This window comes from Sarcophilus harrisii, chromosome 5 (genome assembly GCF_902635505.1).
Source record: "Sarcophilus harrisii chromosome 5, mSarHar1.11, whole genome shotgun sequence".
Taxonomy (NCBI): domain Eukaryota; kingdom Metazoa; phylum Chordata; class Mammalia; order Dasyuromorphia; family Dasyuridae; genus Sarcophilus; species Sarcophilus harrisii.
The window spans coordinates 149959952-150104130 of NC_045430.1; the positions used below are offsets into that span (position 1 = coordinate 149959952).

The following is a 144179-nucleotide window of genomic DNA, read 5'->3' on the forward strand; positions in this document are numbered from 1 at the left end:
ATTGTGTTGATTGTTTCATGCTCATTATTACATGCTTGTGAAACCTGGATAGTGTGCAGTGATATACCAGGAAACAATTGCTTCCATTTGAATTGTCTTAGGAAAATCCCCAAATATGTTGTATATTACACCTGTGGAGCTCCCCTTTCCATGAAGGGGTGACTTGGGAGTGTCTGCTCATATTTCTTCATTTGAATAATGCAGGTCCTTATAATTTTGTTGCATTTAATTTTTTTCTTTTTTTTTTTTTTCCTGAAGCAATTGAGGTTAAGTGACTTGCCCAGGGTCACATAGCTAGGCAGTGTTAAGTGTCTGAGGCCAAATATGAACTCAGATCTTACTGACTTCAAGACTGGCGCTCTATCTACTGTACCACTTAGCTGCCCCTGCATTCACTTTTGATTTTTTTCTGTGTGGTTCTTTGTATTAACAGTATTGTAGTCATTGTGTGTGTTCTCTAGCTTCTACTTCTCTTATCCTAGGGGCATTACATTTGACTGAGCAGAAACTTTTCAAACTTGTGTAAACAAAGTAATTTACTTTGTCTTTTGCATTTAGCTGCATCTCTTGTTTGGTTAAGAATACTTATTTTAAAAAACTGGGAGAGAGATGATTTGCTTCTGTTCTTATTATTTATTTTTAAATATGAGTTTTAATATTAAGATTGCATATTCATTTAGATTGTATTGTTTCATCCTTATTCTTTAACCAATAGTAGATGATTTTGATGTCTTCTACTTCATAATGTACTTTGAGGACCAAAAGTGCTAAGCTTCCTTTGGATTTACTTTTTTCATCATTTCGCTTGATATTCTAGATTTTTTGTTTCTATAAATGGATTTTATTATTTTGTGAGATTCAAGATCCCTTTGATAACTTGATTGGTATGGTAATAAAAGTGTAAAATCACCTTAATAATATTTTTATTATATTGATAGATTTTTGACATGAGTACTAAACATTCCTCCAGTTATTTAAGTTATTTATTTCTTTCAGGGGCATTTTGTAATTGATTTGTCAGAAGTCTTTGTACTTTGGTAGATTTATTTGCAGATTTTTAAAATGCATTCTGTAATTGTTTGTAATGGAGTTTTCCTTTCTATCATTGTTTCTACTGCTGATTTGGGTGTGTGGAAGAGATTTTTTGTTAGTCTGCCACTTTGATGAAGCTATTAATGTCTCAATTAATATCTTTGTTGATTTTCCTAGGATTTTCCAAGTATACGCCATATCATCAGTTAATAAAAAGTTTTATCTCCTCTCTAGCTATCTTTATGCCTTCAATTTCTTTTTCTTCTCACTACTGTTGATAGAATCTTCAGAGCTATATTAATAAGCAATAGTGAGGAGATCGGACTTCCTTGCTTTCACTCTCATATTTATTGGAAAAGTTTCCAGGGTATCGCTCGTTGCAGTTGATGGATGTCTGCTTTGGGATTTAGATAAATGCCTTTTATGATTTTTTTTTAAAAAAAGATATCTTTATACTTACACTTTATAAGATTTTTTAGCATAAAAGAATGTTGTAGTCTGTCAAAGACTTTTTCTGTATTTACTGAGATGATTGAGTGATTTTGGATGTTTAGGTTTTTAATATGATTAAGTTGATTATTTTCCTAATGTTAAACCCATCTTTGCAGCCCTGGTATAAATCTTACTTGGTCATAATGAATAATTGTTTTGTATAACACGCTGTTAGTCTATATTATAGAATTTTGACCTAAAAAAATATTCTTTCTATTTTATCTTTCTCTGGGTTAGTTAGACCTTATTTGTCTCATAGACAATTTCTGGTAGGACTCCTTTTCATTTTTTTGAGAATAATTTATGAAGTATTTATACTACATAGATTTTAGTTGAGAGAATTTTCCTATGAATCCATAAAGGAACAGGAAAATTTTTTTCTTTCATAGTTCCTTTATGGCTAGTTCCATTTTCTTTTCTGAGATTAGGTATTTAAGATCTTTATCTAGCTTTCTGCTAATTTGAATTTATTTTATATTTTTGAAGATACCATTTTGTTTCCTTTGTGTTCTTAGTTTTGTTGCATAATAGCTCTTATTATTTTAAGTTTCATTTGGTTTTGTTATGATTTCTCCTTGGTCATTTGCTATTTTATTGATTTGATTTTTTTCCTGCCCTCTTCTTTTTTAATCAGATTAGCTAAAGATTTATCAGTTTTATCAGTCTTTTTAAAGAATCATTTTTTGGGTTTGATTTATCATTTCTGCCATTTCTTTTTTTTTCCTGAGGCAATTGGGGTTAAATGATTTGCCCAGAGTCACACAGCTAGGAAGTGTTAAGTGTCTGAGGTCAAATTTGAACTCGCCTCTTCCTGACTTCAGGGCTGGTGCTCTATCCACTGTGTCACCTAGCTGCCCCATCTATTTTATTTCTTTAACTATGTCATCTTTTGTGCTCATCTTAGGCTGGTTTGTTGGCTTCCTAATTTTTAAAAATGCATATTCAATTCATGATCCTTTCTTTTGGTTTTGTTAAGATATGTTTGTAAAGAGATGATTTTCCTTCAAGGACAGAATTAGCTGCATCCCCAAAAATCTCATGTTGTCTTATCATTATCATTTTCTTTCACATACTTATTATTTATATAATTTGTTTTTGATCCACTTGTTATTTAAGATTTCATTATTAAGTGTTCTTAGGGTACGTGTTTTTTATGGTCCTTGAATCAGTGACTTTTTAAATGCATTATGGTCTGCAAAAGATTTATTTATCATTTCTGTCTCTTCCTGTTTACAATATCTCTGTGCTCTACTGCATGCTTAATTTTTGTCAAAGTTCTTTTTGGTGTTGAAAAAATGCATATTCTATTTTGATCCCATTTAGAAGATGCCATTTTTATCTCTAGTTTCTACAGCAATTTGTTCAGTTCCACATTTTCCTTTATCTATTAGACTTATCCAAAATTGAAGAAGGGATACTGAAGTCTCTTATCAATAATGTGTTACTGTCCATGTCTTCTGGTACCTTACTGTTAATGTTTCCATTATGAATTTGGATGTTAATATGTTTGAAGCATATCAGTTTATTATTGATATTGGTTTGTTGCCCTTTCAGCCTAATGTAGTTTTCTTATTTATCTCTTTCATTTTTGATTTTTTGTTTTTGTTTATCAGATTATGTTGTTTGTCAGATTATTACGATTCCTGGATTTTAAATTCATTTCTATACTCCCATCGCTTCAGTGTTATTTTATTTGACTTTTAAAAATGTATTTGTTGTAAGCAGCAGTTTGTAGGATTTTATTTTTTTATCTAAACTTTCACTTTTTTATTATTTTGTTGCACTACTCAATTTGTTCACATTTGAAGTTTTTGTATAAATAAAATCAATGCATATAAAATTTAAATGAAAGCAAGAAAGGTAAGGAGAAAATTTATAGCAAATTTCTCTGAAAAAAAAGTTTCATTTCTCAAATATGTAGGGAACTGAGCCAGATTTATAAACACACCAGTCATCCCCCAATTGATATAAATGGTGAAGGGATATGAACAGGCAGTTTTCAGAAGAAGAAATCAAAATTATCTATGATCATATGAAAAAATACCCTAAATCACTATTAGAGAAATGCACATTAAAACAGCTCTAAGTACCACCTCACATGCATCAGATTGAATAAAATGTCAGAAAGAAAAATAATAAATGCTGGAAGGAATTGGGGTTGGGGGGAAGGTTTGCTAATATACTAATAGAACCATTCTGGAGAACAATTTGGAACTATGCCCAGAGGGTTATAAAACTGTGTGTATCCACTGACTCAGAAATACTGATGAGATTGGAATAGGAATTCTTAATTCCAAAAAAACAAACAAACAAAAAAAGTGACAAATTCACAATGGCCATTCTCTTTGGCAAAAGGTAGATTTATTTGTGGAAAGAGATTACAGATTAAATGAAGGAATATAAATAAACACCAGGAATGGTAAATATGAAATAGAATTGGTAGAGCATATAATTAGAAAGGAAAGGAATTTGGAAAAAGCCATTAAAGGAATATACCATGAGACCCAGGCATCCTATTGACTGGGAGGTTAGATCCATAGAGGAGTTTAGCAGAGTTACAAGAAGAAAGAAGTAAGAGTAACAAGCCAGAGTAAGAAGAAAGGCACCATAGAAGGCACTATGAGGAAGGAGAGAGAGAGTAACCTGTCCTTAGTCTAGAAAAGAATTTAGTAAAGATCTTCATCATAAGCAAATCTTTTATAGGGGAAATACAACCTTGGAGGTTTTTCCCGGGGAGACCAGAGTAGCAAAGGCAGGACTGCAGAGGGAGGGGGTCAGGAGCCCCATGGCAACTCAGAGAGAGGGGTCAGGAGCCAGAAGGAATGCACCTGGCAGACCAAGACCCAGACCTGTCTAAAGAAATGCTAATCAATATCTCAAAAGATTGTTTGAAGATTCCTGAAGGTTGGGAGATGAACAATGAGGGTTGATAAAGAGTTCCTTTCTAGATAGTCTGGAAATTATCTGATAATAGAATTATCTGATAATAGCTTCTTCTTAAAGGGGAAGGGGGGGGGAGAGTAAGTCAAATCAATAGCACTATTAGGTTTGTACCCTAGAAATCAAAGAAAAAAAGAAAAAGGGCCCATATGTATGAAAATGTTTGTAGCAGCTCTTTTTGTGCAGGCAAAGAATGGGAAATTGAGGGGCTGCCAATCAATTGGAGAATGCCGAATAAATTGTGGTATATGATGTGATGGAAAACTATTGTGCTATAAGAAATGACAAGCAGAATGGTTTCAGAAAAACCTGGGGAGACTTATATGAATTCGTGCAAAGTGAAATGATAAGAACTGAAACACTGTACTTAGTAACAGCAATACTGTAACAATAATTAACTGTGAAAGAAATGACTACTCTGATCAATACGATTCACAATTCTAAACAATTTATGATGAAAAAAAATCTACCTCCAGAGAGAGAACTGATGGCTTTTGAATGAAGATTGAAGCACTTTTTTTTTCTGCTCTCTATATTTTTGGTATTTTTTCTCCCCTGTAACATGGTTAATGTGGAAATATATTTTGCATGACTTCATATATAAGTGGGTATCATATTTCTTGCCTTCTCAGTGGATCTAGGAGAGGACTGACAGAAGGAGACAATTTGGAAGTGAAAATTAAAATTAAAAAATAAAGTTATGAAAGTTAGGTTTATATTTTCTTCCACTTAACACTTTTTTCAAATTAAGATTTCCCCCCCTTTCCATTGTAAACACATTGTAAACACTATGTTTCTTCAGTTATTTTAGTTTAATTTTTTTAGGGTTTTTTTTTTTTTTTTTTTTACTGATTCTTTCCCTCCATCCTTTGATGTTTATTCTTTTTGAAATTTTTATTATTAATTCCTTTTCTTTTCCTGCATTCATGTGTTTATTTAATTCCTCCTTTTTTTTAACCTTAGTCAAGTAGATTTCTATTTACTCCCTTCCTTTTCAATTAGTCCACTTTATTAATTTTTTAAAATTTCATTTTTTTTGCATCCATTCCAAAGAGAATTTTTTTTCTCTCATTATCCATCCTCTCTGTCTACTCTAGACTGTCATTCTCTGGTTCATGACTTCTATTATTATATAATCTCTCTCTATTTTTTCCTTATGTAATCAAAACTTCTGAGGTATGGGTCCAAGAGGTAGGTAGATGGGGCCTGGATATAAGCTTTTCCAGGTGTTCCCCTCTCCCAGCTTCATCCCTACTACCATACCTTCTGCTAAAATAACTTTTACCAATCAATGTGGTTCCTATCCTCTTCAGCTTCTTCATCTTGTGCTGCTTCCTCTTCCCCAAGGTGATGGGGGAAGACCCAGGAAGAAACTCTGGAGGAGTACAAAGATGCTTCTTCTTTTCGCTCCCTCCCTGTCTGCCATCTGCCTGTTTGTCCATCATACTGTTTTCTACCAGCCAACCTCAGCTTTCCAGTGACATACCCAGCCCTTCCAAATAAGGACATCTTCTGTGAAAAGCCAATATAATGCTCTTTATGTTTTAAACTACTGCTATCTCTTCCCCCTCCTAACTCCACACTTAGTTTTGTTTTTACTTTGCAATATAATAAGGATGATTCTGATATAATATAGCTTCTAGGGGAGACAGCAATAATTTTAAGGTTTCTTGACCTTAGGGGGCTCTGTTCTAACAATAAGTCAGTGATTCTAAGCCCTCTGGCTTTGGAATCTGGCCCTGGGGACCCCCACCTCCAATGTAACAATACTATTATTCTAACAAATCTATCTAATTCTAAAGTCTTCTGGCCTCAGGACAATCCCACACATCAAACTCCTGAGACAATAGAGAATAGACCCCCTTCCTCAGTTCATTTCTGACTGTCAGATCTGATGGTCAGTGACAGCCAAATTCTAGAGAGCACTCCTTGGTTCTACTTCTGGGCCATAAAATGAGCATATCTATACCACAAAGAACTGGATAAATGTGTCTCCTTGCTTCTGGAGATGGGATCAAGCCTGCAAATTCTTTTGAGACACTTGGCCACCGGTCTGTGACCCCCAACCTTTTGGGGTTCTTCCCCAACCTCAATAATCCCACATATTGTGATATTTAAGCAAATCACAAAGCAGTAGAAATGAGTATTAAATAAGCAAATCTAACAACAAAACAAAAACCTGTGGTGTGTGCTGCACAGGGGAGAGAGAGGGAGGGAAAGAGGAGGGAGGGAGGGAGGGAGGGAGAGAGAGAGAGAGAGAGAGAGAGAAAGTGTGAGTGTATGAGAGTGAGTGTGAGTGTGAGAGTGAGAGTGAGTGTGTGTTTTTGAATGGATATCCCTTTTAAAAAATTTTTTTAAAGATAAAATTAAATGAAGAGGTGGATTTGGGAGAACAAAGACAAAACTCCTGAGGTCTCAACCAGTTTCTACCACTTTCTTAGGAGCCTGCCTTTAGATTCCCTCCCCCCCCTCCCCGCCTTTCCATTGGGCCTCTCCTGGAAAGCTGCTTCTAGCAGGTGACAGAATTCACTGCCCCAAAGTTGGACCTCCTCACCCACCATTAAGTTACACCAAAATCTTCACCCTGGAGCTAGTACTCCCACTCCCCCAGGTTCCAGTTGCCCCCAGGACTTACAATTTTTCCCACCCTCTCCAAAGATAGGATGAATGGTCTTTTATGGGCTTTCCTGAATGGGACTGATTGGATGAAGTATTTTTCAGTATTGAGACTGTCACATGATCCCTATTCCCAGATCTTGAATCCTGGGTTGCAGGGAATCATGTGGTTCTTTAAAGGTCAGACACTCAAGAAGTGACATGACCCACAGGAAGCAGACAACATTGCTCAAGGGATGGTTTCGTCCTTTTGGTCTATCCAGTGAAAAGGCTTGGGTCTTTTCCTATTTAACGGCCGTTCTGTTTCCGGATGATCAGGTTCCAGTTCCATGGAGGGAGCTGGGATGGTTCCCTGGTGTGCTTGGGCCTCTCCCTACAAGGATTAAATAAATGTTTCTTTTTGTACCTGAAGATGTGTCTGATTAGTTCATTTGGGAAAGGGGGTCTAGTACCTGTCCCACACAAACCTCCTACTATTCCCAAAGTGAGGCCTCCTTCATTCACTTTTCAATTCTCTTTTTCCCTTTTCCTCCTCTTCTTCCCTGCAGGTACTTTTCTTCCTGAGAGATCACAGTCACCTTCATTGCTAGTCCTCAATATAACTCATGCATCTCACATACTTTCTTTTTCTCCATCCTCTCTTTCACATACTGTGCTACTTAGTAATATAGTCTCCCTCCCTCTCCTTCTCTCACCCTCTCTTTCCCCCTCCCTCCTTCTTTCTCTCTTTCTCCCTCCCCCCTCTCTTATTTTCTCCTCTCTCTCTGTCTCCTCTCTTTCTCTCTCTCCTTCTCTTTCTTCCTACCCCTCTTTCCCTCCCCCCTCACCATTTGTCTCTGTATTTCCCCTTCTCCTACTCTTCCCCTACCCTTCTCTGCCCCACCTGTCTCCATTTCTGTGTGTATGTAGCTGTCTCTCTTTCTGTCTTTCTTTGTCTCTCTGTCTCTCTGTCTCTGTCTCCTCTCTGTCTTTTTCTTTCCCTCTTTCTTCCTACCCCTCCTTTTCCCCCGCCTCACCATCTGTCTCTTTCTATCTCTCCCCTTCCCCCACTCTTCCCCCACTCCTCTCTGCTCCACCTGTCTCCATCTGTGTGTATGTGTCTGTCTGTCTGTCTGTCTCTTTTTCTGTTTCTGTCTCCTCTGAGTAAGTATGTGTGTCTCTCTCTCCTTTCTCCTTCTTCCCATCTTTTCCTCTTTCTTTGGCTTTGTTTACATGTTGAAGTCTCTTATCTTTTTCTCTATTGTTACTCTATTGATGAATTTAACTGCTGCATTCATTCATACTGCTTTGATTTTTGATATTTGTTATGTCTGAGAAGCAAATGATTTCTTCAAGTCTGGTTATTTGTTTTTTCTTTTAAGAATGTTTCAGATGCCTTTTTATTATTGAAGGTCCTTCTTTTTTCATTAGTAGTTAAGTCAGATTTCCAAGGTAGTTCACCCTGGGCTTTCTCTTGAACTATATTGCATATTATTTTATTTCTTGCTACATTTTCTCTTGACTGCAGAAATAGGCTTAGTTTATTCAAATTTCCTTTCTTTTGTTTTTAAAGGTCTTTGACCAGGTTGCCAGCAGAACTTGCAGTTTCTGAATTGAAGTGTTAAATTCAATCTATACATTTTGGATTTGCAGCTTTGGGTTTTTCCTGGAGATGATCTATAAATTCTTCCAATTGATATTTTATTTTCTATGTTCAGAAGTTCAGGACAGTTTATTCTTGCTTTTTGGTATTTGGGTTTTTTAGCTTGTCATATTCTTCTAGGAGACCTATATTCCTTAGGCAATCCTTAAGTGACCTATATTCCTTAGGCAATCCTTAAGTGTCCTATTTTCTAGATCAATATGTTTTGGATGTTACATCAATATATTTGGATTTCAGTGTTATTGGTTTTGCTTCTTTTCTTGCAGATTGTTCTTCACTTCTACATATTTCCATTCCCAATTTCCATCACAGATTCCAGTAATCCTATGCCATTATTTTTGCTGTGTAGGCTATAAATTCTGCTCTCCTAATATTTATTTTTCTTTTAAATCACTTAGGAAGAGTGTGTTGCATTTCCTTGTTTCCTCAAATTCTACAAAGTCTTCTGGGTCAAGTGTTGAATTAGTTTTCTGTTTCGCAGCATTTTTTCCATAGATTTAGAGGTCATATTTCCTTCTATTGTTACTGTTTTCTCTGTTGATTTATATGCTTATATCTAAGATTTTTGAGTTACTTTCTTCTGAGCTCTTTGGTGATTTCAAAAGTGGGTTTTTTTTTTAACTGTCTTTCTTTTCCTCTCTCATTCACATTTTTGACTCCTTCCCCTTTGACATTAGTTTTTCTGAATATCAAAGCCTCTTAGCCTACTCCCACACTGGATAAGACTTGATCCCTGCCCCAAGTAACTTTTAGGTAACTCAGTCGGGATGTTGGGTTCTTTATCCAAAAAGCTTTAGCTGTGCCAGCCACCAAGGAATCCTGCCTTGGAAATAGGGAAGCAAGGGAGGGAAAATGGGAATGTAGGGCTGAATTTCTTTGCTTTGTTTGTGGGTGGGTCCTTAGGTCAGTTTGTGTAGCCCCACATGCCAGAAGGAAGCCGCCTTCCTTCTACTATTTAATCCTTGTAGGGAGAGGCCCAAGCACACCAGGGTGGGCAAAAGGGAAGAGAATGCTGCTTACTCAGAGTACATTTCAATTCATGATTTTGGTTTTTTTAATCTTTTTTGAGATTTCTGGGTGTCCTAGACCATGAACACAGCTGAAAGTTGCTTTTTCTCTTTGGTGCATAATTTCTATTTTGGACAGATCTGACGGGCTGAAACTCAGAGAAAATGTCTAGTTCTCTGGCTTGTTGGTCTAAGCGACCTGGAAGTGACTGAGTATTTTTAATGTCTTTCTCCCATGCCTACAATATTCTCCTTCCTCATTTCCATCCCCTGGTTTCCTTTAAGTTGCAGCCAAAATAACATCTTTTACAGGAAGCCCTTTCTCTTCCCCTTTAATTCTGGTGTCTTCCTTCTACTGATTATCTCCCATTTCTCCTGTATATAACTTGTTTGTACAGAGCTGTTTACATATTGTCTCCGTTAGAATATAAGCTCCTTGACAATAGACATTTCTGTCTTTGTGTACTGAGGGCTTAATGAAGTAAGAGCACAAAGGTGCTTAATAAATACTTATTGATTGATTGTCCAATGGGATGTTTGCAGGAATGCTGTACTAAGAGAACCCCAGAAATTGTAATGGGGTAAATCTAAATGTAAATAATTGGAGCAGGTCCATGAGTCCCAGATATTGGGTGTACATACATTGTCCTACTTTTCTGTCAGGAAGTGCTTCCTTTTATCTAACCCCTAGTAAGATTCCATCTATCCTTTAGGTTAAAATTTCTGGAAGAGCAGTCTTTTTTATGGCATTGCCTGAAGTTTCTTGTGGAATGCAGTGAGGAAACTGGTAAGGTTTCAAATGTACCTCCAGGGGATTCATATGTACCTTAGGAGAACTAAGTCATTGATTCCATTTTTCCAGTCCTAATTTTTAAAAATTATTTTTATCTTGGTGACCATTTTCTATTAAGACATATTTAGCCAGGACATATATTTTTTCTCTGTCTCATTCCCCCTAACTTCCGACCTCTCTCAATCCTCAATTTAAAGGGCTTTTTAAAAAAATGTATTTTATTTGGGTTTTTTTGGCCTCCATGTACCTTCTTACCTCCCATCTACCCCATGCCCATTAGAAGAAAACAAAATCCATTACAAATATATATAGTCAATCAAAATAAATTTCTACATTGGTCATATCCAAAAATATCATATTGTATTTTGATTTCCTGGCCTCTTTGTCATAACATGTTTTATCACAGAAATCCTCTTTCATCATTACATGCAGATGTCTTTTTACTGTTACAATAGAAAGTTTTTGGTTTCTTCTCAAATCCTTTCAAAATTGTTCCCATTTAACTGCTAACAAATCAGCTGTGCCTTAAGAAATCCACTAGATTGTCATATACATTTATCAAGTGCCTACTTTGCTCAAGGCCTTTTGTTAAGCACTGATGGGTCAAAGGAAAATACTAAACAGAAACAATCCTTGTATCAGAAGCTTCCATTCCACATTTATGAGTTGTGAGTGGAATTGGGGGAGAGGAGAACAGCATGTCAAGAGACAATTCTATGTAGAATCATTTCTGGAGAAAGCAGCACCAGCTAAGGAAATCAGGAAAGGTTACCCACATAAAAGAAAGCAAATAAACTGAGCTTTGAAAGCAGCTAAAAGTCAAACAGAGAAAAAAGGTTGTTTTTTGGTGAAGAAATAGCAAGTTAGTTGGGCTACAACATATAGCATTGTAGTGTGCAATCAGTTTAAGAAGATAGCCAGTGGCCTCAGTGAGGGGTTGTTGAGTTGAAGGAGTTTGTCTGTCTTATGTTTTAGGAAGATTATTTTGATTTACAGAACTGATGCTGAGTGAAAGAAGCAGAACCAGGAATAATACATTGTACACAATAATAGCAAGAATGTGTGATGATCAACTAGGAAAGGCTTGGTAGTTCAGTGATCTTTGGATCCCAATAGACTTTGGACAGAAAATATCATCTGCATCCAGAATAAGGAGACTGAATGTAAATATCAGCACATGCTATGGGCACTTCTTTTTTTCTGGTTTTTCTTTTTTTTTAATCTCTTGCATGGTTTTTCCCTTTTGCTCTGATGTTTCTCTCCCAACATGATTTATAAAGCAATGTGTATTTAAAAAAAAAAAAAAGGAAGATTACTTTGTCAACTGGGAAGGAGGAGAAATTGAAAAGAATGTTAATATGTAATATTTTTCCCTTCCTTTGGTGTGCCTGCCTATCTCAGTTTCAGAAAGGACTCACTGGTAATCATTGCTTTATTCCCATACTACTATATACTACTCCAGTTGGGATGCTGTGGGGGAGAGGAATGGAATTCAAAGTAGAGAAGGAGGAGGAGTGATTCATATTTCAGGGAAGGGAATTAATGAGCTGAAGAAAATGCGAAAAGCCCATCCTGATCCTCCTAAATGCTAGAGCTTTCTCTTTGTTGATTATCTCCCACTTATCCTGTATATATCTTATCTGTACATAGTTGTTAGCATATTATCTTCTCCAGTGGACTGTGAGTTTTTTGGAAGCAGGGTCTGGTTTTTTTTTTTGCCTTTCTTTATATCCCTAGAGTTTAGCACAGTGTCTAGTAAATAGCAGATATTCAATAAAAACACGTTGACGGATTGACAGAAGTCCGGAATCTATTTGTTGTTGTCAAGTTGTTTCAGTCATGTTCAGTTCTTCATGACCCCATTTGGGGTTTTCTTATATTCGGGATCAATTTGCCATTTCCTTCTCCAGTTCATTTTATGATAAAGAAATGAGACTTTTAGGGAATTAAGTGATTTGTCCAGGGTCATATGGTAAGTATCTGAGGCCAGATTTAAACTCATCCTTCAGACTCCAGACCCAGGCCTCGATCCACCACACTATCTAGCTGCCCAATGTAGGATCTATAAAAGGAATTATCAAAGGTTTCTCCATGGCAACCATCTCCTTCAGGGACTTGGCTAAAAGGGTCTCTTTAATGGGCTCATCAATCATTCAAAAGGTATTTATTGAGGCAAGCCTCCTACTGTTCCTAGGCATTATTAAGACTTCAAAAAAAGTTTTAGAACATGGTTCCTGCCCTCAAGTAGCTTATCCAAGATGAGAATATTTGATTAATGTATTTGAGACAATAGCAAACTATACAAAATTTTGAATGCTGTTTGCTAAAATACATGGGGCAGACAAAAGTACCCTAGGAACACAGAAGAGGGAGATAATAAAAAAGACCATAGTGGTCCAAAAAAAAAAAAGCTTTCATGAAGAGAAAGGCCTGGAACTGGACTTGAACTGATGGTTGAAATTTAATGAGTTGCATATGTCCTTTTTTTCCTCCACTCAATCCTGGCAGTCCCTTGGTTAAATCCTCCCCATCAGCTACTTGGACAATTATGAGTTTCCTAATCGTTGCAACTCTTGGTCTCTCCCTTCCTTATTCAATGTTCTCTTTAGGTGCCCAAACAATCTTAAAGCCTGACCATAACACTTCAGAAACCATGAATGGCTCACTGTTTCCTCTAGGATATAAGAATTTTGAGCTTGGCCCTCCCCAGTCTGGATCCACTTTAATTTTTCCATCTCTATTTCCCCTCCTTCCCTTCATTCTTCCTGTTTTCCTAACTAATCCTCACTCAGAACACAGCATCTTCCACCTGTGTGCATCAATGGGACTTACCTAGTTCTAAGGATCATCTCTGATGTTAACTCCATCACGGGGCTTTTCCTGATGATTTTAAATGAAAATGTTCTCTCTGTCCTCATGGGAGGCAATGCAGCCTGAGGGAGAAAGCCCCGAATCTAGACTCAGATGTTCTGTTTTTCTGTTTTTTTTTCTCCTTTAGTTTTTCATTTGTTCTGATTTTTCTTTCCCAACATGATTCATAAAACAATATGTATTAAAAAATAAATTTACCAGGAAAAAAAGAATCTTTGATTTTCCTTTTCTGCCCTCCTTTTTCCTCTTACCCTCCCCCCCCCCCAACTTGTGAGGAAGAGAAAATAAATAACATCATGCTGACAGCTCCATACCTTGGCTTTTTAATCCATTTATAAGCTCCAAGACCTATCTTTTATATATATATAAAGGAGTGGGGGGGGGGGAAGGCTTCTGTTCAGTGAATTTGAAGTTTTTGGACACTGCTATGATGAGGAATAAAGCAAGATTTTGCCACTTTTGTCATTCGGTCGTGTTCTACTCTTTGTAACCTCAATTGGAGTTTTCTTGGCAAAGATACTGGAGTGGTTTGCCATTTCCTACTGCAGCTCATTTTACAGACGAGGAAACTGAGGTAAACAGGGTTAATGACTTACCCAGAATACACAACTAATAAATGTCTGAAGCTAGATTTGAAAGCAGATCCTCCTGACTTGTTCTGCTGTGTCACCTAATTGTATAATTTTGCCATTAGATGAAATTTAAAAGGAACAGGACCCTTTGGGATTTTCCTATATTAATATCTTTGTTGAAAACTTTCTTTGAATATATTTTGGTAATTAAAAGCTATTATTTTAAAAATAAAATAAGATTTTAAAAAATTACCTTTGTTATTGTCAGTTTGGGGACCTTTTGGTCTCTTGCCCCTCCATTTTCTTCTCCAAAAGCAAGGATAAACTGTCTTCTCTATTGTTCTACTTGCCTGTTACTTCTAACCTCTTTTCTTTTTTAATTGTAATGCCTCAATGACTTTTCATCATATTCCTAGATAAACTTTGCAAGGGATGGAGAAAACAGTCAAAATTCTAAAGTAATTAATGAAACAAGTAGTGAAGAAGTTGGTGCTGGAAAACTGTAAAAACTCAGAATGGATTCCTCAAAGCTCCCTAACCCTTGTGAAGATGAGCCCCCTGGACCACAAACAAGGTGCTCTTCCCCACTGTTTGGGCCTCCCCAGAAATCACAGAGAATCAGAATATTGCATTGACACTGGCCTAGGCTTCAGTCTGCTCTGTCAGAATTAAAAGACTTTTCTAGGGAACTGAAGAAAAACATGAAATGAGGCAAAATTACATACAGAAAACATCATTGTCAGATTACAAGTTACATCAAAATTCTCCAGTTTAACTCTATCTCCAGGGTTTCTTCTTGCTTCTAACCCATTCTCTATTCATCTAATAGCCTAAGATTGCCCCACGGGTAGACATCTAAAACAAGCTTTTGCAAGTACCATGTGCCACAATTCTTGAATTGTGCTAATCAATAGGGGATAGAAATACAAAGAGAAGACGAAAAGAGGGATGGGGACAGTGAAGGGGAGGGTCTGAGGGTAAGGTATGGAGAATTCCAGAGACCGAACTGAGTCTGGAATGAAAGGAGCTTTGATGGGACCCTTGATAGAATGGTGGATTGAGCTATGTAATCCACCAATCAGGAGAGATGTCGAAAGTGGAGGGGTAGGGATTTTTCTCGAATGTCTGAATGGGACTATATAGTTCAACCTCATTTTGCAGAAAAAGAAGCTGTAGCTTAAAGCTAGAAGTAATTACAACTAATACACTGTTGGTGGAGTGTTGAACTGATCCAACCATTCTAGAATACAGTTATGGCCCAAATGACTTAAAAAATTATGATCTGATTTCCACTACTAGGTCTGTAGCTCAAAGAGAACAAAGAAAAAGGATTTATATGTACAAAAATATTTATAGCAGTTCTTTATGGTGGCAAAAAATTTAGAAATTAAGGAATGTCCATTAATTAGGGAATGGTTGAAGAAGTTTTGGCATATGATTGTGTGTATGTATATATATATATATATATATATATATATATATATATATAACACAATATACTATTGTTCTATAAGAAATGATGAGCAGTATGGTTTCAGAAAAAGTTTATAGGATTATGTTGAATGGAATTGGATAGACATATAGTTCATCCCTCATTTTGCAGAAAAAGAAACTGAGGTTCAAAGTTTATAGAATTAGATTGAATTGAATTGGGTAGGTATATATAGAATACAAGAAGGAAGAAAATCCTAACAAGGAAGGGAATTAGGGAAGACTTGATGTGGAAGATGAGCTGAACCTGGAATGAAGCCAGAAATTCTAAAGGAAAAAGAGCTTATATTCCTGGCATGGGGAATCACCTGTACAAAGATCTCATAGAGAGGGGGAGATGAAGTGCTGAGTTAGGGGAACAACATATAAACAACAAGAAATGAATATATAAACAATATACTGTATATAATTTGGCTGGGATTATACCGCCTGGAAAAGTCAGTTGTGACCCGATTAGGAGAGCTTTAACAATCCAAGGGGCAGCAGGTAGTAGGGAAATGGTGCGGGGCTAAATGCAGAAGAGGAAGATTAATTTGGCAGCTGTGAGGAGGATAGTTTGGACAAGGGAGAGGCTGAAGCCCGTAATTAGGGCTCTTTTATAATATAATAATAATGTAAGAGGGGTTGAAATAGGTTGCAAGGGGTTGAGAAATAAGGAGGAGGAAAGGAAATATTGACAATGAATTTAGGACTATACCTGGGAAAAGGAGGAGAATTACAGATTAGTCTGAATAAATGGAAGGATCAAGGAAAGATTTTTTGCTCTTGTTTTTTGAACATAGGCATGTTCAAGGAAACAGGAGCTGAATCATTGAAAGGAAAGATATTGAATATTAGGGGCATGGCTGAGGATGAAATTCAGAGCACAAGTAGAAAATCTGATGATGTAAGAAAGATGACCTTTAAATCAGCCTGGAGCTAAGGAAGGAATAGGAAATGACAATGAGGAGTTCTGAGAAGAGGGGAGAAGAGGAACTTTGTTTTGGAAGGCCTTTTTTGTGGGTGAAGAGAGACTCTTTTTACATTTACAGGAGAGACTCTAAGGTTTGGATCAGTCACAATGGGGCGTTGATAAGAGTCAACTAGGAAAGAAAAAAAAACTATTATACAACACTGAGATGAGAGAACAAATTTGTTAACAATATTGTCCTACGGTGTGATGTTCTCCTATTTCCCTGTAGCATGAGTAGTTCCTCCCTGTAGCAGGAAAGGCAAATGGGAGGGAGGGGGTAAACCCAGATGTGGGGATTTGTCAATGTGTCTTCTGGCAATAGGACAAAAAGATCAATTTGAGAAGTGAGGAAAGTGTGTGGTGGAATTGGTTAATTATGGTCAAAATTAGGAAAGGAGGAAAATGAGGGTTATGACTAAATCAAGGACATAACTATCCCTATGTGGTAAATAAGGTATAGTGGAGCTGCATGCTAATGAGGAAGTTGATTACTGGGAAGGTAAGAATTTTGAAGAGACATCAACATATAAACTCCAGTATTTGTGCAGAAGCAGGAGTGGAGGGGAAGAAGATGAGCCAGGTTCTAAAATCCTTGAGAAAGATGAAATGAGCTAAAAACTATGATCCAACTATCATTACTAGGTCTGTACCTCAAAAAGAACAAAGAAAAAGCACTTATATGTGCAAAAATATTTATAGCAGTTCATGGTGGCAAAAAAAATAGAAATTAAGGAATGTCCATCAGTTAGGGAATGATTGAAGAAGTTTTGGTATATGATTGTGTTAGAATACTATTGCTCTATAAGAAATGATAAGCTATATAGTTTAAAAAAAAAGTTTATAGGATTAGATTGAATTGAATTGGATAGACCCTATGTAGTTCATCTCTCATGTTTCAGAAAAAGAAACTGAGGCTCAAAGTTTATAGAATTAGATGAAATTGAATTGGGTAGTCACATATAGAATATATGAGAAGGCAGGAAGTCCTAACAATGAAGAGGACTGCCAATTACTGCCAATAAGGTCCAGATAGGTTGATATATCAGAATAGTGAGCCTTAAAGTTTCAGGAAGTTGCTAAGTGATGGTAAAAGAGGGAAAGTCTGGGTAAGAGCCAATATGTTGAGAGGGGAACATGAACACAGTACTAGAAGGGGCAACCAGGAAGACAAGGCAGAGTTTTGGGGAGGAGAGATGAGGACTGGTAGAAATTATGATAAGAAAGAGATCTGTTAACAAGCAAACAGGGGCTCCTGAGGGCACGATGGAAAGGACAGTCAACTAATACACTGCTGGTGTAGTTGTGAACTGATCCAACCATTCTGGAGAGCAACTATGGCCCAAAGGGCTAAAAAACTATGATCAAATTACCACTACTAGGTCTTTACCTCAACCAGAGCAAATAAAAGGGACTTATATATACAAAGACATTTATAGCAGTTCTTTGTGGTGACAAAGAATGAGAAATTAGGGAATTTTCATCAATTAGGGAATGACTGAATTAGTTTTGGTATATGATTGTGTTAGAATACTATTGTTCTTTAAGAAATGATGAGTAGGATGGTTTCAGAAAAATCTGGGAAAATTTGTATGAACTGATGCAGGATTAAAGTGAATAGAACCAGAAGAATATTTTACATAGTAACAGCAATATTTTACAATGATTAATTATGAATGACTTAGCGCTTTTTGGCAATATAATGATCCAAAACAGTTGCAAAGAACTTATGATGGAAAAATGTTATTTACCTTCAGAGAAAGAATTGATAAGAGTCGGTATGCAGAGAAAAGCATACTTTGTTTAATGTCAGTATATTCTTGTGCAACATGACTATTATGAAAATGTTTTGCATGACTGCACAGCAATTATTTATTCAACTTGCTTTCTCAAGGAAGGGCAAGGGGAGGAAGGAAGTTAATGTGGAACTCAATATTAAAAAAAACAATGTTAAAAAATATTTAAACGCAACTGAGATAAAAAATATTGTAAAAATAATAATGATAAAGCAGTTAATATGCCAGAAAACAGCTAAGGAGAGGCAGGGCTGAAGTGGATAGTGATGGGAGATGGAAAGTGTTCTGGGGGAAAAGTTTTTGCTTAGGCAGCCAGGTGAATATGGCCCGATGAATAATATGAATTAGGAAAGAAGTTTGTTGTTCATCATTAGTTCTCTATGAAGACCGACAATATCAGGAGGGTGATTGTCTTAGCTTTTAAGTGAAGTGGATTTAAGTGAGGTAGGGCTGTGCAAAATCACCAGCCATACTCTCTCCTCCAAAGTAGGCTGAGTCCAATGGCAAGACACAGGTCAAGAAGACTGGAGATGACCATGGATGTAGTGGGAAATGGCTTTTTAAAATTAAGATCTTTCCCAGGTCTTAGTTTCTCTGAGACCATGCCCCTTCAGTAATTAAAGGGTAAGAACTGAGGCAAAATATGGTCTAATTTGCCTTCTCAAAACAATCATTCTGGGAAGGCAAGACCCTCAGGGTTTCTGGTCAGAACAGAAACAGTTGATATTAACAATCTCTTTCAGCCATCAAAACCCAAACCACTGCAGGGGGAAGGAAGTGGGGAAAGAAAGAAAGGGTGTTACAAAAGCAAGGAGGGGAAAATGAAAGAGAGATGGGAGAGAGGAAAAAATGAGAAATGTGAAAAGAAATGGGGAAAGACTATTATGAAGGAGTGAAATATAAGAGAGGAAAGGCGAGATGGTAGGTGTCCAATGGTTGGCCCGCATTCTCCTGGCCTTCAGGTTGCAACCACTCAATCCTGCTTAGATAGAAGGCCATCCTGTCCCTTGCCATTGGTAGCAATACCAGAGTAGAACGTCAGGTTTGCCAGCGCATTTTGAATTGGGGCAGCACAAAATGGTTGATGTGATAGCAAGGACCAAACTTTTGGATGATTCAAATTGTAAACCTGAATGACTATTATTAAAAAAAACAAAAAACAAAAAAACTATCCTGAAATGTTTCTGGCCTGAAATTTTACACAGATGAGGATTTTGGTTTTTATTATTTAAAAAATAATATTGGTAATGCAAGGGCATGTTACAGGCCAGCCAAAGTTCCTTCTCTCATTCTGTGACTGCCTGCCTTCCCCCTTATGCCTGGAATGTAAGTACTTTGAGAACAAAGGCATTCTATTTTTTAATTTATATTTCCAGCATCGAGCACAAAACATTGCACAAGGTAGGCACTCCCAACTGCTCCATGGGTGACTGAATCTTGTTCCCTGTCATGTTACCTTAAGAAGTACTGACATCAGAATTCTGATGTTAAAAAGGTTAGGATTGGGGAGTGTAGGGGTGATATAAGATCATAGATCTACAGCTGAAACGGACCTTCATTTTACTAATGAAGAAATGGGCTTTGAGGTTGACTTTCCTGACATGTAACAAGTATAGCATTTGAACCTTGGTCTCCTGGATCCCAATTTCTCTCTTTCCACTGAAATCATGATCCTAGAAGATCTGTATCACTCTATTGGAAAGCAGAATGGAGATCTTTTTCTCCGAACTGACCAGGACAGTTACCCAGCTCCAGAGGTGCATCTGGCCCCATTGTAGTGGATTGCTGGTCTGATGATCTGCAGATTGTTACCACAATCCCTGGAGTGCTGGCAAATGTGACAGAGATCACCTTGAGCAAATTATTTAAAATCTCTGGACTTCATTTTCCTTATCTGTTAAATGAGGTGGGGTTGGATTAAATGGCCTCTGAAGTCCTTTCCAGATTGAAAGCTATGAGCCTAAGACTCCTAGAAAGTCCCATATGAAAAGTGGACTCAAAGAACAGGCTGCTACATGATAAATGTGGGAAAATTTTTGGAAGAATTGCACGTTTGTATATATTGGATTACTAGCTGTCTAGGGGAGGGGAGATGGAGAAAAAATTTGGAACATAAGGTTTTACAAGCGTGAATGCTGAAAATTATCTTTGCATGTATTTTGAAAAATAAATATCTTTTTAAAAGATTGCTAAATCATCATAGATCCAGAAATGAGGATCAGAGTACTGAGTGGTAGGAAGATTTTCTGTGTCTAAAACAAAATAGGAGAAGTTGAGTATTTGCAAATTCAAGAAACAGATGTGGTTCCTTTAGTGAGTACAGGTCCCCAAGTTCACCTTCCCATTCACTTCTGGCACTACCTGTCACAACTTGGCAGGTATTCTAGTGCAGTAAGCCAACTTGTTTATCAGTGGGTTACCTTTCTTTAATGCTAGCAAGAGACAGAAAGATGTAGTCATAATATTGATGCACGGCCAGCTCCAAAGCAGTCAACAACTGCCTTAGTGCAGAAAGCATAGTCTTACTATAGGTACCCTAGAGCAAGGCTTCTCAAACTTTTTCCACTTATGACCACTTACTGTCTGAGAAATTTTTACATGATCCCAGACATATAAATTAAACATTTGCTGATAAAACCTAATTTTGCAGTCCTTGAATTCAGTCCCAGGAGACACAAAGGCAGGCCTGGAGGGTCAGCAGTGCACTTGTGCAGGGTATGGGAGACACCCTGAGGTATTAGTGTTATTTCTCACTGCTGCTGCTCAGGCAGTTGTTTTGGGGTTCATGTGAAAGGAGAGGAGTAAGATGATAGAGCTCCAAGTTTTAAGAAATAGGAACTTCAAGCCTTGGAATGGAAATGGCAGTCAAATGCTCCTTATTCAACTTCCTTTAAAATATTAGCCAAGGGAAGGTAAACTGGACAAACTGGAACTTTTGACTACTTATTCATGCCAGATTCTCTGCCACCAGAAGTTTTACTGGATAGGGAAGGGATAGGCCAGTCTTAATGTGTGGTGCTAATTTTTTTTTTCCTCCACCTCTTGGGCAGACTAAACTCTCAAATAGCTTTGTCTAGCTCTAAAGAAACCCTGGTTTACATGCCCAAGGGGCTATCACACTGTGCATACCCTTCTATCCAGCAGTGTCTATACTGGGCCTGTATCCTATAAGATCATAAAAAAAGGAAAAGGTCCCACATGTGCAAAAATGTTTGTGGCAGCCCTTTTTGTAGTGGCAAGAAACTAGAAACTTGAGTGGATGCTCATCAATTGGAGAATGGCTGAATAAGTTATGGTCTATGAATGTTATAGAATATTATTGTTCTAGAAGAAATGACCAGCAGGATGATTTCAGACTTATCTTACATGAATTGATGCTGAATGAAGTGAGCAGAACCAAGAGAACGTTAAGACAACAAGATTATAAAATGATTCTGATGGACGTGGATTTTTTTCAACAGCAATGTGATTCAAACTAATTCCAATGGTCTTGTGAGGGAGCCATCTATACCCACAGAGAGGCTTGTGGGAACTGAGTGTGGACCACAACATAGTGTTTTCACTTTTTTTGTTTGCTAGCTTTTTTTTTCCTCATTTTTTTCCCTGATCTGATTTTTCTTGTGCAGCATGGTAACAGTGGAAATCTATATGGAAGAATTGCATGTTTAACAGATACTGGATTACTTGCCATCTAAGGGAAGAAGGGGGAAGGGAGAAAAAATTTGGAATACAAGTTTTTGTAAAGGTGAATGTTGAAAATTATGTCTGCACGTATTTTGAAAAAAAAGTTTAAAAATATTAATTTTTTTAAAAGGAACTTGGTTTAAACAAACTTCATTTTCATAGTGTACACTTGCCTTGCTTCAATGGAAACATTGAAATAAAATTTAATTATGAGTAATACCAGATTCAGTAGTTTGAAGACTGAATATTTTCTTTCTCTTCACAAAGCTAATCAGATGTCAATCTTGCCATTTCTAAGAGATGGACAAGGAACAAACATTTAAGTATCTGCTATATGCCAGGTCTTGTTACAATATTCTCTCATTTGATTTCCATTTGTACTATATAATCAATGAATTTTAAATATATCAGCAAATCCCACTGACCTCCATATTATCTGATTTCATTTTTATATCCACCTCTCTCCCAAGTCACTACAGCTCTCCAATCACACATAGTTAGGAACTTCTGCCAAAGAAATTTTCCTTAGGCACAGATATGACTGTGCAACTTTCCTACTTACCTAACTCCAGAAGCTTCCTATTGTCCCCCAAGACAAAATATAAATTGCTTTACTTCAGAAGCCCTACACAAACTTGTTTGAAGCCATCTTTTCAACACCAGTGGCTGTGGGAATCACATGTGTTTCCGGACTGGGATCTGGCCAAACTGCTTTGCTTCTCACATAAAAACACCTCCCTTCCTTCAGCACTGGGCCTTTGCGCCAACACCATCAGATGCCTAGAATATATTCCCCTCACTTCCGACTCTCCTTTCAGAATGCAGCTTAAGACACTAACCTAAAGCCTTTCATAATTAGTGCCTTCTCTTCCAAACTAGTACTTTGTATTGAACTCCTTTAGTATTAACCTTTTTCTTTATCTGTAAAGTGATGCTTTAGAAATTCTAGTTCCCTCCAAAAGAAATCACCTATAATTTCGAAAGTTTTTTGCAACTCTTAACTAGATTATTAAGAGTGCATCTGAGGTGAGACTTAAAGACAAGGACTCTGAGAAGCATCAGAGGGAGTGCATACTCAGCATATTATTTTAGATTGAGGGCTGGAATGAACCTTGAAGTTTCATTGTGTAGATGAGGAAACTGGGATCCAAAGTGAACTGATTAAAGTAATAGTAAAAGGCACTGATTTGAATGCCATTTTCTGAACCCCAATTCGATGTTCTGGCCATGGCATGCTATTTTATGCAGAATAAACAAGAGGTAAGAAATGAAGTGCAATAGCTAATAATTTAGTTTGGTCAGGCTTAACCGGATTAAGGATTTTCTATTTTATAAGAAATAGGAAGGCAGTGAAGGTTTTTGAACACAATCTGTGACCTAACCTTTATTTTCTCCATAGAGTAGGAGTTATGCATATTTGCTAAATATGGAAGATAGTGATGTAAAATCCCTGAAGGTGTTTGGGAAGCAGTGTGAAGTAAATCAAAGGAAAAAAGGGTGGTATTAATGAATTTCAGTAGCATAAAAATAAAAGGCAGAAAAGTTATAAATACAGACAGAATAAAAGGAAAGAGGCCACTATATAACCGAACTAATTGAAAACAAGGTATAATGATTCAAAGAAAAGGGATGGAGAAGAGTTTATGATTAAAAAAAACAAAAACAAAAACAACAACTAATTTCAGAAGGAATGAGGTTGAAGACCCAGGACAACAAAATTATAATTGGAAACAGGCTAAGTTACAAATCATGGACATGATAGTGATAGTGAAGCCAGTATCATCAATATGGATAGTCGAGGGTTTTGGTTTATGAGAGCTGAGAATGTATGAGCCCACAAATATTTGAATGGAAATACCTGAGTCTCTTTAAGTAAAGAGGCAGGAGGAACCAGTATAGACTATGTATCAAGTTAAAGCATCTTTTCCATATCACTTTTTTGGCTTCAGTAATAAGATGCAGCTTTTATTTATGCTCATTGTATGTCCCTTCAGTCCCTTTGGGTCACTTGAAATCCTGATCCCTCAGATATTATGGTGATCCATGATTTATACCTATTTAGCATCACCAATAATGATGATAACCTAATTTAAAAGAGCAAAACAATATCACTAAATGTTCAATATTCAAATGTAACTGAAGTCTTATTTCTTCATTCAATTCTGGGCCAAGTGAATTGTCCATCACCAGTGACTGTTTAAAATACATGTACTGAGAAACCAGCATTCAAAATCTATGTCATCATCAGTTTTCTTCTGTGATTGGATTTCATTGAAGAGCTATATTCTAGGTTTTGATGCAATCAATATAATACTATTTACAAACAATATCTGGTGTACTTCATTATCTGTAGTAATTTCTTTTCCCTTTGGACACCTTCAAAAATAGCAAATATCTGGAAATAGATTTGTTACCAGAGTAGGGTGAAAATCATTAGTAGGTAGTTAGTCATCAAATGATACTATTTTATTTGGCAAGTCATGAAATATAAAATCACAAAATATCCCTAAGTCATTCATGTTATAGTTCTTTTTTTGCATTGATGGTAGGCAGTATTTATATTCCTATTTTAAATCATGCTTAAAACAATCTACTTTATCACTGAACAAAATTCTAACTGCAGTTATCTTTTATGACCTTACCATTACATGAAACCAATCATATAACTAGTGACACATTAGGGCTGTTTCTGCTCTTCAAAACCGATTTTTAAAAAAATTGACAATGTAAACAGAAGCATCAGTTTACATTCTCTGTAACTTTTACTCAACTGAAATCTTAACTGAAACTCTGGTCTGCTGTAGAAAATCATTTGGAAAGGTCTGGCGTCATCATAAGACATTTATACTAAGGATACCTTTTCTCTCTATATAAACCACTTTCATGAAGACTGTAAAGATTAGAAAGTATATAGATTGATACACATCAATTAGTCTCCATTATTTCTCATCATTTCATAGGAAATGTTGACAGTAGGAATCATATAATTTTCTTTTCTATTTGCATTAATTACTTAATATATCAAGTTGGAACTTTTACAACTGGTATCATCTAATATGATATTGAGCCTGACTTCTGCTCTAATCAAACAATCTGCACAGAAATTTCTGAAATAGTAACTTTCATAATTTTCTATCTGGTAAGACAATTTCATTTTCCATACTGAGTGTACCTTCTGACTAATAGTTGTGACATACGTATGCTTTCTTGGCAGTTTTTTGCATTCACATTCAAATTAAAATCACTGAGTAGCAACAAAATATGGCTAAGTTTAGAAGGGGTTGTCAAATTCTTCACAAAATTTTACCTTTTCCCCCCATGCTAATTGTGAGTACTAACATAAAAAGACTTATTTAAATGTCCATTCTTCTGTTTGGTTGCACAATGAATCCAACTCAACTCCTTTAATTGTAACTTCCTTCTACCTTGGTTTCATTAACAGTAAATATCAGTATTACTATGTCTCATCAACAGTTTTCTTCACATCATTTAAAAACCTAACCTATGTATTAACAGCTAAGTTACCATTCATTCTGAAAAATCTGAGTCTTGGAATGCTGCTTACCATCAATGCAAAAAGGACTATAACATGAATGACTTAGGGATATTTTATGGTTTTATATCTCATGACTTGCCAAAATGAAATACTATCACCTGGTGACCAACCTAGTGATGATGATCTCCCTGCTTAAGTAAACTTATTTCCAGGTCCATATCTGAAATCTTATTTGGTAATAGCAGCTGAACCCAATGACTATATACTATCTAAAGGATACAATAACCTTTTAAACATGTATTATTTCTCAACAATCCTGTGAACTAGGTACTTCTTCATGTGTTATTTCCATTTGGTAGATTAGGGAACTAGGGCTCAAGAGGGATGTATTGACTTTTCATGCTCTGAAAGCTAAACAAATAAATGCCTGAATCTGACTCAAACTCAGAATTTCTTCATTCTAACTCCAATGTTCTTTTTGCTATACCAAGTAGCATGTATTCCAAGGACACTATCTTCCAGAATCCAGGGATACCTTTATGTGGGTCAAGTTTTTATGTGCCTTTATCTGTAAAAAACAGAAACGAATCTTTAAAATGGTACTGGGAAAGAGAGGATAGAATTATACTATATATGAAGACTTTACCAATTCTATGCTGACTTTATTCTCTGCCAAAATACTTGATGAAATCAGTTTCAATCCGTTCCCCTTATGCCTAACAATATAAAAATTTTTATGTAAGTACATACTAAGGAACTTACTGTAAAAATCAATTCACTCATTTTGCAACTTTTTTTTATTATTAAGTTGGCTGCATAAAAGACATACATTTCTCACATGGACAATTCTTGTCATGAATAAAGGCAACAAAAAATGTGGCAACAGTGAGTTGTGCTTCACAAAGTAACAATCAATTTGGAAGAAAAAAATCTGAATTTCTGTACAATGCAACTATATAGATTAGCAAATAATATGAATGACGTATGCATACTCAGGATACAACCAAATATGTGTACAAAGAAACAGGCACCCATTATGTAGCTTGCTCACTTGTGTTCCTTTGTTTACCCAACACATACATAATTTTAAAAATCATCCATTTATGTAGTAAGAATGAGAACATTAAGAAAAATGAAATTTGGATCTCGTTTCTTATTTTCATAATATCAGTGCTGAGCTTCCAATAGCAACTTCATTGACTCAACATTTAAATGTATTTCGAAAGTAAAAAAACAAAATTTCTTTTCTCCTCTGAATGGGTTTAATAAAAAGGGGAAAAAATTTCCCCCTATACTTGGATTATCCCATTCTGAAACCAAGTAGCATGAGTAATAGGGGACAAATATTAATAAGACTATGCCTGAAGTTTTCAAAGTGTCTAGGTGAACCATATTTAGAGTATACTTAGTCTATGAAACCAACCAGCATAGTGTAAACACTTTGAATTGTAGAATTACCATATTAACTGTATCAAAGAACATTTATACACACTTGAAATTTCCAATCCCCATCCTCAAAACAAATTTTGTACAACTATTAAGTATTGAAGGTTATTTATTTTAAAACCCATCTCTGTATTCAGGAATTTTTGTTTAACATGAACAGTATTTAGATTTAAATTCTGAACTAAACAGTTTTTTTTTTTTTTTTTTTGCTATGCTATTTATAATGCACTAAGCCTTTTTTAAACAAAGACAGGTCTTAAGGCATACAAACTGTACAAACTTACAGTAGTGTGTAATTCAAATGCAGTTTCTTTAAAAAAAAAAAAAAAAGGATAATGCATCCCCTTCCTGAATAAAGATACACATGTTAAAGCTTAAGGGGTAAACACTTTTGCTAGACAAAAAAATTTAGTGAAGAAACTGCACATTCATTTTTATGAATACAATCTCATAATAAAGCCCTAGATCTTTGAGTCTACAAATTGAAACATTTACATCCAGAATTTGTATCTAAGGCACATATTTCATGTAAAAACTGGCAAAATTTTTAATCCATCAATTTATTGCAAACACCATTACTTTTATTAGAAACAAATTGCATTGTCTCTAAAGATGCTGGCAATATGTTGTAGAATAGATTCTTCACACAGTGTAGTTCTCTCCTTTAATTACATTCCTGAAGGAGATGCAACTGTTCCTGCGCCATGGGTAGAAACATTTGATTGACCGTGCAAGCTGGTCTCCTTATATACAAACCAAGCATTTCCTCCCCATAGTATCATGTTCAGAAAACCAAAGATCTATGGTAGAAAAAAAAAAAAAAAAAACTTAAAATCTCTCCCAACCTCCAAATCCAAGTTAGTCTAAAATGACATTTTAGAGCAACACATCTATTTCCCCACAAAATTCCAAAATACTAGAAATTTAATGTATACTTCTCTTTCACAGTGAAGTAAAATGTGACCCCTGAACTCTCTTGAACATATGATTTAAGGAGATAAGAAGCTAAAATATTTATCTCTACATGGAGGAATATAAGCCTTATGTAACTGGTTAGAAAAGGGGAATTGCGCCATCAAGTCTTCTTTTCATAGCTATTTTATTTCCAAGTGAGTTTTGCTTAGAGAACTTTGTTAATTCTGCCCTTATCTTTTCCTCTTTCCCATCTCCCCAAATATCCAAAGTTACATGAAGGAATGGAATCTTCAAACCTTGCTTCAGTACCCAATTCTAAAGAAAAGTGTTATCTTCCCTCTCTCCCCCCAATGTGTCAGAACCAAATATTATATCCACAAGGGCCCTTCAGAATAACTTAATTATTCTGAATTAAAGATTAAGACTTTAAAAGCTGCTATTCTCCTTAGTTACCTGGATAACATTTCTAAAAAGCAAAACACCACTGGAAAAACTATACATACCACAGATACATTCAGAGATCCCATACTGGTTACAGAGTCAAAGTAGCAATGTATCCCCTTTTCACTGCAAAAGTCAATCTGACCAATAAGATTTTCACCAGTGGTCATCTTAATGTCTGTCAGAGCTTTAGCCCAGGCCGAAGTGCTCACCAACCATAAGAAAGTAGCAATAAGAGTAATAAGGAAGTCCTAAAAGAAAAAAAAAATTACTTATATACGTAATACATCAGTTAACTCTAATCATACTTTATTTTTTTAAGATCCCACTAAGCAAAGATACTCAGACTTGTCTAAGACAGTTTAAGAACATAGCTGATCTTAAAGTTTGTATATACAATTCCTTATACTTTCAACAGCCTATCAACCAGAATCTGGTTTAACTAGCATTTTACTAGAGCTTACCCACTCCCCATCAAATTTTTTCTTAAACAAAGCTCCTTTTCCAAAATTTCTGATGAGCTCCTCAATCCTCATCATTCTCCAATTATCTGTAACATGTGATACTCTTAACCACCCTTACCCTCTCTCTCCTAGTTTACTCATCACTTTTCAATCTCTTTTACTAGTTCATCAACCACTTAACTAGGCTTTTCAAACTAGAATGTCTCAAACAATTCAAACTCATTATATCTAAAAATAACTTTTGTTTCCCCTGCCACCAAGCTCTTCTCCCTCCTTCCTAATGCAACTGAAGACATCTGTCCTCCTTGCCTCCCTAATTTGTAACCTTGACATGAACTCCTTACTATCCCTCACCATACGTAGCCAAGGAAATCCTGTCATTAATTCTACCCACCTTTAAAATATTTTTTGCATCTTGACCACTTCTACTAACACAGCTACCAGCTTAGTTCAGGATCCTCACTATCTCTTCCCACTTCAATCTAACCTATATACTGCTAAAATAATTTTCATTAAATACAGATCCAATTATATGACTTATTCAACCAACTCCAGTGCTTCCTAGTGCCTCCTGGACAAAATCTATACTTTTCTGTTTAGCTTTAAAAGATCTGCTGAACCTGGCTTCCCCCCTTATCTTTTCAGCATCTATGAATATCACTTTGCCTCTATTCCATAAGACATTCCTTATCTCCCCACAGTCCAGTGTCTTTGCATTAGCCCTCCCACATACTTGGAATATATTCCCTCCTTACCTCTACTTCAGAGTTCCTCTCTTCCTGTAAGACGCAGCTCAAGTAAAATCTTCTATATGAATCCTTTCATGATTCTCAACTTGCTAGAGTTTTCCTCTCAAATTGCTTTGTATTTAACTACATTATACCTATTTATAAACTTTATATTTATGCTGTAAATACCTTCATTTGTACTTTCAGTTACCCCATTTAAAACATAAGCTCCTTGTAATTGTTTCTTAAGTCCTAATATATAGTAGGAGTTTAATAAATACTTGTAGTTTAACAGATCAATGACCCTGAGGCACTGTGGGATTTTGAAAAGTCCCCTAATCATATGATTATGTAACCTCATTATCAGATTAAATTATTTTCAGTGTAATTTTATAATTTGTACTTTATAGTTATCAATGTATGGCAGAATTCTTTTAACTTAAGAAAATAAGAGAAACATTAGTTTACAACAAGAAATTTTACTAAGATAAAGCATGAATAGAATGGTCATGGCAATTATAAACCAGGCTTAGAAATAGCCCACAGATGCTACAAAGGCTATTTAGAGAATTCTACTTTACAGTTCCTACCAAATAAGTACTTAACAAACTTCTTCCTAAATCCTACTTAAGATGCAGAAGAATTTTTAAAAATAAGCTAACTACATGTACAAAGATTCTAATGAAATCAGCAAATTGAAATGACAAAAATATTTTACTTACCATGTGTTTTCTTTTGTTAGCCATGCAGCAAAAATAAAAATAAAACATTTAACTGCTTGTTTAACCAACTGCCTCTGTTTTAGCAATTCCAATACCTCCACCTTTTTTAATTCTCTTTTTTTTTTTAAAAAGGGAGTTTGAAATACCTTCTTTAAATTTAGAATTCCTGAAAGTATCAAGTATATCATAGGTGGAAGGGGCCTTGGCCTAAAGAGGACATTTAGTCCAACCCATCTATAAAGATTTTTGGCCTATAAAGTTCCTTCCCAATTCTAAATCTATAGCCAGATAAAACAGATCTTTGCCTTAAGGTCTCTATATAGGGGCAACTAACCCATGACTTCATGAGATAGTTCATTCATTTTTGAAAAGTATTTTAATGATTTTATCAAGCCTGCCTCTTAAAGCCAAGGTCTTTGGCTTTTTACCTACCTAGAGTATAGAATCTTTAGTTTATCTTCTACATTACACATATTCCTTATTTAGCTTAAAATTTATTTGTAATACTTTTATACATCTTTGTTACTTGTTTTAGGGGCATGGGTAGAATGACTTGAAAGGGTGTTGTTCTCTAAGAATCATAAAAAATATTGTATAGCTGGTAGCATAAAAGCACTTTCTGTTCTCCACTCCCAGAGACTCAGGGTGAATATTGTTTTAGGAACTAAAACTGATTTGGGAATTTGTCAGAAATGCATTTTCTTTCCTTCCTTTTGTGAGCATATTCTATCTTTTATTCCAACTGATAAGTAGAGTCAGGTTTACAGGGTACAATATTTGGCTTACAGCGCTTGACATTCTTTTTTCAGAATATTTAATTTTTTCATAAATGTAGAATTATCCCCTTTATACACATTTTTCCTCTTTGATATTTGAAGTTCTTTATCCTGATCATTTGCAAAATTTGATAACAATGTAGTAGGGTTTTTTCCCCCTCCTTGTGACAATAGGTGAATTCTGTAAATTGCTGTGTATGTTCATAAGTTCCAAATAGTTTATATCTTTGTTATTTACTGTTTTAGAGCATTTTCCTTGAGATCCCTGATCCTTAAAAGTTTTTTTCTTCAGCCACATATAATATCTGACCTAAACTAATTCCTTATTTCTTTAATAAATTTTGTTTTACTTGTACTAGTGTTTATTAAGGTTTTTCTCTTTCTATCTTTGGTATATCTGACCTAAACTAATTCCTTATTTCTTTAATAAATTTTGTTTTAGTTGTACTAGTGTTTATTAAGGTTTTTCTCTTTCTATTTTTGGTGTTTTAGCTTCCTTTTGTCTATGCTATGGTAGACATTTTATAAGATCTAATCTCTGTAGTAAGCACATTTGCCCTTTCTGCCCCTCTATGGGACACGTAGACTGTCTCCTCTACGAATCACAATATTTCGTGGAAGTGAAAGACACCATGCAAAACCCAACAGTCTTCAGTACTGGATGCCATGGTTTTATGAACATACCAAAAAATTCTAATTTATGAAGGGCAAATTATAGATATTCTACATATGGGAGAGATCTACCTAATTTGGTATTAGGAAGATAATAATTTTACTATCTCCAGTCTCAGTTGTGGGATCTACTTTTGGGGCTATAGAATTAGTTTTTTGGTCATGCTGCCAAGTCAAATCCAAATACTTTTGTAGCATCACAAACTCAGAAATATTTATGGATATCATATTAAAAATGTCTGGTAAGACTCAAAAGTTGGGAATTCAAAGATAGATTGTCAAAGTGTTATATGTAAATTAGAACTACAGGAAAAGTGGGATAGACAGGGGAAAAAAGAGAACTATAAATGCTACTCATTTTTGACATTCTTGGTATTTAAGCATTAAAAGTATACTATTTTAATAGCTTATTTTTCCACCCAATTAGACTCTTATTTAAAATAAAAGAACTAAAATCTCTCCTTTTGGAATTGAATTATGTTTGCTGCACAGAAAGCTGTTCAAAATATTAAGAGTAATCTAGTTACAACATAATGCAGTCTGACCTGCTGGAATTTTTATATTGAAAAATTTAAGCTAAATATACATCAGAGTTTGACTTATACTCCATGATATTTATAAAACAGGAGTCTTAAATATTCCATAAATGAGAACCTATATTTCAGATCAGATAAACACATTTAGCAAAAATTTTTTACTTTTCTCTAAAAAGAAAATAATATTAATGTGAAAATAACTTACGATAAGAGGAATTTTTCGACTATCCCGATATCGGTTCATATAACCAATATAAAGAACAAGTGCACCAATGCAGTATAGGAAGACCAAGACTGCAAATGTAACATAGAACTGGGCAGAAGAAGAGAAATCTCCTATAAGAACATAATCGTTCCAAGTTTTATTACAGAAAGAGTCATGAGTTGCATGAAGTGAAACCTGATTCAATCTAAAAACAAACAAACAAAAAAATCATTTAAAATAATTAGATTCATGTTCATTCATCTTCATTCATCAAAGGGGGGGGGGGTGGCAGGGGAAGAGAAGGGCTTTAAACACATTTTAATAGGAAGATGTGAAGACAAGAAAAATGCAAGCATACATTTAGCTAACAGCCCAAGCACCTTGTTTGAATATATGCATTAATGTTTAATCTAATTCACATCACAGGATCACAAAATGCTAAAGCTAAAAGGAACCTTAAAAATTATCTAATTCAGTCTTATAAACTTTACAGAAGAAGCAATTGAGGCTCACAGAGGGGTGTGACTTGCCCAAAGATGGTCGATGGCAAGCAAGGCTGGAACTAAAATTCAGCTCTCCTAGTTCCTAGACTGGTATTCTTTCTTCACCAGAGTACCAGGTAGACAATTTTAAAATAATGTTTTCTTATATGTGACACATTGAAATAAAATTAGTTGGTAAAAATTATTTAGTTTAATTAAAGATATACAGGGGAAAGAAATATAGTTTATTTTATACGAATGCTAAGTTCTGTAATTTATCCTTTTGGGAAAAGTTATTTTTCATTTGTTCACTTAAAACATGTTTAACTTCCCAAAGTACAAAGAATATTACTTTTTAATCTCAAAGGCATTATTAAAGAGCTAGTAGGTACTAGATACCATACGTATAAACACAAAAATGAAGCAAATTTGTAACTGAAAATCTTATTGTAGTAACATAACCTCCCTACCTCCCCACCACAGGTAGCAAAATATTTTTAAAGAAAATTGAAGAGGAAGAAGAGAGAATGGATAAACACACTTACCTGAATGGATAGGCAAAGGAAGCTTCAACTGTCTCATTTTTAGAACCCTGACAGGAAACCAGGAAACTTGTTTTGCCTTTAAAACCTCCACAAGTGGCAAAAGAGAAAATGGAAGCTACCTACATGAAATAGGACAAAACAAAGAGTTTATTCTTTTAACCTTGAAATCTTAACTATCAGAATAATGGACTAAAAAAATTTTTTTTGATTTGGATATGATTGTGTCCTGTCATTTCCTAGTTGTGTGACTGAACAAGTCATTTAACTTTTCCTAAATTTCAGTTTCATCATATATAAAATGGACATAGTACATGTACCTACATGAAAAGAAGTCATGAAGAAAGTCTTTAAAAATTAAGTGACTGGGAACTAGAGGAAATGGAGTGCTTTAAGAGGTTAAAATGCATATAAAAATTCCCAAATATGAAAAACATCGCAGACATATTTTAAATCCAACTAATTATTAATACTGTAATCTTTCACAACACTTTGAATTAACAGTGTGCAGAGGTGACTCAACTAAACATTTTGTGAAATCATAATAAAATCACATGAAAGATTAAATCATAGGATCACAGAAATAAAGCTGCACAGAAGAGGAAATGAAAGTAATTTGCCCAAGGTCACCCAATAAGTAGTAGAATAAGGTCCCCTGGTCTCCAAATCCAGCAATCTTTCCATTGCACCATACTGATTCAATTGCAATAGCAATCTCCCTTAACATTCTCCTTGGATGCCTCATTCTGGTATGGAGGTGACATGAGTGAAGAGCATGCCAGTGAGGCACAAACTTGGGGCTGTCCTACTTGGCCTTTCATAACCTAGACCTTGCCGACCTTTTCTACTCTTCTTACACTTTGCTCCCCAATGTTAACTCTTCAATCCAGTGATTGAACTGGCTGTTCTTTGAATCTGTATCTCTCACCTCTGGGCAATTTTTACTGGTGTCCCCCCCATGACTGCAATGTGCTCCTCATTTTGGTTTACTGACTGACTTAAGTCCCAGCTACTATGCATTCTATAGGAAGTGTTTCCCAACCCCTCCTAATTCCGGTGCCTTCTCTCTCAATTATTTCTTATTTATCTGGCAGATAGCTAGTTTGCTTGTCATCTTTCCCTCCCCCCACTTGTAAACTCTTTGAGCTTGTGGATAATCCTCTTTTGCTTCTTCTTGTATCACAAATGCTTTCATACAGTATATATGGTGTGCAAAAGATGTTTAATAAAAGTTTACTGACAGAAGCACAGTGAATTTACTATGTATAGTTAAGTCACAGACTTTAAGCACAATAATGGTTTCCACCAAAAGATATGTTTTTTGCTACAAATCAAAAAAAAACATATAGTAAAACTGGGAAGGCAAATTATTTGTGTCTATCTAAAGAGTAACATATACAGAATAAATCACAGATCTTTTAAAGTTATAACAATAATATAAAAGGGTAGAGTAAGCAACAAGCATAGCTAGGTATGATGCTGAGATTACAAGAACTAAGAGTTCCTGTCATTCAGTGGCTTACTATCCAATTTGTGAGTTAAGACATATAGACTAATTACACACATGTATGTAAACAAATGTACATATATATGGTAACATATTTCAAATGATTAGTAGGCCAGTGATCTCCAAACTTCTGTGATCATGTATCTCCAAAACATGTAGTTATCTATAAACCATGTACATATACAGTCTAATTATGTACATTATAAAACTTTAAAGCAGAAACTTTAAAAAAAAAAAAGATGAAATAACGTTTTTGATTCTAGGGTGAAGAAGGAACTCATGAAACTTCATGAGTAGAGAAGTAGACCTGTGGTGGAGCAAAGTTAATGCATTAGCTATGGGAAGAGTGGACTAGAAAGGGAAGAGAATTGAGAGAAATTATTCAAAGTCTTGAACTAAGGGGAGAACTGTGTGAGATGATAGAAGGGAACAAAAAGGTAACAAGAGATGCTTTGAAAGTAGAAATTATAAGATTTGGCAACCGAGGCAGTATGTAGAGGGAAAGAAAAGTGATGAATCAAGGAAAATGGTACCCTTGACAGTAATATAGGTAGATAGAGGAGAGGGGTGAAGGTGGTAAGTTTTATTTTGGAAATGTTGAGTTAGAGATGTTTGCCAGATATATAATTTGAAACATATAATACAGTTTTTAATGTGAAAGAAAGGTGGATGCAGGATGCAAAAGAAATCCATGACTTTCAATGAGGAAAGAACATAATCACCTTGAAGCAGTGAGAGCCCAGCTGAAATCAGGTAACACAAACCTGTAACAGACCCACTGACACAAGGGCACAACTTCCTCCACCAAGAGATAGTTTATAGCTATATAGGAATTGATCAAAATAAATAAGATTAAGATTCATTTCCCAATAGGTAAATGATCAAAAGATGAAAACAAATTCATTTCTCAGGTAGAAATTAATATCAAATGGAAAAAAATGCTCCAAATCACTAATGAGAATTGTAAACTAAACTGAGGACATAAATCAATACTTATTGGATGGCAAAAGACAACAAAAAAGGAAAAAGGCAATTGTAGGAGGGGAGTTATACTAAAATATACATTTGGTAGAACCAGTTTTAATATATGTGTGTACACATATCTCTTCTGAGCCAATAATACCACTATTATAGCACACACATCCAAAAGAACTAACTTTTAATTGTAAACATGTAGATGTCCACATTAATGCACTATTTGGTGGACCTAAGAACTGGTTCAGATATCGAAAAGCAATTTGGAACTATGCTCCCAAAAGTTATTAAACTGTACAGAACCTCTGACCCAATGATACTACTGCTAAGTATATAACCCAAAGAAATGAAAGAGGAAAAGAACTAAATGAACTAAAAATATTTGCAAAAGAAAGTTATAGTACATGAATGTGAAGGAATATTTCTCTCTGTCCTAAAAAATGACTTGGGAGAATGGTTTTAGAGAAACCTAGCAAAAAAGGCAAACAATTCTGAAAGATTTAAGAACTTTTACCAATGCAGTAACCAACTACTATTCCAGAAGACTTACAATGCAACAATGCTATTCAATTCCTTTCAAAGTTTATGGACATACTTTTTTTGGACATGGCCAATATGGAAATTGGTTCTGCTTGATGTGTATTATTTGTTATAATAGTTCTGGTTTTCTCTTTTCCCAGTGGAAGAAGTAGAGAGGAAATCAATGCTAACTGGGATATGGGTGCTGGGGGATAGGGAAGGGAAGATTAAGTGTCTTATAATTGGGGAACTCACTTGTATGTCACCCCCCCCCCATAAAAACTGCACAAATGACTACATTCGAGGAAGACCATCTCAAATGAAGGGTACTGGGTAGGGGAAGAGATGCAATACACCAGGAAATGCTTCTTGAAGAAAGTAGACTAAAAGCCCAATCTCGAAGGAAACCAGGAGACAGAGGTGATGGTAGTGAGACAGAAAGCATTCCCCAGATGGAGGCCTGTCAAGTCATCACGGGTTGCTGGATTATAAAGTAGGTAGAAAGGACAAGCACAGTGCTAGGAGAGAATGCTGAACCCTGGAGTCAGGAAGACATCTTCCCGAGTTCAAATCGGGCCTCAGACATTTACTAGCTGTGTGATTCTGAACAAGTCACTTTTTGCATCAGTTTCTGAGCTGGAGAAGAAAAAATGGCAAACTGCTGCATTATCTTTGCCAAGAAAATAACAAAAAAGGCCACAAAGTATTAGATAAAACTGAAAAATGACTGACCAACAGAAAGAAAAGAAATGTTCTTTTATTATATTTGTTCTTGTGAGGTCAAAGGGAGACAGTGGAGTTTATGGAGTTCATATACCACTAAGTATATGAACTGCCCTTCAAGGAATTTCCTAGGGCTGTGTGGAAGAAGGATCGATTGATCTCCCTGCCTCAGATCTCTTCACCAATCAGAAGACTTACCTCAATTGTCTAAGACAAAGGTAATGAAAGTGGTTGGAGAGGAGGACAAGTACATGAGAAATGTTTATGAAAGTTGAAATGACAAGACATCAATAGACTGAGTACGGGGAATGTGAGAGGTTTTAAGGATTCCATGTAAAGTAAAATGAACAGAACTATTTATAAATTATATACAACACTACAAATGAAAACAATTTTTAAAGACTTAAGACCTTGAGCAAAAAGTCTTAGTATATCATGACTCAAAGACAGATGAAAAAGCCCACCTCCTAAAACTCAAAGGACTGTAGGTACAAAATGAGACTTTAGTTATGACCAATACAGATTTGATGTGCTTAACAATATAAAGAGAAGGGAAGAACTCTAGAATATATTTTTTTTTTTAAAGCAAGAAAAGGACTGTCAATGAAACATTTAAAACATACTAAGAGGAAAGAAGGAAGTTGAAGGTGATAAAACTGACAGGCAGGACAATGTTGGCACTAAATATGTTAAATCAGAGATAATAGATGGGAAGGAGATCAAATGAGTAAATAAATAGAAGAGCAGGCACAGGTAAGATTTCTCTGAGAATAGAACAGAGAGAAAAAAAATGGGAGATGAGTCAAAGAATTTGGAACAAAGAACTTATTTTCAAGGAATATGCTTTGTAAATTTATCACCTATGTTAAATCAAAATTTATCAAATAAAAAACAAAACTTTAAAAATTGGTTATGATGGTACAGTCTAAAGAAAATTAGTACCCTTATGAATAAAAGTAGAGCAGAGATATATATCACAAGAACTGAAAAGTTTCTACTAGACAGATAGTTTGGGGTCCTTTAACTAGGTAACATGCATATAAGGAGGCAAAGACTAGTAGAGAAGAAAAACTAAGAAGAAAGTCAAAGCCAGTAGATTATAGAGATAAAGATGACACACAAAGGAAGGGTTTGGAAAGTCTATCAAGATATGAAAGAAGAAAGCATCACCACTAAGTGTGTGTTAAGAAAAATATCTTGGGTTTGTTAAGATGGGTAGTATGTTAATTAGACATTTAAGATAAAGGGACTTTATTAAACAATTAGGGAGAATTTTCAGAGGGCATAGAGGAATAGGGCAAAGGAGAGAGGGACTGAAGGAACAGGGTTGAATTTGAATTGGCATGAAATTTAAAATTTACATTAGGCTAATGGCAAAAAATAAAGATCTTTCTCTTTTTAGAAGGAATGTGTGTTAATGTTATGTTTCTATTATTTTGCTTTTAAATTTTCTAGCATTTTTAGTCCAAAATTGTTTTAAATGAACATTTCCAAACTAAGCAACTGTTCTGTTTCTAACACTATTAGAAACATATTACAAAGGTGAAAGACTAGAATGTGAATATATTGCACTGTCAAACTGAAATGGTGTGTTGGTTAGTTGTGAACTATTGAACTATTTATTTCTCCCTCCCCCTAACTTTTTTTCTTTCTTATAAATAGGGTGACATTTAGAGGGTGGGAGGGAGTTACGTGGGAACATGAGTGATATTTTTGAAAAAGAATAATAAAAATTGTTTTAAAAAGTATATTTTACTTCTCTAATTGTTTTTCCTGAAAAAAAATCAACAGAAGATTTTAAATCCACTCATACATGCACTCTTCTCCTTTATTCAGCCAGAAATTATTTAATTAGCTCATTATATGCCATGCACTATGAAAGGATTAAAGAAGGCTACAATCAAGCAACTCTAATTTGTCAGGAAGAGAAAACTAACATACACATTAAAAAAGTACAAGTCACACAACTCTTGTCCTTAATAATAACTTAAAAGTCCTGCTCAAATATCTCCCTTGTGGCATAAAAGCTGATCCAAAGTTCTCAGATGATATCACCAGTTTGCAAGATATAGCAAGAACTTATTACCAAGGGAAAAGTTTTGCACATAATCCCCAGGAATAAACTATCCCTTCTGTATGAAGGTTAAACATAAATTCTCATAGCTAGTGGAGGGCAACTACTATATGAAACAAGGCAATCCATAAAACAAAGGAAAATGCTTACCATCTGTATGCTCTTGACTTTATTCCATCCCTGCTTCCTTTAAATCTTGCCTGGCCATAGGGTCACCCACTATTTCTCAGTTATCTCCACAGCAAGCTTCCCTGCTCTCCAGCTTCTATCTCTAATCCAGACTCAGGTTTTCATTCAATGTGATATAGACCTCTGATCCATGAACATTAACTTTATTTTTCTAGTGTCTGGAATATAACTTTCCATCACTGTACCATGTTTTACCTTTCCTTTTCCTCAACTCTAAGAATATTTCTGGAAAGGTTCAAGGCCTGCCTTTTGCCTTCTTTGTATCCCTATTGCTTAGGACACTGCCTAGCACATAATAGCTGCTTAATAAACACTATATGACTAATTCTGATCACCCATTCTCGGATTTCCTATTCAAAAACATCCCTCTTTAGTCTAACTCCCTTTTAAGTATTTTAAGTAAGTAATCTTACAAAAATGAATGCTGAAAATTATCTTTACATGTAATTGGAAAAAAATGCTATTCATTCAATTGGAAAATGCTATTAAAGTGGAAATAAAACAAATCCTTAGCTCTTTCCTATCTAATGTCAAATACTCTCAACCCCATCATCTTGAAGCTCTTTCTTCCTTTCAAAGCTCCTTTCCTTTTCTACAACATCCTTGTAGATGTTTAGCTACAAAAAAATTGCCCATAGTCAATTTTAACTGCCTTTGCCAGTTAGTCCAATGATCTGGATTCTGTTCCTACTATTACAATGAAACTGTTCTTTCTTTTTAACTCCAAACCTGAAATTCCAATTACCTACTGTATGCATCAAACAAATGTTCCACTAGAATCTCAAATTCAACATAACCAAAACCCACAGCATTGACTCTAAATTATGTTCCCCTTTCTGTCCATCATACCATTATTCTTCTGGCCAACCAGTAGCAAAATCACAATCATCTGATTCTTCTCCCTCCTTCACATGCCATACTTAATCATCACATTTTAATAATTTAGTCTATATACTATTATTATATATTTTAATTAAATACTATTTGCATTATTTCTTATTTCTTGCCATCATCCCTATTTAGGACTTCATTACCTCTCACCTATAATGCTGTATCTTTCCAATTATGGGACTGCCTTGATTAATAATAGGATAGTATACAGAGACAAGTGCAACATTTTACTACCTATGCAGAAATCTGTAAGTGCCTACTAACAACACATAAGACTGCTTTTGGGGGAAGATGACAAAATAATATTAGATTTACTGTATATAACTTTATATGATCAACCAACGGATATAGATGACTGTAATCTATGTAAATTGTCTATCAATACCTAGTATAATTTATAAAGGTTAAAAAAAATAACCAGATAGAATGGTAACAAGCTATAAAAATCCCCCTCTTCCTTGGCAAAGTAGCCCTAAATGACAAATTATCATCTGGCTCAAATGCCCTAGAGGAAGGTAGAAAGTGCTTTGAAAGGCAAGCTAAAAGAATGAAAACATCCAAATATTCAGTGGAAGGTGTTAAGTGAATGGGAGAGATATCTCCTAAGTGCTGAAAGAGGAAAGGGGAGAGAGTAAAATGGAAAGAAACATAGTTTCTAAGCTAGAGTATAAAAATTCAAATCCTTTTATTATTCAGTCATTTCAGTCATGTGTAATTGGGGGTTTTCTTCCCACAGGTACAAAGTGGTTTGCCATTTCCTTCTCCAGCTCACTTTACAGATGAAAAACTGAGTCCAAAGGGGAAAAGTGATTTGCCTTTTAAGTGTCTATGGTCATATCTGAATTCAAAATCCTCTCTCTGATAATTACTACCTGTGTGTGATCTTGGACAGGTCATTTAAAACCTAAGAATATATTCCTATTTCCTAGCATTGTGTGTCCTGAGGAAAGGAGTTTTATAAATCTTAGATACAATATAAATAATCACTCTCCTTTTCAAAACTTCTAATCACTTCCCACACTAGCCCCCCTTTTTGACTGGACACCTGTCATTTCTATTATGATCTGCCAGTTAAGAAACTTCCTTTTAACCAATTCGAGTCAGCTCTGCTCTGCAACTAAGTTTGACATAGTATTGGGAAAGTTACTGAAAAAGATTAAGTTGAGTTGACCCAAGGTCCGTGAATTCTCTATATAATATAGAGACAAGAAGGCCAAGTATTCCTTACTTGAGGCCGAAATCCTATCACACCAAATTGCCTCTCCTTTTTTTCTAATAACTCTCTTATTCCCTAATTCATAAACCTTAAATTCCTTATCTTGAAATCAAAGTAATTCCAGGATCTAGCTACAGCCTAGCCTTTCCAGTTTTATCTCACACTGCTTCTTCTTCATACTTTTTATCACAGCCAGACTTCAATATTCATCGTTCCTTAAACACTTCCTTAACTTGCTAAGTTTAAGAAATGCTGTGAGTCAGGGCAGAGTTAAAAATGCTATCCTCACTCTTCATATTTTAGCTAGTTCATCCTAACTCAAATGCCATCACTTCTTTGAGTCCTCTAATGATCCTGATTACTTTCCCCTCCCAAGTCAGAGGTGACAATCTCCAGTGATAAACTCTTCATCTCATAAACTTTCACCTAATTTGCATCACAATTTATTATTACATCTTTCTCATTCTCATTCTTCCCCATTCTAATGAAGTTACTTGACAAAGACAGTGTCCTCCCCATTTTTATGTTTTGAATATAATATTCAATAAATTTAAGTTTAATTTAATAAAATTCATTCTCCCAAGTTACATATTATTACACTCGAGTATAACTAGATACTCTCTCTTCAATGATGAAAGTTGTATTCAACTCATCAAAGTCTGCCCATCCCCATTCTACACCAAGGTCCCCAAAAAGGAGTCTACCTAATATGCTGGTAGTCGCCATATTTATCAGTAGATCACTTTTACAGATATGTAACTAGAAAAAAAAAGACTACAAATACTCAAATAAACATTAAACTAGTACCTTCATTTAATTATATGTATTTATGTATTGTTAGGTTTTGTAAAATACAAAAAAATAAAATAAAACAAAATCATAAGGTAAGGCCTCTATTAAAGAAAATGATGATCTAGTTGAGAAAACTAGGCATCAAAAGTTAAACATAATCATATGATAGTCCTCATTAAGATAGCATATAGATTGCCAAATGAGCACCAGATGTTGTTGCAGAGTATTTATAAAGATTTACAAAGTACTTTCTCTACAAACTAGTAAAGGATATAACTGAATTGTCCCTACCCAAAGACGAAAACAAATATAGACAATCCTGGTCCATTACAGTTTGCAACTAAAAAGAGAAGATATTTACACAAATAGAAAAGGACAGAAGGACAAGAAAAGTACATCTGAATTAGAGATAGTGGGCCTCTCTTGGATTGAATACTTTAGCTTGGAGTCCCCCACCTTCTTTCTCTCAGACTAGGTTGAGCACCCAAAGGTAAAAAAATAAAACAAAACTTCTAAGGATTAACAATTATTTACTTAATTATGGATGGGATGAATTATGGAAACTGAGTGAGGAAACCAGAAATCATTGATAGTGTGATGAATTAGAACATCTTAAGGGAAAGAGAGAGAAAGGTCTAAGCAAGATACTCCTAGAAAGCTGAGGTGGGAGCATTAGGTCTTTTGGGGGGAATGAGAGGAATCTGTAACAAGAGATCAGGAAAAAGGAAGCATCTGAGCTGAGCAAAAAGGAAAAAGATTTCAATAGGTGTCAATATAGAAGAAGTCCAGATTTTGGAATGGAATTAAAAATGGTGGAGTCCAAATGCAAGTGAAATCAGTTCACATTTGTTTGTTTTTTTTGACACTGCTTAAGAAGAAAGAACAAAATAAAACAGTATGGAAAAATATACTGTGGAAGTCCAAAGTCCTGGTTCAGGTGAAGTGTTTAGTATTTTTCCAAGTAATATCTCAACTGCTAAAAGGATGTTTGAGCTGGAGAATATACATAAGAAATATTTTTGTGACTGTATGAAGATTATGGGAAGGAGAGACAACCCAGGAGACAATTATAATCAACCAGACAAGAAATCAAAGCCCAAACTAGGATGCTAATTGTGAATGGAGTAGAGGTAAATAGATTTAAGCATAAAGACTAATGATTCTAAAAAGGTCTACAAAAGAGTGAGGAATGTTACAGAAAAAGGGATGGAAACTAATAACATGCATTAGTTATTAGGGTTTCAAGATGCAAAATAAATTTCCAGATTTTAAAAGCTATTATTGTCTCAAATGATAATTTATATAAAATTCTTCAGAGGTTTCTTTAAAACACCTAGGAAATGCAGTACAATTCTCTCTTCCACATCATCAGGGTTTAAGGGTAGTGCCTCCTGGATCTAGAAAATCATGTAAAAATTTTTGGCCCTCTACCAGAAGTTTTAAATATTATAGTAAAAGATAAACTATGTTGATATATAACACTATACGTATGTTTTTATGTATTTCTGAGTTCCTAAGCTTTTTCTCTGTCCAGCTGCTGGTCTTCCTGTATTGTCTGTAGCTTCTGCAAAACTCCCCACAAATTCCCATTTAATTTCTTATGCTGACCCATGATATAGCAAACTGCAATGGGGAAAATTGAAATGTATAAAAGGTCTATAGAAAGATTTTTTTATTTATGTCATACTGGACATAAATGTGAACTTGGAGAGAAAATGATAGCATGCTGTTTTGGCTTTATATGTATATTTAACAATATAAATGACTTAAATAAAGGCATGGATTTCGTACTTTTCAAATTTTCAGAAGACAATGCTAAAGATAACTAACATACTGATTATATAATCAAGATCCCAAAGATCTCCACAGAACAGAACATTAAAAAAAAAAAGTCAACCAAGATTAACTGAAACTACTGAAAAAATGTAAAGCTGTACTCTAGTGCTTTTTTTGTGGTAGCACAGTCACCCTAGAACTAGATTCTCAAGGAAGCACAGGCTGTGGAAAACAAAGTAGAAAGGACAATGATTTCTGTCTGTTTTTGGAAAAACAACCCAGCTAATTCACAAAAAGGCTTATCACCATTAGAATGTCCAGTAAGTATGTGAATTCCTTGGCCATGGCAATGCATTTAAATAAATATGAAATATCCGTAGGTCCTATTGGACCTTTTCCTGAATCTACAATGACAATGTAGAATAAAGTGTGCTAAGTAGTAGTTTTAGAATATTAACAGTTGATAGGCACATGTTCAGTGATATGGACATACCACAGAAAGAACGGAACCATCAATGTGAGTATTTCCACTATAAATGGAACCAGAAGACAAATGACGTTACTAAAATATCAAAAGATGGCTCACTAGTTCTCCTCAGGGCAAATAAAGGAGATAGCATTTAATTTCAGAAATATTTCATAGGTGTAAGCACTCATATCACCTTGTAGATAAGCACTGCATGAAGACAAGAAATTTTATGAAGAATTCTAAATTAAATCCATTTATATATGTGTGCATATATACACTTTAATTATCAATGACAAACAAAAGTAATCATGAGGTAGGGTCAACAAAATTGATAGCAAAAAAAAAAAAAAAATGCAAGGGTACACTTGAAGAGAAAAGATGTCAAACACAGTTATAGACTGCACAGGACTGACATTACCAGGTAAGAACAGTAATGGAGCAATATTTAACAAATTAAATATGCAATCAAATAAGGATAATAAATATGTGGTTTTCTAAGACTGCAGGGATCTTATATTCGGTTTAGTGACATTTCTATTTCACATTGACACTTAGCTGAAGCAGTATAAAATTAAAAGCTAGCAAAACTCAAGTTCTAATCAAATTGAGAAATATTTGACAAACAATTCAATATAGATAATGTTAATTCCAGATTTTCTAAATCAATATGGAGACCATAGAGATCTATACTGTTGTATAACACATAGAAATCCCTTGCCTAGTCCCCCACTATGGATACTTTCATTAAATGAACCAGAAGGCATCGGAAGCCATATCATCAAAAATTAAACTGACTGTAGTCTACACAGTTATCCCTTACAAATTATGACTTTCCCTTTTATAGTTTCAATATATCCTGAGTTGGCACAAGAAATAAATGGGAATTTTGGGATGAGTTTTTCAGAAGTTACAGATAGCTAAATACTTAACCCAAATTTTACAATAAAGTATTGTAAACAACCCAAAAAAGTAAAAAAAAATTCAGACGTCTTCACTGATATAAAAGCTAAAAGCCAAAAAATTTACACAAATTGTAGAGGCTTCGTGTTATATTGTGATTCACACTCAGTTCCCACAGTCTCTCTGGGTGTAGATGGCTCTCTTCGTCACAAGATCATTGGAACCGGCATCAATCATCTCATTGTTGAAGAGAGCCATGTCCATTAGAATTTGCCATGTGTAATGATCTCTTGATTCTGCTCATTTCACTTTGAATCAGTTCATCTAAGTCTCTCCAGACTTCTCTGAAATCATCCTGCTGATTGTTTCTTATAGAACAATAATATTCCATAACAGTCATATACCATTACTTATTCAGCCATTCTCCAATTGATGGGCATCCACTCAGTTTCCAGTTTCTTGTCACTACAAAAAGGGCTGCCACAAACATTTTTGCACATGTGGGTCCTTTTCCCTTTTTTAAGATGATTTTTAGGATACAGACCCAGTAAAGACAATGATGAATCAAAGGGTATGTACAGTGTGATAGGTCTTTGAGTTTAGTTCCAAACTGCTCTCCAGAATGGCTGGATCTGTTTCACAATGTATTCATGTCACAGTTGGAAATGGTTTTGTAAATAAATAATAAATATACACTACCATCATTTCCTTAGGAAATTGATTATTAGTCAAAAATTACTGTTCTTTTGGAGAATAGCTAAACAAGTTTTTGAGTATGAACATAATGGAATATTATGCCATTAGAAATGAAGAAATGGACAATTTCAGAGTAAGTTGGGAAAATCTCTATGAACTGATTCAAAGTGAACAAGAGCTAGATGTAAAATTTATATATTAACATTATAGAGAAAAACTTTAGAACTCTGATCGATGTAATAATGTCCAAAAGAAGTCACTTTCCTCTTAATACGAGAGGTAATGAATTTTAAGAGACATATTTTGGGAGATGGCTAAAGTTTTGCTTTTCATTTTTTAGAATTTGAACAATGGGGATGAAGAGACATTAACAGGAGGTGAATAATAATTTTAAAATAATTTCTTGAAAACTTTTTGCCTTCAATTCAGTTTCCTGAATTTGTTGATAGGGGACCTGATAAGAAGAATTTAGAAATGAATAAAAGCTTTTTTAAGGGAAATTTTCAACTATATTTACCAAGGTAGTAAGGTATAGCTTTTAAATTTGAAGAATATTAGTCTGGCAGCAAAATATAGAATGGATTCAAAAAGACAACTGTGGAGGCAAGAAGTTCAATTCAGAAATTTCAGAAAATCTAGGTCCAAATGATTGAGGATATAGGTGTATTAGCAGGGGGAATGGAGGGCGACCCATAAAAGACATCTATTAAATACCTCTTGTTATTCAGTTCTGTGCCAGATATTATAAATATGATCAATATAGAAAATTGCATCTAAAAATTGAGAACCCATGGAAGGAAATTCTTATTACATATCTACCTAATATGTTACATATTTTAAAAACCTTTATAATGATATCTCAACTTTTCTTGAAACTAAATATATTTCCTTAGGGCAGAAGTTCTTAACCAATTTTTTTTTCCCTGTCATGGACCTACAGTCTAGTGAAGCCTATGTCTCAAAATGTTTTTAAATGCACAAAATAAAATACATAAAATTACAAAGAAAACCAAATGTTGAAATAGTTATATTTTTTTAAACATCAAGTTTCCTGTTCCCAGATTAAGAACCTCTGCCTTTAGGTGTTTCAAGATTCTCCCCAGTACACTCATTTTGTATCATACTTTTTAAATTTACCCCTAAACTGAGTTATCTAATATGGTATAGCAGAAAGATTTTGGCATTTGAAAAAGGTTTACTGAAATCAAAATTCCCATCTTCTACACTAGCTGTGATATTGAAAAAAAAAACATTTATTCTGTCTCTGGGTTTCCTCATCCAAAAATGGAGATACTTGTTTTACTACTCGTGTCATAATGTGTTTGTGATTAAATGAGAATGTATTGAGAGAACTTTGGAAACCTTAAAACCCCATGTAAATGTAAGCTATGATTATTTTACTTCAATTTCCGGATTAATAGTGACAATAGCAGTGCTAAAACATTAGCATTTATTATGCAAAATCTTCCAAGCGTCTTCTCCAAGTGCTGTTGGGCAATTTTCTTTCTAACCTGGTTTGTGTGTTTTTGTGTGGACACGTGGTTTTTTTAAAGTCAAACTAATAATAACCTGGGTATGTAGTACTAGTTTTTGTCATAATGCCCACAGATTTGTTTTATTTGTCCCCTATTTCCTGAGAGGATGTGGGAAGAACTCTTGAAACTGGGACATAGATGGGAGAGTTTAGTAGTTGTACAGCAGTCTATGAAATATGACATGGCAATTAACAGCTATATTTTGAGGATGATAATTTTGTATTTACTATTCCTGTCCAAAAGTGCCAATGATTCCTCAATTGCTATATCCAATGGCCTTTCCTCAATCACTCTTTTCTCTTTCTATTGCCTTTCATTTAGGAAAATCTGGGACTTGAGTTGTGTTTCCATTTATGATTTCTTCAAAGTATAGCGCTGAAAAAAAGTTGGTTTAAAATAAAATGATTCAAAGATGGGACTTTCCAGGTCAGCCCAATGTTTCCAACAGAACTACTTAACTACGCCTTTAAATCCAAATCATGGCTTTCATGGTTAAAAAGAATCCCCAGTCTTAAGATTCTGAGGTTCAGCGTTTAGAAATCTAAGGCTAAGAGTGAGTGTAAAGAGCAATTGCTTTTAGTTCTGGCCAGTAAGTTTTCAGGATCTTAAAAGATATTTTTTGTTATAGTAAATTAGACCATCTTCAGTATCTACTCTTATCTAGTCCTTGATAATAGAATGGGTTTGGTCTTTTCCCAGCTGAAACCTGGGAAAGACCTTAAATTACAAAGGCCAAGGTCATCCACTACTTTCCAGACCAAGGCCAGTAGTTCTGAATTTTGTCTGGCCACTGGACTTCCATGACTAGAGATGGGAGCGAGACTGAAGATTATATAGCTCTATCTCACTTAAAACCAATTCACTGGCAACTCAAGGAAACATCTTAAAGATGTCAGTGGTCTCTTTGAGAACAAAGGACAAGCAATAAACTCAAACTATGGGGATTGAATTAGATGAGTTCCACTTAAAAAAATCTTTACACCTCTAAATCTAAGATCTTATTATCTAATTAGCAAGAAAAAGATTTAGAAAATCCCTCAGCAGAAATGTTTTTGAAATGTAATAACTGGTTTTTAATAAAAACTGAATTCACACATATATTCAGGAAGTAAAACTCCCTAGCATTTCTGGTACCCAAAGTCACTTTAAACATTTCCATATATTCTTTTAACATATTTACAAATAAATTATGAGATTGTCCCCAAAGACTGCAGGATTTTTTTTTTTAACTACTAAAGCTTTATAACCTGTCTTATCTTAATTTTAAAAAATGAAAATGGAAAAGCACAGCGTTTAATTATTACTATGGGAAAATTACCCATTTCTAGTTATTATCAAAAATAAAGGCTAAAAATCACAATCTCAACTTTTATTTCTGAGGGGAAAGATTTCAAATGTTAATGGTCAGTTACACTGGTCTAAGTCTAAGCTATCTGAAAGCAAATTCCCACCTTTTTTTCAGTTCTTTGTGCACCTCCCTCTTTTTTCCCAGCTGTCTAAAAATCTAATTAAAATTTGCACTTAAAATACAAAAGATATTTAATATTTCCATCTATTTTTATATACTAACTCAAAAGCTGGATCCTATTCTAGACAACTGTCTTTTAGAAAATAAAAATAGTACAACTGTTTCCAAATCCCAAATCTATGAAGAGGCAAGTCTGGAAGTTTTATATTAAAATGATCCTAATTTTAAAATTGGCTAATTATGCAAAATGCTTAGAGGTCTTATTTTCAATCTGATAAAAAGACTAGGAAGCTGTATTTTTAAAAAAAGTCTCTCATGCTGAAATTTGGCCCTTCAAAAACTTGAGACACTGAACAAATTAAAATAATGCTCTTAAGGCTGCAAATATTTCATGGATTATAGAATATCAGTAGTAGTTTATGCCCATCTTCAAAAATATTAAACACATTTTAGTTTTATCACAACACAAGATGAAAAAACAAATAGGATTCCATTCACTTGCTATGATCTAATACCTTGTTTTAAGAGCTCATTTAACCTCTTCAAATTTCAGATTCCTAATTTGAAACATAGTGAAATATTATACATGCCTCATAGATATATGTTGCAAAGCACTATATAAATCTCAAAAACACCACACATTCTAAAAAATCTATGCACACACATATACAAACATAGTTATTCATACTCATTATCCTAGAGATACTATAAAGTACAGCAAAATCTAACAAAGTAAGGGAGGTGGGTCAAGATAAGAAGTTGTATACAGTACTTGTTTAGACACAAAAGTTCTAGGTGCTTGGGATAAAGGAGTTGTATGACAGCTCAAATAGAGTACTATCTCTGCATTAAGCTTAATAATAATATTCAACACTCTTGAAGGGGTACAATTGAAAGCACATCTTATCTCCCCAAAGCAATAGGCATTGAAAGGGAGTGGCAAATAATTAAAATAGTGTATTAAATAATAAAAAAAGCAGTCTTCCCATAAAAATTCAAACAGTTATAATAAAATTCTTCTAAGGATTTCATCAACTTAAAGTAACTTGAGAAAGATTGTTTCCACTGACAATATACAGCCAACCCAAAGCATACTTAAAGCAGCAATGGAGTGGAGTAAGCTCTAGTCAAGAGTCAAAGAACCCAAATTTGAATCCTGGCTTTGCCATTTACATCCTGAGTGACCTACACCAAGTCACAACTTCTTTGGGTCTCTTGCTCCTCTTTTCCATAAAATTAGGGAGAGGGTGAATTTGGAATATATGACTCCCCCCCACACACACCCAGCACTTTCAAGCACTTATTTATATATGACCTTACTTACTATTGGTCCTACAATAATAGGTACTCTAAAATTGTTTATTTTACAAATTATAATGCATTTAAAACTTCTAGGATTCATGATTTTAGGAATTACTAATAAGTCTAAGTACAAATAATAAGAACAGCCGTTTCCTTATCTGTAAAACCTAGAAAGGATTTGCAACAAACTGATTCTATTTAGTATAACTATTAATTGACAGAATTAGTTAATCAAAAAAAGGTAGTGTGGTATAATGAGAAAAACATCAAACTTGGAAGTCTGAAGCATTACTTCTAACATCAAAAATTAAATATGTAACATTGGCCAAATCATTTCATTTCTCTGGGTGTTTCCTCATCTGTAAAACGAAAAGAATTTGAAGAAAATCTGCAAGGTCCCTTTTAGCTTAAAAAAAAAAAAAAAGGTACTGTAGTTTTTTCTTATTTTACATTAGATAAGACTACTAACAATCTGTGAGGTTTTCCCTTTTTATTTTTGTTTCAAATGCTGCTTCTCTCCCCCTCCCACCCCCCCATCCAAAAGCTGGGCTCAGTATTAAACACTAGGGGTAACTAAACGGCCCGGCCCATGGACCAATGGAGTTCAAAACCGACTTCACACCAGCTAGCAGTGTGACCTCGGGGCAAGTCACTTAATTTACAATCTCCACAGAATACCAAAAATCCAAAGCGCTAACCACACAGGGTCAAAAGAAAGCCCAGCTCCCAAACGCTCAAATCTCGCTTTCAAACTTCCTGGAAGATTCACTTTCACTAGCCTTTATACTTAGTTTTTGTTTTGGAAAAAAGAAAAATAATTTGATCGATTACTTAAAAACAGCAAACATCTGCAGGAATCTATGATCTTCCTATCCGGTTTCATAGACAAATAGCTTTTCCAAACCAGCACCGTTCTTAGTTATTTTAGAAGCCCAATGACAGCAAATCGTTCAACATAAACTCAAAACGTTGTGTTTCTCGGCATAATTTTAGTTTTCCCAAACACTCACAAAAGCCTCAGATTAGGGGTAGTAGTGGCAGCACTTCGAAATGCTTATCACCTTTGACCAAAATAACAGAAAGAATTGTTATTGTAAACGTTATCTACACCACACTTATCCTACTGGTTACAAGAAGATGCTATCTCTAAATACAGCCTTGAAAAAAATCATCCTCCAAAGCACACGTTATTTCCAAATTTCTTTGGTGTCCAGCAATCTTCTTGGGTGTCAGGAAATTGACAACGTCAACACAGTACGGTCTAAAAAGTGAAAGCCGGAGGGTGTCCGAAAAAGCAGAGAAAAGCCGACTTCCATCGCTCGGCTCGCTACAAATTACTAAACACTATCGATCAGCTCATCTAAGTAGTAATATACCACAAGTCCTAGAGAAATGCCAAGCGGAAACTGTAGCATGCAATCGCACAAAGACCAAAACTGATTATTTCAAGTTTTAAGCTTTAATAGTTAAATACTGCACTATGACTCTTGGGGCACCCAAAATGATCCCCAAATTCTTAATATTAAAGTGCTTTATTAACTGCGGGGTGCATCTGTTAAAGTACAAGGTATTTCGAAGTCTTAATGCAATAATTAAAAAAAAAAAACCAACCTGTGCTTAAAATATCGCCTCTATGAAAACGATTAAGTCTTCACACACAATGGAAAGTTAATGGGCTTGGTCACTTTTGTGTTGGCTTCACGAAAGAATTTATTTCCAATGCTAGTTCGGCTTCACGCTAGGGCGGCTCATCAAGAATAAGTAGTTTGGTTCCGCCCCCTCCCCCCAAACCGCCAAACTTTTAGGCACTTAGCAAGTTCTTCCGACCCTGAAGCAGGTCTCTTAAGCACGAGTTCTACCTGTAGTCATAATTTCCGGGCGGTTGGGGAGGGGGGGATTCGGGAATGAAAGTATAAAGGAGAGGGGCTTTCGGTTAGACCACGAAAGGTGGCATTCTCTTGCCCCTCCAGACGCCGCCCCCGCCCCCCGGCCCTCAGGTGAAGTTCTGGGGCTGGGAAAGGAGAGCGCGCCTCGGTGCGGGGCGCCGCCACACAGCGGTGCCGCCTCGTGATCCCCTTTGACAGCCGCATCCGCCCTAGTCCCGGGGGCCCCGGAGGCCTTTTCCTGCTCCCCCCACCCCCACCTCCCGCCGCCTCCAGCTCAGCTTTGCAGCAGGGGCGGGGCACCGGCCGGGCCTGCCAGGCCAGACTCGGGCAGCCAGGCCTCTCCACTCCGCCCCCACCCTCCTCCCCTAGGCCTCCAGAGCGGCAGGGTCTGGCCGGCGGGCCTTCCCCCCAGCCTCCCTCCCTCCATCTCTCTCTCCCCGCCCGAGGTGGGGGGCAGCGGACAACGACCGCGGGCCCCTGGGGCCGGGCCCATAGGTCCCACTCACCCACTGGAGAATCTTGATGAAGCCGAGTGGCTCCTTAAGCGGGTTGAAATTAATCTGGAGGCCCGACATCCTCTGAGGGAAGGAGGGAAAGAGGGCGAGAGTCAGGGCGGGCGGTCGGCGGGGGTCGGAGCCAGACCCAGGCGGCCCAGCGGTGTAGGGAAGGAAGGAGGGAGGGTAGGAGGGAGGGTCGGGCGGGTCGAGCGAGTCTCCGGGAGGCGGGGCAGGGCAGGGCGGGGACGCCCTGAGGTGGGGCCTGGGAGGCAGTTAAGCCGGGCTAAACCCGGAGAGGAGGCGGGACAAGGGCGGGGAGAAGGGAAGGGAAAGAGGAGGAACGGCTCCTCCTCGGCTCTGCACCTGGCCGAGCCGGCTGATCCTCTGGCGAACCCTATAACTCATATCCGAGGCCATCTTGAGTGTACTAACCCCCCCTCCCCCTCCCCGATCCTGCCCCCTAAACGAGCCGCCCGAACCGGGCTCCCGCCCTGGGTCCGCGCGCGCCCTGCTCTGCCTCCGGCGCCGCGCGCCCAGCACTCTCCCTTCCGGCGGCGCTGCGCGGCTCACAAAGGCCTGGCGGGGGCGGGGGCGCGTGGCGCGGGGGGGCGGGGAAGGAAAGGCATCGGAGTGGGGGAGGGGTGGCACCTGTTGTCCCCAGTCTCGTAGGGGGTTCCGAGCGTTCCGCCTAGCTGCTGAAGCTCCTCGGGAATAGGATCCCGGCCAGCTGAGCGAGCGGCCACTGTGGGTGCGAACGTGCTTCCTGTGCGCCGACCTGCCCCTCCTGAGTTACACCGAACACGCCAACTCTGCCCTTCACCCTCCAGCACCCATACATACACACGTGTCCTAAACCTGCGTGACCCTCCCCTCTCTCTCCTGGGCTTAGTTAGGGGCGAGCTGACTTCCCTTTGTGTACCATATGTTTGGATTCAGATCTGCACATTTTAAAAATTTTAAATTAGAATCGTGCTAGGGTTTGTACTAAAGTAAGCATGGAAAATGTTTGCTTCTAGTGCAGTGCTCACCATATAATAGGTAAGCATTTGTTAATCACCTGTTATATATGATATATATCATATGTGTATTTCACAAATGCCTGTGGGCAGATTGATTAAAAAACTCCCGAGTTACTGTGTCTAATGGATAAGTAATGAGCAAAACCTCAAGGGTTAATCGTGGGTTTGCAGTGGGAAGGTCATTTCAGTTCATGAGCCGGATTTACCCCAAAAAATAAATCTTTGAAAAAAGGAATTTGGTTCTAGAGCTTAGCATAGTACCTGGCACATAGGAGATTAATAAATGCTTATGTAAGGATCAACCTACATGATCATTTACTAGGTTTAAGTAGTCTATCCTTATATAGATATCCTGCATATAATAAGGGGTAAATTCCTTGAGGACAAGGAGGACTACCTAAATTATTCCCTCCCCCCAGGCCCGCTTCCAGTTTCTGTATACAATATATCTTTAATAAATGTGTTGTGTACAGAATTCTATTTAATTACTTTATCAGATATTGTAGGTGAGCAGCATACATTTCCTCTGTTGCGGCCATCCAATAACTTCTTGAAGTTTTCCGGGAATAAGGAGCTCATACAATAAAAATAATTTAATTTCTTTTATGACAATCTTTTTATTTTTCCCATTTAACAATTACAGTAATTACAACAATTTCTTAGTCAATTCTCATTAGAGTTCATCTTTTTTAGATTTCATTTTTGAGTAATTTTATTTTTCCCAATTATACATTAAAAACAATTTTAACATTCTTTTAAATCAGAATATTTTTCTTTCTATAGAACTAGCACTGGTGTCCTTACCATTTGAATCCATTGTTCCTAATTGTAAGGATCCAAAAAAGAGCAAATCTAATCTTTCTTTCAAATGCTAACTTGTCACTAATGCTCAGAGTCAGGAAAGAGGCAATATGGAATGATAGGGTGCCGGGATTCATCCTGGGGGTAAGTTGACCTAAAGAATCAGATCTCTTCTCGCTCTGTCAGGAAGAATCTCTAAAAATTTAGGGTAAGGCTGATGTGTAAGGTTTTCCTGAAGGGGCCTGATCATTAAAAAAAAAAAAACAAAAAACAAAAAACAAAAACGTGGTATACAAAGTGGATATCAAGTATAGAATACCTTTTTTTTTTTTTTTTTTTTTTTCATTTACTATCAGGGAAATGTATAAACCCAGAAGACTTATAAGTGCATATTAACATGCTTTAAAACAACAGCTATTCACAGCAGTTATGCCTTCTTGAAAGGTAAAGACAACTCAGTAGAATTGCTGAACAGATATTTAACCTTCACTTGGGATCTATATTATGTGAACTATTGAAGTTCCTTCAAGTTCAGGTTCCCTTCAAGTTCAGGATTATCAGTGGTTATCTTAATCTAAGAGTAATTATGGGGGAATGCCTCCTGCTGGGCAGTAGGCACTGATTCAGCTACCTAAGAATTTTCAGAAATAGCTTTTGCTAAACTTTGAAATGTCTCAGGATTAGAGGGAAAGAAAAGAAAAGAAGAGGCAGGTGGGAACTTAAATCCAGTCTCTGCTCCTCTCGATTACACATCTTCTCGCTGCAATATGACAAGCATTGCTAGTGGAAGAGGAGGTGGTAGGGAAAAGATTCCCACCTTGCTGGAAACTCACAGCACAGCGGGGATGGATGTGTCCTAAGAGCAGCCTGAATGAGAAAAGGGATTTGAAGCCTTTCTAGTTCTGCCTCTGATGAGAGGTTTTCCCCCTTACAGTTTGTCTTGAAAGGTACTCAGTGACTGGATACAACACCCGGTCTGTCAGTCATTCATTAAGCACCTACTATGTGCCACAGAAACCAATCAAAAGTTCTCTTCTCAACTAGGTGGAAGTGCCTGTACCTCAGCAAGAGACCAATGTGTGGTGAGTTCTCCAACTGTTGATCTCTCTGACTTCCTTTTAAGTCCTAACTAATAAAATTTTATTTTCTATAGGCCTAGCCCCTATTAATTCCAGTACGTTACCTCTTTTAATTATTTCCTCTTTATTTAGTATATCATTTGCTTTGTATATATCTATTTTTTGTGTCAGCTCCTCCCCCAGATTGTAAACTCCTTGAGATCAGGAATTGTTTTTTGCCTCTCTTAGGATCCCCAATTCTTTCTTAGAAGAACATCTAGCACATAGTGGATGTTTAAGCTGATGGACTGAAGCACTTGTACATCCTCGTGGAGCCAGAGCCCATGAGATCACCCCGGCCACATTTCATATATTTGGTGACACTGTCATGTACTTCCTTGCTCTTCAGAAGAAGCTCAAACCAGGTCTAAACAACTTTAAAAAGTTGTTTAATTGGTTCCTCCATCTCATATTTGCTGTCATTTGCCAAGTTTCTAAATTTCTACCATCTCAGCCATCTCATCTCTCATCCCTCTCATCTCATAGTCACTACCTTAGAAAAGTCCCTCATTTTTCCTTTATTGCAATGGCCTCATTAGTGTCCCTTTCTCGTCTCTCCTAATTCCAGTCCATTTCTATACTGCTGTCAAAGTAATTCTACTTGAGATTACCCACATCACTTCCCTACTCAATAAATTCCTTGAAGATTCTATTATCTGCCTCTAAGATAAAATGGAAGTTCCTCTGTTTAGCTTTTAAAGCCCTACATGGCTTGGCTTTGACCAACCTTTCCATCTTTAATGTCTATTACTCCATCTCCTGCATTGTGAGCCAGAAAAACTCTAGCTTTTTTTTTTCCTGTTTCTCACATATGACAGTCCATCTTTCCTCTCTGCCTGAAATACATCACCTTTGAATCTCCTTCTCAGAGATTTGTCTGTGGTGTGGCTCACTCATTATATTTTACATGTAGCCTTTCTGATTCCTCCGAAAGCTCCCCCCTCTCATACTGCTGTACAGTTATCAGCTTTGCATTTATTTGTATGTCTTGAGTATATGGTTCCTTAAGTATTTTAGTCTTCTCCATTAGAATGGAAATACCTTGAAGGTAGAGATTTATTCATTATTTTTGTATCCTTAGTGCTTAGCATAATGTGTAAAATAGGAGCTAAATATAGATGTATATATATAATATGTGTGTGTGTGTGTATATATATATAGATAGATAGATAGATAGATACATCTATCTATCTATCTATATACTTATACACATATATAAGCCCTGTAGGTATTTGTGTATATATACATATGTATATTTGTACATATGTATATTCAGATGTTTGTATACATTTTAATGTATGTATATATAGAGATATATCGCTATAAATATATAGAGATATATAAATATTGTTTATTAAGCTTCAGAGACTAATGTTCTAAAGCTTAGCATTAGCTAATCTGCTACAGCAATAGATTAGACTTGATGAGGGATGATGGGTGTGTCTTTGGAATGAAACTCACCAGAAATCACACTTTTAAAAATTTGACATTATAAAATACATATTTTGGGATGATGAAGATACCAATTATCTATAAATCAACCAAAAACATTGATTAAATCAAGCATTGTCTTAGATTTTGGGTATGCAAAGTCAAAAAATGAAGTGGTTCTGCCCTCAAGGACAATTCTATCAGATTTTTAAAAATGTGTTTTTATGTGAAATACAAACAAAACATTAAAAAGTAAATTGGGGTAGCACTAAATACTGAAGGATTGATGTAGAAGGTAGCATTTCAGAAATCTTTTTAAGGAAATCAGGGATTCTGAGATGCTGCAGTGGTAAGGATGGAGATTCCAGGCATGGGAGGAGGGAAGGAGGAAAGTCAGTGAATGCAGAGTCAAAGGGACAAGGATGGAGTGTTTTGTATGTGTGTGAGGAAGAGCAAGAAAGCCTGTCTGGTTGAACTGAAGAACAGAGAAAGGAAAATAGAATCTAGAACAAAGTTGGAAAGATTATTTGGAAAAGCTTGAAAAGCCAAAGAGGAGTTTCTAGTTGATCCTAAAGACAAGTCTTTGGAGTTTATGGAGTACAGAAATGTTATGGTCAAACCTATCATCTCCTTGGCAGCTGTATGAAAGAAGGATGGATCTCAACTCTCTGCAGCGCAGCTTTTGATGTCATCAATCAACTGAAATTGTATTCTCCAAAGTTATCAGTAATTTCTTAGTAGCTAGATCTAATGACCTCACCCTTCTTGATCTCTGTGCAGCATTTAACACTGTTGGTTTTTTCGATGCTCCTTTTAAGACTCTCTTACTGGACTTTCACTCAGGTCCCACCCACTCACATGGGTGTCCCCCAAGCCTCTGTCATGGCCAGATCCTCTTCTTCATTTCATTTCATTTGATCATCTGGGCTCCCATGGATTCAATTATATCTCTATGCTCATGATTTTAAATCTTATCTAATTGAACCTCCAATCTTATCTCCTACTTCACCTTCCCAATTGCCTATTGGGCATTTTGACTGAATATGTGATAGACATCTTCCTTTCATCATGTCGAAAAACCAATCATCTATCCTGACTGCCCCTTTCCTTTCTTCCTATTACTATCAAAGCACCACTACTGTCCCAGTTATTAAATGTGTAGTAGGCAATTGGAGCTCAGGAGAGAGAAGGGCTGAATATATTTTGACCAAGAAGTCCAACTGTGTGTAAGAGGTTTCTACAAGGCAGTAATCTTTGGCACTGATGTCAACACTTTATACTTACCTATTTTGCTTTTGTTTTATATTTATTCTACATATTTATATATACTAATGTTCTTTTTCCTGATAGGATGTAAACTGCTTGAGAGAAGGGATTGTTTCATTTCTTGTATTCATATCTTCTGTACCTAGCATAGTATCTTCCATATGATTAATAATTGCATATTGATTGAATATTGACAAGAATTCAGTGTAGATCACAATGTGTAAATTGTGTCAAAATATGAATGAAAATAATTGCACCAAATATATGGGAAATAATAGTAGCCATATTCTAAATTTAGTATTTTAAATTCAGATTCTGGGATCCTAATTAAAAATTTGCAAACAGGCAACTCTTTCACAATATTCCCATAATAGAGATTCCTGTACTGGTAGATTGCTTTTGATATCTCTTCAAACAGATATTTTTGTAACTTCTAGCTTCTTTCTATGCCATCCTGGAGAACTCCACCTTTTTCTGAGTCTTCAAGTGGGGCAAGAGTCTGGCTAATTAGTAATTGCATCTGCCTACAATTCTGTTTAGGGAATCTACCAAATATTAGCTAATAATAACCAACACCATATTCACTGCTTGCTACACAGAAGAAAGACATGGCTTCTACTCTCCCTTTATAACTAATGTATAAACATTATTCCAATTCATCCACTTTCTTCTTGCCAAACTAGACTTCAAGTTGTTTGCTATTTGGGTTTCATCTCCTCCTTGTGCACTTGCATAAATCTGAAATGGAGTCCTTACTCATCTCTGATTTTATCATCCTAATCATTCTTCAAAAATCAACTGAAGACCCACTTCTTCCATGAAATTTTTTCTGATTGCTTATCTGATTCCTTCAAGTCATCTGGTATCTGTATAGTTATTGCATCCTTGAAAGGAAGTTAGCAATTGTATTTTTGTTTTGCTAGAGTACCTTACACTCTTGATAATGTTTGGCAAAGTGCAATGGTCTACCAATGTGTAGGCACTCTGTGGCACTGATGCTACTAACTGGGATCCATGGCAAAGCTATTGGCAGCACTGATCACTCCCTGCAACATTCTTTTCTTTCTCCCCATTTGTCTCTCCTCGCTCTTCTCAAAAGTTTTTATTCTCTTTCTTCCTCACTATTCCCTTCTTTTCTTCTATTTCCTTTCTTTTATCTTTCCCTTTCTGTCAGTTCTATATTCCTTCTGCATAAGCCCATTGTTCTCTGCTCATTCTAGTCCTGTGATGTGGAATATTCATTGTGTTTTCCTTCTGAGGAGCTGGAGACAGGTCATAATATATGATCAGAGGTGCTGCATAGGACCTTAGAGACCAATTGTTTTTTACCCTCTCTTGAGAACAGTGTCTAAATCATGTCTCTTAGATAACATCATAGTCCAGAAAGCAGAACTTGAAGGATGTTCATTTCACTGTCACATAGATCACTGCATTGATTATTCACGGATTTTTTCTGTCAGTTCAGAAAAATAGCCCCAAACTTGCAGCATATCATGTTCCCACCCCATACCACTGGGGGGTTGTTGCTAATATTATTGTTTATAATGTGAAATTATCTTGTTATATCTTAGAATTAGAATTATGGTAGTATTGTTGTTGCTGAATCATGTATATAGTTTACAATTATTTCCCTTTTCATGTTTGCCAACTCACAGTATCTATAATCTAGGAATATACTGTAGTTCTTAAGAAATATTATCAGAAATATTATTTGCTAGTATAGAGCTGTTTGCTTCAGTTCACCTTTGCTAGTGGGAAAAAGACTTTCCAATCGTTTTATTAGGAAAATAAGAACTTGACACTGGAGACTTTGAGTTACCTCCTCCCACATTAGAAAAAGTTAATACTTTAATACTAATGATTTCAAAACCTGGATTTCAGCTCTATGTTCCACCAAACCAGTTCTCTAATTTTGTTGAACTTACCAGTTTAATAAAACTGATTCCTTTTATCACTCATTCACTATATTTTTCATGAACTTGACCAATGGATTGTCTTAATTGTCCTTTAGTTCAATCGATTTAATTGACTAGTTAGTTAAGTCAATTCCCTGAAATTTGGTTTTGGGCCAAGATTAAGTCAAATTCATTATTTTATTTTATTTTTTAAAAAAGTAATAAAATACAAGTATTTCATTTAAAGAGCAGTTAGGTGGCACAGTAGAGATAGTGTTGAGCCTGGGGTCAGAAAGATCTGAGTTCAAATTTAGCTTCAGACACTTACTAGCTGTGTTACTTAATTCTATTTTGTCTCAATTTCCTCATCTATAAAATGAGTTGGAGAAAGAAATGGTAAAACACTTCAGTATCTTTGCCAAGAAAACCCCAAATGGGGTCATGACTGAAACAACTAACCAACAACATCTAATTTAAGCATATAGGGTAATTTAACAGTAGACATTTAGAGCTTTATCAAAGTGTAAATTTAAGGAAATGTTCAGAACATACAAATGAAGAGTGTGTGTGTGTGTGTGTGTGTGTGTGTGTGTGTGTGTCTCCCTCTGTGTGTATGTAGATATGTGGTAACTCCACTCTGGAGAAGATCCGAAGTTTTGCTGAACTTATATCCAGAACAAAAACTGATGGTGTAAAGAAAACCAGCCCAAAGAGGAGAAAAATTAAATTTGTGAGTGGAATACGGGCATATGAAAGAAGTATAATTCTGCAAATTAGGAAAGTTACTGCTTTAATTTCCATTCATTCATTTTCAGTTTATCTTTAATTAAGTAATTAGTTCTCTACAAAAAATTTGTGGGAAAACATATACAAGACTGCTCAGAATAAGAAGAAGAATTGAGTTCAAATTCTGCCTCAAACACTTATTAGCTATATAACTGTGGGAAAGTTACTTAGTGTCCTCTGGCCCTCAGTTTATCAGTGAAATGAAGGGGTTGGAGTCGGGCCATTTTCAGCTCTCGATTTATGATCATATACGTAGGATTTATAACCTATATTAAGAGAGGGATTGCCCATAAGATCATAGATATAGGACATAGGAAAACAAGAAAAAGTTTCTCAGAGTAGACAATAGCATTATGATCTTCTCATGTATTTAGGCTTAAAAACATTCTTACAAATTTGGAGGAGGGTTGGATTAAAAAAAAAAAAAACCTAACACTTTTTTTTAAAGGGAATGGAGCTGACTACATCTTAATTACCTAGATTCATACCTTTAATGGGGTTGAGGACTTGTATTGTGTAAAATACATGGCTTGGATAAAAGAGTTGAGTTCTATTTATGGCTCCATAATTTACTAATTGAATTACCTTGGGAAGTTACTGAGTCCTAGCTATAAAATGGGAATAATTATAATAAGCTTAGAGATGCTAGAAACTTTAAAATCCTATAATGGAACCCCTAACTTTTTCAGTAAGAAAATTTAAGTAAATTAAGTAAAGTAAGTAAGGAAATTAAGTAAAATATAAGTAAAGAGAGACTGTTATTTATCCATGGTCACACAGGTAGTAAGAGGAAAAACTCACTATTCAAATCTAGATTTTCCAATTCCAAATCTCACCATAGCATTGGTAGTATAGTGGTTAGCATAGCTGCCTTCCAAATCTCACTATGAGATGTGGAAAACACTTCTGAAATGGAAAAGTGCTGTAAAAATTTAAGGTATTATTATTTATTCCCAATGACATGGCATTTCTGGATTGCAAAAAAGTGATAATGTGAGTAATTAATTGTTTTGTCTTTTTATTTTTTTTCATTAGATTGTAAGCTTATTGAGGGCAGGATTGCGTATCTGGTGCTTAACACATCTAACACATAGTAGGTACTTAATGTATATAATTCTCTGTCAAATTCTTTTATTTAGAATATATGAGAATATGTGGTTACCACTGCTGTAGTATCTTCCAAGTTTGAATTGAGGTACTTAGAACACAACTCTCCAGGATCACAATGCAGGCAGTTTATTAACCTTCATATCCTTTAGTGTAATTACTGGATGGTGATAAAGGTTCAAGGTGTGTCTCAGAGAACTTTGGTTCTTCACCTTCATCTCAGATTGTTGTTATTGGGCAGATTCACAGGGACCATGTGGGGAGGGGACCTCAGGGAGGTAGCCTGCCCCTTATTAATCACCAGGGCTTTGTAGTTAGGAAAGATCACTAACTTTGCATACCTGGATTAGATGACGTTTGCCAAACGAACTATAATTACCTAAATGAAGCTAACAACCAGTTATTAGACCCATAGATGGGTCAATCAGTGACCAAACATGAACTCTCTTTTCTTTTCTTTTTTTAATAAAGCTTTTTATTTTCAAAACATATGCACAAATAATTTGACAACATTGACCCTTGCATAGTCTTGTGTTTCAGATTTTCTCCTTCCTCCCATTCTCTCCCCTAAATGGCAAGCAATTCAATATATGTTAAACATGTTAAAATATATGTTAAATCCAATATGTATAAATATATTTATGCAATTCTCTTGCTGCACAAGAAAAATCAGATCAAAAAAGAAAGTAAATGGAACTCTCTTTTCTTACCTTGGGCCTAGCAATAGTCAGACCCTATAGTTACCAGCATGATGATAGTGAACAACTTCAGGTAAGTATTGTCTATGGACTCTCTATGGACTTGTCTATGGACTCTCTAGCTTCACTTTGACAAATATATATGTTCCAGAGAAGAAAACTTACTAGTTCTTCCTCTTATTAATTCTGACGTTGTCAGTGAGCTAAAGATTTTTCTTGGTCAAGAAATTTAAAACCCCTTGTGCCCTTCTACTATAAAATGGAACTAATAAATGGTAAACATATTGCATATATATATATATGTTAATGAGCATTGACAAATGTTTGGAAAGCTACAAGTGAATGATGCTATATAAAAATATATCATTAATTCATGGACTTTTTACATCTCTCTTGAGTATCTCAAAACACGTCTTGGATATTAATTCTCAAGGGCTCATTTCAAGGTGGACATACAAGGGATTTGTACCCTTTAATACCTTTATTATATAAGACTCTCAGATAATCACAGAAATACAAGCTCTCAAAGATAGAAATGGCCATTTAGTTCACCCTATATATGAACATTTTTACAACACCCCCACGAGGTTCTCCATCTTACACTTCAAGATTTTTAGTTAAGGGGGACCTACTATCTTTCAAGGAAACACATTTCATTGGAAGATAATTTTTTTCTTAGTGGAAGCAAAATTATCAATATTTTAATTTCTGCCTTTGGCTTCTAGTTCAGTATTGTGGAAACAAGTTGAACCCAACTTTCTTTGAGCTAGATCAGAGAAATAATGGCTTATATCTGTATAGAACTTTAAAATATACAGAGGTACATAACCCAAATATAGCTATTCCCATTTTATGTGTGAGGAAATTGACAATCACATGTGACTCAGGGATATTATTTACACGTTGCACTATTCAAAGATCTTCCACAATTCCTTTACTGTCTCCCAGAAAAAAGCAGCTAGGTGGCAAAGTGCCAGATCTAGGGTCAGGAAGAATCATCTTCCTGAGTTCGAATTTGGCTGTAGACACTTACTAGCTGTGTGGCACTGGGCAGATCACTTCACCCTGTTTGCCTCAGTTTCCTTATCTGGAAAATAAGATGGAGAAGGAAATGGCAAACGACTTCAGTAACTTTGCCAAGAAAACCCCAGATGGGTTCATGAAGACCCATACATGACTGAAACAACTGAACAAGAACTCCTAATAAAGGATAAAAATCCAAATATCTGGGCATAGGGTTCATGCTTAATAGTAACAGATAAGGGAATTGATGAAAAAAATGCAAACAAAGGTGGCTTAGCTGTACCAGACCTAAATCTATATTATAAGTCAGCGGTTATCAAAACCATTTGATACTGGCTAAGAAATAGAGTGGTTGATCAGTGAAATAGGTTAGGTTCACAGGACAAAATAGTCAATGACTATAATAATCTAGTGTTTGACAAACCAAAGACCCAAGTTTTTGGTATAAGAATTCACTATTTGACAAAAACTGCAGGGAAAATTGGAAAACAGAATGGCAAAAAGTAGGCATTGACCAACACCTAACACCCTATACCAAGATAAGGTCAAACTGTGTTCATGAATTAAACATAAAGAGTGATATTACAAGCAAATTAGGAGAACAAGAGATAGTCTACCCCTCAGATCTATGGAGAAGGAAGGAATTTGTGGCCAAAGAAGAACTAGAGAACATGATAAAATGCAAAATGGATAATTTTGATTATATTAAATTAAAAAGGTTTTGTACAAACAAAACCAATCCAGATAAGAGTAGAAGTAAAGCAGAAAACTGGGGAAAACATTTTACATCTAAAGGTTCAGATAAAGGCTTCATTTCTAAAATTATAGAGAATTGACTCAAATTTATAAGAATATAAGCCATTCTTCAATTGATAAATGGTCAAATGATTGGAACAATTTTCAGATGAAGTAATGAAAAACATTTCTATTGGATGAAAAAATACTCTAAATCAGTATTGATCAGGGAAATGCAAATTAAGACAACTTTGAGGTATCACCACACACCTCTCAGTTTGATTAAGATGACAGGAAGATATAATGTTAAATGTTGGAGGGAATGTGGGAAAATTGGGAAACTAATACATTGTTGGTGGAGTATTACTGATCCAACATTCTGGAGAGCAATTTGGAACTATGCCCAAAGGACTATTAAACTGTGCATACTCTTTGATCCATCAGTGTCTCTACTAGGCTTGTATCCCAAAGAGATCTTTAAAAAGGTCCTTAAAAAAGGACTCATATGTGCAAAAATGTTTGTAGCAACCCTTTTTAAAGTGGCAAGAAACTGGAAATTGAGTGGATGCCCATCATATGGGGAATGGGTGAACAAGTTATGGTATATGAATGTAATGGAATATTATTGCTCTATAAGAAACAACCAGCAGGATGATTTCAGAGAGACTTGGAGAGACTTATATGAATTGATGCTAAATGAAGTGAATAGAATCAAGAGAACATTGTACATGGCAACTACAAAATTATGTGATGATCAACTGTGATGGACGGGGCCCTTTTCAGCAGTGAGGTGATTCAGACTAGTTCCAATAGACTTGTCATAAATCTACACTGAGAGAGAAGACTGTGAGGACTGAGTGTAGATCACAATATAGTATTTTGTTATTGTTGTTTGCTTGCTTTTTGTTTTTTTTTTTCCCCTTTTTGATTTTTCTTGTGCAGCATAACTGGAAATATATATACAAGGGGCAGCTAGATGGTACTCTAGAGTCAAGAGGACCTGAGTTCAAATCTAACTTCAGACACTTAACAGCACCTAGCTGTTACATAAATCATTTAATCCCAATTGTCTCGTAAAACAAACAAACAAAAACTAAAACAACCCAAACGGAAATATACATAGAAGAATTGCACATATTTAATATTTTAATATATATTGAATTATTTGCTCTCTGTAGAAGGGAGGGGGTGGAGGAAAGGAAGGGAGAAAAATTTGGAACACAAGGTTTTGCAAGGGTGAATACTGAAAACTATCTTTGCATATATTTTGAAAATAAAAAGCTATTATTTTTTAAAAATAGGTAATATTTACATGGTGCTTTAAGAAGTACAAAGTGATTTTTCACATTGTATCTATTTCATTTGATTCTCTGAGAAAAGTGATTATTTCCCTTTCATATTAATAACATTAATTAATAACTAATTTGATTGTTAAAAAAAAGTTCTAAGTTTAGACTAATTGAAAAATTCTTGCTTATTGTATTTACCTAGATACATTTGAGAAGATGTGAATTCTCCCTATTGTCAGACAGGTGATATGGAAATGGATAAAAATCTTTAACCAAGACTTGGACAATCCATGTCATTTACCCCCAATATACTCATTGGAACATAACTCTGGCACTCATTATAATAATCATTCTCTAATTGTAAATCAATCAAAGTTGATTGCCATTCTCAGGAACATTTCCTCTTCCAATGGCATGCAACTCAATTGTGAGCCTACTTCCATAAGAGGTTTTTGACATTTGAGGGTATCACTGACCCCTTTTTATTCATAAAAATGCTAGCCTTATTAATAAAATTATTAAATTATCCAGAAATTATGTCTCTCAAACTTTTTAAATGTCGTATTTTACAAAACCTATGAGCTATGTACTATGGCTATTAGCATCTCCATTTTCCAGATGACATAAGTTAAGTAACTTACCTATGAAATCTAGTAAATATCAGAAACAAGACTCAATCCTATCTCCTGATTGAATATCCAGAACTCTTTCCACCTATCACTGAATTATATTCAGTGCTCTTTCTTCAAATCAGGTAGAACAGCAAAATAAAGTTTCCACCACTGCCTGTGGAAGATTTATTTACCATATGAAGTTCAACAGAAAAATAACATGCAGCCAGTGAGAGAATGGGGGATAGTTATTCTGGTTCAGTTAAATAGGATGATGAAAAGCTTTGTTTTTAGTACTCTGGTACTGAAATGCCATGTTCTTCAAAAAAGAAAAAGTGGTCACCTTAGCCATTAAATAAATAGCATCTTCTCCCTTATTAGATCAGATTGTTTGTGTGCTTTAGTGGAAAGAACTCTGGTTTAGGAGTCAAGAGACCCAAATTTTAGTTTTCTCTGCTAGTAATTCACTTAATCTCTAAATCTTGGTTTCTTTTCTTTCTTTTTTAATTTAGTATTTTTCCCCAATTACATGTAAAAACCAAATTTTAACTTCTATATTTGAAAAACGAGAGTACCAAGTTCTTCAATGAAACAAGCAATTTAATATAAATTATACATGTGCAATCATACAAAACTGAAAAAACATGTTTCCATATTGGTCATTTCTCTAATCAAAAGTGATTTAGAGCACTTCTTTATATGATTATAAATAACTTTGATTACTTTGAAAGTTGCCTGCTTTTTAGGTCCTTTGATCATTTATCAATTGGGGAATAGCTCTTATTTTTAATCTTAGTTTCTTCATATATAAAATGGAGTGATAATCTAAGTGATCTACAAAATTTCTTCCAGATCTACAATTCCAGGGTCTAATTTGAATATTGTTGATTTGTTTCTGTCATGTCCAATTCTTTGTGATCCCATTTGGGATTTACTAGGCAAAGATAACAGTGATTTGCCATTTCCTTCTCCAGCTCATTTTCCAGATTAGGAAACTAAGGTTTATGAGCTTAAGTGACTTGCCCAGAGTCATACAGCTCATAAATTTCTGAGGCAAGATTTGAACTTAGGAAAATGAGTCTCCTGACTCCAGGCCTGGCATTTTATCCATAGGCTGCCTAGGTATTCTGATTTGGGTAATAAACTGAGAACAGGTCATTGTGCATAATTTTCAGCAGTGAAGCAGGTAGGTGGCTAGTGGATAGAGTAACAAACCTCCAAACAGTAATATATGAATTCAAATCCTCTCTCACAGATACTTATTCATTGTTTGAATCTAAGTAAATCACTTAATCTCTGTTTGCAGTTTTTTGCAGCTGTAAAATGTGGGTGTAAATAGCAACTGCTTTCCAAGAATTGTTTTGTGACTCAAATGAGATAATATTGGAAAAGTGCTTTTCAAACCTTAAAAGGGTATATAAATGCTAGCTATTATTAGCAATCTTTTAACTACACCCCTTTATAGGAGAGCACATATCCTATCTAATGCAAAAACAAATCCTTGAAACTTCAGGAGGAAGAATGTATGTAATATAAATATTTGAGTTAGAGGGAGAAGAGGGAATAATCATTATATAATACCTAGTGAGTTAGGCACTTTTTATAAATAGTATCTCATTTGATTCTCATAACAATCCCACCTGCCTCTAACCTGGTCAGGACATTTAACTCCTGCTAATGAAATGTAGCAACACATATTTAATTAGAATAGCTGAAGCAGAACCTTATCCTTAATTCCTCTGAAAATCAAGGAAGAAATCATATAATTAGCATGTGTTCACTTTAGACAACAGCCACATACTTGAAAAATTATATGGCATAGTAGGATAGTTCCCTATGGATTTAGGGTCAGGATGGGTGACCTTAGACACCCTCTCTGGCCCTCAGTTCCTCATTTGTAAAAGGAGGTGGTTGGGACTGTATGACTTCTAAAGTCCCCTTCAGCTCTTAATCAATGATCCCATGAAATCTAACTTTTGTAAATAGATTTATGTGCTTAATTCACAGACTCATAGCAGAAGGGACCTCAAGAGATCATTTGGACCATCTTTTCTTTTTGAGGTTCCTTTCAGTATCTATTTTGAAGATGAAGTGAACTAGGGAGAGTCACAAAGTGAATAACTGGCAGGAGCACTCACTATGTGAAGGCACCCTCAGGGAACTCTTTTGTAAAATCTTTGTAGCTACCTAATATACCTATTTTATGTTTGAATTTTTTAAAACAGGGAATATCTTCTTGATAAATTAATTGATTTTAAAATCTAAATGATCTAAAACAAACCTAAAATCAATTTATTTATCAAGAAGATATTCCCTGTTTTAAAAAATTTATTTAATAATTCTTGATGAAAAACTAAATTGTTCTTTAGAATAATTGTTCATTAGAAACCTAAAACAATTTTAATAGTTCTTCATCAAGAACTTCTTGATGAAGAAGTACTAAATAAATTGTTTTAGAAACCGAAGGCCAATTTGAAGGGGAAAATGTCTTGTTGACAACAAAAACTCGTATTATCCCTTCATTTTTGTTGATATCCTGTAACGTCAAGATTAGCTAGGACCCTGGAGATCTGCCCCTAACTTTGACACCATAGAATATCAAGATATTGAGGAAGAGGAAAAGATCTGCCTACTTTCATCATCTCTGTGCTAAATCATATGCCTTCCTCTTTCTCTCTGCCTGTGCCTTTTTCATCTCTATCTCTGTTTCTACAGAGGCATATCTCCTAAAATCATGCTACCAGTTTCCACTATTAAAAAATAGTTTCTTAGATCTAATGGGCAAAATTTTTAAAAGTAGAAATATCTCCCAGGAAAACGATTACATCTTATAAGTGGTTCATAGTCACTGATATTTTAGAGTGATTTTTTTAAAAAATCAGATTGTTTTGCTCCTGTCAACAGAAATTCTAACAGAGTATCCTGCCCTGAGGGAATAGGAGTGCTAATATTTGCCAGAATGATGAGACACTGCTTGGGGAAGGTTGGCCTGAGGGAGAGATAGTCCATCCAGTGGGCAATAGATGTAGAGATGAGGGTTACAAGAAATGAGAGAGGTATAAAGAAAAGGGAAGTCTCATTGAACCAAAGATAAATTTCATAGTTCTACCTGGCGGTTGGCCATGCATGGCAAATAACAAACAAATTTAATCTTTTATTTGAGATCAGGACAAGTCTGGGCAATTTATACCTAGGCAGTTTGATTATGTTTTCCCTCTTCTGTTTATGATACTTTTACCTCTCCTTGGGATATTCATGTCAAAGCACTGAGATTTTACAAGAACCACCCCCCTCATATTGGGACATAACCACAATGGACCGTTTGGGAACCCAAGACTCCAGCTAGAAAATCCTTTTCCTCCTAGTAATACTCCCTCCTCCCAGAATTTATATTTATGTTTTTCCTAGGAATTATTTCTGGTGCCCCAGCTGTACAAATTCTCACATTAGATTTTGACTCACATCCATTGTACACAAATGGTTATCGCCAAGCCCATACATGAAGACTTTCCGGTTTGGCAGAACCTGCCAAGGCTTGTGCTCTTCTGGTACAGCCTTTGTGAACCTAAAATCACCTCCACACCACAAGCCAGCCAAATAGGATTTTAATGGATGCATATCAAAGAAATTTTAATGTCAGCATTGTGACACATATAAAAATAATATCTGTTAACTATCACTGCACAGTCCTGTTCTAGGTACAGAGGGGAATGTAAAGTTGCAAAAAATAAGTTATTCAGCTAGGTGGTAAGGTACATTGAATGGTAGACTTAAGAGTCAGGAAGATCCAAGTTCAAATCCTCCTTTTAATGGACAAGTTTGATACTTTTAGCCTAAGTTTTCTCATCTGTAAAATGGGGCTAATAATAGCACCCACCTCCCAAGGTAATTATGAGGATCAAATGAAATTACAAATATAAAGTGACTTGCAAGCCTTGAAGTGTGAGAAATGGATTTGTTTTCCATAGTTATGAAAATTAAATTAGAAAACCAAAACCCACAAGGACATCAAAGAATAATCAAAGGTGGAGGTTACATTACCCCTTCTAGAATGTCAGCTCCTTTGGGACAGGAGCTGGCTATGTAATGAGAGATGGAGATTCACATTGTGTAATTTCTATAATATCCAATTAAGGGGGAATCAGGAAAGGGACTTGTACTTCAGGAGAGGAAATAAAATGCTGCTTTTGGAGTTTCAAAGGTCTACTCTTCTAGGTACCCATTCTTGCAAGAATTTAAATAAATCTTCCCTGAATTCCTTGATGGAGTTCTTGCTAAGACATTTCGTTTCTTACAAATGGAGGCTCGTCCTGGATCCAGGCATTATGAGTTGGAGGTGAGATGGCCCATAGGTAGATTTTATAGGGACAGGACTGGGATTCCCCACAGGGCATGGCAAAGTGAAACTGCTGGAGACCCCTACAGAGGGTGGGTCTCAGGGGTTTGATATAACTTGGATTTCAGTCTGAACCACCTCCCCAAAGTTAAACTGATCTCTATCAGTGCCTTCTCCTTGCCTGCCTCAGGGACTCTTCTGAGGGTTTTTGATTGGAATTTTTGTTAATCTGAAATTTAGAGTGGAAAACTGTATATTAGTTATTTGTATGATCTGATGGCTTGGGAAGGTGAAGGGCTTACTTAGTCTATCCTTCCCTCATTGAGTGTGGTTGCTCCTTAGAAATGAGAAAACAAACCCACTTACTGGAGCTCACCCTCCCAACCTCAGCCCCCAGCTCCTATTAAATGAAGTTCCTCTAACATTAATTGCTGCTATTGTTTAAAGAAATAGCTTGTGTTTACACAGTGTTAATAACTTCGAATTTGTTTTTATTTTTCAAATCTGTGATTGTTTTAAGCCAGTCATTTGTGATGCTGTAGCAAAGGTTCTATTGCTCAACATCACAAGGAACTTTAAATTAAATTTGTTAGAGAATTCTCTGAAAATGATTACTCCTACTAAGGTCTCCATCTGTCTTCAGCAGAATTATTTAGCATTTATTTAAATGCATCATGCTCTCACTGTTTAAGGAATATGATAACAAATATGATCTAGCAGGGGTCCTCAAACTTTTTAAATAGGGGGCCAGTTCACTATCCCTCAGACTGTTGGAGGGCCGGACTATAGTAAAAACAAAAACTTTGTTTTGTGGGCCTTTAAATAAAGAAACTTCATAGCCCTGGGTGAGGGGGATAAACGTCCTCAGCTGCTGCATCTGGCCTGCGGGCCATAGTTTGAGGACCCCTGATCTATAGCTTTCTTGAAGTACCTAGACCAGAAATTCAAACTGCACCCAGTTTTGGCTGTAATCTGCAGGTACATGGGACAGATAGTTTAAGATCTAAAACTTCTGATTAGTGAAATTTGGTATTGAGATGAAATCTCTTGGGATTATAACTGATACTGTTTTGAGTCTTGAATTTGGGAATGATTATCTGATACAATTAAGTTAGTAACACATCATTTGAGATTTGAGTTGGCTACAAGGTGGGATTGTCACTACATGTTTGGCTGGTTTATTGACCTCAGGCTGAGGCCCTGAAGGATCAGTTTTGATGCTATGATAATCGTGCTCCTACTTTTTCCTCTTATAGCAAATTTCTATAATCAGAGTAAGTGGTCAATAGAAGCCATAAGCACAATTCAAATATGTAATATTTTCCTGTTTTTCAAACTTAAAATATGTAATCATTATTTCTTAAATAATTAGGTATATGGCCTAATCATCTATCTGTTACTAGATGTTTATGTTTGTATGAAATAAGGTCCTTAAATGTTTCAGATAATGTAAGAACAATTGATACAACTGTCTGTAGGACCTGTTATTTTATTGATTATTGAAACTAAAGCTGAAACATCTTTAGTATGGCTTAGAGAAGAAGATTTTAATGTACTGAAGTTTTCTTACAGGGATGTAATTTGTGGAATTATTTTGTTTTCATCAATGGGAAAGCCATTTTTATTTGTTTGTTAGTAATGTGGGAATAACATTTATTTGCATAGTGTGTCCTGTGATACAAATACATTTTCTTTTGAATAATTTATATGAAAACACCTGTGAAGGAAGGATTTTGTGAATACCTCTCTTATTCTGATGGGATTCCCCTTTCTCAAAATTGCTTTTGAGTTACAATGTAGTCCTTACTATATTACTACAAAGAGATGATGCTTAACTAGCTATTTACAGAATTTTCAGGAAAGAGATGAGCACAGGTCCCAAGAATTAGGGTTCTGCTCTTAGTGCTCTCTCATGCTATCTCTCCAGTTATCTTCCTCCAGACTTTGAGCAATTCACCTTCAAATGTTTAGCACTAGGCAGCATTCAAGGTGAATGGACCCCAAAGTACCCAGTGTCTGTGTGGGTTCCCTATAATTCATGGATTATGTAAAAGGGGAAGTTTATACAATATTTATTTTATATATATTTATTATATTATTTACAATATAATAAATATATATATAATATTAATATTAATGCTACTCCCTGCTATAATAGTACTTGGGACTTAGGATGGGGACATTGGGTTAAGATTTGGATTAATACTACTGAGAAAGAAAACCAACAGTTTGATGCTTGTCAAATTACAGAATTATAGACATTTTGCTAGCCATAGACAAGCAGGGTTTTTTGAATATTAGATAATAAGTAATTATGTCCTTATAGAGAAAAAGAGGATTTTATAGAACTGACATTAGAATAATGTTTAGTTTGCTATGAGGCCTGGGCATTTAGAAAATGCAGAAGATTTGGAATCAAGTAAGGATTTAAGCCAAGCATTAGACACAACTGCCTGGGTAGAACTAGTAAAGTACTCTGCAAAGAGTCTAAAAGAAAAGCTTTTCTATGTCTGTGCTACAGGTTGCCCCATGCCTAGATAGTGCCATCCCTTTTTGATATAGTAAAACATGAGAATGAATTCAAGTGAGGAATCCTTTGGTTTCCCACAGTGACACTCCTGGGGAGAATTGCAATGCTTTGTTCTACCTTTTTCTTCTGTGAGAGAATAAACCAGGCTACACTAGTCCCTTAGCTCTGGAGATCAATCAGTTTGTCTCTCATGGGAGAATCAAGAAGAATTAAGTCAAGGACAGTAAACGATAAATTGAAGGCTAGAAATCTAGTTAGTTCTAGATTTGGGTCATTTCTATTCTGATGGGTAAATATTGGATAAGTTACACCAGAGAGGCAGTGAAAGGAATAGCATAAGTAGTTAGATGCCATCAAAAGAATGGCATGAGAAAATAGAATGATTCTAAAAAGGTTGTCGGCAAAAAGGAGGAAGTGGTAGTTTTACTCCTGGTACAACCCTGTCAGAAGAATTTGTAGAGAATTCAAAGATTAATTATCCATCCTGTTGAATGAAGTGAACTGTGAAAGCTGTCTCACAAGATGGAGACAGTGTTCTAAAGATTGGATGAGGGGCAGCTAGAGGGCACAGTAGATAGAGCACCAGCACCTCAGGAGGACTTGAGTTCAAATTTGGCCTCAGATACTTAACACTTCCTGCTGTGTGACCCTGGGCAGGTCACTTAACCCCAAATGCCTCAGCAAAAAAAAAAAAAAATGAATGAAGGTCAGTTGTGTCCTCGGTCTCTTTCTCCAGAGATCATGTGGTTTACAAGGAATAGGATCATATCCTTTGTGAGATTAAGTTGGGTGGCATTAAAACTCCCAAATAAGGTAATTTAGTAATCCTAAAATTGAGGTTGGGTTAGAAGTTTTTCCTCATTTATGACTTAAAATGTGAAGTCATTTGTCCTTGACTAATCAGGGCAAAGATCCAGCCTTTAGGGAGAGTTATCTCAGACCCCTATATAATTCTTGTCTGTTAACTAGGCCCCGCCTCACCGTGTCTGATTGTTTGTTGGGAGGGGTACCCTTTCTCACAAGATCGTAATAAAATTCCTTTCTGTTTTTACCTTGAGAAATGTCCTTGATTTAATTTGAGCCGGTATGGGGGCTTGTCCAGGATCACGTGACCTGGTGAGTGGATGGGGTCTCCATGTTACCAGGATGGCTCTCTGCCTTGCTTTAGGCAGACTTCAAACTTCTGAGACCTTTTCTTGCTTCCAGGGTCAAGTGACCCAGAGAGGAGAGACTCAGGGCAAAACGAAAATCAGTAAATCTGCGGCAAATTCCAGTGGTTGGGATTGGATGATGGTCAGTGAGGCAATATGGGATGCCAAACGGTAAGTGATTTGTGAGGCCCTTGAGTCAACCATTGAGTGGAGGATTGCAGACTCGGGAGGGGAGCTCTGCCCAGAATAGGCCTTTTGGGGTGACTGGGGCTGGAGGTAATCCTGCTGAATTGAATGTGGGAGAGCAAAAAGTCTCCACAAATATTCAGAATGGGAGGGCTCAGCCAAAGCTTCCTTCCTTGGATAAAGATAGTTGCTTGGGAAGATAGAAGGGCAAAAAGCAAAATATTAAATAGAGTTGCTGTATATGAGGAGGATGCTCCAGGGGCTAATTGAGTATGTCCAACTATATGTAAAATTGATTTGTGTGGGTCTGCTTTGCATTCTATGTTTTATGTTAAAAGTTAGCAAGCTAAGTGAGAGTTAAGGAGTCAGCTTGTGTTGCTGGTTTGGAAAAGATAAGGCTGAGTTGGAAGGAAGACTTTAATGATGTATAAGAAAGGAGTGAGAAAGTTTGGCATGGAATGAGAAGAGCATAGATTGAAAGTGATTAGAGAGTTTGAGAACTTTTGAGAAAATGGAAAAGCAATGGGCTACCACCTTAAAAAATGAATGAAATGAAAAATGACATTTCTGTGGAACTCAGAACTGGCCAATTTGAGTCTGCAGAAATAAAGTTATAGAACTGTTAAAAACATTTTAGCAGATTCTAGGGTTTTTGAGGATGTTTTAAATTACTTGTCACTATCAACTAAATTGATTTGGCCTATTGTGTTTTTTTTTTAAACTAAAGAAAGCAATTGTATTTGGTGCTTTGTTCCTTGTATAACAAACCTTAAATTTCTTTTTTTTTTTTTATAACTTTTATTGAAGAACCATGCTAGGTAATTTTTACAATTATCCCTTGATACTTTGTTCCGATTTTCCCTTCCCTCCCTCCCCCTTCCCCAGATGGCAAGAGCCATACGTTTAAATAGATTACAGTAGATCTTGGATAAATATATGTGGCAGAACCAAAGTTTTCTTGTTGTCAGAAATTGGATTTAGAAGGTATAAATAACTAAGAAGAACAAAATGCAAGGTTTACATTCATTTCCTAGTGTTCTTTCTTTGGGTATAGCTGCTTCTGTCCATCCTTGATCAATTGAAACTGTTAGATCTTGTCTTTGTTGAAGAAATCATTTCCATCAGAATATATCTCATACAGTATCGTTGTTAGGTATAAATGACTTTGTTCTGCCATTTACCAGATCAGTTCATGTTCTGCCAACTTCTTATTATCCTTTGGTCTTTCTTACAGAAAAAAATATTCCATAACATTATAAAAATTTACTCAACCATTTCCAAATTGATGGGCATCCATTCATTTTCCAGCTTCTACAAAACAGGGCTGCCACAAAACATTTTGGCACATACAGGTCCTTTCCTCTTTAGTATCTCTTTGGGGTATGCCCAGTAGAGACACTGGTGGATCGGGTATGCAAGTTTAAACTTTTGGGCATAGTTCCAATTTTTTCCAGAATGGCTGGATGTTCACAATTCCACCAAAATGTATCAGTGTCCCTGTTTTTCACATCCCTCCAAATTCTATTATCTTTCCTGTCATTCTGGGCCAACTGACAGGTGTGTAATGGATCTCAGAGATGTCTTAATTTGATTTCTCTGATCGATAGTGATTTGGAAACCTTTTCATATGAGTAGTAATAGTTTTAATTTCATCATCTGAAAATTGTTCAATTCTTTACCATTTATCAATTGGAGAATGGCTTGATTTTTATAAATTAGAGTAATTTTATATTTTGGAAATGAGTCCTTTATCAGAACCTTTGACTGTAAAAATGTTTTCCCAGTTTATTGTTTCCTTCTAATCTCGCCTGCATTAGTTTTGTTTTGTACAAAACTTTTCAATTTGATATAATCAAAATTTTCAATTTTGTAGTCAATAGTGATCTCTAGTTCTTCTTTTGGTCATAAATTCCTTCCTTCCACAGGTCTGAGAGGTAAACTATCCTATGCTCTTCCAATTTATTTATGATCTCATTCTTATGCCTAGATCATGAACCCATTTTGACCTTTATCTTGGTGTTACGGTGTTAAGTGTGGGTCAATGCCTAGTTTCTGCCATACTAATTTCCAATTTTCCCAGCAATTTTTGTCAAATAATGCATTGTTATCCCAAAAACTGGGGTCTTTGGGTTTGTCAAACACTAGATAATTAAAGTTATTGGCTGTTTTGTCCTTTGAACCTAACCTATTCCATTGATCAACTAGTCTATTTCTTAGCTAATACCAGATAGTTTTAGTAACCGCTGCCTTATAATATAATTTTAGATCTGGTACAGCTATAGCCTATTGTGTTTTTAAGTAGGCCTAATTTACATGATTAAAAACTTTCTGAGGGAAACTGCAGAAAGAAAAACAAAAACAAAAACAAAAACAAACTACTCTTTGGGTTTTTCCAAGCTTTTGAAGTTTGTGGAATCTATCTTGGCAAGGGAGTTATCCCTGGCAGACCTGAGTTCTTCTGGGGTTTGCACTGGTGCCATAACATCTTTGACATGGGCCTCTTCCCCAGCATTTCTGGCATAGAGAGTGAGGACAGACACTGGGCCACAGACCTATAGCCAGATACCTGGGTCCAAATTTCTTGGACCCTCTTCTCCCTGGGGTCTTAGAGTCTGTCAATTTTTAAAAGATCTGTGGTTGGACTTGAAAGGGCAGTTTTCTGCTATCTTAAGTTTTGGGGCTGTGTATATGTGTGTGTTTAAATTGGAATTCTGATTCTGAAATTGTAGGGGATAATTACTATTAACTCATCTGTGCTAAAATTGTGAGCTTGTTGATTCTGGTATAAGTGTTTAGAATGTGTGCATTGATAATGAAGTATTGTTCCTAAGAATTTAGATTTAGATCTGTATTTGATTTGATTTTAAGTTAAAAATTATGGTTTTCTGGTCACTTACCTAAAAAGGTCACATGTTTGTATCTCTTAATTATATGAAATATATTTAAATTATGTTGCTTGCTAAATAGAATATTGAGTAATTTGTAAAAATTGTATGAAGTGTGCTTTAACATTTTGTCGGCCCAGCTGGATATGTGGCATAAATTTTGTGAAATTTGATCCAAAGCTATTTAGAATATTAATCTTGAGATGTCTTGCTTTCTTCCTTTAACAAAGAAGTAAAAGTATATGGGGATGTGTGTAATTGCAGAACAATTTGTATCTGAAAGGTGTGTAACATGGCTAAAAATAACTAAGAAGGTATTGAGAAGATGTCCCCTGGAGAGAAAGGGAGCCTGGCTCCAGAATTAGGTTTTAATGAAATGACACCAGTGGGGAAACTGAGATATAGAGGGATAGGTGAAAGCTCTCCCCTGAGATCTGCTGCTTTAAGAGAGGTTAGTGGAATAACATTGGAACAAATTATACCTAAATATGGATTGGTAGACATTATTAAGTCTGATAAAGGAATATATTTTACTTTTAAGGTTTTTATAAGAAATAATGGGAAGGATTGCAAATTAAGTAGCAATTCCATACACCTGGGCATCTTCCCTGCCTGGAGGGCCTTAGGAGCAGCCAGAGTCAGGATAAATCAAAATCCTTGGTCTTTAGGGGAGAAGTGAAGGAGGCAGGAAAGCTGCCATGTGGCTTGCTAAAGATATATCCTGGATTCTGGAGTCTGGAGTCTCCAGCCTCTCTCCTCCTCATCCTGCCACCAAGTGACCCTGATTTCTCTCCCTCAGCCCTCCAATCCTTGCTTATGATTACCTCATCACTTGGAGAGCCATCATCTAAATATATGCTTATAGACCAATTATCTCACATCGAACAGGTAATTAGCCTCAAGTCTCGCTTGTCTGATTCAAGCACACCTTTTTCAGAGTTTCAGCTCTTGAAAGGGATTATATACTAGCAGTGTCTTCATCCCCTTTTAGCTCTTAGGAAACAAGGATTCTGACCAGACAACACCTCTGTAGTTTGCAATTTGCAGGAGAATGGGTGCTTACTAAATTCTAGAAGAAGCAGAGTAGAAGAACCTTACCAGAAGTTAGAGATGACTGAGACTACTGTCTGAAGATTAAAGAACACCAGGCTTACAGAACCTATGGAGAACTTCAAGAAGGGATTATTAAGGACAATTTATAATCTCTAAAATTGACTTTGCAATTAGGAATGTTTTGGTGGGAGATGGAAATGTTTGTGCTTAGAGGAATTTTAATAATACTGGTGATGTAGCTGTTACTTATGTTTCTCCCCCAAAAAGTTTAAAGGGACTCATCAATTGGAGGAAGTTGAATTAACATTTTTTAAAGAATGAAGATATTATTAATGTTAATTTTGATAAGGTTCTTTTATGTGAAATTAGGATATTCTATATTCTGTATGAGTTTTAATTAGTTTAAGGAGTCATCTTAAAGTTGTATCCATTATTTAAAGGGACTCTGAGAATAATAGCTTTTGCCTTTGTCCCTTTGAACATGTTTCTATTAGACAATATGCAATTTAGAATTTCTCTATGTATTGAGCATTTTAAAAACAAAATGTTTTGTGTAGTATTGAACTCAAAACCATCTACTTGCATATGAAAGTTAAGCTGTGAACCTTCTAGGATTTCTAATTGTTATAAATGTAAGGTCATAATCAATACCTATTTAGAATATGTGATCCCTGAGAGCTAAATTCACCTAAGATTTGATTGAGAGATTTCCTATTGGAGATAAATCTCTTGGGACTGTAGTTGATGTTATTTGGAGTTTTAAATTCAAGTATGATTGTCTGATGCATCATCAAGCCAGTGATCCACTAGCTGAAAGAAAAGCTACTCAGAAGAATGTGATCCTGAATTGTTACAGGTGGAAGTTAGTATTTGGGCAAGGGTTGTGAGGATGACTTTGGCCTCCAATTAAGGTGGGATCCCTCTGACTCAGTTTCCAGTGGTGTTTGTTTGAATAAAAAGTCACCTAATTATTCCTGAGTCTGGCTTAAGATGGAATTGTTGCTATCATGTATGTGTGCTTAGGCCAAGGTCTGAAAGACTTTGATGTTATTATAATCATGTCCCTGCTTTTTTTCTTTTATGGAAAGTTTTTATAATCAGAGCAAATGGTGAGTAGAAGCCATGAGCACAATCTCCCTCCCCTCCACCCCCCAAAAAAATGTGGTCATTATATCCTAAAGTAGGTAAATGAGTATTTGGTCTAGTCATCTGTCTGTTGCTAGATGCATGTGTTTGTCTATTTATTTTAGCATTTCTATTGTTGCTGACTTTTGTGGTAGGCATCTTTATTTGTGAAAGGTTACCTATTCCAATTATGGGGGACATAACTGGTTTGGATGATAAATGGCCTTGCTACCTGAGCCCAAGAAGAAAACTCTAATCAATAAGATGTCTGCGAACGGCTATCCTCATAGCACTTGGTAGGGTCCTCCCATTTCCAATCTGTATAATCCAAAATGATTAGAATGAAGGGCCAGGAAAGGAGGAAATTGTCTGGGTGATTTCATAGTTAATATTCCCATGAGAAAAGACCATGTTTCCAGGCAAAAATACTGACTATTGTCTTAGTAAAAAAGATAATCAAAGACATCAGAAAATTAGCACATATTCTGATTCAAACTTGGACCTCCCCTTTTAACACCTCTTAGTGGGTTTGGTTTGGAGGACCCTGTTGGAGACAGGCTTTATGCTTTCTCTTGATAGTCTCTGTAGAGTTATGTTTCTCCTGTGTGATGCAACTTATTGCCAATATTTTGTTTTCTGAACTGTGAAAAATCATTAAGATAAAAGGTATAGTCATGGGATTAGAGCCATCAATAGTGCTCAAGAAAGAAGGGTAGGAATCCTGGTCTGGGAGGATACGTCTGACCCTGAAAATGAAATCAGTCAGGGAGTTGAAGACATATATAAACTTTGGTGTGAGAAGCTATCAGCTGATGAAAGAGAGGGGGGAATTGAATGAAATGAACTGTGAAAGCTGTCTTACAAGATGGAGACTATTGTAAAAGGAGTGAAGGCCGGCTGTGCCTCAGGGCCAGGTTTCTTTCTCCAGAGATCACATGGTTTAAAAGGAGTGGGACCACAAAGCCCTTTTCTTGTGAGACTAAGTTGGGGCCATCTTAGCATCAAAACTCCCCTATAAATTAATTTAATTACCCTAAAGATGTGGTTGATTTAGAAGTTTTTCCTCATTTATGACTTAGAATGTGAGGGCATTTGTCCTGGCTAATCAGGAGAAATCTCCTTGATTTATTTGAGCCAATGGTCTTGTCCCATTCACTGTGCAAGACATCTGTTCAGGAGGTTAATAGACTTTTATAAAGTAGAATATAAAAAATATTAGCCAAATTTGAGGGGTTGAAAAAGGATGTGGAAAACTAAATTATTAAAAAAGAAAAAAAAGGTGGGTAATTGTGAGAAGTGGATTTGGTTTCCACAATTATGGAAATTACATTGGAAAAATGAAACTTAAATTAGAAACCCCCAAGGACATCAAGGAATAATCAAGGGTAAAAGCTAGTTATTTTCCCCTCAAAGAATGCATGCTCTTTGGGGGCAGGAACTGTCTTTTGTAATCGGTGGCCTGAGATTTGAAAAGAAGCTTTTGTTCTTTGCCCTTAGTCCTACCTCTATTACCTTCCCCCTTCTAAAAAATAAAAAAAAAGGAGCCTAAAATAAAGTGTTTGGGACAAAAAGACCTACCCAAATTGACTACGACAGAGATCATTCATAGAAGGCAGAATTATTTATTAGAATCTCAAGAAGCAGACCCCATCCTGGTCTGGGAGCCAAATTTCACAGCAGGAGAGAGCCACTCCCTTGAAAATGTTCACAGCTTTTATACATTTCAGACAAAGAACCCCCCAAATCCCATCCTCTATATGGTGTGATTGGTCACATAAGTCTACTGTTCCCCTAATTGGTCAGTGGAACGTAGTAGATGTATAGTTTTCTCACCAGTGTCCTTCTTTGAACAATAGAATATAGTCCAGGCCTTATCTAAAATCACATGCTTCCTAAACTGAGGCCTTTAAGGCTTTAGATCAGGGGTCCTCAAACTTTTTAAATAGGGGGCCAGTTCACTATCCCTCAGACTGTTGGAGGACTATAACAAAAACTTTGTTTTGTGGGCCTTTAAATAAAGAAACTTCATAGACCTGGGTGAGGGGGATAAACGTCCTCAGCTGCCGCATCTGGCCCACGGGCCGTAGTTTGAGGACCTCTGCTTTAGATAACAGTCCCTGAGTTCTTCACCTTTTTCCCACACAGAAGGCTCCTTTGGGACAGGGATTGACTATGTAATAAGGTGTGGAGGTTCACGTTGTGTAACTTGTGTAAATATCCAATTAATGGGGAATCAGGAGAGGGACTTGTGTTTCAGGATAGGAAATAAAATGCTGCCTTTGGAGGTTCAAAGGTATGCCTACTCACCTAGGCCGCCATACTTGCAAGAATGTAAAATAAATCTTCCCTGCAATCATCAGCGAGTCAGTGGAGTTCTTGCTAGGATATTTTGTTTGTTACAGAAGTGTTATATAAATATTCCCTGTCCTCATGGGGCTTACAGTCTGATGTGAAAATGAAGGAACAATCATTTGGGGTATAGAATGGTGCTCTGGAAGGTCAGGCCTACAGAGAATCTGGTTACAAGGCTAGTAAGGGACAGTGCCAAGAAAAGGAAGAATGAATAAACTCAGCCTTCCTCCCACCACTGCCTAAGCTATAAAGATATGTTTTTTATTTAAACAAACTCTGTGTGTTCAGCATGTTTAAAAAGGAAGGGTATCTTTTAAGCAAAAGATGCTTAGTGTTGCTGGACTTCATTTTGACCATCCAATTCCCAGAATCCATTCCCCCCCCCCCCCCCCAAAAAAAGAAACATTTCAAACAGGCACTTCCTTATTTACTTACCAGATAGTCTCAACTCTCCATTTCCTTTGCAACACACCCACAGGATCTCGAATTTGGCTATTTATCAGAGAACAAAATCAAGGAAAACGACCATTTTAGAAGTTGAATCACCAGTTGTATGTGACAGCTTTCTTTTAAACTCTTTAATCTATATTTAAAAAAGAAACAGACTTGTGGCTTCATTAGGATAGTAGAAATAGGGTAGGAGTAGAAAGGGAATTCCTCTCACTCTAAAAGATCTGATTTACAGTGTTTGAACATTGCCTGGAAGTCCAGAGCTTAAACAAATTGCTCGAGGTCTTAGAGCTTGTCTGGGTCATAAGAGGGATTTGAACTTGGGCCTTCTTGGGTATCTTTAGGCCAGCTCTCCATTAGGGTAGGTTGCCTCTCTTAAACTGATTTACCTCTGACATTATGAAGATGACCCTGACACATTCATTCTCTGAGACATGCAAGTAAGTGGCCCTGGGCCAAGGTTTTATCATTGGAGCACTCATTCTAACAGATCCAACCAAACTGGAAAGGTTCCAGATTGTCTGAGGGTCAAGTGATCTGAGCTCAAAAGGCCCCATCCTCAGAGTCACCACAGCTGGCCACAGCAGCTCATGAAACTGTCTACGTAGGGTTTTGATGTCAGAGAGTAGTCATGTGGATAAAATTAGGACTCCGAGGCACTGACTCTTACTAATTTGTGTTTTTGCAACTCACTTACTGGACAAGGTTTAGGATTAGTCAAAGGCGGCTTAAATGTGGTCAACTTCCTATTTAATGTTACTACATTAAGTTTTACTACATTACTATATAGCACAGCAGGAAACTTAGATTTTAGGAAACCAGGAAACCAACATCATTTTAAGCAAATGTGAGTATTCTGTTCCTCTAGTTTATATTCTTTCCCCCTTTGCTGACCTAGGTCCCTAGAGTCATGTAGAAAGTCCTGCAGTAGTGGAATTCTTCTCCTATCCTTCTCCTCCAGCCCACCCTACTACCACATATTCACAAGATACCTTCTGAGACCTCCTAGTCTAGGTAACCCCCTTGAATCTCTCTTTCTGTTTGAGAAGCTGGGGGTGAATTCTGGAAGTTAGTCAAAATGAAGTCCAGTAACAACTCAAGTCTTCACTGATTTCTGCATCTTTTGCTTAGGAAATACTCTTCCTTCTTTGACTTTTTTTTTCCTGAAGCAGTTGGGTTAAGTGACTTTCCCAGGGTCACACAGGTAGGAAGTGTTAAGTATTTGAGATCAGATTTGTACTCAGGGTCCTCCTGACTTCAGGGCTGGTGCTCTATCAACTGTGCCACCCACTGTCCTGATACCCTTCCTTCTTAAATATTCTGAACATACAGAATTTGTTTATATATATATATATATGTATATATATATATATGTATATATATGTATATTTATTTATAGTTTAGACAGTGATGGGAGAAAGCCTGAGTTTATTCTGTCTTCTTTTTCTTGGCACTGTCCCTTATTGACAACAATGTGACTAGATTTCCTGTAGTCCTGTCCTTCCGGAGCACCATTCTACACTCCAAAATGATTATTTTTTCCTTTTCACATCAGACTTGTTTCCTTATATTAATAATGTAAAACATTCCCCCAAATATAAAGCAAATAAGAAAAAGGGAGAGTGCATGGCTAAACAAGTGGTGGAACAGATCATACAAGATAAAATGTATAATTTGGATTTTGCAAAATTTAAAAATTTGTACAAATCTAACACAATGTAAATCTAATATAAAGATAGTTAGATGATATAGGAGATAGAGGGCTGGCTCTGGAGTCAAGAAAACTCATCTACCTGAGTTGAAATCTGGCTGTAGACACTTATTATTAAGAAAACCCAAAATGGGGTCGTGAAGAATTGGACAATATTGAAAAATGACTGAACAGCAACAATAATGTAGTAAAAATCAGAAAAGAAACAGATTAACTTGGGAAAGAAATCTTTGCAACATGTTTCTCTGATAAAAGCCTCTTTTCCAAGATTAAGGAACTGATTAAAATTTATGAGACTGAGAGTCATTCTTCAACAGATAAATGATCAATTTTCTGAAGAACAAGAAACAATTTTCTGAAGAAATCTAAGCTATCAACAAGGATATGGAAAAATGTAATTACAGAAATATAAATTAAAGCAACCTTAAGATTCTACTTTATAACTCTCAGAGTGACAAAGATGACCAAAAAAACCTCCTAAATGATGAATGTTGGAAGGGCTGTGAGAATATGGGTACATTATAGTACAAAGCTTTTCTTAAACTGTGGGCTGCAAGCTCACATCGGGTCACAAAACTGAATGTGGGGGTTACAAAAGATTTGGCAACAATAAATGTATCAAATAATCTAAGATTTAATTCTTTATATAAAATTTTTAAAAGTACATCCATTTCATTAGTATTGCATATTTATTTTTGTATTAAATGAATGGTAAAATTATATGTATACCAAAGAATTAATTTAATATAAATTTCTTTATGATTTTTTATCAGTAAATGTTAGATTTATATACCTATTTTATAGACCTACATACTTGGAATTGTGTAATAATTTCTCAGGCAAAAAGGGGTCATGAGTGGGAAAATTTTAATAAGTCCCATAATATGCTACAGGTGGAGCTATGAATTGGTCCAGTTATTTTGGAAAACAATTGGAGTTATGCTTAGAAAGTTACTGTTCCTATCATTATATCACTACCAGGTCAGTACTTCAAAGAAAGAAGAAGATGATGTATATGAATAGAAATCTGAACTCTTTTTGACAGCCAAAAATTGGAAACTAAGAACTTCTCCTGTTGGAGAATGGCTAAACAAATTATGATATAAATTTGCATGTATAATATAAAATGTAATGTAATATATGTGATACAATGTGACATAAAATATAAAATTAGTGTATCATGAGAAATTATGAAATGGACAATTTTAGAAAAAATTTGGAAGATTTTTATAAATTGATGCAAAGTGAAAGGAATAGAATTAGGAGAACAACCTATACTACAAAACTATTATAGAGAAAAACAACTTTGGAAGACTTTAGAACTCTGATCAATACAAAAAATAAACCACAAGACTAAATGAATGAGGACAAAATACACTCCTTTCCTGATAGAGAGATAACGAACTTAAAAGATACAGAAAGAGACATACTTTTTTAAACCTGGATAATGTAGGAATTTTTTTTACTGAATTATGTAGATATATATTAAAGTATATTTTTTAATTTGCTCAGTGGAAAGGGACTAGTTGAGGACCAGGTTTATAAAAAAAAGAGAGAGAACAAAGGGCAGTTTAGAAGGACTCACAGACAAGCATTACAGTTTTGAAATGTATATTTTTAAAAGTAGAAACAACTGGTAGAAATTCACAGTTCCATACAATTCTATCTATATGGAAAAACTCCCTTTCTTTTTTTTTGGGGGGGGGTGGTATTTAGATCCAAGATAAAAAAAAATTGAAAAAGCAATAGCATTTATTAAGTATCTTCTATGTGCAAAGCACTATATCCTAGCATAGGAAATAGAATTTTTAGGCTAGTCTTGTAGTTTGGGTATTATAACATTATTTTTTTGACTGCTTTCAGACTATTTCTGTTACCTGACAGTACCTGATTATTGGTGCATCAATGTTTACTTTATGTCTTTGTTTTGATTCTTTTTAATTTAACAGTTTTGTTTTTTTAATCAACTTGGTTTCTCTATATTTCTCTTTGTTTCTCTCTGCCTCTCTACTTCATACACACATACACACACACATATATATATCCCATCCATCCAAATATGTGTGCATATGTATATACATATATATATGTATGTATGTATAATGTTCCATTCATAGTGCTCATTTTTGCAAACAAAAGAAGCAAGTGCCTTCTTGTCTCTCTTTTTTTGGGGGTCAAACTTGGCTATTACAATTTCTTGGGCATTTTGATTTGTGGTGATTCTTTAAATCTACATTGTAGTAATCATTGTGTATTTTGTTTTCCTGGTTCTACTCACTTCTCTTTGCATCAGCTTATGTAAATTTTCTTGTGCATCTTTATATTTTCAGACTTTGATTCTCATTAAAATGAAGACATCTTTGGGAAAGTCAATATTTTACATTAGCAGTTATTTGTGCCCTAGTGCAAATAGTTTAAAAGGCCAATATGGTAATAGGCTGAGTGACTCTGGATAACTATCATGACCCCTATGTGCCTCAGGAAACCTCTGAGGATTTATCTACAGGCTCATGGATAAGTTACCATCAATGTTAGGGGATTGTGAAGAGAATCCCTGCACTGGGAGTTCTCTCTCCACATATCCTAACTGTGTTTTTTGGTCTATTTATTAATTTCTTTCTGAGACAGCAGATTTTGATAGGAAGGAAGCAGGAGAGAGCCTTAGAATAGTGGACATTTAAGACAGGTAAAGAAGGTATCCTTGAGTGGGAGAAGGGAGACAGTGCAAGAAAGCTAACGTCTACATCACAGTTTTGAAGGCAGGTGGTGCTGCTTATACTTTTTGTTTAAGAGATCCTCCTTATTAAGAACAGGGTCCTTCCTTCTCTAGCATGTTGTTCAGTTGTTTTCAGTCTGTCTGCTTCTTCATGACCCCATCTGGGATTTTTTTCTTGGGGGGGGGTGCAAATATACTGGAGTAATTTGCCATATCTTTCTCTAGCTAATTTTACAGATGAGGAAACTGAGGTAAATAGGGTTAAGTGATTTGCTCAGTCACACAACTAGTGTCTGAAGCCAGATTTGAACTTATTTCTTTTTGCTTTCAAGTGAGTGTTCTAACCACTTTACTACCTAGCTGCCCATTTCCTAGCATAGTTTCCCTTATTTCTTTTGAAAGAGGGATATTGAGTTAGAATAATAGTGCAAACTAGAGTAGGAAAAAGCCTAACAGAGTATAAAAACTATAGAACAGTAATACAATAAATAATGTCAATAACTCATTTTTCTAGGACTTGTAGTTTAAATGTGATTCCTTCCCAGCAACTCTATAGGTAAAGGTAGTAAAAATATTATTATTATATCTGTTTTATAGATATGGAAACTGAAACTCAGAGGAACTACTCATATAATTAATAGCTAGGAGATGAACTTAGGTTACAGAAACAGAACCACAGGATCTTCATGGAAGGGACCTAAGAAGGCCACTGTGTATCAACTGTATCTGAAGAAGGATCCTCTTTGCACATATCCCACAAGGAGAAAGAAAAAAAGGAAACATTTTTCAATCAATCAATAAACATTTAATAAGGACCCACTGTGTGCCAGGTATTTTGTACTGTGCTAAGCACTTTACAAATATGATTTCATTTGATCCTCACACAGCCCTGGGAGGTAAGTATTAATATTATCCCAGTTTTACAATGGAAGAAATTGAGGTAAATTGACTTGCCCAGAATTACACAACTATTACATGTTTGAGGAGACATTTGAACTTTATATTTTTGAGCACTTTATATCCACTGTGTCACCAATCTAGAGGAACAACAAACTACTTCTCAAAGCAGTTCACATCAATTTTGAACTGATCTCATTGGTAAAATGTTTTATTTTCCCTTTTGTCAAGACTAAACTTACCTCTTTGCATCTTCCACCCACAGCTGCTAGCTCTGTCCTAGTCTTCATTATAGGCAGGATGCTATCTTTCCTTATAAATAATTGAAAAATCTTCCAAAAAAAATAAGAAAAGAAAATGAGAAAAGGGAGTAAAAAAAGAAGGCACAATACAACAAAAGCAACAGGTTTTCCTTTACTTTTTTCCCGCTTTTCCTCCCTTTTTCTGATGACTAGAAACTTTCTTGAAAACTGACTTGCCAAGATTATGCAATGTTCAATTCTGAGGGAGATGGCTATTTTCAACAGTGAGATGACTCAGGCCAGTTCCCAGTGGTCTTGTGATGGAGAGAGTCATCTGTACCCAGAGAGAGGACTGTGAGAACTGAGTTTGGATCATAACATAGCATTTTCACTCTTTTTGTTGTTATTTGCTTGCATTTTGTTTTCTTTCTCATTTTTTTCCTTTTTGATCTGATTTTTCTTGTGTAGCATGATAATTGTGGAAATATGTATAGAAAATTTGCACATGTTTAACATATTGGATTACTTGCTGTCTAGGAGAGGGGATGAGGGGAAGGGAAGGAAAGAAAATTTGAAAAATTAAAAGGTTTTGCAAAGGTGAATGTTGAAAAATTATGCATATTTTGAAAATAAACAGCTTTAATCAAAAAAGAAAGAGAGAAAGAAAGAGAAGGAAAGGAAGGGGAAAAAAATCCTGACTGTTGGAAGTATTCCAATATGCTGAGGCTTTTTATAGTTATAGGCAGGATAAGTTAATAGAAAGGAGTTGACTAAAACAAAAGAAGGAATCCCTTAAGTACATAAATAGCAACACATTCCCAGAACAGCTTAATTTCCCAGCTCCTTGGCTTGCACTTGCTTTGGCCACTTTTCCACTAAATTGCTTGCTAAACTTGAAATTGTCCTACTGGGTTCATTCTCTTCTACCCCTAAACATATAGAATATGTTTGCTCATATCATTTCCAGGGAAATTGCCAACCATCGGCCATCTCGGCATTCATTTCCCATCTTCCACAGTTCCTACCTATAAGTACTCTAGGACATCTTGCCTTCCCTATAAAGGAGAGGAAAATGATTTAATAAACTCACACTAACATGTTAGTTATAAATAAGAAACACGTCTTTAAATAAATACTTCTTTATAGCTGATTTTTGTTTTTTGAGACTAGGTCTTTCTATTTCAATCAGATTAGAAGTTCAGCAGGCACTCCTGGCCCTACCCACTGCTAATTCAGTGGGGGTATTTTGCTCTGTTCTGTTTCTGACTTGGGTTTATTAGCCCCTTCTTGTACTCCCCTTCACCTTCCATTCCTTCTGTCCATAGTAGTACTAGGCACTCAATTAATAGCCCAGAAGCCTCAGTCTTCTTTAGTAGTAGGGATTACAAGTATGTAGTCATCGTACCTGGCATTATTTGTATTTTAAAAGATGACCATAAACCAAGATCATGAACTTGGGTAATTGGAAGGATAGCAGTGCCCTGGATAGAAAAAGAAATTAGGAAGAATGGAAGAATTGTACAATGATCAACTGTGAGTGACTTACTATTCTCAGCAATACACTGATCCAACACAATTTTGAAGGACTTATGATGAAAAATCTAAATATAGAATGAAGCATATTTTTAAAAGTTTCTTTATTATTTTCTTTTCTTTTACTTTATTATTCTTGTTTTGTTTGTTTTGGTTTGTGTTTTCTTTTGTAACATGGCTATTATGGAAATGATATACTGTACATGTATATCAAATTGCTTGTCTTCTCAAGGAGGAGGGGGAGAGAGAATTTTTTAATTTTTAAAATTAAAAAAAATTTTAAAAACGTTAAAATTTTGTTTACATATAATATGAAAAAAATTTTTTTAAATTAAATGTAAATTTTAAAAAATATGACCCCAAAGAGAAGAGGTAAAAAAGATGACTATAAAGAGAAAAGGTATCCTCATTGTTTCTATTTAAGCAGAGATAGAAGTGCAAAGTTATTGGCAGCATTGGGTCCTTTCTCAGGCCCTTCAAACATGTGTGTTGCTGCTTTGTATTCTGTCTGTCTTATATATCAATTAAATTGGGCATTAATGAGATTAAGGAAGCCTGATTGATCAAAAATACATTTATGGGAAAATTGTAAAAGATCAAATTCTTTTTTTAAAGCCTTTTAATTTCAAAATATATTCACAAATAGTTTTCAACATTCACCCTTGCAAAACCTTGTGTTCCAATTTTTTTCTCCCTCCCTCCCTCCACCCCTCCCTTAGACTGCAAGTAATCCAATATATGTTAAACATGTGCAATTCTTCTATACATATTTCCACAATTATCATGTTAAACAAGAAAAATCAGATCAAAAAGGAAAGAAAATGAGAAAGAAAACAAAAAGCAAGTAAATAACAACAACAAAAAAAGGTGAAAATACTATACTGTAATCCACACTCAGTCCCCACAGTCCTCTCTCTCTGCATATGCAGATGGCTCTGTGAATCACTTCTCAATTGAAGAGTCAAGTCAGGGGAGCTAGGTGGTGTAGTGGATAGAGCACCAGTTCTGTAGTCAGGAAGACCCGAGTTCAAATCTGATCTTAGACACTTAATGCTTCCTAGCTGTGTGACCCTGGGCAAGTCACTTAACCCCAATTGCCTCAGAAAGAAACAAAGAAAGAAGCCAAGTCTGTCAGAATTGATCATCAAATAATCATCTTATTGCTATGTACAATGTTCTGCTTCTACTCACTTCATTCGGCATCAGTTCATGTAAGCCTCTTCAAAACTTTCTAAAATCATCTTGCTGAAAGATCAAATTCCTTTTTTTTATTGAAGCTTTTTATTTTCAAAACATATGCATAGACAATTTTCAACATTCATCTTTGCAAAACTTTGTGTTGCAAATTTTTTTCCTTCTCTTCCTCTAGATGACAAGTAATCCAATATAGATTAAACATATACAATTCTTCTATATATATTTCCACATTTATCATGATGCTCAAGAAAAACCAGATCAAAAAGGAAAAAATAAGAAAACAAAAAGCAAGTAAACAACAAAAAAAAGTGAAAATATTATGTTGTGATCCACACTCAGTCCCCACAAGCCTCTCTCTGGGTGTAGATGACTCTCTCCATCACAAGACTATTGGAACTGGTCTGAATCATCTCATTGTTGAAGAGAGCCATGTCCATCAGAATTGATCATTGTATAGTCTTGTTATTGCCGTGTATAATGATCTCCTGGTTCTGCTCACTTCATTCAGCATCAGTTCATGTAAGTCTCTACAGGCCTTTCTGAAATCATCCTGCTGGTCATTTCTTACAGAACAATAATATTCCATAGCACTCAAATACTATAACTTATTCAGCTATTCTCCAACTGATGGGCATCCACTCAGTTTCCAGGTCTCTACAAAAAGCTCTGCCACAAACATTTTTGCACATAAATGTTTTTTTTTAATCTCTCTAGAATACAGGCACAGTAGTAACACTGCTGGATCAAAGGGTATGCACAATTTGATAACTTTTTGAGCATAGTTTCAAATTGTTCTCCAGAATGGCTGAATCATTTCACAACTCCACTAACAATGCATAAGTGTCCCAGTTTTCCCACATCCCCTCCAACATTTGTCATTATCTTTTCCTGTCAGAAAGATAAAATTCTTAAAGGAAAATTTCATAATTATAATACTTGTGGGACAGTGGTGCTGTTTAGATGTCAGGATACTTGGTGGGTATTCCATCCCACCCAGGTGGGTATTTGAACCTTAAGGTGCTCAGGAGCAATAGCTGCCATAGCTATCTTGTATCTTATTTCTGCAAACCTACAGAAAAACAGGGCATCACTTCATAAAACAATTATCAAGATATTAGGAGGTACTCTGTTTCCCAGAAGTAAGGCCTGGCAAGCATGGCCTGAACTTGACATAACAATCCTAAGGGTTCTGGAGGATTTCTCCCTCTGGCAGAGTATATTGCTTTGACTAGCACCAAATGTCTGCTGAGGGATTATGATTTTTCATATTACTCAATAACTATTTAGATTTGTTGAATCTCCTGCTATTTCCCAGGGACCTGAGACTATTTCAAATGCTGCAGCCTAAAGTCATCTATCACATGTGCCAATATGCTCACAATTCCTGATTTTTATAACTGCCAAGTGAACTGAACCAGACACTACTCAGTTATGCCCACTATGCTAGCTCTGGTTCTTTATCCCATTGAATTATCATAAGACTTGACCTTTAAGACGTGAGACCATATTTTTCTTATGTAGCATGATGAATGTGAAAATATGCATAGAAGAATGGTACATATTTAACATATATTGGATTACTTGCTATCTAGGGGAGGAAGGTAGGGGAAAGAGAGGGAGAAAAATTTGGAACACAAGGTTTTGCAAGGGTGAATGCTGAAAATTACCTGTGCATAGAATGTTTGTGGCAGCCCTCTTTGTAGTGGCCAGAAACTGGAAACTGAGTGGAGAATGGCTCATCAGTTGGAGAATGGTTGAATAAATTGTGGTATATGAATGTTATAGAATATTATTGTTCTAGAAGAAATGACCAGCAGGATGAATTCAGAGAGGGTTGGAGAGACTTACATGAACTGATACTGAGTGAAACGAGCAGAACCAGGAGATCATTATATACTTCAACAACAATTCTATATGAGGATCAATTTTGATGGACATGGCCCACGTCAACAATGAGATGAACCAAATTAGTTCCAATAGAGCAGTAATGAACTGAACCAGCTACACCCAGGGAAAGAACTCTGGGAAATGAGTATAAATCACTACATAGAATTCCCAATCCCTCTATTTTTGTCTGCCTGTATTTTTTATTTGCTTCACAGGTTAATTGTACACTATTTCAAAGTCCGATTCTTTTTGTACAGCAAAATAACTGTGTGGACATGTATACATATATTGTATTTAACTTATACTTTAATATATTTAACATGTATTTGTCAACCTGCCATCTGGGGGAAGGGATCGGGGGAAGGAGAGGAAAAATTGGAACAAAAGGTTTTGCAATTGTCAATGCTGAAAAATTACCCATGCATATATCTTGTAAATAAAAAGCTACAATAAAAAAAATTACCTTTTGCATGTATTTTGAAAATAAAAAGCTATTATTAAAAAAAAACACCAAAAAAAAAAAAAAAGAAAGACTTGAGAATGAACTTGGGAACTATTCCCATAGGCCTGCATGGTAATTATTTACTCAAGACTTAAGAATGATTGTATTGTGGTCCAACTCTTTTGTGGTTTTCATGTATAAAAGCCCCTCCTGCCTCTGCAATTTAAGCTCTCCTACTCTGCACTTCTGCTTGCAAGTGTTTTCTTCACTTTGAACTTAAACTTCTGTTTGATTTCTGACTTGACTGTCTCTAGCCTGCTTTGCTTGGTTCCAGACACTCACAGGTTAGGGACCAGTTCAGGTCCAGTTGACACAATTCCCTGAGTTGTTATTGCATATCATTTGACTATTGAGTGGCTCTACATTCAAATAACCAGTTTGGTGGTTTCATCAGGGTGAATAGCTTTTCCCCAAAAACTGTGGTACCCTCACAGCTGGGAAAGCAAATGGTCCTAAATCTACAAGTTCTTAAACTACTCTTTTTCTCTACCTCTATATCTACTTGCCACATGTGGAGCTCATATGGCCTGTAGTGAAGTAAGCACACTGATTTAATTCTAAAGTATGGAAGAAGACAGTTGGTAGGAAACAGAAAGAAAGAGACAGAGACAGAAAGAGAGAGAGGAAAGAATAATGAAGGATAAAGATACATATAGAATCCCAGCATCACAGATAAGCAGTCAAGCAAAATATGTTCCTACTTTGATCATACCCCAAAATGAATTTCTTATTCTGCACATGAATCCATCATCTCTCTGTCATGAAATGGTTAGCCTTCCTCTTTATCAGTCCTCTGGAGTCATGGTTGATCAGTTTTTAAATATTTCTCTATAATCTCTATAATTCAATATTTATTTTTATTTCTATTTTCATATATTGAATAATATATACTATAATATTCATGTTTATAATATTGTCTATATTTTATAATGTGATATAATACAAATCATTTTGGGTGAGTCATGCCATTTGACAAAAGCTTAACCCCTCAAAGTTACATTGAGAATTGTGGACGGTGGGGGGTGGAATGTAACTGTACTGGGATACCAACCTGCCAGTGAGAGAGGATGGATAGGAGTAGTCAGGTGGGTCAAGAAAATATCCCCAAAACTTAACATGTTATATTAAAAATTATAGAATTCTTTTTATGACTCTAACCCCATTCCAAACTATTTGGCATATTTCCCTTTCTCTGTTAACCAGTCTCATTCATAAGATTCAGATAATTGTCTTCTCAGTGGCCATATAGTTTATTAACATGGAGTAAAGCCAAAAAAAAGTGTGTGTGTGTGTATATATATATATATATATATATGTGTGTGTGTGTGTGTGTGTATGTATGTATGTATATAAAGGAAATGTTAGTCTTCTATCCCCAAAGCCTCCTTCCAGACAGTAGATGAATCTTTTTCTCTCAAACCATCTTCTAGTCAATAGATAATGAGAAAGAATAAGAGAAGGAATTCTTTGGGACCCCTCCCTCCCCAGAGCAACCCCTGAAAAAGAACTGGACAATATAGAGCAGGAGAACTGGGATATTGAGCTCCCTTGGTCCATTGTCACGAGTAGCTGCAGTTTCTTAAGCTGCTGATGGTCCCTCTGCCTCTGCTTTTGCTTGTGGCTTGTCCCATAACATTCCTCCAGAGGTTTATCCATTTCTTTAGGCTATTTTCCCAGTTTGATGATATATCAGATATATTTTCTCCTGTGGAAACTCAAATGTCCATTTTCCAGTTTTCAGACTTTTATTTTTTAATGTCTCCTTGATCTGTCCTATCCATTCCCTTTGTACAAAGTTTCCCTTTCTGTGCTCTAAGCCCCCATTTAATTTAGATAGTATACCTTAAAATTCTCATACTTTTAAAATGAAAGCTTTGTGAAGACAGAAATTGTACTTTTCAATGTTATCACCTGTGATGGTATATCCTGAAATAAATGTAGATAAATCCTCATTAAAGTCATTAGCAATAAATTTAAATCAATATGACCTTTGGCATATGAATACCTGTAGCTACCTGTAGCTTATCATTATTGGGCATTTTCAACAATCTTTCATTTATTTATAATCCATTTAGAATCCAGAGACTCATAACTTAGAGAAGGACTTTCCCCCCTGAATCTGGTCACTTAAAGGTGCATTTATTTATGTATCCTGTTTTAACTAGGTCACCTCAGCTCTTGATTTAGTCATTTGCTTTCAGGGCCCTGCTGGCCATGGTGTTCTGACAAATTGCACAGAGGAAATGTGGTAAGTGACTGGGGCAGGTGTTTAGTAGCCCAGGGACAGCTCCTCAAACCTCGCCTGCCTTCTTTATAACACAAGATTTCTGGCTACTTTAAACTGCGTGCTTGATGTGTTAGATGGAGTCACATTTTTCAGACACCACCTTGTGTGGGCTCTAGCGTTTGCTAGCTTGCTAAAGTAAACTGTGACAATTCCCAGCTGTGAGTCATGAAAACCCCATGGCTAACTAAACAGCATGTTTGCTTACTAGAAGATAGGATTTCGGCTGTGTTGAATCACTGTACAGTGCTACCTGATGAGACAATTTTTTCTTGCATCTTTGATCGAGGTCTCTTTCATCTTGTCTCCAGCTTAATCACTGGAAGAAATCCTTTTCTTTTTGGTGTTGAGAGGGGTTTGGGTGAGGAAGATAAAACTTGAAACAAGTCTTCTTGAGGAGAAATCAGTAAATGGCCAAGGGGAATGTTTGTTCTCTGTAGGTCCAAGCAAAAGAAGACTGTTCTTTGGATCAAGGGCATCTGGCTGCGAAACTCTCCAGCGTGTGTATTCCAGCTGAGCTATTACTTTAAGTTTCAGCACTTCCTGCCACTTGGTTTTCATGCTATTTTCTTGGGTAATCACAGACAAGTGACTCTTATGTGATCATCAATTGGTTGGAGATTTTCTTTTCTCCTTTCAAAGGAATGGAAATTAGTCCTGAGAAGAGCAGGGCTAGGGCTAGATTAGATGGAGAGAAAATTTCTCCATTCAAGGACTTGTTGAATAACTGACTTGTTTTTGCTTCCTCTCTTCTTACTCTGTGAACACTAGGCAGGTATCATGGGCTTTTTAGACCTTTTAAAGTTCATCTAGCAAAACCTCTTTATTTGAAAAATAGTGAAACTGGGAACCAGAGAAAGTAAAGGATTTACTCAATGTCACACAGGTAATAAGTGGCAATCCTGGGTTTTAAATCATTATCCATTGATTTCAAATCCAATACTCCTCCTGCTATATATACTATTTAGCATGGAAACCATTCTAGAGTGTGGGGAAATTGGAACCAGGAATTTCTTCTTCCCTACTTCTTTCCTGATAGTCTAAGTGTCTTGTGCATATTAAGGTGAGGAGGACATAGAAGTGACAGCAGTAGGTTTCCCTGCATCTTTAAACCTCCACTATGGTACTTCCTGCATATGGGGGAGCAGGGATTGGACAAAATTTGGAGTTATTTCCATTATAGAGTGTCTCAAGCTTGAGAGAAGAGCCCCAGCTTTCCATAATTCTATTAGGCATGGGCTGGAATGGCTTAGAACCTTCCTTCCCTTCCTTAGTGGTTCCCTAACCACTCCCTCAGTAGAAGAAGGATGGACCAAAAATGGTACCCAGGTGTCTGACTAACATGGTGCAGGACCAGAAGGATGTTCAGCGGGTATCACAGACCTCACCACTATAATGCAACCTCACAATAATGTCATTAGGTCTCTTTCCTCCCTTTTGACCTCAAGCAGGGTGTACCACTTGCTGGACAGAAACACCCTCTCTAACCTGCTTAAGGTTTTCACCTTTTTCCTTCATAATCCTTATCCCTCACCCCCGAGAGGGCCTTCCTAAAAAGTGAGGGGAAATTTATGTCCCCCCTTTCCACCCAGGTTGCTTCTGTTGAAAGGATTTCTGCTACCCACTTCCCACATATGGTGACGATGAGGCAATGTGGGAAACCATCTGCTCATGTCTAGTTGGGTCAGGTCTTCACATCTTAGAGGAAGACCTTTGTCACTCTCCAGCCCTCACCAAAGACCCACCACCGGACTTATGTCCAAGATGTTAAAAGAGAAAGAGGAGGGAGAGAGCTTGAAGGGTATTGTACACTGACATCTGCTTTTGGTGAGAGGGGAGTTGAGAGGAGACTATGGCCTGGACACATGTGGCCTAATTAGCAGATAGCTGACAGAAGTAATTGCTTAATTAGGCAGAGTAAACAAAAGCTGATCATATACTACATATATGATGATTATAATGATGTTAATGTTGGACTAGCACTTGAACCTGTGATGGCATTGGTAGAAGGAGGGGCAAGTGGGTACCTTCTTTGCAGCTCATAGGTTTAGAAAGCAATGTGGAGTCCTGAGAGCATGAATGACATTTGACTCAGGATTACACAGCCAGCGTACATCAGAGACAGGATTTCTTCCTGGACACCTTACTATGTGTTATAACCCCCTGCCTTTCTATGCAATACAACTATAAAGAACACTGAAAGAAAGCCAACCTTTGAATAATTTTAATAACTAATCTTGATTCTGGAGAAATTAATAAATATATTATTTTATTAAATTAAATATACTTTTGCCTTCCCAGCAGAGAAATGAGTGGCTACAGGGTTAGAGTGCTACATATATTATCAAACTTTGCCACTCAGTCTAATCTTTTTGCTTAACTTCTTTCTTTTATACAAAGGAGGGTTTGGGGGGGGGGGAGGAGAAAGTTAAAATATGTACTGAAATGGCTTATTTAGAAACAAAAGGCATCATTCATTCTTTTTTTTTTATTGGAAAAAAATAATTGAAATGGATGTTATCAGATTATCAGCAGAGATATCTCACTCCTCCTCTATAACATAATTTTACAAGAGTATTTCTAGTCATTTGACTCTTCAATCCTTCTCTTACACCCGAGGGCACTTTTTCTGCTCCCTGCCCTTGGTGCCAACATTCTTAGTTGTAGCTCTGTGCCTACTCCCTATTGAGAAGAACCATAAATTGATCTGAATTCTGTACCACTTTCTGAGAATTGCATGAGTTACAAAGGTTCTGCTCTTTTCCAGGTAGCTCAAATAATTCAAGTAGTTAGCATTGTGAGGTCCTTGTGTTTTTGCGGAAAGGTCCCATATTTGTTGCCTTTTGATTTTGAGGTATTTTGTTTGAGGTTTGGGGTTAGAGGAAAGGGAACTGAAAATGGTTTCCTCCCACAAGTCCTGACCATACTTTTCAAATGTGGTGATACCTTCCAAAAGTGACCATAATGTACTACTTGCTGATGCTTTAGTTCTTGAAGAAAAGATGAATAGAGGAGAGAAAGGAATCTGGGGAGCGAAACAATAAGGGTGTGGTCTAGGTCATTTAGTTTATTTTATAGGGTAAAGAGAAGAAGACTTAAGGAGAAGAATAGGGAAAAGGAAGTAATAATTATTATTGCAAAAGAAGAAGAAAAGGGATAGTTGAGAAGGGAAGGGGAGGCTAGAATGATGCATTAATATAAATTAGATATCAGCAAGAGAATGGTGGAAATGTAGGAGACTTGTGCATATGTTTATGTGTGTTTTGCCTGAGTCTGTGTGTGAGAGAGAAGGGAGAGGGAATACAGTCATACAGTTCAAAATTGTTACTCACTTCTCAGAAATAAACATCCAAAAAAGGGAAATAATCATTTTATAGCACTTACTATGTGCCAATGCGATGCACGATGTGCTCAGGGAAGTCTAGTATCTTTGGTGTGAGCAGCTGTGAAAAGAGCTGCTTGTGGCCCTTGGTGTCCATCTGATCCACCTCATTTATTTGTGGGCCTATACTATAGTAAACCATTTTGGCAAGTGAGCTAAAGTAGAGTGAGGGTAACTTGTGGTGAGTTGGGAAGGTATCTAGCCCAAGCATGTGAGGGTGGAGAGGCTAATGAGAACAATTTGTTCCAAGGCCATGAAGGCATCGAAGCTGTCAAAAGAAGGGTCAGAGCTGAATACGCCTTTTTCTGGAGTAGTCACAATGAAGGGGAGCACCATGAAATTGGGATAGGTTTTGCAATCAGAGCTAATCCAGTCAACAAACTTGAATGCCTACCCAAAAAGTGGAGGACAGGCTCATAACAAGGTGGTTGCCACTTGCAGGAAAATGCCATACCAGCATCATCACTGTGTGTACTCCCACCATGAGAAATCCTGATGAGGTCAAAGAAGAATGTCATCAGTAAGACCTGGAGACCTTTATCATCAATGTGCCAAAAGAAAACCTGCTTATAATTTGGGATGGCTTTAATGCTCAGATTACCAAACAGTTAATCTGACAAAGAGTCAGGGAGTCCTTGGAAGGAATGGAGTAGGAAGCAGCAACAGCAGTGGTCACTTACCACTGAAGACTTGGGCATCTCATGACCATGATCATCACCAATACTGTCTTCTATTTACCTAAATGCAATAAAACTTCGTGGGTGTACCCTTGCAGCAAACATTGGCATTTACTAGACTATGTGATTGTAAGGAGAAGAGACAAACAGGATGGGAGAGCAAGAAAGGCATGGAGTGTGGGGGGGGAGGAGTGGGGGGGGGGACTGAATGCTAGACTGATCACAGATATGCTCTCTAACCTAAATATTTGCATTCAACAAAAGCAATGACCTCAAGGCAAAAAGACTACTGGAAGATTTAATGATAAAAGATTAGAATCCTTCTCTGAGTGGAAATAGTTTGTTGCTAACTTGGGAGGAAAGTTAAGCAACTATGGAGCAGAAAAGGAGTGGACAGCTTTCAGAGATTTGGTGAAAAGCATTACATTTGCTCCTCTGAATAAGAGCACATACAAATATCAAGACTAGTTTGATGAAAAGGATGGGGAAATTCAGGAACTGCTAAATGAAAAAAAATGAGAATTCTACAGAGAGTACCAGCAGGATAGTTCATCTGTCTCTAAGAGGGCAGCATTTAATTTCATCAAAAGTAAAAGAACCAGTGTGGCTTCAGGAAGGGCCAAGAACAGTCGATAGTGTTGCTGCCTGACAAATCCAGGAGAAATGCCAGAGGTCTGTATACAACATTTATCTATCTGACCAAAACCTTTAAAACTGTCAGTAGCTAGAGCTTATAAGAAATTATGTCAGAAAAGTTTATCACCATTATACACAAGTTTCACGACAGCATTGTTGCCTGGGGTTTTGAACAATGATTGATGCTCTTGTGCTTTCCCAGTCACTAATGAAACAAAGTTGGGTGCTTGCTCCAGTACTTTTTAGCATGATGTTTTCAGCCATCTCATCAAAAACCTTCAATGAGGGCAAACACAACCTTAAGGTCAGCTGCTGCACTGATGGTAAATTCTTCAATCTGAAAGGACTACAAGCCAAGACTAAAGTGGAGAGAGCATTGATACATGATTTTTTGTTTGCAGATGATGTACTCCGTGAACTCTGAAGCTGATATGCAACAAAATATGGATCGATTCTCTGCTGTTTGTGCTAATTTTGTCCTAACAATTAACACTAAGAAAACACAGGTGCTCCACCAGCCAGCACTATACCTTCCATATGTGGAATCATCAGTTATAGCAAATGGAGAAATTTTGAATGCTGTGGATAAATTCACTTACCTTGGTAGCACACAGTCCTAGGGATTGGATCCTGGCATTGATAATGCATGTATTGCCAGAGCTGGCTCATTGATTGAGAAGCTCTGAATGAAAGTGTGGAAGAGAAGAGACATTAGACTGACTACCAAGTTGAACATCTACACAGCTGTTGTGCTGATCTCATTGTTGTACACCTGTGAAACCGCACCATGCCAGGAAACTGAATCGCTGCCACCTGAATTGTCTTAGGAAGATTCTGAAGATCACCTGGCAGGATGAGGTGAGGTCCTTTCTTGCACTAAACTGCCAAGCATTTAAACTCTATATCAGGGAGCACATCTCTGTTGGATTGGCCACATTGTTTGAGTTCAAATGTACCCTTGTCAAAAAGACCATTTTATGGATAACTCACAGAGGGCAGGAGTGGCCCTTGGAGCTGGTGGTGTGAAATCTGATTTCGGGGTATATTTGTGATGGAGCATGCCATGGGTTATTGAATGCTGGAAGAGAATGGAACCAGATCAATCATTGAGTATGGGCAGGAACGAAAATAAAATACTAGGGAATAACTGCTAGGGAGAACGGACATCTAAGTGTGATCATTCAGAGCTGATCCTGAGTTCATAATAAAAGCAGTCATCTCTAGAGTGCTTTCTCTGAATATTGTGTGTGAGCAATTTAATCCAATAGAATGTCTTATTTGATCCTCACAACAACCCTGGAAGGCAGATGCTGTTATTATTCCCATTTTGCAGATGAGGAAACTGAAGCAGACAACAATTAAGTGACTTGCCCAGGGTCTGACAGCAAATGTCTCAGACTGTATTTGAACTCAGTTCTTCCTGATTATAGGCCCAAAGGTCCCATTTGCAGTACCATCTAGTTAGCTCAAAATTCAGAGTACTCTTGAAATATGGATGTTAAATTATGGATGTCTAAGAATAGTGGTTTTTAGAACTAGGAAAAGATAGGGGTCTCTTGCCCATGTACCTAGATGAAGGATTAGGCAGTCCTAGGGTTGATTCCATAGAATGATTTCAGTAGTTTGAAGATGTGGTGAGAGTGTCCTTATGGATTTTATTTATCTCAATGTCATAATCCTGAATTCCTGGTAATCTTAATACAAGAAAAACTAATGATTAGGAGAAATCTACAACCCAGAGCATGAGTGTGAATGTAATTGGTAGGAACATGGTGAAGCCCTTTTGTAAATGGGATTTATAAAATTAGCATTAACTATCTGATGGTGTAGCATATATTTTTTCTACTTAAAGTGGAGTATTTCTGCCCTCTAGTGGCATGAAGGCTCACTTAAGAACTTCTGACTGAAACAATGAATATTATATTTATTTCCGTTGGAATTCTAGATGTGAGAAGTGACTTAATTAGATATTTATAGAGACTTATGAAATTGGTCACTTTATTACCTAAATTATATGGATAAGCAATAGAAGGTAAAGGGAGAGATGGTTGGTCTGTGTCACAGAGAAAGTCACCTAGCCTCCTTTGTTTAGAGACCCAGAAGACAAAGAGTTGAATGAGAAAGACTCAAAGAAATTAGAGAGGAAAAAGAATAATGGTTACATCATAGGGTCTTATGCTAGATTTATAGAAATACTTTCACAGTTAATAGATTTATGATTTTATTAATGTGAGCACTTTAGTGCCTCTTAACCCAATCTGAGAGCCTCCTTGTCACCACACAGTAAACTTATGGAATGCCTGTATATGCTCTACAAACTCTCCAAGGAATTTCTTCTGAGAAGAGAGGAACATGTCCTCTCATTTCACACAATTCTTTATTTTTTTACATATTATTGACATCCTTTAAAAAAATTTTGTTGTTTGAACATATCTATGTTTTCCTCAATAGAAGAATTACTTAGGGAAGAACTTCATCTCAAAACAAATCTACTTTTCTCCACAATTTAATCTTAGTGACTTTGGACATTAACAAGTTAAGCAGGTTGAGTTGAAGGAGACTGTGGAAGCCATGGCTTGAATTTAGAGGTTCTTGATTCTCAGATCACATCTTTATCTAATACCCCATGATTCCTCTAGAGCTCATACTCATTTTTGTATGCCTCTCTATTCTTCCTTTCCTCTCCAGGGCAAAGATTGTTCATGATAATTACACAATGAGCTATTTCATTTTATTGCTTTTTCTGTGTCCATTGATCAAGTTGTTGTGTTGATTGTTTTACTGGTCCTAATTACTTTCCTCTTCTTTAGTTCATATAAATCTTACTATATTCCTCTTGATTCTTTATGCCTCATTTCCTCCAGCCTCTTGTGCAATTCTTGTCCATAATGTCTTCCTATAAATCCTTCATGAAAGCTCTAATCAATCAATAAGCATTGATTAATATGTATTGTATTCTAGGCAGGCCTTGAAAATAAGAATATAAAAGATTTAATATTTCAGATCTTCTAGCTCAGAAGTTCTTTTTAGCAATACATACTCAATTTGTCCATATTTCCTTCTTTATTTTCATATCATGAATGTCCCATATTCTCTTGTAATTGTTTGCTTATTGGGTGATAGAAGACTGTTGTTTCTGTGAACCCCAACAGCTTGCTCGCTGAATGTATTTTTTTCACCTGGAGGATGTTAGGGAGCTTTTTTATGGAGATACTTTTCACTTATTATTTCCCCTTATAGTTTGAGGGAGAGAAGCTGCTCTGATATTTTGTGGACATGGTGGGCTTAAGGCTCCAGGCTAGGTCTTTCAGGTAGCTCAGCATCCTTGCCCTCAGCAGCAAAGAATGATCTGAATCTAAGCAGTGAAAGTTGATATGAGGATTCATCCAGCAGTCATGTCACATGTGGACATGAACTTAGTAGGATCGATGTTTTATAGGAACTGAATTAAGTATTAAGTCCAACCCCTCAGATTTAGATGGTAAAGGGGAAGATGTGACCTAGAGACATTGGGTGAAAAGCTTGTATGTTTGTTCTTATCTTAGAAGTGAACATCAATTTGTAAAGGCAAATTGATGTTAATTGATTAAATGGTACTGGGGCCTACTCATTATCTCTTAAAAATGGAGAAAATAGTAGGGGGCTCAAGAAGTCTTCTGGGAAATTAAGTGGATAAATTTGTGGCAGAGCTAGGTAACTCAGTGAATAGAGTAATGTGACTGGAGTTAGGAAAATCTGAGTTTTAATCTGATCTCAGAATTACAAACTGTGAGACTTTAGGGCAAGCTATTTTGCTTTGGTTTTCTCAGTTGTAAAATAGAGATAATAATAGCACCTATCCTGAAAAATTTTGTGAATATCACATGAAATAATATTTTCAAAACACTTAACACATTGCCTGGAACTTAGTAGGTACCATATAAATGTTTATTCTCATCCTTTCTCTCTGTACAATAATTCATTGTACATTATTGACTGGTGCCCAGGACTTAGAAGGACAGTTCTATAAGGGTATAAGGCATGAAATAACATGCCTTGATGGATACTTCCCTGGATTCACATATGTTAACTAGTTGTGTGTCCTTCATTTCTCTCTGCCACAGTTTTCTCATTTGTAAAATGCAGAGACTGGGCTCTGGCCCCTAAAAATCCTTTTTTAGTTTTTAATCTGTAGTGCTATAACATATTCTGGTCTTCACCAAAAGGAAGTCAAGAAAGGATTCTAGTCATACAGCACTTAACCTTTCTTTCCTTGTAACTGCTAAAGTTTTGTTCACTTCTGACTTTTGATTGTTGGCTCCTTTCCAGTGTCTTACTTTATTGACCCAGAAATTCCAGAGGCTAAGGAATTGAGTGGACTCATAGATAGGAAAAGTGAACTTTACAGCATAGGGCCCTGTTCTATATATACTATATTTAAAAAAACCACTTCTACTATGGCCAAACAGCATTCACTCTGTGCATACCCTTTGATCCAGCATTGTCTCTACAGGGCTTGATCATAACGGAGGGAAAAGAACCCACATGTGCACGAATGTTTGTGGCAGCCCTTTTCGTAGTGGCTAGAAACTGGAACCTGAGTGGATGCCCATCATTTGGAGAATGGCTGAATAAGTTATGATATATGAATGTTATGGAATGTTATTGTTCTGTAAGAAATGACCAGCAGGATGATTTCAGAGAGGCCTGGAGAGACTTATATGAACTGATGCGAAGTAAAATGAACAGAACCAGGAGATCATTGTACACAGCAATAGCAAGATTGTATGATGGACGTGGCTCTTTTTAACAATGAGGTGATTCAGGCCAGTTCCAATGATCTTGCAATGGAGATAGGCATCTGCCTTTCTTGTGCAGCATAATTGTGGAAATATGTATAGAAGAATTGTATATGTTTAACATATATTGGATTACTTACTGTCTAAGGGAGGGAGTGGGAGAAAGGAAGGAAGAAAAAAGTTAGAACATAAGATTTTAAAAGGGTGAATGTTGAAAACTATTATGTATTTTGAAAATAAAAAGCTAAAAAAAACTAAAGAACATAAATTTTAAAAAAGAAATGATGAGAAGGCTGATTTCAGAAAAGTCTGGAAAGACATATGATTGATGCTAAGTGAAATGAGCAGAACTAAGAAAATATTGTACACAATAACAAGATTATGTGATGTGTGACTTTTCAACAACGAGGAATTTCAAGGCAATTCCAATAAACTTATGGCAGAAAGTGCCATCTGTATCTAGAGAGAGAATTATGGAAACTGTGGATCAAAGCATGGTATTTTCACCTTTGTCTGTTTTTTCCCTTTTTGATCTGATTTTTCTTGTGCAGGATGATGAATACAGAAACATGTTTAGAGGAATTGCATATGTTTAACTTATATCAGATTTCTTGCTGTCTAGGGGAGCAGAACAAGGGGGGAGAGAGAAAAATTTGGAACATAAGGTTTTGTAAAGATAAATGTTGAAAACTATTTTTGCATATATTTGGGAAAATACAATACTATAAAAAGAAGGAAAAAGTGTTGTTCCTTCCACCACCATTTTCTCCCCCTCTTCCCCCTTATAATACAAGCTTTTGGAAGGTAAGGGATATTTTCCTTTTTGCTTTTATTTGTATTCTTAGCATAGTGTCAGGGACATAATAACTGCTTAGTAAATGCTTGTTGACTTGACTTGATAATATGCTGTCCACAAGTCCAATGAGTTGTCTTGATCATCATTAATAGGGTTAAATTGCATTCTTGTCATTTAGACAGTGAAATAAACCAAACTTTGAAGATCCTTTAATTGTATGAAATACAACTCTTTCCTGCTCCACCTTCTTGATTTTCCCTTTTAAGTACTGTAACCATCCTCTGAAAGCTCTAGCTACTTAAAAAGCAGCATTTCAAATGGGAAGAGGGGTTATTTTGGATCTTGGAATCTTCTGCAACGAGTACATCGAGTTCCTTTACTTAAATTACTGCAGTAGCAGGGATTTAGAGAGCCTGCTGGGCCAGGTCCATGGAGAAGTGCTGCTGTGCCATCTAGAGGAAAACTGTGGTACTGTGGGGAACAGCCCTATTTTCAAAGTACTGACTTGCTTCTATTTAAATCACCTTTATAATCCTGTGTTTCTAGAGGGAGGGTCTGGCCCCTAGGTTTCAAGAAAAGAAAAATTAAAAATTTGATTAGTAGCTTCCTCCCGTGAGATAATATAAGAAGTAATAAAAGGAGGGCTCTTTTCTCTTCTATTTTTGTCTGTACTCAATAAAGTTCAAACCATAAACAACTCTTGGAAAGCTAAGTGTCTGTCTTCCATGATGCAATACAGACTTTAAAGCAATTATAAGAACCTTCTAAAAATGTCACAAGCCAGAATGTGTCCCAGGTGTTGATTTAAAACAAAGTCTTTGTTCCAAGGAAAGCTTTCTATCTACTATTACTTTATGTCTGTCTTACATAAATGAAAGAGAATATTATTATATCATAAGAAATCATAGGATTATAGATTTAGGCTAGAAGAAATCTTACAGGCCTCCTAGTCCATCCCTGTTCATTTTTCACATGAGGAAATTCAAATTTACACAAGTAAATCAGAGTCAGACTTGCAGATACAGAGATCATCAGAAACAGGATTTGAATTTAGGTCCTGACTTCAAATCTAAGATTTTTGAACTGATGCAGAATGAATTTAGCAGTACCAAGAAAAAACTATACACATTTATGTATATGTATACACACACATACACAAACACACGCACTTACATATATATATATATATTGAATATAATAGTGTAAACAAAAAATAATTAAACAAATGCGAATGACTCTTTTAGCTGGAGAGGTAGGAAGCTATAAAGATGTAGAATGTTGCACACCTGGTCAGCCAGCAGTAAATACTTTCTGTTTGGTTTTAGTTTGTAACAAGGCAAGACTCAGTGGGCAAGTTATCAGTGGAGCCTATCCAGAAATGACAGTGAAGTAAACATAAAAGGCAGAAATACAACTTTTAAAAAATAAATTTGGAAAATTAGGATATAAATCGTAGAATTTTAGAGCTGGAATAGATCTCAGAAAAAATCCAGTCCAGCTGTATCAAACTCATAAAGAGATACCATTAAATCATACATAAGGATCCCTGCAGACCACATGTTAGCTTAAGTTAATATCACCTATGTTTTATTGTATTTTCATTCATTTTAATAAATATTTCTCAATTATATTTTAATCTGCTTGGAGCTGCATTTTAGTGTTATCAGGTGTATGGATCTTACATCTGATACTTCTGATCTTCTATGATCCTAAAATATCCTCCATGGCATACCCAACAAATAATTTCCTGGATTTTGTTTGAAATGGGAAAACATTTCATAAAGATGAAGCATTAGACCTGGAATCGGGAAGATCTGAGTTCAAATTTGACTTCAGATACTTTTTAACTCTGTGACCAAGGGGAAAACACTTAACCTTTTAATTCTCTCATCTGTAAAATGAGAACTGTTAATAACTGTAATAACCTTTACAAGGTTGTTGTGAGGATAAAATTACATATATATAATACACATATATGTATGTGCATATACACACATATATAATACACATATGTACATATGTATACATAATCTATAAACCTTAAAATGACATAAATTCTAGTCATTAACATCACCACCACCACCACCACCATCATCATTATCATCATCTGCAAAAGCATCTCATTCCAGTTTTAGATAGCTTTGTTAGGATATTTTTACTGTGCAATTTCCATTTTTTTTTGTTGCTAATATTTCCCAATTCTGTATTCCCAATAAAAATCTCTCTTGTAACAAAATGTAGTTAAACAAAACAACAATAATAACAGCAACAAACATTGTTCATGTCTGCTAATACATATCTCATTATGTATCTCATATATATCTCACCAGTAATTTTCCATCTCTGAAGTTGATTGGTTAATATATTGACCTATGTTTTGATATTTTTAGTAATGTTTTCTTTTGTTATTGTTCTGCCCATTTCTCCTGCCTTTGGGATCAAGATGAAGAAGTTTAATTTCTTTTACACCTGACAATTCTTCAGATTACTTGAAGATAGCTATCATGACTAAGTTTTCTCCTCTCTAGACCAAATGTCCCCAATTTCTTCAACCAATTCTCATGTGACATAATTTTATGGTCTTTTATCATCTTGGTTGCAACCTAAGAAGGTTGATCAGTTTGTTACCAAGAATTTACTTTAGTTGTGTACAAAAATCATTAACATCTGTGCTTTTACTAGATTTTAAGCTCTATCTCTATATAAACTGTGTGTTAAAATTTGAATCCAGAAGGAGAAAAGAAAGAAAAGAAAAACATCAGAAAACTTTCTAATAATGACAGAGAAATTAGAAGTCAACCAGGAAAATGAGTGATTTCTGTAAGTATGTTAAGCTTTATGGCTAGAATAGCCAGAAAAGAGAAAAAGAAGGAAGTTGAGACAGAGGCATAGTACTCCCTTAGATAAAACCACTTAAGAGAGGAGAGAAGTACCTTGAGATAAATGTTTTCAAATTTTATCTTTGTATTTCTAATGCCCACTTACCACGAAGATTGGCACATAATAAGCTTCAATAAATGCTTTTTGAATTGAACTGATGAGTTTTAAAGAAAATATTTTCTGTAGTTCAGGAATAGGACAATAGGTTTAAAGTGGCTATCAAAAGAACAATTAATTATATTGAATGTAAGCTGCTGTATTCCCTGAAAGACAAGATCGCTCTTAACCACTAAACCCACAGAGAGACTGGAGGAGACCTGAGAAGGCTATAAATGGGATTTGGTAAGCTTTTCTGACGACTGGCAGATATTTGACTCTGGAATATTACTGACAGGGATTGGACTCTACCATGGTGTATATAAAGATCTTCAGCAGAAATAATGGAACCGAAAATTCACAAGGAAGTATGGGTAACTTCTAGGGACAAGATCATGCTCTGAATATCAGTGGTATGTAAACATTTTGGACAACAAACCAAACAGCAGCATTAGGAGAACCTGCCAAAGGGACTGAGCAAACAAAGGGTCTAAATATAGAGAAACTGATTGTGTGTAAGATAATCCACTTGTCATCTAAGAGATGGAGTGGAAATTGGAAGGAAAATGGCTGGGAAATGAGCTGAAATAGGAATACTGTTCACAGAGATTACTTTAGTCAAACTGAATAATATGGAGAGTTATATTCCATAACTATCTTTGGCTCTTTTATATTCCCCTTTTTTTCTATGTACCTTCTAAGTCTTTCTAAAGAATATATATATATAATGAATTGTTCATATTCACTAATAACCAGAGAAAAGCAGTTATCACCTCATCTATCTCAAGTCTAGCTAAACTAGCTAGACACTCATCCTAGCCACCCAGAACCCATCTGGTGGCTTGACTATTCACATCACCAATAAGCTTTTCTAATAACATGGTTTTATTTAATGAATTTGTTAAATCTTTGAAGAATTGTTAAAAGAATCTGCCATTTCTATCCCTTCTGTTGAGAAGGAAGACCCCCTAGTCTTTAATATCTGTCTTGCTACTGCCTCTAAAGTCCTCCTGCCCTTGCCATTCATTTGCCTTACCTGCATTGCCATCTTGTGCACTCCATCAAAGGATGCCTGGACCTTATCAGCTTACCTCATTGTTGTCTTTTTAGAACTTCTGAGCTCTTCCAGCTTCCTTACAGCAGAACTTTCTTTTATGGGTTGCCATCTCCAGAGTATGAGATTGAGAATTGGGACAATCTTACTCTTTTTCTTTGTATCCCTAGCATTTAATAAAGTTCTTGGCACTTAGTGTTTTTTTCCCATTCATTTAAAAAGTTGCATATAAACTTCTAAGGGAGGGAATATTTGAAGGGAGAATCTTTGTATCAACAGTATATGATTAGTGCTTAACATATTGTAAGATGTCAATAAACATCTTACATCTAACATCTAAATTTTGGCTTGATTACTTTCTATATATGTGAACATAGGCAAGCTACTCAACAGTTTACTTATCTACAAATTGAGGAGGTTTGGAGTTAGGTTCATTCTATCTTTAGATTCTATTTTTTTCTTTCGTTTTTCTATTAAGTTCATTATGTAATGGGAGGACTAACCAGTGAGCCATGTTATAGACATTTGCAGTCTTCCCTGAGGGTGTAATCTCCAAATGGACTTTAGAACATGCAAAGATATTCTTTTTTTTTTTTTTTAACATTTTAATGACTATATTCTTCTGTGTGGGATAGAGTAATATATTAGCTCCTTTTTATCATTTGAAAAATAGAGGTGTCTCAAGTCAAAGGACTTTCTAAAGATCAAAGATATTCTTTCTAGTCTGCTTAGCATATGAGCAAGAAGAGCCTCTTGGGTGATCGACTGCTGAGCTAGAATTGAGAGTATGCTTAAAAACATTTATCCAGCATGGTTTTTTTTTTTATCTTTCCTTCCTTCTTGTTTTAAAGTGAGGAGCAAATCTTCACTTGGGGAGAGAGACTGTGGTTCTTTAAATCTTCACCCAGGCTCCTGCCAAGTGATTTATGAGAGCTTCCCCCATTGTGTCTGTTTCTATCGCATCTATTTTTTTCCCTTGATCTTATGTGAATATCACATAACCAGACTAAGATATAACTTTTTTTTTAAAAAATTATTCTGAACTTAAATAAAAAAAAAAGCATTTCTATAACATGGTAGAATAGAAAAAAAAAGATGATTGTACATGAAACTGCAAATCTATTATGTACAACTTACTATTCCATATATATATATATATAATAAAGTTATCATGTAACTTTATTTTCCCCCTTATTTTCTCTCATCATCTTAGATACAAATATGTGTGTACATATATGTGTGTAGTATCTATATGTATGTATATATAAATGGTTTTACATATATAATCATTCTATACATATTTCTATTTATCACTGTTCTCTGGATGCAGATAGCATATCCCTTCATATGTGCCTTGTAGTTAACTTAGGTACTTATAATAGGCAAGATGACTTAGTCACTTATGTTGTTCTTAAAACAATATTGTTATTACTGTATACAATGTTCTTTTGGTTCTGTTCACTTTACTCTTCCTTATTTAATGCAAGTCTATCCATATTTTCTAAGATCTTTGAGTTTATCATTTCTTAAAGCACAGTAGTATTCCATCACAATTACATACTACAGCTTATTCAGTCGTTCTCCAATTAATGGGCATCCCCACAATTTCCAGTTCTACACTACCACAAAGAGAGATGCTATAAATATTTTAGAACTCATAATGTCTTGAAGGTTACAAAGCTATACTTAAGTATGCAAATTAAAAACAACCTTAATTTATAATGTTGTAAACTTCAAAAGATTAGGAGAGGTAGCCCCCAGAGGTCCTGGAACCAGATTCCTAATGAGGTTTGGCAATTTACCACCAGAGGCTTGAGAAGTAACTAGGAGTCAGCCCAGTACTTGGTTGACCTCAAAGCCAAGAAGCCAGGTTCTACAAGAGGAAGGGACTTGTCCATTGGCTATGCATCATTTGGAAGTAAATTTGGTGGGCCAAATGCTTTGTAGAAATTGTTTTGAGTTTGAGTCACCGTCTCCAGGGATTGAGTTGGTATGAGTTATAAAAAAGAAATGTTTGTACTTCTTGTATATTTTAGTAAATATTCTTTTGTAAAAGCAAAATGATGAAAATTGGTCAAATGATGCTAGAAAACTAACCAGTAGAGAGTGATTATAAGGGAGATGCAATCATTAGCAATTGATATGTTTTTTACTAATTTATTTAGTAAAAAAATTGTATTTACTTATATATTTACTCAGTATTAAAATACTATTAGCAAAGATAATTTTCAATATTTATTTTTGTAAAACTTGTGTGCTAAATTTTTCTTCCTGCTTCCCTTTCTTTCCCCCTCCCCATGTGCAATCCTTTTAAACATATTTCCATGTTTGTCATATGACAATAAATCATAAAAAGAAAACTCAGGCCAAAAGGAGAAAAAACCTACAAAGAAGAAAAAAACAAATAAAAAGGTGAAAAGACTATGCTTCAATCCATATTCAGTCTCCATAGTTTTCTCTATGGATGTATTTGGTATTTTCTATCCCAAGTCTATGGGAATTTCCTTGAATCACCCCATTGTTGAGAAGAGTCATGTGTATCCCAGTTGATCATCACATAATCTTGCTACTGTGTACAATGTTACTCAGATTCTGCTCACTTTACTCAGTATCAGTTCATGTAGGTCTTTCCAGGTTTTTTTGAAGTCAGACTATTAGCAATTGATATGAAGAAGAATACACAAACTTTGGGTGTACAGCCAAATAAGTGATAATTATCAAGTCCCTTAGAGGTACCTCTATGACCCTCTTCAGTAGGAATGTGAATTGGGGTGAAGATGTTAGAGCATTATATAGGTGATGTGCATGTTTTCATTATTATATAAATATATGATCCATGGGTTTTTAGTCACAAGGGACCTTCTGAGTCATCGAGTGCACAACTGCCTCATTTTCTAGATTAGGAAAGTGTGGCCCCAAGAAGTCATATGACATCTCCATAATCATCCTGCTAGTTACTGGTGGAACAAAGCTTCCAATTCATGTCCTCTCCAAGTCCCTTGTTCTTTAGACTTTACCAAGTTATGTCCTAGCAAGTTAACTCACAGAAAACATATAAATATGTGTATATACATATAAATGGGTTAGCTAGAGAGCATAGTACATAGAGTCCTTGACTTAGACAAGATATGACTAGGTAGTTCATATCTAGTGAGCTGGGTGATCCTGGGCAAGTCACATAATCCTATTTGCCTTAATTTCCTCATCTTTAAAATTAATCATAAAAAAATAAATAAATCATAAAAGAAAATGGCAAACCATTCTAGAATCTTTGCCGAGAAAACCTCAAATGAGGTCATGAAGGTTTAAACACAACTGAAATGATTGCACAAACAACAAACATGTGTGGGTACTCACCTGTTAGCACAGATAACAGATCAAGAAAAGTGGGATGTGGCAAATAATGGGGATGATGACAGAAAGCAAGACATCAGAAAGAAGAACATATCCATATATTTGCTTAGAATTACTAGTTTTGTGAAGTTCTGTACCTCCACTTGGTATAAATTTTGGCCAGATAACAAATACCTTAGAGATAGGTTTAGAAAAGAAAATTCTGGACAGAGTACTGAATCTCAGTGCAATATTCCAGTATTCCCCAAAACTACTATGTGGTCATCAAGGATAAAATGAAGTAGGTAATAACAAAATGTCCTTTTAATTTCTACTATGTAGATGTTGTCTTGGCATTCCAGATAGTTTTGTATTATGATCAATTTTCCTCATTTTTCTTGTTTAACTGAGGTTTTATTTTGATTTATATTTTTCATATTTGCCAATTTCCTTTCCCTTTCTTCCATAGCTGAGCATATTAATGTGGCTTTAGAGAAAAAAGATATCTTTAATACTTGACGGGTCCTGAGATGGAAAAGAGATTAGAACTGTATCACTTGTCCCTTAAAGACAGAATTAGGAATGAATGAAATTTAGGCTTAATGTGGAGAAAACAATTAGAGCTGTCCTTTGTGTGAAATGGGCTGCTATGGGCAGGTACTGGGTTCCCTCTTACTTGTAGTCTTTGAACAAAGCCGGAATGATTGGTTGTCAGATTATGGAAGAGCATATTTTTCAGGGACAAGTTGCACTTCACAGCCTCTGAGATTCTTTCCAGCTCTGAATTTCTGTGAGTCTGTGAAATCAAGCTCCTGCTGATCAGCTTGTTGTTATTTTTGGCAGCATAATCTGGGTTCTGCATGACTCCAGAATGACAGAGGCATGTTAAATTAGCTGAAAAGAATCCCAGAATGTTAGGTCTTTTATAATCAGACAGAACTCCAAAAATAAACTGAAGGAAAACACAAAACATTGGAACAATGGACAATTATCATGGGAAAAAATGGGAAACAATTGCAGTTGCAGTGTCATATAACAAATATAGCCAACAAAACATGTGTTAGTGATGTAAGTACTCCTACTCCTACTTTCACAGAGTAGTGGAGATGCAAGAAATTCTAGGTATGCAACAGGGAATCTGTTGGTTAAAGTTGAATGTGAGAACCTATTCCAGGGTCCCAAATTAGGAATTCTGTCTGAATTCTAGTATGAACTGATCCAATGTGAAGTAAAAAAAAAAACAAACAAAACTAGAACAAAAGATCTAAAGCAAAAGCGGTATAAATGAAAAGAACATGAAAATGAAATGGATCACAGTAATCATAATGATCCATCTTGAATCCAGAGAAGAGAAGGAAATCTCTTCCTAATTTTGGTAGAGAAGTTGGGAAATAGTCATGAAATGCTTCCTGCATTGTTAGATATGGTCATTGTTGTTGGTTAATTTTACTTTTGTTGTTGTTGTTTGTGTGTTTTTTGGTTACAAAGGAGGATGCATTTGGTTATGGATTTGCTGGATATAAAAAATCTTTTCCTAATACAGACCTCTAGTAGAGGGGAAGAATAAGAAACTTTGAGTTGAGGGGCAGGTAAGTGGTACAGTGGATAGTGAGCTAAGCCAAATCAGGAAGATCTGAATTCAGATCCAGAGTCAGACACTTAATTAGGATCAGACTTACTGGGCAAGTCATTTAACCTCATTTGTCTCAGTTTCCTTACCTGTAAAAAAAGAAAAAAAGAAAAAAAAGGTAATAATAACACCTACCTCCCAGTGTTGTTATGAGGATCAAATGAACTAATAATTGTAAAGCTCTTACTATTGTACCTGGAACATAGTAGATTAATACCTAGCAAAATGCTTTGAACATAATAGGTACTTGTTATATGAAAAACGAACAATTGCCACAAAGCAGTCCACTCTTCTACCTTGTCTATAAGATATAATTGAAACAATGGATAAGATCTAATGATAATGATAACTTATGGGGGTGGGGGTGGGGAGGGAGGGTTTGTATCTCTCTTGCTCCTTAACTTGGTACTTTGCACATAGCAGGTGCTTAATAAATTGATTATTATTTAACATTGAGCACAATGATTTCAATTATAGCTCAGCAATTTTTATACTTGTTGAGACATTTGAAAAATATTTTCACTTATTCACTTTTGGGGTTTGAAAAGTTATGGATAGCCATCTAGGGGAGGGAGGTAGGAGAAGGGGGGGAAACTGGAATACAAGGTTTTGCAAGGGCTAATGTTGCAGAATTATTTATGAATATGTTTTTGAAAAATAAAAAAGTTTTAATAAAAAATAAAAATTAAATTAAATTTAAAAGTTGTGGATAAATAATTGAAATGGAAATGCTTGGTATGGGATGGAGGGTAACTAACCTTGCCCTTATATACTATTTCAAACTGTACTTTAGAGACTTGGTTTTAGATCCAGATAAAATTGTGAACAAGTTCTCCAGCTTCTCTGTTATCTCTTTCTCCCTTGGTGACAGTCCCTTTCTATCTGCCTCAGGGATCTATATGCTTTCCTTTTTTGTGGATAAGGGGAAGGAAGGTGTGGAGCTAGATCAGTTATTTCATTGGTGTAAGAAATAGCCAATGAAGAAACTCTCTTTATTAATACAGATGGCAACTTAAAAATCCTGTTACTGGGAGAGAATGAAGCTGATGAATTGTTTGAACTACAGCTTTTCGAGCTGCAGGGAGCTAAAGTCAATACTAAAGTCAGTACTAAATCTGGCACCAATATGTGGAGGTGCTGAGAGCAAGGGGCCAACCACGCTGCCTCTGGAGGGGCCTCAAGATTCCTCAATTTAGTGGGGCAGACATGTGAAACACCACACATATACAAGATATACATAGGATAAATTGGAAGTAATTATTTTGACAAATCAAAATAATCTAGCATATGTAAAATAAATACTAATGACATATTTGTGCTTACAGAATAATTTTGTCATATTGAAAAAATTTCCAGTTCATTCTAACAGGGCAAAATAATTGCAAAAATTATAAAGAATTAAGATTTAGTATGAGTAAACACTTAATATGGGCCATTTTGAACAGTGGATAAAGTGCTGGGCCTGGAGTCACAAAGACTCATCTTCGCAAATCTGATTTTTGACACTTATTAGCTGTGTGATCCTAGACACTGATCTGCTTTAGCTGTTTAGCTCAGTTTCCTCATCTGTTAAATGAGCTGGAGAAGGAAATGGCACTATACTCCAGTATTTCCGCTAGGAAAACCCCAAATAGAGTCAAAAAGAGTCAGGCTTGATTAGACAACTAATACTCATAGAGGATAAATATATGAAGCTTCTTTAAAATACTCTTATTCATCATGCAGAAATGAATGTGCTTTGGGCTTTGGAGAAAGAGGACCCGAGTTCAAATTCAACCTCAGACTCAGACAAACTGTATCCCTCAGCAACTCACAACCGCTGCTTGCCTGAGATTCCTCATCTATAAAATGAGGATAATAGTAGCACTTACCCTTGATTGTTGTAAAGATCAAAAATGCTCAGTGCAATTCCTGGCACATAACTATAAATAAGCTATATAAATATTAGCCATTATTATTTGTCATCATTGTTAAAATGTGGCTTAAAATGTTAAAAATGGTTTTTTATGAACCTCTAGTTTTAGAGAGTGAAAATGTTTAAAACAAAATTTTCCAGATTCAAAGTGTCACACTTGAGTTCTATAACTTAGTTTTGTTCTCAGATCCTTTTTCCAGTGGGTCTTTTAAGTCTTGGCCTTTCCAAAAAGCTAGTTAAAAAATTTCATGCTTTAAGTAAAAAAAATGATCCACAAAAACACATTTAACATTTTCAGTTAAACAAGAGTGCCATCTAGGCAGATATGACAAGCCTGACTAAATTATGATAATGCTTTTAAGGGGAGGCATTAGAGTGTAAAATTGAGAATGAAGAACAGGCACAATAGTCAAGTTTGCACAGTTGTACTAGCTCTCTGAAAAAAGGCTTTTCATTTTTAATTTAACTAAATCAACTATGAATTATGCCATTCAAGAGTATTTTGCTGTTCTCATTTCTTATTCTCATCAGATGACAGCACGTGAGTCCTAAGTAGAAAAAAAAAGCTAAAGTTTAAATTCTCCTTTCTAATATATCCAAGTGTTAATTTCCAAAAGGGCTTTTTTAATATTTCCAAATATCAATTTCCAAAAGGACTATTACACACTACCTAAAATAACCTTATCATTATTATTATTTTTTGAAGAACCTTGATTCTATTAATGACATAAAAACACACCCATGCACACACAAGATTGTTAGAAGTTGGTTCCTCTACCAGGGGTCCTCAAACTACCGCCCGTGGGCCAATTGCAGCATCTGAGGACGATTATCCCCCTCTCCCAGGGCTATGAAGTTTCTTTATCTAAAGGCCCACAAAACAAAGTTTGTGTTTTTACTATAGTCCGGCCCTCCAACAGTCTGAGGGACAGTGAACTGGCCCCCTATTTAAAAAGTTTGAGGACCCCTGTGACACCTTTAGATTATAAATAGAGGCTTCTGTTTCATTGTCTATTTGTCCAAATTTAGAGTGTGTATGAGTTTCTCTACTGGTCCCACAAAGAGACACCACTTATGTTCTCAGAGAGTATCTGCAGGATCTTTTTCTCTAGAGTAAGTGAAGGTGAAAGGTTTATAGGTACAAATGGCTATAAATATCATAGTAGCTGCTAAGATACTGAAGATATTATACATGATTTTCCAGCAATATGACCTTAGCATTCCTTGATGCCAGGGAAATAGGGAGCTTAGGGCCTCTGTCAGCCCCAGTAGGAAGAAGTCCAGTCAGAGCCCCTGTAGCAACCTCATCTGCTGTCCCTTCACCCATCTCTGTTGCATCCTGCTTGTTTCTTCTGCTTTTTTTCTGGATGAATTTTTTTTTTCCTTTGGCCTATGGGTCTTTCTGGGGAATAACTGGAATTTCAATACTTGAATTTTGGTGCCATTTAATTTTCCTTCATTAATGTAATGGCTAGCTTTGGGTTTAGGAATTTAAACTGTCCCAACATTTGAGACCTAGGCTTTAGAAGTTCTAAGTAGAGCTTATTTTGAAATTGTGTTGATCATTTCCCTCCTAAAAGACTTCAATGACCAAATTATCACCTAGAAGTTTATACATCTGTAAAATGGTTAGGCTTAAATCTAAGTTTTCTTCCAACTCTAAAGCTTTTTGAGTATATGAAATAATTGCTTATAGATGTTGATTGTTGATCCTTATTCTCTCTCTCTCTCTCTCCCTCTCTCTTTCCATTCATTTATCTATCTTTGAGAATTAAAAAAAAATCATACCTACAGAATCTTTATATTTGTAAGTGAATTGATTTATTTTTTCTTCCTAGGCTTTTCCCTTTCAGAGTCAAGTCTGATTTGTCTTTCAACATTCCTAAAATGATTTATTTTTGTATCTGATAGACCAACTAATGCATTAGGTATCTGCATATTGACCTTCCTAAGAGAAGTTAGACTTTGAAAGGGAAAAATAAATTCCTAATGCCTAGGAAATGGTGGCTAATGAAAGAACTTCAAACAGGTTGATATATTTGAGTACAGAAAATTCCCTAGAGATCCTCAAATCACATTTTCATTGACAATGCCTACTCTGCAATGCTATTCTCTACCTATAATTATTCAATTCATTTATTCAATAAGTATTGAATCAGGCCTGTGCTGGGCAAAAAATAATGAGGTTTTAATTGATCACCACCTATATATGTCAAAATGTGATAGAACTACTAATAAAGAAGTGTTGCATACACTTGAATAAAATATTCAGGACTTTGAGAAGATGATGGTATATTAGAACTTAAAGGAATTCAGATGCCCCCAAAACACTCTAGTAAAGCTATTCAATTACCAGATTTAAAAGAAAATCTGTTATAAACTTTTCTACCCCTACAAGCCTGCATGAAAAAGACTTCCAGGATCCTGTAGAATAAACAGAGATAAGAGGACTAACAGAAGGTTTGCTGTAATAAGAAATAGCCAAGTGCCAGAAGCAGGATAACTAACTATAGAGCCTGATATGGGGGGAAAGAAAAGGGTCAAGAAGAAGAGTCCTGGGAAAGTTTCAGAGCAAGGCCAGCTGGGTATGGCCTAGGATCTCCATAACAACTGGAGAAAGGGGGAAGAAAAGTCCAGCTAGGGAGCAGCCCTTGATCCATAGTCCATTTGGAGAAAGACCTGGAGAAAAACCTAGAGTCCCACACAAGTAGGGTCATATGATCAGAAGATCATAGAAGAAGAAAGTTTCTCTATCATCATGTAGGCAGCCTGGGTCTGAAGGATCCCAGCAGAAAACAAGGGGAAGCAATTTCTGCAGAAGATGGACCTACTCTTAAGCACTGTACTCAAGAACAACCAAGTCTTCCAGACATCATCCAAGAATATAGGATTAGAGTGTGATCCCTGAATAAAACAAAGTGCCAAGTACAATGAAGAAATGCCTTGGACAGAGAGATACTTAAAGGATAACTATCAAAGAAAAGAATCCAAATGAATCTAACAGGAAAAAAAAAAATAAATTGACTCCAAAGTATTCCAGGATGAGGCAAGGTAAAGGAAAGAGAGTCAATGAAGCATATATGATTGTTTCGTTTATAGATTACAAATATAAAGCAAACACTCTTTTACCTATTTTTTTTTTCATTTCTAACGGGGGGAATAGGTTCAAAAAGAAGAAAATGTACGAATATATGACGGAGGGAAAGACAATTAATAAACCTAATTGTGAATGTGAATGGGATAAATTCATTCATCAAATGGAAGAATATAGCTGAATAAGAAAGAATAAATTAGAAATTGTTTATAAAAAGTATATCTGAAAAGTAAATATTCACATAGAATTTAAAATGAGGGGTTGAAACAAAATCTATGCTTCAGCAGAATCAGAGAGCACTGATAGCAATCATGATCTCAGACAAAGCAACAATACAAAATAGACTTGTAAAAGAGATAAAATAAAAAAAGAATAAACAGATAAATAAACTATTATGTTTAAAGGCCCTATAAATAACAAGTCAATGTCAATACTTATTATATATACATCAAATAGAGTAATATCTAAATATTCAGAGAAAAACTCGACAAATTACAGGGAGAAATATACAGCAAAATGATAATTGAAGGATTTACATATACCCTTTTTAGACTGAGACAAATATGAGCAAAATATAAATCAGAAAGCATTTAAAGACCCAAATGCAACTTCAGGAAAATTAGAGAAGATAAATCTCTGGTGCTTGTTGAATGTGGAAAGAAAGGTATTTACATACTTTTTTAGACATGCATGATCACTTTATAAGAATTGATCCTATATTGTGGCATAAAGAACTCATTGATGAGGTATGGGAATAGGGAGAGAGATCTCCTTTGGTCGAGGCACCAGATGCAAAAGAATTCACAAACATGAAATCTGTGTGGCAAAAAGGAATTTTTTATCATTCATTAAGAAGGACACTTTCTTAGTGAGCAAAACTCTTGATTAGGAATTTGGCAAAGGTGGGTTAACAGACACCCTGATTATATGGGTAAATCTTGGCCTGGGGCTGGCAGATATCTGGGCTAATCAGTAGAGGTCCATCAGACAGAGATCTCCAATTGAATAACATCACTTAACTGGGAGTTTGAAGGCTTTTCCTAGGGTCTGGGAACTTTCCCTAAGGGGGTACAGTTTCCAGGTTCCCCGAAAGAATTCAGTTTATGCATGATCAAAAATTTTAGATAAGCAGAATTACTAAATACATCATGAAAAAAAGTGTGAAGGAAGGAGGTCTACAAGTACCAAAACTCAAATTATAATTAAAAACAGTAATCATAAAAATAATTTGGTATGATTTAAGAAATAGAGATATTGATCAATGGAATAGAAGAGGTTTACAACATCCAGAAGTGAACAAACAACACAGTTTGGCATTTGATATATCCAAAGACCTTAGTTATATGGATAAAGACTTACTAATTGACAAAGATTTCTGGGAAACTGGAAAGCAGTTTGACAGAAATTATACCAAAGTAAGGATTGAATAGATACATGATTTTGACCTAAAAGATGATATCATAAGCAAAATAGAGGAAGAAGGAAGAATTTACTTTTCAGATTTGAGGATAGGGGAACAGTTTATAATTAAACCAGAGATATAGAGAATTTTTTAAAATGCATTTTGTTTATATAAAATTAAAAAACTTTTTCTGCAAACTAATGACATTAAAATTAAAAGAAAAAAAGGAAAATGAGAAAAAATCCCTGAAGCAAGTTTTTCTGATAAAAGCTTCCTGTCCTAGACATAGACCTGAATTCAAATTCTTCTCCAGACATCTACTAGATGTATGACCCTGGGCACATTCCTTTAAGACTGTTTCTGTCAGTTTTCTCATGTGTAAAATAAACTGAGAAGAAAATGGCAAACCACTTCAATATCTTTATCAAAAAGACCCCAAATGTAGTTGTGAAGAATTGGACACAAATGAAATTGACTGAACAACAACCACAAAATAGTTAAGTTGATCATTTGATAACTTGAATCAGTTTAAATGGGACCAGATGAAGCTTTTGCAAAAGGTCTATTAGATAAACTAGGTCAAACCTGAGATCTGAGTCACGTGGTCCCTGTTCCCAGCGCTCTGCAAGAGCTGGAAGATCAGGTCTTGGGCCCAGGTTGCAGGAAGTCACATGATCTCTAGGCGTAGAGGTCTCTACAGGCCAGACCCTAAGTCAGCTACACGAAGTGACAACATTGGTGACCATTGGTCAATGATGTCTTGTCAGATTGGGGCCATGTTGGGAGCTGAGGTGCTTCCCACCTGCAGGGATTAAATAAATGCTCTCTCTTTGTATCTGAAGATGTCTCTGATTACTTGATTTGAAGAAGGTCTAGCACCCATCCCACACAAGATGAAGAAATAAATCCATAGAAAATAAATGTGTTTAAGACTATTAGAGAGATGATTCTGGGAAGATGGGGAATAGAGCAGAAAATTCCCAGATGTCCCCCACGAAAAAGTGCCTTGGAACTAAAGTAGAATGGCAAAAACAAACTAGAGTTAGGACACAACAGTGGTCCTTCTGGGAAAACAGGAGAAATGCTGAAAAGATACTAGGATAGAGGTTTGACCCCTGAGAAATGTAAACACTTCTAAGCTAATTCCACTGAAATGGCAACAAGTGAGCCCTGGGGACTATCTGGGTTGGAAAGCAACCTCAGCCCCAGCCACAGGAATTTTTACTTCTCAGCTTAGGGAGTCCTGTATCTGAGTCCAAAAGATCAAGGAATCTTTTGCTGATAAGGACTAGGCTCAATTGTGCTGCAGAGGCATGGTCCTGGGAAGGAAGGAAGTAGGGCAATCTGTGATTGCAAAACCAGTGGGGCAGGAAAGTTGATGGCTATGGACACTTATAGGAGAGCAGAGTTGTTGGTTTGGATTCCAGGTGAGAGGGAAGAACTTTAGGAGGACCTGACTTCCAACTCCACCATACTCTTAGGACCAGAAGTGAACATACTAACAAGCTGTCATAAAATAAATAAATAAAAAAGGCAAAGGAGAAACCCAATCATAGAAAATTACCGCGGGAATAGAAAAGATCAGTTTGTCTTCAGAAGAGGATACTTAAGTTAAAAAAAAAAAAAAAAAGCCCCTCCTACTCCAAAGAGTAATGTCAAATTGCTGAGGTACAAACAATGAAGTTAGTGGTTGTGAAGAGGTGCAAGAGTTGGAGTGGGGAATCCCTTCTGGTAGGTGCAGTCCAATGCGAAAAGTCCAAAATCTGTGTGGCAAGAAAAGGGAATTTTATTGTTCACTAAGAAGGAAGCTTTCTTAGCAGACAAAACTCCTCATTCGGAGTTTGGCAAAGGTGGGTTAACAGACCCTTGGTTGTATAGGTAAATGTTGGCCTGGGGCTGGGAGCTGTCTGGGCCAATCAAGAGGACCATCAGACAGAGATCTCCAATTGAATAAAATCACTTAACTTGGGAAGGGCTTGTCTGGGAAAGGTATGCTTTTCCCAGAGTTTGAGAGTCTCCCCAAAGGGAACATAGTTTACATCTAGCCCCCCCCCCCACCAAGGTTACATCATTTTTTTTTTCCCAAAAAGATCTCAGTTTACATCAAAATGATTACTTGCTGGAAAAAAAAATAGAATTGAAAAAACCTTTGAAAATCAAATGAGAGACATTGAGGAAAAATTTTAAAAAATAAAAATGATCCAAAAAACCTAAGAAGATTATGAAAAGGAAAGTTAACCAACTTGAAAAAGAGATCCATAATCTTAAGGAGGAAAATGACTCCTTGAAAACTGGAATTTGGAAAGGAGAAGTCAGTGAAGTTATGAGACCAAGAATTGGTAAAGCAAAATATAAAGGATGAAAAAATTAGAAGAGAATTTGAGACACCTTAGAAAAACAATATCTGATCTGGAGAAGAAATCAAGAAATGTAAACATATGAATAATAGGTCTACCTGAAAGCTGTGATTTAAAAAAAAAGAATTTTGATATAATAATATAAAAACTAACTAAAGAAAATTGTCATGAAGTGTTAGAACAAGAGGAAATTAGAAATAGAAAAAAAAATCCACCAATCATCAGTGGATTCTGAAAGATACTCTTATGAGGAAAACCCACAGCAAAGTCATAGCAAATTCTGAAATTCCCATGTTAAGGAGAAAATATTTTGAACAAGAAGAAAAAAAAAGTTAAAATGTGGCAAAACAAAGTCACATTTGGAATCATACAAGCTAACAGCAGCTGCATTAAAAGATCACAGGTCTTGGAACACTGTATATCAAAGAGCACAAATAACTGGGGTTAAAGCAAAAATATCATGCCCAGCAAGATTAACCATAATCCAAAATGAAAAAAAGAAAGGACATTTAATGAATAGTCATATTTTTGGAATTTTGTTGTAAAAAGTCCTAAAGTTAATAGAAAATCTGATATAATAGATCCAAGAGAAATATAAAAGACTAATTACAAGGGGCTCAATGAAGACAAATAGTATACATTTTTTACGTGGAAATGTCAACTTTATGTCTACAAGTATCATTAGTAATTTGGTAATTCAAAAGAAAGCTAAGGGTAGAGCTGAGTATATAATTCTACAAAGCAAAACCATGTAGGAAACACAGAGGAATTAGGAGGCTGGAAATTCTGGAACCTTAATCTTATTGGGAATGGGTTTAAAAGGAAGTGAAAAATATAAATTTAGAAGGCAATAAATGTGTATCTAATTTATACTTTAATATATTTAACATCTACTGGTCATCCTGCCATCTAGGGGAGAGGGTGAGGGGAAGGAGGGAAAAAATTGGAACAAAAGGTTTGGCAATTGTCAATGCTGTATATTTACCCATACATATAACTTGTAAATAAAAAGCTATTAAAAAAAAAGAAGACAATAAAAGTTTTCTACATTCAGAAAGAAATAAGAAGGTAAAGGGATAGAGAAGGAGGAGAGGATAAGGAAGGAAATTTTAGAAGGAACCTTATTCACATTAGAGCAGAGTTAAAGAGAGAACAACATCTACATTTAGAAGAGCATAAAAATCTTCTAAATTTATAAAGAAATAAGAGGGTGAGGTAATAGAATAGGGAGCGGTATAGAAGGGTGTATAGATTAATGGGACAAGGGTTGGGGGAGAAGATAAAGAATCCTTGGTGAGGAGGAGGATAAGTAATAGGAAGGTAAGGTAATAGAGGTAAAGTTAAAGCAGAGGAGTCAGGAGGGATAGGAAACAGGAGATACATAAACATAGTAATCAAGATAAAGAGTAGAATTTGTTAGGTAAAAAAAAAGGAGTGGCAATGACTTCAGACAAAGTTAAAGCTAAAATAGATTAATATTTTATATATTTTATTAATACTGTTTTAAACTATTCAAAATAAGTAGACAGTATGAGGTTGGAATATTTCTATGGGACAGGAAATGATGAATTGCCAGATATAGAAAAATATGAAAAGATTTAGACTTATGAAGGAGGATGTTATCCACTTCAGAAACAGGACAAACAATCATTAGTATAATTTTATATAGATGCATATAAATGTGCATATATATGCATTTGATTATAATACATATATAATAACATGTATTATATGTCTATGTATATTCATAGGTATACAAATCTATGTATATGCTTATGTATGTATGTGTATAAATGTACATATATGTATGTGTTTATATATATATGTGTATATATGTATGTACATACATGCATATATATGCTTAATTGCAGTCTTCTTGGGGGGGAGAGAGAGAAAGAGGACAGGGAGGAAAAAAGAATAAAATCAAAAATGCACAGCAGAGAATAAAAGAAATTTACAAAGAAGCAAGATGGACAGTTCTGAACACATTGTAATATTTATTATATAGGCTTTTTTGAAATGGAAATTTATTGTTTTATATTTTGAATCCTCATGTTCTACTGTGCATGACATTTCTTTTTTATTTTGCATTTAAGTTTTCAATTAATTAATTTTTAAAAGAGCATTAGTCTTTTAGCTCAATTGAAATCATATGCTTGTAGAATATTAGTATTTGGCAGTATCTGTGTAAAAGATATTTTCAAAGATGAAACATATGTAATCTCATTATAGAACATCAGGAGATGAATATTTGCAGCCATTTTTGTTAATAAAGAAAAAAATCAAAATTTCTCATTGACAGACCTGTATTTCACCTCCTCCTTGCCCTAATAGTATTCAATTATTATTACATTTTGAACTTCTTCATATGAAAATTTGTGGGAATTTGTTTTCCATCTTATTACATAAGTACTTATGTAGTATCTTTGATTTTGCCTGTTGGCTCACAAAGCCTTAAATATTTACTCTGAATCTTTACAGAAAAAGTTTCCCTAAGGGAAATAGAGATTTTAATTGCCATTCTTAGAGAACTGAATTATTGCATCAATGATTCCAATGTTTTAGAAGTTTTACAGTTGTAGCTATTGACTGAATTTAATTAACAACTTATTTTTCCTTGACTTTGAAGAACGCAGAAATATTCGCAGGAATATTTTGTCCACATTTTTATTGTATTTGTTATAATCTTGATGGTCTAAGCCTATGAGTTTGGGATTTGAGACTGATAGAGGAAAGTGATGGGGACTCAAAATTGAGAATTATCATGAAAGATGTTTTACTTTTAAAGTAATTTCTTAGGTGGTTCCAGATCACATTTATTAAATTGTCTTTGAATCTGGTTAATGAATTAGTAAGATAATGGGTCGAATAGGTAACTGAAGGGCATGAAGTTCCTGGGTTTGTCCCCAAGAGCACTAGAGACTTATTGTAACACATTTCTATGTCCATGGGATTGTTAAAAATAGGTTGGGGTTGGGCTAGAGCCAAGATGGTGGAGAGTAGACAGGTCTTTGGCTGAGCTCTTCCTGGCTTCCCTCAGAATCAACACCAGATCAAGCCTCTGAATAGGTTTTGGAGTAATAGAACCCACAAATATTTGGAGCGAAACAAATTTTCAGCTGAAGATATTTTGGGAGAAGTTCAGGAGAGATCTGTCTCAATGGATCAGCAGAGGAGGTTACCCAGGAAGGGAAGCCCAGGGAAGCCCAGAGTAGAACCAAGGGAATCCATTGGGAGCCTCTTAGCCAAAATATAGCAATGTTGTCTACTCTGTCCTGGTTCAGAAGCCAGTGGATCAGCAGACCAGCTGTGAGATCTCCAATGCAACTACTGAAGGCAAATAGTGAGCCCCTGAATCTCAGCTTAACAAGCGGGACTTGGCTACACCCACCTAGTTCAAGAAGAAAACCCGTAGCACCAATTTCAGGACAGTGTGCAGCCATAGTCAACCTGACTGTAGAGAAAGTTTGGGACAATCTTCCCTTTGCCCTAAGAGAAGACCTCATCCTGTAAAAATGAACAAAAAAAAAAAAATAAAAAGAGCTCTGAATAGCTATTATGCAGAAAAGGAAGAACAGACCTCAAACACTAAGGACACTAAAGGCAAAATTTCTTCAGAGGAAGCTCCAAAAGGTGATATGAGTTGCTCTCAAACTCAAAAAGCTCTCTTGGAAGAATTCCAAGATGATATTAAAAGAGAGAAGAAAAATGAGAGCTTTGGAAAAGGAAACACAGAAAATGTCTATTTAAAAAAATCACACCTTAAAAATAGATTTGATGAAATGGAAAAAGAAGACAACTCCTTGAAAAACAGAATTGGTAAAATGGAAAAAAAAATCCAATGAACAAAACAACTCACTTAAAAGTTCAATTAGTCAGATGTAGAAGGAGGTAAAAAAGATAACTGAAGAAAATAATTCCTTAAGAATTAGAATTGAACAAATGAAAATGAATGACTCAATGATACATTAAGAATCAGTCAAATAAAACAAACAAAAAAAATGAAAAACTAAAAGAAAATGTAAAATATCTCATCAGAAAAACAACTGACCTGGAAAATAGATCCAGAAGAGACAATCTAAAATTATTGGACTACCTGATAATGAAGATGAAGAAAAGAGCTGAGACAATATCTTTCAAGAAATCATCAAGGAAAATTATCTAATTCATTAACCAGATTCAAAGACAATTTAATAAATGTGATCTGGAACCACTTAAGAAATTACAATTACATGTAAATTTTGAATAATTAAAAGAGAGTTGTGCTATTATTATTGGTGTATTTAAATGCAAATAACCACATATATAGATAGACCTATTATACATTTAAATACACCAATAATAACAGCACAACTCTCTTTTAATTATTCAAAATTCTTTGACTATGGTTATTCAATCAGCTATAATTATACACTATTATTCAACTTACATTTCTCTTTCTTGATTGCCAGAGTATTATGAAAGAATTTATCAATTGCCTCCTAAGATAAACTACACTATTCTGAGAATTCCATTCTTAAGAAAATAAGGTTAGTGCTCTTATAACTTATCACAGTCTTGCATATAGCAACTAAAAATGTTTGTTTTTTATAATCCATATTAGTTTTAACCACCAATTTATTTCTTAATTCTCGAAACCCAGTGTTTTAATGTTCTGTACCTAAGTATGTGCTTCTTTAGGGAGGGAAATATGATTCATTATTATTCCTCTGTAACCAAGATTGGTTGTTACTTTTAGACTGAATTCGGATCTTTTTTAGTCTAATTTTCATTTCAGTTATAGTCACAGGTTACATTGTACTTTTGCTTCTATTTTACTCACTTCATGGAAGCTCAGATTTTGCTTTGTAGGAATCTCTCCTGAGCTACAAAACGCATCTTTTGATTTCCCCCAATTTCTAGTAGTATCTCTCCTTTTGACTTCTTGGCTCAGGTTATAAACTTTATCTTTCTTGAAATTATTCTTATAGGTTGATGCTGCTTTTCAGGATTCATTCTTTTTTGTTTGTTTCATGTTTTGTCCATGTTCCTTTAACATCTGAGTTCATTGAAGAACTACTTGTGCAACCACGGTACTTTAGATACTTCTCTTTCCTTTTGCTTTGATATTCTGTGTTGAAGCAGGGATTCCTAGTTCAGTGACCTTGACAAGGCCATTATATCTCAGACATGCTCTAGGATGATGGTACAATTCCAAATTAGCCATATTGGATATATATGATTAATTTTCAGCCTCTATTTGGGGAGTCACCAATTGCCATTACATTTTTCTTCCTCCTAAGATTAGTAACAAGAGTTCTCACATTTACTAACGCCTGTGTCTTTTTTATTGGTATTGCTCCAGAAAGCTCTATGTGCCATTTTTTCTTTAGCAGACTCCAGGATTATTTTTATACCATCTATTCTTATTAACAGGCTTAGAAACGTGAGGAGGCAATAGTTTATATACAATAAAAGCTCATATTTACTTGGACCTTTAAGGTTTCTACAATGCTTTCTTCAAACAATCCTGTGAGATAGGCAAATATTATGACCTCTACTTTACAAATGAAGAACCTGAGACTCAGAGAGGTAAAGAATAACTTGCTTAAGATCAGAGCTGAGGCTTGAAGACAAATATCTTGAGTCCATGGCTGTGGAGAATTGCCATTCTTATTATTTTTCTTGCCATTATTATGCCACTGGAAGAGAAAGTTTTCTGATCTTTGGATGGTTCAAATTCAAGGATAGGACAGTGATGAACCTCTGCACTGTCGGAACTGCTCTGCTTTATCTCAACTGGTATAGTTGATAGAGAACTGGCCTCAAAGCTATGTAGCTCTGGGTTCGAGTTCTATCTCTGTGACAAATATTGACTCTAGGATCCTGGGCAAGTAGTATCATCGCTTAATGCTCAAGATGATTTTCTAGAATTCTGATGCACTGTTTATTTGCATTGGTATAGTTTCCTCATCCAGGAATTCTTATACCATTGACATCTCAGGTCTCAGATCCTAAGTCAAATATAAAGTAGTATTATGCCTATTCCTAATTTATAAAGTAAATATTATATTTATTTGTCCACTATTAAAGGCAATGCACTGGCGAGGCACATTTTGACAATGAAAATTTCATTGTTTCTCTTGAAGCATGATTCTTTCTCTTAATATCTATTTTGTAAAATCCACTCATTATTAAATACCAGGTGTATGTACTGACATTGCTTTATGGCAAAACAAAGTTTTTTGTTTCCTAAATCACTTTCAATTAAAAAAAAAAAAAAGGGACTGAGACAAATGGAAAACCCAAAAGAGAGTTCCTGGGTAATTAATAATCAATTTATTAATTAGGTTAGCTAATAATCAAAACATTGATGGCCAGTGGTTTCCCTGGTAACCAAAGATACCTAATGGAGCTATTGAATGCCTTAACTAATTTTTTAGTTAGGGGGGGTGGGGAGGAAAGGGAATGCCCCGGAGAGGAGAAATCAATCCTGCTTGGTGAACATTTAATGAGGAGGTAGGCTAACAGTTTTCAGTTCTCCTGCTGAGAACATGGCTTGGTCATGAGACTCAACTGCTTCCAGCAATCTGGATAAAGGAATCCATCTCTACCTAGACCATGCTTGTTGGTTTTCTTCTTCAAGAGTTGGGTTACCCTCAGCTCCAATGAAAGAGTACAAGTCCATGAATTTAATGTTTTGGGGATTAGATTAGATTCTTGTTACACTGTGCACAGAAATAAAGCCTCCTAGTTGGATGGGGTCCTGGCCAAGATTGAGAAGCATGTTCCCAGAGGATTTGGGTAATCTCATTTATCAGCCATAACCTTCAGAGACTGGCTTACCAAAGCTAAAGGGGCTGGTCCCTGTATGAAAAAATAAAAAGCCTGGATTCTAATTAATAATGGATTATTAAAATTATAGAAAATAATAATTTATTTCAGAGCTTTTGTGGTAATTTAATTTAGGGTTAGTACTTTTAATTATAAAGTATAAAATTTAATTATATGATATGATAGTCTATAATTGTTTATTACTTAAGTTACTATTAAAGAATTTTTAGTGAAAACCTTCAGACAATCCTCTTTGATTTTGTGAACCACTAAATGGAAATCATTTCAAGTGCTGACGATACAAAGACCAAAAGTAACATAGTTCCAGTACTTAAGAGGTTTACATTCTATTAAGGGAGACAAATAGTTATACATTTAGGTATATGAATAGTAGATACAAGGTTCCCCAATATATAAAATAGTCAAAGGATATGAACAACAGTTTTTAGAAGAATTGTGACTATTAATGATCAGATGTCATCTCCAAATCACTAACAAACAATAAGGAAGGAACAAATTAAAAAGATTTCATACTTAGCAAACTGGCAAAAAAAATTAATAGATGGGAATAATCAATACAAGAAGAGTTGTGGAAAGATAGATTTAAGGTGTGTGTATGTCCTTGTAAGATATATCTATTTACATGGGATATTTAAACATGTGTGTGTGTATATGTGTGTCTGTTTGTGTAGACAGGCATCTCAAGGGGAGGCTCATGATCTAATCTAAATCTAATCTAATCTAATCTAAGGCTAATGCTTTGTTAGTAGAGCTGTGAATTGATATAACTATTTTGGAAAGAATTTAGAATTAAGCAAATAAGTAGACTAAAATATCCATACCGTTTGACCTAAAAATACAACTGCTAGTAATAACAAAATGAACCAAATATTTCTTGTACTTGTGATAGAAAGAACTAGAAACAATAGGTGGTCATTTCTTGGAGATTTATGACTAAACAAAAAATCATGATACATGAATGTAATGGAATATTACTGTGTGGGAAGAAACAAGAAAGAAACATGCACAATAACTACAACAATGTAGATGGAATGACAGCAGTGTAAAATAATTGAAACTGAATGTTGTAAACTTTTCCTGGCTCCTTTGCAAAAGTGAGAGCCTACAGGTATAGAACACTGCATATAATGTCAAACTCCTGGGCTAAGTTAATTGGTTTTTAACTTTTCTTTTCTTTATTAGGATGGCTCTCTCTATAAAAGAAGTGTGAAAGAAAATCCAGGAGCAATTGTAGGTTATGTAAAACAAAAAGTTATCTATTTTTTAAAAATTCAGAGGTAATATGTTTGGGTGTTGGGGAATATACTAGTACCTGGGAAAATTAAGATAGTTTTTCAAGTAGAAAGCAGCACTCAAGCTGAGTTTTTTTTTTTTTTTAATTTAATTTTCAGTTCCAAATGTGAGCTAAGTCTTGAAGGAAACAAAGGATTCTAAGAGGTAAAGGCAAAAAGTGGGTATATTCCCAGGCCTGGGCAAGGAGACAGAAAGATAGAGTGTTACTTATGAGGAACATTAAGATGGCTAATTTGGGCTGGTAAAGTGTGTGAAGGGAAGTAATGTGTAATAAACTAAGGTAAAGTGGGATTAGGTTGTGAAGAATTTAGAAAGCCAAACAAAGGAGTCACCTCACCTAGAAGTGAAAGGGCAACTTTGGAACTGATTTGAGGCAGGTAGGTGACATTGAGGACATATTGCTAAACTGGGAGTCAGAAAAACTTGAGCTCAAAATCTATGTCAAGATGTTTAACTTTTCTCACTTAACCTTTCTCAGCCTCAGTTTCCTCAACAATAAAATGAAGGCTATAATGGCACCTACTTCACAGGGTTGTTATGAGGATCAAATAGGATGCAAAATACTCTGCAAACCTTATTGAGTAGGGGAATAATTTGGTCAGAACTGCACTTTAGGAAAATCACTTAGACCTTTTCCTCAATTATCCACCCATTCTTTTTCTCATTAAAGCTAGACTCTATCAACCATTTGTTCTTTATTTTAATTTTTACTTTTTCAATTAACCATTATTTATTTTCTTTTCCTTCCATTTTTTCCCCACTAGGAAAAAAGAAAAAAAAAAAAAAAGAAAGGTATTAACAAATATACATAGTCAAGCAAAACAAATTCCCATATTGACCATATCCAAAAATGTATGACTCATTCTGTATTTGAGCTCCAACCCCTCTATGACAGGAGAAGCATGCTTCCTCACTGATTCCCTGGAATCATGGCTGGTCATTGTACTGATGGAAGTTCTTAAGCCCTTCAAAGTTATTTGTCTTAAAATCACTTGAGTAACAAGACGACAGACTAAACTTCCTCCCCACTCCTTCCAAATCCCCATAACCACTCAAACCCCTTGAAAACAGAAATTATGCACGAAGGATAAATTTCAGCTGTTCCCATGGCCTAGGATTCCCAAAAACCAAAAGGAGGTAAAAAAGCAATCTCCAAATCCAGGTAGTGCTCACTGATTAAGCTCACTCAGTATTCTTCACCTGCTACTTTAGGAGCAGAAGTTACACTAGTAAATCCAAGGATATTACATAGTTCTACATCAAAATTCCTACACTGCAGCCCCTTCTTCCACTTTCTAGTGTTGTGGAAGACTCCAGCTAGAGGCTGTGGAAATTTGTTCAAGCCTCAAAAGCCAGGTTGGTCATCATCCCTCAAGAGCAAAAGCTTTTGAAGGGGCAGAAACTCAGAAGCACCAGTCCTACCTAGTCCTCAAACTTTTTAAATAGGGGGCCAGTTCACTGTCTCTCAGACTGTTGGAGGGCCGGACTATAGTAAAAACAAAAACTTTGTTTCGTGGGCCTTTAAATAAAGAAATTTCATAGCCCTGAGTGAGGGGGATAAACGTCCTCAGCTGCAGCATCTGGCCCGCAGGCCGTACTTTGAGGACCCCTGTGTGGTATTTTAGAGAAAACAGACTCTCAACTGCTGTCTCACAGTAGAGAAATGGGAAACAGAGGGAGTAAGATAAGTCATTAGGAGAGGATTATTTTTGTTTATCCTTCATCCTTGAAGAGGAATCAGGGAGGTGATTCTATGATATGCAAATGATTGGATTTAAGCAAGAGAGAACTGTGCAAAACCAGTAGTCTCACTCACTCTCTTCTCCAGAGCCTTCTGGGTCCAGTGGCAAGATATAGATCAGGAGGACTACAAATGGCTGCGAAGGCATCCTAGACCTTGGCCTTTTTTAAGCTAAAGTCTTTAGCAGGCCTCATTTTGAGGGAGGCAACCACCCATTCAGTGATTAAGGCTGGGTAAGAAATGGGGCCTCAAGGAACTGGAAACTGAGTGGATGCCCATCAATTGGAGCGTGGCTTAATAAATTGTGGTATATGAATGCTATGGAATATTATTGTTCTGTAAGAAACAAATGAGCAGGCTGATTTCAGAGAGGACTGGAGAGACTCACATGAATTGATGCTGAGTGAAATGAACAGAACCAGGAGATCATTGTACAGGGAAACATCAATATTAAACAATAATCAATTCTGATGGACGTGACTCTTTCCAACAATGAGATGATTGAGGCCAGTCCCAATGGTCTTGTGATGAAGAGAGAGGGCTGTGGAGACTGAATGTGGATCACAACATAATATTTTCACCCTTTTTTGTTGTTGTTTGCTTGCTTTTTGCTTTTTCTCTCTCTTTTTTTTTCTGTTTGATGTGATTTTTCTTGTGCAATATGATAATTGTGGAAATATGTATAGAAGAATTGCATGTTTAACATGTATCAGATTACTTGCTGTCTAAGGGAGGTATGGGGGGGAAGAAGGAAGGAAAAATTTGGAAACCAAGGTTTTGCCAGGGTGAATGTTGAAAACTATGTATATAGTTTGAAAATAAAAAGTCAGGGGCAGCTAGATGGTAAAGTGGATAGAGCCCTGAAGTCAGGAGGACCTGAGTTCAAATGTGGTCTCAGACACTTAACACTTCCTACCTGTGTGACCCTGGGCAAGTCATTTAACCCCAATTGCCTTAGCAAAAACAAACAAAAAAATTATGAAAAGCTAAAGAAAAAGTAAAAAAAAAAAAAAAAAAATTAAGAGATGAGATCTCTTTTACCTAGTCAAAAAAAAAAAAAAAATCAAATTGGGAGGGGAAGACCCAAAACAGGAAAAAATGGTATTCACATTTACTGTGAGCCAATTAGGCCCAAACAGTGTAGGTCAATCAAAAAGAGTCAGAGTGATTTGAGCGCTGGGTGTAGGGGAGAAGGTGGGCAGCTTTCCACCAAGTGTGAGGCAAGAAGCACAGCACCCAGCTGGGGCTTACTCTAGCCACCCAAAAGTCATGTGAAGCAGAGACCTAGGCTAAAGAATTGTTCAGTGTAAAAGGAGAATGTTGAGATATAGCCCCCTAAGGAAACTACCATTAGAGGGAAAGGTCTTAGGAAGTGAGTGATAAGGAAAATAAGGGAATAGAAGACTGAAAGTGCTAAATATTTCAGGAAGAAGTCTCAAAGACCTTGAACCTATATAGAGATAAGCCAACAGGAATAACAGTAACAAAAGAAGGAAATGTGGCCTCCAGAGCTAGTAACAATGTCAGGCATCTATGAATGAATACTGCAAAAGAACATGATCCAACACTTGATGAGACAGAGGATTTAAGAAGAATATGGAATCTTAACTTTCCTGAATGGTTTAAAGGAGAAACGAGAATTATGAGAGTAAAATTTATGTACTGCACAGCAAAAATATTAAACAGAGTAGAAAAACTTTAATCTGCAACGGCATGCCTTACCTCCCCCCTCCAAAAAAAAAAAAAAAAAAAAAAGAAAACAAGAGAGAACAATAGATTGGGAATGCAAATATGTCGAAGTGAATTACAACTTAGAATAATAGAAGCAAAAAACTATAACATTAAAAGAAAATATCTTTACTATGAAAACATAACATGATCTTGCAGTCATGATTCATAGAAACAACTAAGGATCACAGATCTCCCAAAATATGATGAGACAAAACCCCTTTAATTAAAATTTTTTATTACAGCTTTTAAATTTTCAAAAGATATGCATGAATAATTTTTCAACATTAACCCTTGCAAAACCTTGAATTCCAATTTTTCCTCCCTTCTTCCTCCCACACCCTCCCCTAGATAGCAAGTAATCCAATATATGTTATATATAGTTATATATATATATATGTATATATATATATAAACTCCAATATATGCATACCCATTTATACAATTATCTTGCTGGGGCAAAAACCTTTAACACCATAATGAAAGAAATAAGAGGACTGCTCAGTTCTAAACAGAAAATGAAATTCTAATTGAAAGAATTCACAAATCACTTCCAGAAAAAAACCAAGGCTTCAGAAACAAGTTCCATAAGCCACTAGAAGAAAATAGAAAGCAAAGAACATTTGAATAACACAAGACTATTCTGTACTCACTTGAAAAGGGGGAGGTAATGGAATGTATTCAGTAAAGCAAAGAAATTTAGGAGGCAAATTTGAGATTAACTGTACATTCTCTTTGATCTGGCAGTGTCTTCACTGGATTTGTATCCCAAAGAGATCATAAAAAAAGGAAAAGGACTCATGTGCAAAAATGTTTGTAGCAGTCCTTTTTATAGTAGCAAAGAACTGAAAACTGAGAGTATGAACATCAGTTGGGGAATAGCTGAATTAGTTATGGTATATGGATGTTATGGGATATTATTGTTCTAAAGAATCAATCAGCAGGATGATTACAGAAAGTCCTGGAGAAACATGAACTGATGTCAAGTGAGTAGAACCAAGAGAACATTGTACACGGCGATAAGATTATGTAATGATCAACTGTGATAGACTTGGCTCTTTTCAATAATGAGGTGATTTAGGCCTATTCTAATGGTCTTGTGATGGAGAGAGCCATCTGTACCCAGAGAGAGGACTATGGAGACTGAATGTGGATCACGACATAGTATTTTCACTTTTTTTGTTGTTGTTTGCTTGCTTTTTTTTTTTCTCATTTTTTCCTTTTTAATCTGATTTTTCTTGTGCAGCATGATAAATGTAGAAATATCTTTAGAAGAATTGTACATATTTAACCTATATCAGATTACTTGCTGCCTAGGAGAAGGACATGGGGGAAGGGAAGGAGAAAAATCTGAAATATAAGGTTTTGCAAGGATGAATGTTGAAAACTCTCTTTGCATGGATTTTGAAAATAAAAAGCTATTTTTAAAAAATAAAAATGTTCATATCTTTGAACCAGAAAATGCATTATTGAGTATATACTCCAAAAAAGTCATTGACAAGAAGAAAGTGCCCATATACTCCAAAATATTTATAGTCTTTTTTTTTTGATAGCTAAAAATGGAAAAAAAGTGAATGTTCATCAACTGACAAATTGTTAAATAAAATGTGGTACATGAATATAATGGGATATTACTGTTGATGAGGTCCTGCGTAATTCGGTAGGGTTGGCAGGAAAGCCTAAAGTACTTACTGAGAAGATTACTCCTTGAGGCAAGCAGGGAAGGGCACTGATGGGATCAGTTCAGTCTTAAAGTCCTGCCCTAGTGGAGGTCTTGGATAACTCTACCTTTATTGTATCCAATTAGAAAGCCAAGTTAAGATTTCAATTCCCCAAAGTTAAATTTCCCCTATAAATCTGCCCATGGCCTATACCATCTTTTCTGACTCTCTTTTGGGTTAGCCCACCACAGTGTTCTGCCTCATGATGTCTTTTTCATCCTTCTAGCTAACTAACTCTTTTAGGATGCTAAATCTCTTTTTAGGATTTAGCCTGCCAGTTAATGGCATACTCCCACCTCATGAGTATTCCCTTTCTCTTGATTAGTTGTGAATTCCACTGAGGAACTTATCATTTCCACTGTTCATTGTTAAAAACACTTACCTTGGAGCAGCAGATGGAGCAGAGGATAGAGCACCAGCCCTGAAGTCAGGAGGACCTGGGTTCATCTCTGGCCTCAGACACTTAACACTTCCCAGCTGTGTGACTCTGAACAAGTCACTTAACCCCAATTGCCTCAGCACAAACACAAAACAACAAAAAACCACTTACCTTGCTAAACTAAATCTATTTCATATCCACCACTCCTGGTGCCTATTTTACCCCTTCATTTTGTCGCCTCATAAATAAATGTACCTTTTGTCAAGGGGAGAGCCATTGTGAATTTGTCACCTGTCAATTGTTGCCCTGCTTCATCACTTGGTATCTACATCAATCCCATCATTTAGTACCAATTGCACTCCTGAATCTCATCATTTGGTGTCCCTACATCAATCTCATTACTGTGCTGTAAGAAACAATGTGTATGATGAATACAGAGGAACATAGAAAGATCTATATGAACGGATACAGAATGGAGTAAGCAGAGCCAAGAAAACAATAAATGCAGTAAATTTAACATTGAAAATGGAAAGAATTTTGACATACCAAAAAATCAAAAGCAAATTTACAAAATTATAAAGATTAAGTGGGACTCAAATAAAATCGATCTTCAAACTATCCCTTCATGAAGGTGGGGAGTCTACAGATATTATACTTTGTATATGTTTTAAAATTTTTTTCAATGTATCAATCATTTTATGTTGACCTTTTTTCCTCCCTAAAAAGATAATTATTATGTAGTGTAGCTCTCTGGGAAGGGGAGGACAGTATAGTACATAACAAATATCAATAAAAACATAAAAAACCCCAAAGCTATTAGCTTAAAATTTTATTGTTTTGTATAAATGGTTCAGTTCATATACATCTTTCTAATTTTCTTTGAAACCTTCTTTTTTGGTCATTTTATATCATTATATTCATATGCCATAATTTATATATTCCCCAATTAACAAGAACCCCTTCAATTCTAGTTATTTGCTTCTATAAAAATAATTGCTATAAATATTTTTTGTACATGTTTATCTTTTTTCTCTTTCTTTGATATCTTCAGAATATAAACTTAGTAGCAGTATTACTAGGTTGAAGAATATGCACAGTAGTAGTTTTCTGGTAACTGTTCCAAATTGCTTTTTAGAGTGACTAGATTAATTTAAAACTTCATTACCGCTATATTAATTTGACCTATTTTCCTTTTCTTTCTTTCTTTCTTTCTTTTCTTTTCTTTTTTTTTTTTTTTTTTTCTTTTTGGTTAGTTTTGCCAGTCTGCTGGATGTGAAATGTAAGCTCAGAGTTGTTTTAATTTACAATTCCCCTAACTATTGGTGATTTGCAACATTTTTATATGAATTAATAGCTTGGAATTCTTCTCTTGAAAACTGTTCATATCTTTTGACCATTTATCAAGTGCCCATCAACAATCTTCTTTCCTCTGCCTCAGGGAAAGGCTTGCTACCTTTGATGGTAACAGCGCCTTCTTTGCTATTGGCATCTCTATCAGGCCCTATGAAGCCAGGATGGTTTAGAAATCAACTGGAAATGGTCAGGATTCATCAGGTTAGAGTCAGGTTAGGAACTAAGTTTGTCTGGTAAACTATTTTAAGCTTTGAAACATAGTTAGATCTAATATCAATAATTAGTATAATTATAGAGACTTAGATGACTTTTAGACATATTTGTAGTACTAATTTTATGACATAAATGATTGATTATACTGCAATCACTAGTACCAATGAGTCCTATATTTTTAGATTCCAGATTTTAAAAATATCAGAGATCACCTAACCCTATCTGATGTAAAATCCTTTTTTATGATTTTCAGCAAGTGATCATTCAATTGTCCTTGAATACTTCTATTGAATTACAACTTAATACATTATGGTGGAATCTATTTCATTAAAAGACTTAATCTAAGGCTAAGAATGAGTGATTCTGAGAAATTCTCAGTGCCCAGAATAATTATAAATTGTCAAATAGTTGGAAATTGCATTGTTAGAGTTTCTTTTTTCAAGATCCCTATACCTAAGAAATCAAAGGTGTAGACACACAAAAATAAGGGAATTCTCAGCAAGAACAAACATAAAACTAAACAAAATTTTTTAAATTTATATATAAGCAGCCCTTTTTATAGTGTTAAGAAACTGGAAACTAAATGCATGCCCATCAGTTGGAGAATGGCTGAATAAATTATGGTATATGAATGTTATGGAATATTATTGTTTTATAAGAAATGATCAGGAGGATCATTTCAGAAAGACCTGGAGAGACTTACATGAACTGATGCTGAATGAAATGAGCAGAACCAGGAGATCATTATACACGGCAACAAGATTATATGATGATCAATTCTGATGGATGTGGCTCTCTTGATGATTCAGACCAGTTCCAATGATCTTGTAATGAAGAGAGCCATCTACACCCAAGAGAGGACTGTAGGAACTGAGTATGGTTCACAAGATAGCATTTTCACTCTTTTTGTTGTTGTTTGCTTGCATTTTATTTTCTTTCTCATTTTTTTTCCTGTTAGATCTGATTTTTCTTGCGCAGCAAGATAATTGTATGAATATGTGTGCATATATTGAATTTAACATATATTTCTACAATGTTTAACATATATTAGATTACTTGTCATCTAGGGAAGAGGGTAGAGGATGAGTGGGAAAAGTGGAACACAAGGTTTTGCAAGAGTTAATGTTGAAAAATCATCCATGCAAAAAGATAATGACGAATATTGGAGGGGATGTGGAAAAACTGGGACACTGATATATTGTTGGTGGAATTGTGAATGATCCAGCCATTCTGGAGAGCAATTTGGAACTAAGCTCAAAAAGTTATCAAACTGTGCAAACCTTTTGATCCAGTAGTGTTACTACTGGGCTTATATCCCAAAGAGATCTTAAAGAAGGGAAAGGGACCTGTATGTGCAAGAATCTTTGTGGCAGCCCTCTCTATAGTGGCAAGAAACTGGAAACTGAGTGGATGCCCATCAATTGGAGAATGGCTGAATAAATTATGGCATATGAATGTCATGGAATATTATTGTTCTGTAAGAAATGACCAGCAGGATGAATACAGAGAGGCTTGGAGAGACTGACATGAACTGATGCTGAGTGAAATGAGCAGGACTAGGAGATCATTATATACTTCAACAACAATACTCTATGATGATCAATTTTCATGGACATGACTCTCTTCAAAAACAAGATGATTCAAACCAGTTCCAATTGTTCAATAATGAAGAAAGTCATCTACACCCAGAGAGAGGACTATGGGAACTGAGGGTGGAACACAATATAGCATTTTCTCTCTTTCTGTTGTTTGCTTGCATTTTTGTTTTTTCTCTCGGGTTTTTTTTTTTTTTTTTCCCTTCTTGATCTGATTTTCTTGTGCAGCAAGATAACTGTATAAATATGTATACATATATTGGATTTAACATATATTTTAACATATTTAATATGTATTGGATTACCTGCCATCTAGGGGAGGGGATAGGGGGAAGGAGGTGAAAATTTGGAACAGAAGGTTTTGCAAGGGTCAATGTTGAAAAATTACCCATGCATATGTTTTGTAAATAAAAAGCTATAATAACCCCCCACCCCCGCAAACTAGTCACTTTAAAAAAAAAAAGAAAAAAGAAAAATTATCCATGCATATGTTTGAAAATAAAAAACTTTAATTTAAAAATAAATTTTCTACTGAAAACCATAATCTCAATAGCTATAGTTTTTTTAAATGTTTATTAATTTTAAATAATATTATTTTAAAAATGTTTTCTTCCCTTTTCATTTCTTTTTCTTCTTTACATATGTAAGCTTTTCATTGTATTTTGTCTGGTATATTCTTTTCTGAATGACTTCTCTTTTTTCTGTTTGCTATTAGCTCATATAAATGGATTATTTTCTATTTGCCATACTTTGTGTAACTGGCATTTGATGGGAAGGGGAGTCAAGACTTGGACATATAATTTGGGGCATTTGTTCCCCATTAAGGGATAGTTATCAAGAGTGCAAATTAAATTTGAAAATTATTTGTCCTGGGTTAATAATATGAGGTTGATATTATTCTATCCAAATACATTTTCTCTGAGAAGAGCATCTTCCTGGCAGTAATCAGTCTCCCTTAGAGAAGGGTGAGCAGAGAAGATTGTAAAGATATTTAATCATAGCACACTTCAAACTACAACTAAATAGATTCATATAAATATACATAATCTATATGCACAATATATATACAGACAGAGAATATGTATATGCACACACCACACACACATTTTCCTAAAGCTCAATAAGCCCCAAGGAGATACTTAGAAAAATTGGAGGAGTGGATCTGAGGTGGTGTCCTTTGCCTTGTGTTCTTGTTATTTCAGCAAAAAGTACTTATCGCCTTTATTTTGCTAGATTTTAAAATATTTAAACATGATTTTAATTGAGGCAATGTAGCATTGTCTAATACATAGCTAAAGCTAAAGTGGAGGGAGAGTTGGTACATTATATTTTCTTTGCAGATAATTGTGCATTCAATGCAGCCTCTGAAGCTGAGATGCCACAAAATATGGATCAATTATCTCTTGTTCATGATAATTTTAGGATTAACAATTAATGCCAAGAAAACACAGGTGCTCCACCAGCCAGCATCACAACATCCATATGTGGAACCATCCGTTATAACAAATGGAAAAGTTTTGAATACTGTAGATAAATTCACTTACCTTGGCAGTACACTTTCCAGGGATGTACACATTAATAATGAAGTTGATGCACACATTGCCAGAACTAGCTCAGAGTTTGGGAGGCTCTGAAGGAAAGTGTGGGAGACAAAAGGTATTAGACTGAACACCAAACTGAAGGTCTTCAGGGGTCCTCAAACTTTTTAAATAAGGGGCCAGTTCACTGTCCGTCAGACTGTTGGAGGGCCGGACTATAGTAAAAACAAAAACTTTGTTTCGTGGGCCTTTAAATAAAGAAACTTCATAGCCCTGGGTGAGGGGGATATATGTCCTCAGCTGCCGTATTTGGCCCGCAGGCCGTAGTTTGAAGACCCCTGGCCCCTAGATGTAATGCTGACCTCATTGTTGAACATCTGTGAAACCTGGACAATATGCCGTGGTAGGAAACCAAATTGCTTCCATTTGAATCGCTTTGGAAAGATTCTGAAGAATACTTGACAGGATAAAATTCACGACACTGAAGTTCTTTCTTGAATTAAACTATCAAGTATTCAAACTACTACCAAGAGCACAATTCCAATGGACTGGCCATATTGTTCAAATGCCAAATGTATACTTGCCTAAGAGACTATTTTACAGAGAACTTCCATAAGACAAGTGCTCACTTTTGGTCAGAAGAAGCAATACAAGGACATTCTTGTGGTCTCTCTGAAGAATTTTGGAATTGGTTGTGTGACATTGCTGACAAAGAACTACCCACTCTCGTGTATCTGCATTAAAGAAGGCACTGTGCTCTTTGAACAAAGCAGAATTGAAGTGAAGAAACATGAGATAAGCAAATTTAGAGAATCTGCTCCATATTTGTGACCAATCTGTGGTAGAGCCTTCCAAACTCATAATGATCTAATCACCTATAATCAGACATACTGTAACATAGTGATGTCATTTTGGTCCTCTCTGAGAATGAAAGACTATAGTCAATTAACCAATCAATCAGAAGATAGTATAACAGACATGGAATAAGGAAGATAGACTCAAATCCTACCTTTGATACATAAGGTCTTGGGTCATCAGAGGCATGCTTTGTAGCCTAAGTTAACTGTTTAAAATGTTAAACTATAGATTTTGTGATTTGCATCTATGTCAGTGGAGGGAGTTCTCACATGGAAGAAATAATGGATTCTTGATATATTGATATATGATTTTAAGAATGGCATCCAATAGACAAATTGAATATTTATTATTTTCTCATTACTCAAGAAAAATAACTGATAAGTAATTCTGAGAGTACTCAGCTTGGTAATTTAACTATGTAAGATTCTCAAAGACAGAAGCATCAGGCCATTGTGGAAAGTTATCTTGCATAAGTCACTTCAATTCTCTGGAACTCAGTTGCCTCATCTGTAAAAGAGATAAGGTTTGATTAAGGTCTCTTCTACTTCTAAAATCCTCTTTTCAAAGCTTATGTCAGTCTGTCATTTAATAATCATTTATTAAATGTTTGCTATGTGTCAGGAATTATGGTTCACGTTAAGAGCATTGTTTTTCTTTGATTTTCCCTTCTTCTGCCTGTTCTATGACAAAGAAGTCACTAAATAGCAAAATGTGGATGAAAATTATGAAAAAGAACAGCAAGGGATCTGAATAATGCAGATAAAAGACTATCATCCATGACTGATAGATTATCCCAAGAAGGCAGGTGGAGATGAGGTTCAATGCAATGAGTTAGAAGGAGAAAGAACAATACTCTTGGAAATAAATAGGATGGCTGAACAAATTATGCTATATTATGTAATAGAATACTATTGTGTCATAAGAAATGATGAAAGACACAGTTTCAGAGAAAGTTGAGAAGGCTTGTATGAGTTGATAAAGAGAGAAGTGCGGAGAATCAGAAGAACAATTTCTACAATAATAACAATGTAAAAACAAACAATTTTGAAAGCCTTAAGAACTTTGATCAATTCAATAACCAATCATGATTTCAAAGGTTCTGTGATAAATTATACTACCTGCCTCATGATAGGAGAGTTGATAGATTTAAGATGCAGAATGAGAGATGGCCAATGGGGAAATTTGTTTTGCTTGCCTATACATATTTATTATGAGATTTTGCTTTTTCTTTACTTTTCTTTTTTCATTTGGGATTAGGAGGTCAAAAGAGAAAACAAATGCTTGTTACTTGAAATAATTTTTTTTAAAGAAAACACCACTGGAGGGCAATATAGAGCTGTGTTGGCCTTCACTGG

At 35.7% G+C, this 144179-nt stretch overlaps 1 protein-coding gene across 2 annotated transcripts; it reads right to left on the minus strand.

The window, feature by feature from the left end:
• Window positions 1-26160: 26160 nt before the first annotated feature.
• On the minus strand, window positions 26161-53458 carry SYPL1 (synaptophysin like 1). Of its 2 annotated transcripts, none has more exons than XM_031938751.1 (6): window positions 53374-53458; window positions 52735-52806; window positions 33314-33432; window positions 32287-32491; window positions 28246-28434; window positions 26161-27627 (listed from the first exon to the last, which is right to left on the minus strand). In XM_031938751.1, exons 2-6 carry the CDS (start codon window positions 52801-52803, stop codon window positions 27496-27498), a joined length of 714 nt encoding a protein of 237 aa, XP_031794611.1. In that variant the 5' UTR covers window positions 52804-52806; window positions 53374-53458; the 3' UTR covers window positions 26161-27495. The 2 variants fall into 2 exon arrangements, with proteins under 2 accessions (XP_031794611.1, XP_031794610.1); XM_031938750.1 differs by lacking the exon at window positions 53374-53458 and adding an exon at window positions 53089-53256.
• Between the last annotated feature and the right edge of the window lie 90721 nt (window positions 53459-144179).

Bases quoted from the DNA above. Each gene is read 5' to 3' on its own strand.
- SYPL1 (XM_031938750.1), bottom strand. From the start codon at position 53,142: ATGGCCTCGGATATGAGTTATAGGGTTCGCCAGAGGATCAGCCGGCTC. The intron at 33,433-52,734 runs GTGAGTGGGACC...TATTTCATGTAG, and splicing joins TCATCAAGATTCTCCAGTGG to GTAGCTTCCATTTTCTCTTT. The intron at 32,492-33,313 runs GTAAGTGTGTTT...GTTTGTTTTTAG, and splicing joins TCCTTTGCCTATCCATTCAG to ATTGAATCAGGTTTCACTTC.